At 37.0% G+C, this 144179-nt stretch overlaps 5 protein-coding genes and 1 long non-coding RNA gene across 12 annotated transcripts; 3 read left to right on the top strand and 3 right to left on the bottom strand.

Moving 5' to 3' along the window:
* Nucleotides 1-2021: 2021 nt before the first annotated feature.
* On the bottom strand, nucleotides 2022-9112 carry LOC116266183 (putative recombination initiation defects 3). The gene is made up of 11 exons (XM_031647296.2): nucleotides 8951-9112; nucleotides 8454-8643; nucleotides 6895-7042; nucleotides 5984-6112; nucleotides 5419-5471; nucleotides 4223-4417; nucleotides 3992-4069; nucleotides 3842-3900; nucleotides 3613-3727; nucleotides 2876-2960; nucleotides 2022-2426 (listed from the first exon to the last, which is right to left on the bottom strand). The coding sequence occupies exons 1-11, from the start codon at nucleotides 9013-9015 to the stop codon at nucleotides 2311-2313; spliced, it is 1233 nt and encodes a 410-aa protein (XP_031503156.1). The 5' UTR covers nucleotides 9016-9112; the 3' UTR covers nucleotides 2022-2310.
* Nucleotides 9113-10035: 923 nt separating this feature from the next.
* On the bottom strand, nucleotides 10036-14575 carry LOC116266388 (uncharacterized protein At3g49055). 3 transcript variants are annotated; one of them, XM_031647585.2, is made up of 6 exons: nucleotides 13373-14575; nucleotides 12996-13072; nucleotides 11785-11896; nucleotides 11539-11655; nucleotides 10847-11214; nucleotides 10036-10432 (listed from the first exon to the last, which is right to left on the bottom strand). In XM_031647585.2, the coding sequence occupies exons 1-5, from the start codon at nucleotides 14516-14518 to the stop codon at nucleotides 10864-10866; spliced, it is 1803 nt and encodes a 600-aa protein (XP_031503445.1). In that variant the 5' UTR covers nucleotides 14519-14575; the 3' UTR covers nucleotides 10036-10432; nucleotides 10847-10863. The 3 variants fall into 3 exon arrangements, with proteins under 3 accessions (XP_031503445.1, XP_031503446.1, XP_031503444.1); XM_031647586.2 differs by having other exon boundaries at nucleotides 10036-10428; XM_031647584.2 differs by lacking the exon at nucleotides 10036-10432 and having other exon boundaries at nucleotides 10622-11214.
* A 1069-nt stretch (nucleotides 14576-15644) lies between these two features.
* Nucleotides 15645-18162, bottom strand: LOC116266252 (uncharacterized). The gene is made up of 3 exons (XR_004175304.2): nucleotides 17989-18162; nucleotides 17651-17708; nucleotides 15645-15714 (listed from the first exon to the last, which is right to left on the bottom strand). It is a non-coding gene; the product is annotated as an uncharacterized LOC116266252 (long non-coding RNA).
* Nucleotides 18163-39279: 21117 nt separating this feature from the next.
* LOC116265739 (UDP-N-acetylmuramoyl-L-alanyl-D-glutamate--2,6-diaminopimelate ligase MurE homolog, chloroplastic) lies at nucleotides 39280-46380 on the top strand. 2 transcript variants are annotated; one of them, XM_031646583.2, is made up of 6 exons: nucleotides 39280-41211; nucleotides 41524-41640; nucleotides 41842-42017; nucleotides 44720-44865; nucleotides 45593-45825; nucleotides 45930-46380. In XM_031646583.2, exons 1-5 carry the CDS (start codon nucleotides 39339-39341, stop codon nucleotides 45609-45611), a joined length of 2331 nt encoding a protein of 776 aa, XP_031502443.1. In that variant the 5' UTR covers nucleotides 39280-39338; the 3' UTR covers nucleotides 45612-45825; nucleotides 45930-46380. The 2 variants fall into 2 exon arrangements, with proteins under 2 accessions (XP_031502443.1, XP_031502442.1); XM_031646582.2 differs by having other exon boundaries at nucleotides 45918-46380.
* Nucleotides 46381-62607: 16227 nt separating this feature from the next.
* On the top strand, nucleotides 62608-68858 carry LOC116266004 (V-type proton ATPase subunit G 1-like). Its single transcript, XM_031647041.2, has 4 exons — nucleotides 62608-62765; nucleotides 68040-68132; nucleotides 68214-68314; nucleotides 68386-68858. The coding sequence occupies exons 2-4, from the start codon at nucleotides 68045-68047 to the stop codon at nucleotides 68527-68529; spliced, it is 333 nt and encodes a 110-aa protein (XP_031502901.1). The 5' UTR covers nucleotides 62608-62765; nucleotides 68040-68044; the 3' UTR covers nucleotides 68530-68858.
* Nucleotides 68859-89237: 20379 nt separating this feature from the next.
* Nucleotides 89238-132604, top strand: LOC116266319 (protein MOR1). Of its 4 annotated transcripts, none has more exons than XM_031647481.2 (54): nucleotides 89238-89620; nucleotides 89946-90051; nucleotides 90278-90401; nucleotides 97914-97993; nucleotides 98085-98262; nucleotides 98359-98423; nucleotides 106197-106279; nucleotides 106450-106535; nucleotides 106631-106744; nucleotides 106831-106950; nucleotides 109299-109401; nucleotides 110831-110967; nucleotides 111103-111168; nucleotides 111270-111387; nucleotides 111496-111539; nucleotides 113394-113465; nucleotides 113946-114047; nucleotides 114122-114227; nucleotides 117190-117302; nucleotides 117390-117477; nucleotides 117610-117710; nucleotides 117811-117918; nucleotides 118025-118130; nucleotides 118210-118289; nucleotides 118364-118513; nucleotides 118601-118676; nucleotides 118764-118888; nucleotides 118973-119083; nucleotides 119361-119510; nucleotides 119627-119701; nucleotides 119796-119877; nucleotides 119962-120077; nucleotides 120168-120269; nucleotides 120344-120418; nucleotides 120511-120606; nucleotides 120694-120795; nucleotides 120884-120985; nucleotides 121245-121427; nucleotides 121532-121643; nucleotides 125478-125554; nucleotides 125631-125710; nucleotides 126407-126493; nucleotides 126591-126723; nucleotides 128472-128594; nucleotides 128672-128749; nucleotides 128941-129099; nucleotides 129192-129350; nucleotides 129432-129529; nucleotides 129601-129757; nucleotides 129848-129964; nucleotides 130163-130258; nucleotides 131393-131464; nucleotides 131537-131816; nucleotides 131956-132604. In XM_031647481.2, exons 1-54 carry the CDS (start codon nucleotides 89461-89463, stop codon nucleotides 132234-132236), a joined length of 6114 nt encoding a protein of 2037 aa, XP_031503341.1. In that variant the 5' UTR covers nucleotides 89238-89460; the 3' UTR covers nucleotides 132237-132604. The 4 variants fall into 4 exon arrangements, with proteins under 4 accessions (XP_031503341.1, XP_031503343.1, XP_031503342.1 ...); XM_031647483.2 differs by having other exon boundaries at nucleotides 89239-89620; nucleotides 126407-126472; XM_031647482.2 differs by having other exon boundaries at nucleotides 89239-89620; nucleotides 121245-121433; nucleotides 126407-126472.
* Nucleotides 132605-144179: the final 11575 nt, after the last annotated feature.

Below are 144179 nucleotides of genomic sequence, written 5' to 3'. Positions count from 1 at the left end.
TTAAACACGAATATACATTAATATTGATATCGGCTCTTCATCAATTCCGATTTGATACTTATAGATCCAGAATATTACATATCAATTAATTAAGATATTATATGAAAGTATGATTCAATATAATTCAATTTGGCAAGTTGAAGGATCTTTGATTGGGGGAATTGAAAGACAGAAGGACTTTTTACCTACTCACTTTCTTGATTTTTTCCCCTTATAACAAATCAAGAAATAACTCAATAAAAAATGATATTATGCTAATAACAAAATAATATTTATGTCTAATATCTTTAGTTTAATTTGTATCCACCTTAATTCTGCCCTTCTTTCGAGTGGTTTTTTTCTTCGCAAAATTACCCGAGGCTTATGCTTTTTTGAACCCAATCGTGGATGTGATGCCGGTCATACTTGTTGTCTCTCAGCCTTTCTGTAGCAAGCTGCTGTAAATTTTCGATATCCTTGATACTATTCTAAAAATATTCATGACTTGTTCAAAAAAAAAAAGAATTACCAAGAAAGATGAGATAAGTAGTACATTAAGACAAGAACCCTTCCTACTCTGCGATCTCAGTGATCAACTCCACGATGATTGGTTTCTTTTCTCAATATAGAATTTATACTTTTTCTAGGAAAATTCAAATTCAAATTAGGCACCACTTTGTTATCCTTATTAATTTCCATCGGTTTACCAAGCTTGAGATTTTTTTCCTTAAATCTCTCCCTTGCTTTCCAATAGCTTGGACCAACTCTATCTTGATATCTGTTTTTCTTCCCTTTAACGTCGCCAGATCCAATCGCCACTGATTTTGCAGAGATTTGAATTTGAGCTTGTCTGTTATCAGTTATTCCCACCATCTAAATGAAGGCTGAAGCCTCCCTCTTTTTTCCTAGAGTTTAGGGCTGCTTTAAGGGGTGACGATCTATTTATGCTTCAACTTGTGTATTAGAATGGTTCACCTATCAGCCTCTCTCCATCCATAATACTTCAAGCATGGAGGCTTTGATAGCTGGTGATTTTAACTGGTCAGTTTGAAAAGTGAAAATACACAAGTTCTTCTCACGTTATTCCTGTGACATTCATTCCTACGGTTATGCTTATCTAATTTAAACTGGAATGATAGGTTCTCTCAAGTTACATAAAATAAGCTAAAATGGCAGAAATGGTTGTGAGAGCTAACCATTTGAACATACCCTTGAATTACATAACTACGCTACCTGTTTTGCGAGCGGAGCGGTTTGGATCAATGCAATCAAATTTGCTTGAATGGGGTCATTTGACTTCGAGGGGCCAACCAATTCGATTCATTGGCTGACTTCACATTGCCACTGTCACAAGTTATTCAGTTTCTGTTTGCTGTTTCAATTTTTTTTTTATTTTATGATTTTTTTTGCCGTTGATTTCTTGAACATATCGTAGGGTTACTTTTTACTGATTTGCACCCCAAGTCTAATTATTTGGTTTACTTGATTCCTCAAATCAGCCAGCTGGCTAATCTGATTCAAAAACGCAATACGATGACGTCGGTTTGGATACAAATATATACGAGTGAGAGAGAGAGGGAGAAAGAACATTATTATCTTTTTCTTGGTGCTTCACTAATTCGAAAGTTAACCATCAAGGTTATTTACATCAACGTTGTTGCCTCTCACTGAAATAGTGCGAGGTCAAACATGAGGTCTAAATCTTGGTCGATACGGAACCTGAATCGAAAAATCGGCTTGAATCTCGATGCCGACGACAAGTTAGTTTTTTACTAAAAAAATTAAGGAGTTGTTGGCAATAGTAACAGTTTATGAATATGGAGAATAGATTTATGAAACATTGTTATTTGGGACGGATTCAAGAAATAGTAACAATCTGTTCCCATTACCACGTGGGCCCAAAAGTAGGAATCATGTCGACTTGTATCAGATCGGTGCAGCCTGATTCATATTGTCAATCAAAAGAAGAAACGGGTCGGATATCAGCGTTCACAACATCGATTTAGATGATGAAGAACACATACATCCTGATATCCAAAAGTAGAGGACGAAATTTGTGGAGAAAGAAGAAAAAGAAAGTACCGCAGAGCGCTTGAAACCATCGGTTGTGAGCCATGCGGAGCTGATCAAAGATGCTGAGATGTAGTAACAAGCGTCGGATTACAAAAACTAGTGGTGTGCACCGAATGCACCACTAGCTTCCCCATCCATGTATGCAAATGGACAGCCAAGATAACAATTCCTGGTGTACGCGTACACCAGGGGACGCTATCGAAGACCCCACAAGGCCATGCCGACATCACACAGAAGAAAAATCCAATATTGAGGTCATTATAATAATATCACCCGTTCGTGCCAGTCCTTGCTTTCATGTTTCCTTTTTCTCCTCCGCGCCCTTCTCAGGATCCGCTGCGCCTCCTCGTCAGCTTCCTCCACGGAGTATCTTCCTGTGCTTGTCCACTTTGAAGTTAGAATGTACTGCGTACGAGTAGCCGTTCAATTCTAAAAGAGCAAGAGGAGACTAAGTTGCACCTCTTTTACCTTATTAAGTTGCCTAGTCACAAGATCTAGTTGTCGGTGTGCTCTGAACAATATAACCACAATTCTCATAGGACCAAATATGTAGTCTAAGTTAGTGGATGATATAAAATAAGTGGTGACTAATCTCAATTGCTTTTATAAAGGTCTCACTCAAACATGAAATTCAAGAGTGGTCTAAGAGTCTGGAACCTTGTCATCTAAAAGAATAGCAGTAAGGGATGCACATTTCGAGTATTGGACTATAGACTTCCTTCCATTTGGCCTCCCAAGTCACAACCTACCTAAAAGGGAGAATATCTGTTTTCATTCTCGGCATTTTCCTTTGTAAATTCTAAAAACAGAAATTGAGCATTACCATTTCCATCTCCTCTGAACATGCTTGGGAATTCGGTCTCCAGGTCGTCGTCAGAGTCGATGATAATGTTCCACTTTCCCTTCTCCTGTATCACCAAACGAAGGATTAGGCTTGTTAACTTTGCCTTGACATGATCATCATGTATTCGGATTCTGGGCCGGAGAACTGGAACATGATGTATGAAATGTGGTGTCTTTGATGGACCAAGATACTCCTGGAGATGACCAACAGGATTGAATGGGTCCAACCAAGTTATCTCGGCTTTGCCCAGGTCAACGTTGCCTTTACAGGCCTTCACTGACTCGTGGGGACTGGACTCATTTGCGACAGACGATCCAGCCGCCCTCTCGGTTCTTTGGAAAAAGGACTAATCTGATAAATAGTAAAATATTTTTAGAAAACATCTATAATTAGGGTGGAAAAGTTGGTGGAGGGGTGGTAGTTCTACAGTTCTATTATCGACAATGTGAAAACTTCCAAACGAAAGCCCCGTAACCCGCGAGTCTTTTGTCAGAATGTTGGCAGCCACGCCACTGCTGCCAAGGCCATGGTTTCTGGTCAATCATTTACCATCTTATAGCCAAGTTAGCATCAAAGAAGGAGCCACTGAGACAGCTTGAAAGCATCTTCCACAAATCTACAGGCAAATGCAAGCCGGCTGCGAGCGGTGCTTTTGGGAATTGTCGTATTTCCTAATGGACAAAAGAATGTAGCAAATTTACAGAATTTTGACGTACCGAGCCGGGGGCGGATGGTTGTTCTTCCTCTTTAACTTTCTTCGTCCAAGTCTCAACCCTGGACGAATTCAAGTTCTTTGTTGCTGCATTTGTTAAAGAACCATGCAACTCTCCACTGCAAGAACAAGTATCCGGTCATCATTTAATTCCCTGATAGAAACAGGACACAAGACCCAAAACTTTTGGAAAATACTCGTAGAGCAATCTATTCCCTAATGTGGCAGTATACCTTCCTTGCTGGAGTAGGTGTTGCCTTCTACGTCCGCTGGCGTTAGTATATGCCACATTCTGTTAAACCCACCGTAGAGTATGAAAAGAGAGAAGAGCTATGGCTACAAACTTCGGTGGTAATTTCAAAAAAGGAAACCAGTGAAGATACTTTTGCAGGAAGCACACTACGATCATTCAGCAGAGGAGGCTCCTTGCTGCATTGCATCTCTTTCTTTTCTTTGATTGCCTGAAATGGGAAAGAGAAGGACACTTTAAACAACGGAGACGGCTTTCTAACAAGTTATTAAATCCACATTAAAGCCAGCACAGGATATATTACAGGAAATTTTGAGGGAATGGCTACTATCAATGAATCTGTATCATAACATGATGCCGGTACCTGAATTTCTTGAGTGAAGGCGCAGCATAGTTCAGCTTTGAGCTTGTAGAAACGAGCTTCAATGAAGTCCGGCATCGATGTGAGCTTGGTGACAATCTCTTGCAATTTAGGTTGGTTGGCTTCTTTCCGTAGTTCATCAGGTATGGACTTCATTGTTCCATCTATGCTGGCCTTGATGGCTTCTTCTTCCTTGAGCTATTCGACCAAATCAAGAAACATGGTTCATTGAGAAGACAACAAATGAAATTCATCCGGTCTATTGATAATAGAGATATTAGGAATGATTTTAGGGAGTTTAGACTTGTCAATACCTAGAAAAAATGGTATCATTGGAGCTATGGTGGATGGTTCGGTGGGTTTGGAGATTTTAAACCTTCTTTTGTTTGGACGGGTTATCCGTGCAAGCTGAAGTTCAAAACTCATACTAGATTATGCCAAGTATTTCCTGCAATTGAACTTTGACCTCATTCATGTCGATGATCGCGAATCCAACCCATTAGAAAGCAAAAAAAAAAAAAAAATCAAGGACATTGTTTCAAACTTGATTTCTATGAAGTGGACCCTGAAGAATCCATGGAGCGTTGCATTTAATTGGTTCAATGTGTAAGCATAAATCTTTTCAATGCTCACTAGTGCAAGGTATGATGACAAAGAATGAGGTGGGATCCGGCCACCCTAGACAGCGCTCCTTGCATCACCCCCACATTAAAAAACGCCGAAGAATAATTATTTCCCCAGGATTAGCCATCATATTGAACTGATACCTTGTCCAAGTTGGTCTTAATCAAAGATTTGCTAGATGACATAGGGCGGAGCCAGAATTTCGTTTAAGGACGGACCAAATAATCCAACATCAAATTTGAGTAGGGCCAAACTGAACCTAAGTAAAAAAAATGCATTGAACAACTAATTTTTTTTTATTTTTTAATGTAATTTTTTTTCCAGCTACTTCAGGGACCTGCTTTATGTATAAGTTCGTCCTATGTAGCTCTTCCATGTTACAGGATGACTGTAAGATGGACTCTGCTGTTTTCTGTTTCTGTTTTTCCTTTTTCTTTTGTCGATCTGGAGGAATGCACTGTCATGCAAATGATGCGTTATTGTTCCACAGTCTACTGCTAATTAAGGTAGAATAGACAGCAGACGTTGCTCATTAAAGTCACGAGGCCAAAACAAGAAGAGCTTCACACTCTTACCACCAGCTGCAGAGCATTATCTTGGGCCATCATCTTCTGCCGCACTACCTCGACTGCACATGAAGATATTCCCCTCTTTTCATTAGAAAAGTTGTCATTGTTTTCATTGGAAAGGAAAGTCTGGGATTAAGATATTCCTCTTGCTAAAAATATCTTCAGAATATATAAAATTTCAGAAAAAAAGTACCAATTGTAGATAAAAGCATGAAAAAATTTACAAAAAAGTGTCTACTATAATACTATTTGGGTAAATAACAAATCATTGTTAAACTTTTACAAGTTCACAATTGGGCAGTCAACTTTTAAGAGAAATTTTTAAAAGTCCGCACCTAGAAGCAGCAAAACATTTTGATATAAACTGACAAAAAATACCTCTGACAAAAAAAAAACACTTCACCTTTTGCTGATGAAGGATTTTTTTGTTTTTAAGAAAAATATTTTTATCATTTTATATAAAAAAAACTAATGTTTTCTATAAAGAAAGAATGTCTCCACAGCTCTTGGCCGAACTGGAACTGTTTAATTGCTATACCGTCAACTCTTAAATGCAAAGCGACATCCTCACCCTCAAGGCAAACCTCTTTCACTGCCTTGTTTATTTGCATGACGTCTCCCTGAACAGAGTCGAGAATCATTCCCAGCCTGTGCAATGTGGTATCCATCATCCCCAGCCTGCGTTCAAGTTCCTCGGAGACTGCATTGCCATTTACATCATATTAAAATATCTACAAGCTGAATGAAAACAACTCCTTCCTTCCTTCATTGGTTAATTTTACCCTATAGTATGACTAACCCCCAGGTCAGCTGATACCGAATCAAAACTAAATAAAGAAAAGCAACTATTGGATGAATTGGCCTGGACAAATGGTTCTGGTTGGATGTCAAGTGCATGGTTAGCCGCCTTCACTGAATTGGATGGGTGCAAAATTAACAAGTGCACCAAAGTGGAATAAGTCTCTGACTCCTTTAGGCCATAATCCATTTAGATTTGCTTTCTAGCACTGGCCTCCAAGAAGTGAGCTTCCCATTTTGCGTAGAAAAATAAATCTGACTCCTCAACGCCTATTCAGTTAGATAACGAGTGAACTTTCCACTTTGTCTAAGAGCTTCAGGCATCCTTGGCCTTGATCAGCGTCTTAGGCTAGGTTGGTTGTGGTTCAGTCGGCCAACCTACAAAAACCGGCCTGGGCCAGTCGACCCATTCCTCAACCACGCTCAGTATCGACGATGCGCGTACTGGCGCTTGTCCCAATTCATGAGCCAGAGTTCTATTTGCTATAGCTCCAATACTAGCTCCTAGAAACCGCGTCATTCCTACATCAAGAGAGCTAGTCTCCAGATCGGATAATTCCGACTTGAGGTGCAGAGACATTGGCCGAATTGAAGCAGGTTCTATTTGCCTAATACCAATTGCATTGCCAGTTGCCACTAGCGTAAGAAGTAAGATTTACGAATAGGAAAGGTGACGTGCGATACATCTGTTATCAGAAGCCGTCGGCGGGTTCCACCTTCTGAGCATGTTGGTTGAAGATCTCAACTGCAACTGACCCTCTTCAAGACCGTATCCAGGGGCTAAGCTAGGCGCCCTCTTCACCGAGTTCTCCCTGTCTTGCGAACCGAGCCTCTGAAAATTGCCAACCGTGATCAGTGGGAAAGGCGCAAGACCAGCCAACATGATGAAGAATTACACATGAACATCGAGTGCTACAGAGACTAACATGTCGGATGTGACAAATTTAAGTGACAGAACAGATCAAATATAGTCAGAAGCAAATCCAGGGCATTCACGCCAAAAGTGCGGGTTCGAATAATTAATTTCTAACCTAATTGATCTTTTTTCCACATTCAACGTACACTGATAAAATCAGACCGCAAAACTCCATAGACCCTAACCATTTAACTTGTGCCAACTAAAGTCAAACTCGAGCTCTTTAAAGTTTCGCTTCGGTTCAGCATGAACGTCACAGTTCATTTTTGGATCAACGACATAAAAAGGATAGCTCATTTGTGAAGAAAGCCTCAGCGGGACCTAAGCAAGCTAACCCCAAACCGGACAGAAGCCTACTCTTGCATCATCAATGGATTAGGTCTCCTGAACCAAGCCAGAGAGCGAAGTTGTCAATGGGAGACACACTTTGCGGGAAACTTTTTTTTTTTTTTTGACAGAGAAAATGTCATTAGCGCTCGTTCCTCAAATGCACATGTTCAATTAAATGATATAACATGAGTGCAGGAAGTGATCCTGATACTTATTTGGGCCACCGTGTCTTTCGTATGAACTGCAAATTAAACACGGCATTCACTCGAGTCAATCCTTTTTCGTTTAGATTATTCCTTTATGATTATTGCTTTAGATTATCCTCCCTTCTGTTATGGCCTTAATTACGAAAGAAACTGCAATCTTGTTCTTTCTTCTGTTTTCTTAAAAGAGGGACCACATGTGAAAAAGGTTTATTTTGTTTTATTCCGTATAGTATGGAGTAGAAGAAGCTGCAGAACGCTTAAAAGTTGACAGGGATTACAAAGGACAAAAAAGTACGGAGAAATGTTTGAAAAGAGAAATACGCTTGAACATAGGAAGGAGATTAGAAGCTCTAAAATGAGCTTCTGTTAATGTGTCTTTCTCGAAATTGTAGAATTCAATATGATTCTGCTTTTCATTTGTCGATCGGGAAAAAATCAAGCGCCGGATAAGTATTTGCTTACTGGGGAAGAAGTCGGCGGCCGTAAACAAAATTTTCTATTAGGAAAACGTGATTCAACATGAAATGCAATAATAAAAAACGAAAACCGATTTTTCATTTATTCGTGTCAAGTTTCCACACTGGAAAAGTAGAAACTGACAAGAAATCGGGAAAATAAGCATGCATCCAGATAATTTTGTTTCAGCAATGATGGATTAAAATATCTAAAACTCGTTTCATAGAAACTAAGACAAGAAAAGGACGCCGTATCTCCCCTTACCTGTTCGTTTGTCACCCTTAGCTCGTTTCGTAGAAACAAAGAAAAGAAAAGGACGCCCTATTTTCCCTTACCTGTTCGTTCGTCACCGTTAGCTCGTCCAGAGAACTCTGAGAGAGTTGAGAGAGCGGCAGTCCCTGAGAGAAAGATTGCTGCGACTGCGACATCGCCGGCGGGACGATTGAATTCCCGAACCGGGACGACGATGCTTGGCTCTTCGCGAAGATCGACGACTCGGATCCCATCTGCACGGCATTTCCGCGTCTGCTCGAGTCCAAACAGCAGGAAAACCATCCGAGTAAGTCATGGATACACTTAAAACATCCTTTCTTGAGGACGATCTGCACCTTCCGTTTACAGATCGGACTGGACCAGGATCGGGCCCATTGCACTAGATCAAAGTACGATATCTAATTCTCTTCTCATTGTTCCACGGGAAGCGGAGTTTTAATTAAAAGTGCGAAAGATTGAATTTGCAGGTTTCCTTGCGAAACTGCTCGATCTTTTGTGAGTTCGCAAGGCAAGGGAAAAGCCAAAACATCTATATACGAAAATAAGGCCTCAGATTTACCTTGCTTGTGGAGGGAGAACGGAAATGGAGTTGAGATCGCACGCTTTGTTGAGCGTTAGCTTCATCCACTTCTGCAGTCTCCTGCTTGTGTTGCTCGGAGAAGAACTACAGAGTTACAGGCTACTCCGAACAGGTACAATTTCCTCTCTCTCTCTCTCTCTCTCTCTTACGAGTATATGACTCGAAGAACGACTCCTTCCCATCTAAACACCGCGCATGATGTATTTATAGGTAAGGAACGATGCGCGAGAAAAGGCACAACATAAAACTACGAAACATACCATGCGCCAAGGGATGTCCACTGTGCGGATATTACCCGACATACAAACCGAATCCAATTCTCTTTGGTTGGATTCAATAAAAATTCCCGACCCAATTAGTAATCGAATTCAAATTCAATATAATATCTTACAGTTGAACACACGCAAGATCCTGATGGGCACCGTAACTTAATTATACATAAGAGCTCGAATTCTGATTTATACTTTTTTATATTCAAATTTGTATCCAATTTGGGATACAATTAGAAAATATCCAATCAACGACTAAGTCTAGTTATGGCAAAATCGGATCCAAATTGGCTGGCCAAATGTGAGCTACTGGTAGGCATTTAAATGGACCTAGGGGGCGCTTGATTGCCCTTTTCTAAATCATCAGGAATTTAACATCTATGGATTTTAAGATCAGAACCTTCCCCTTCTAATCTTAAATCAGACCTTTTCTGTAAGCGATGAATTTCAACTGCAGATTTTAGGTCAGAACTAAAAAACCATAGTTGAATGAACTGTGAATTTTACTGTAGATTAGTTGCTATAACAGTAAAAGTATGGCACATTAGATCCATGAATTTGAATTCTGAGTTAATCAAACACCCCTTTACTACTGAAATTATGAGCCCGTCTAAACAGATATGTGCAGAGTCCAAATCCAATTACTAATTGGGTTCAAATTTGATGTGCGGTTTCATAACCAATCCCAGTAAAATATCCAACTGGAAACCAAAAAAGATTGGAACCAACAAAATGTAGGATCATATGCTACTTGAATCTGAATTTGGTTTTAGAAAAATGATATCCAAATCCAAGTTGTAGCAAAACCCATGGCCCTTTCCTTTCTTGTGCAAAGTCAAATTCAGTAAAGGGTGGATCCGAACCAAATCCAAAAGAAATAGAATAGTTTACATTTATAAGCTTACAGGAAAACAAAACATATATAAGCACTTCCTCTCAGAAATATACAAGGAGGGTTCTGTATATTTTCTCCGGAAAGGCAATGAATTATGATAATGTAAAATAAGTACTTCTGATCACCACACTTTTGTGACGGATCTCGAATAAATTTTTGTGCGCATCTTTCCTTAACCCAAACGCAAAGCAGGGGCAAGCAGATCACCTCCGATCAAGGAACAATGTACAAATTTTGCTGCTGAAGCTCCCGCGGGTCCAGGCCAGGAGGTAAAGTAGCACGGTCCCGTTTGACTGACTTCAAAAAAGGAGCATTATTGCGCTTGAGACCAAGCCTTGGCTGATGAAAACACATGATTGAAGCCCAAACTATGTTTGGCATTGGCAACAAAGTTTTTCTTGTTTCACAAACTTTTCTTGGTCGCAGATAAAAGAAAATAACCAGCAACAGGTACACCAACTCTCGTCATTACAGCAAATCGATCAATGCGATCAATTGTCAAGAACCTTCTACTATTCTCAGAATATGGACAACATCTATTATAGCACTACTACTTATTCAAGCAAGCCCAATGGCCAAATTATCAAGATATTAACAATGGGAAGCTTACTTATAAAAATAAATGTACACCATATGCGACATCCAAAAATGTCAAAATGTAAACTACACAGGAAGTAAGAAATGATGCATAAAAAGGAAGCATTGGATTACCTAACGAACGCTGTACATTACGCGGGATAGTGCAACAACCCCTCCATGTCTGACAACCTTCTCCGGCTTGGCCTCCTTCGTGAAACTCCAGGGGCTGCTTTGAGCACTTCCCATGGCCAGCACACGTGTCTGATTCTCCTACGCAAGCTGTGATCCCCCCTGCTCTCCACAGCCTCCAGCTGCTTTGTCAACTCCTCGATTCGCTCATGGAGAATTGCGGAACGAGTATCTGCTAGCCGGAGAGATTTCTCTGCAGCCTCTTGTGCTGCCATCGCGGTAAAGGCTAGCTCTTCCTTCAGCTTCAGTTTGTTGTTTGCCAAATCCAGTGAGGCCCTAGTCGTTTCCAGTTCTTCCTTGAGAGTAGCAGTCTGCGGAAAAGAAAAAATTTCCAAGTCCAACCGACTCATTCTTATCAGATTCTCAATACCAGAGCACTACTGCCTCTCCTACCATTCATTACAAAACCACCTAAATTTTTTATTTAGATTCGTACAATTCGAAAAAAAAAAAGTGCCTATTCAACGACTAGGTTCATTTCAGTGAGGAGAGGATATTATACAATTAGGTTTATTTACTTACGAGATGAACAAACACAAGGAACAATACTCTCCCTATACATTCACATGAACAAATTCATTTGGTGATGGTCAAATAAGGAGGAGGCCCACCACTATATGTGCTTTAACTTTTACCTCTTTGTCATATTGTTGAATGACACTTTTCCCTGCCTCCACCTCCAATTCGCAAGCTTCTCTCCATCTAACGACATCTTCTTCAACCTCCGTTATTTCCATCATGAGTTCCTCAACCTTCAAAAAAGGATATAAATCATGAAAAACAACACGAGAAACAAAAACCTAAGGACAGAAATAATGAAAACCATCATGAGAAACGAACGCAGCCAACAATGTGCAGTAACTACAGTATCATAACATTACATTTTGAGTTAACACGTTTTCTCTTTCTTCCAAGTCCTTTATGTACAGATGATTCTCGGATAATTTTTGGGCTTGCTTCTCTGTTAGTTGCTGCAAACGCTCATTGTCTGCCCTGGCAAATAACAGAACAGAGAATTGAATAAGATGCTACGACAACAAAATACTATCACAGGTATCCAGAAAATATCTCCACAACCTTAAGAATATTGATGGTGTGATATTGGCACAAGAAAGAGTACAATGTCATGTTGAATAGAAAACCTGAGCAAGAAAGCTCCAATCCAAGCCTTCAAGATAAGTTATCATTAAGGTCCAATGATGGTAAGTAACATCGAGGAACTATTTGCATTGCACCGTCCGTCAAGCTTATCAGTTTGTGGCGTTGATATAAAAGATGGTGGAAGAGATAGAAAACTCTAGCATCAAAAATTTTTTATGGAGACAGCATCAGACGAAACAATGCTGGCATTTGAATATGAAGACCGAAACCAGCGAAACAGAGAAAAGGATAAATGACCAATATAATCTTTGCAAAACTAAATGGATCAATCCCCTTTATTATCCATAATTTCCAGGAATGTAAGATCACTTATCTGTCTACTGAAACGTGATCGACATAAGCTACTGATTGCAAAAAAAAACGCTGGTGGACTTCAAGTCTACATCCTCCTCAGAGATGCTAACAAGAAACCAGTGGAAGAAACCAAATTGATAAAACTGTCATTGACTATATTAGAGCAGATAGCTTACAATTACCAATTTACAACTAAATCAGTACTGGTTCAATAAACATTGAAACCAAGAGCAAAGTTCAACTTTCAATAAATTATTCATTATATTTGACCACGACACCCGATGAGTGGTGGTAAGAGAGGAGAGCGAAGGCCCTCCATTAAATTCCAACCCCGCGACTTGGATGCCGGAGCTTTCCTATGGTGTTGCTATAAGGCTCGGTGGTTGGGCCTCACCCTCGTCACTAAAACTTGCTCTGAAGATGACGAGGAAGGAAAAATGACTTTTGACAGCATTATCAACATTAAGACTCTCAAAATAGTCTGCACCACGTCAGCCTTCGGCAGCACAAATTCACAGTTTAAACTTTAAATATCAACTACAGAACACAACCACGACCAACCAAAGTGGAGATGGATGACACAAGGATTGCATCTATGCAGTTAAATAGATGAGGCAACAAAGGGCAGAAAGATTACCTTGATTCGTCCAAAGATTTTCGCAGTTCAGATATCTCAAGCCGCAGATTTTTCATCATATTTTCAATAGTGGATGCCTGAAATATATAGGTAGCCAGTTATTGAATGGACAATAACTTCTTCGAAGAACAAGTCCAATACACTGAATAGTTCGTTAAAGCTCATGCTGAACTGTGCTCTTTGTTTAGTACTACGGTGTCCGTCATTTAGGATGGATTCATGAGATATATATACTACTAATCCTGAAACCGTTTCCCTGCTGACAGCAATATTACGACAAAGGCAAATGATACCTATGTTCCAGAAAATTAGATACTATTAACTCCACCGTCTCACACTGCTAGACGATGGAGTTCATAAGAAGGAAGACAGTTTACCAGACTAACGACTTCTTCTTCAGACTCATTCCCCTCTACTTTGGTGCCAGAGCTCACGACCCCGTTGCTGTCTGCCTCACTCGCACCCGAACCCATCATAAATCCAAACCCCACCCTCTGCAAACCCCGCTCCGCTATCTGCAATATGGCCACTCTTTTCTGCTCGCCTCCGCCTCCTTTCAATTTATTCAGAGACCTCTCGGCGGCCTCCTTCTCCGCCAATGCTACTTTGAGCAGAACCCCTATATCCCTCGCTTCCTCTGTTAGGCTCACCACGCTATTCTCCAATTCCTTCTTCTCCTTTCTATTCTTCTCTTCATACTCCATAAAGGCGGTTTCTGCAGCCGTCACAAGACCGTTCAAAGATTTAATGCTGCCGACCAGATCCCTCGTTTCGGTATCCAAGTTCAGATCTCCATTGTTCCCATCACCGCTCTCCTGGATTACTCCAGAGCTTTCCACGGGGAGTTTCTTGAGAATGCCATCAACCACATCGCACGCCCGCCGAACCGAAATGGAGAGCTCTGCCAGCACATACTTCCGACTGTCCCTTTCCTTCTCTAATTCGAGAATCCGAATGTCAGCGGCCGCTAGCCTCTCCCCGAGATTTCTCTCCCTCTCGAGTACTTCCTCCATTCTCGCCTCGAATTCCTGCTTCTGCCTTGATCCTTCTTGTCCCTCCTCAATGGCCCCCTCGATCTCGCGGGGGCGATCGGTTTCCTTCCTCGACGACATCTCATTCTCAGCTATCTCGCCATCTGAATCCTCCATTCCTGGAGGATCGATCGAGGACAACTCCCTCGAGACCTCTTCCGGCATCTCCCCCAGATCGAGGGTTTCTATTCCCAATTTCCCTTCATCCTCGCGCTTGTCCTCATAGATTGTGGTCGGAATGAGGATTACATTCTCCTCCACCTCCATCGATCTCGCAGGAGATCCTCCCGACAATATATCGGGAGAAGAAGATGGGGAACAATGTGGAGAGTCGTCCTCGCTCTGACATGATCGGATAACCTTCCCGGGAGAGTCCGTTTCCAATGTGGGGATATCTGGGCTTGTCGTTGCAGGATCATAATGATCTGCGTGAATGAGTTCATCACCGCCTCTCTGCCGAGGAGGAGAAGGAAGTCCGGCGGCTTCAGCCATGGGTACGATCCATTTAAGGCGGGGACGAGCGGAATGATATCGTCGGAGAATGCAGTTCCCATGACCGGTAAGAAGATGGAACTCCAACTACCAGTCAATGGAAGAGTTCAAAGAGACGGAAAGCGAAGGAGACTGATCCCGCCAAAATAACCGGGTCTGCGGGTATAACATGGACACGATTGTTATGATAATCTCTTGAGCCCGATCCGAGTAAGGTTTTGGGGTTTTACTTTTAATTGTGGATATTTAACCCAAATGCAAAAAGAGAAAGTAAGAGACCTGTGTTTTATTTAAAGGTGAGCGGTTTATTTTATCACTCCTAAGAGGTCGTTTGATTGTTGTCCACTGGAACAGGACAGACAAGACGTCCTGTCCATTACACCATTGTCCTGTCCTTATGGACAATAGTATTCCTTGTCCACCGTTTGATGATTTTAGGAACAAAACACTATGTTCTTCATGTCCAGTGTTTGTTTCGTGTGTGTCTGTTATGTCTATTCTGTCTGTCATGTCTGACGTTTGTTTTCGTCTTGTCTGATCTATCTGTTCTATCCGATGTTTGTGTCTTCCATTGTTTAGGAACAAAAAACTTAAAAGCCTTTTATCAGAAAGCAATACAAAACGCCAGTGAACAAAGGGAAATGCATTCACATCACATTGGAATGAACATGTTCAAATATTGTAAGAGCGTGCGCCATTCACCTCGGTTCTGAAAGTATTTCAAATGAACTCTTCTTGTAAGGAGTAAAAGAATATATTTAATCAAATACACAGGAACCGGTTTAGAATGACAACCACAGTTGTGACAAAGCTTTTATGAAAAATTGGAAGAACAGTTGACACTTTCACAAGAATGTGATGGAAAAAAAGAGATCTGTCGGGTCTCTTAGCCATAACATGACATCTCTTCAAATATCTTAACAGTTCAAGCAGAAAAGACTTTCAATTAAACATAAAATGAATCATTCTTCCTAAATGCCATAGTACAAAAACGGACATCTCACAATTTTCTCTATCAATGTTAACAAGTATTAACATGTTAAAACACCATGGTCCCGTACAAATTGTTTAAAATATTCAATTGTTCTAAGTCATAAAACAAAAACAACTATGACAACTTGCTAGATTCTGTCCTGCACACTACTCTTCTCATCAAATCCATGTGATACTTTAGAAGATGCATCACCGTCTGGTTCCTGCATTTTAGAAATTTAAAAGACAAAACAAATAATTAGATTATCATCATAAAATATTAAAATAACCAAATATAATTAAAACAATGACATCATGTCAAACAAAAACTGCACTTGATCTTCTTCCCACTGTAGTTTGTCATGGTGACTACTCATCTAAGTTTAACAAATAGAAGTACAATAAGATCAAGCAATTTAGTTATATGAAATACGTTTAAACAATTGACTTATTGTGCGAATATCATATATGATAAAAAACATGGAGGAAGATCGAATGATGAAATATTTGCAAGCAGTACAAACTACATTATAATATTTGTACAAAACTTTGAGCATTTCCTTCTACATGGCACTACATGATAGTAATAAAACTTTTAATGAAATTCAAATTTCTGGAAGACAATCTTTTTATTACCTATACTACAGCTGAATCACAAGTGAGGCAGATTAAGAAAATGAATATGAGGAACTAATGCAGTGGTTCACCAAAAATGAATATGAGGAACTAATGCAGTGGTTCACCATCATACTAATGCAGTGATGAGGAATGGTGGTCTCAAAAAAATCACTGTCAAGTTGTCACCATATATATAGCAGCCCCACTGTTGAAAAAGATGCAAATAAAACCATATGTCTACGCTGGTTGAGGACATGAAATGAAATATATATATATATATATATATATATATATATATATATATATATATAGAGAGAGAGAGAGAGAGAGAGAGAGAGAGAGAGGATGTGTTGTCGTCAAAGGACAAGATCATTTCCGACGCATGATCATCAATGCTTCCTTATTTCTTGCAGTTCTTGGTCCTAATCTAATAGCAGTGGAAACTGGAGAAGACCATTAGTAAGTCCCCCATGCCCGTTTTTGACTTGCCGGTCTGCTTCATTCCCACCAAAGACTCCCCTTGATCTGCATCAGAAAGATGAGAGCGAAACCTTTGGCAGATCAAGACAGACTAATAGCAGATTTGGAGAAGAGAGAGACAGATATAAGGAGTCTCTCTCTCCCAAACTCCATGCCTTTCATGACCCATGTAATGAACTCTCCCAAGAGTGCCATCTCTTTGATGAGCAGAAGAAAGGGAGGGAGAGAGAAAGAGATGAGAAGGTTAGATGAAAGATGGTAGAGAGAGGTCAAATATTCTGACTTGGCTATAAATAGCCTAGCTGAGGCTACAAATTCTTTGAAGGCAATCAAATTTGATAAGAAAAATGGCACAGATTTTCTGAAGAACAAAGAATCTCAAGCCAAGTCAAGTGCTTTAAATCTGGCAAATTGGGCATACGATGAAAAATTGCACAACAAAGATGCGAGGAAACCAAAGCTTGGACTACAAAGATATGAACAGAAGGAACAGCAGGCAGAACATGTAAAATAAGCGATTCAAAATGCATGAAAAGCCTTTACAGTATATCAATTCTTTGAAGCGCAAGAAGAAAGCTCAATAGCAACTTAATAAAGGACAGATTGCGATAGGCTGCAGAAAGAACCTTTTGATTGGTATTAATACCTTCAAATGCACTAAAATTTATCACAAAAAAGCTTTTCAATTGCATCTACAAATATCCACAACTTCAGGTAAGTTTCCATGCATGTTAAACATAACAGATTCAAAATGGAAAGATACGTAGCATTTTTCTGTTCTAACTGGAGCAACGTTTTCTGCAAAAGCCTTCGCCATGATATTCATACGCTTCTCGTCTTGAGAAGCCTTAAGTCGAATAAAAAAGATTAGAACAAAATAGCGCTCGAAGGTTCCCATCAAAATCAGCTGAAAGTTAGAGGTTTACTTTTGTCTGCTTTCTTTTTCCCCATAGAGGGGCATTCATGAAACATAACCACACACATAGATAAATTACATTTCAAATAAGATTTCAGCCGTTGAAAGAGAGAAGACGGGCAAGCAAAGAGGGGAAACGCATTTACCTCTTCCTCAGCAACGGGATTCCACAGATTCGAAATTGCGAGGAAGTGCGGAAGACACCTGCAAAGAGGAAAGGCAAAGCCGATCAACAACCTTGTGGGCGACCTTTCGGGTGTTTCAGAAAGGAAGACAGAGAAAGATAGAAAACGAGAGGAAGACAAAAAGACAAAGACAGGGATACGCAGCCACAAAAAATGTTTTCGATGCACATAACTTAAAAAATTCCTTTCCGCAGGCAAGAAGGGCCTACGGGGCAACCCTAGTTACTGTAAATCAACTGCAAATCAGAGACAAGAATGAGCGAGCGAGAGAGAAAACAAGAGAACGGGAGAAAAATCACCTGAAAAAAGTTGTTCACCCAACTATGGACTTGCAGAAATGAGGTGATCGCTCGAGATGAAGTCGTAAAGCAGGGGAGGAAGGCGTAGAGCTGTGGAAAGGGAGACATGTAAAGCAGTGGAAAGGGGAGACTCAAAGAGAAGAGGGAGAGTCGGATGCAGAGAATGGGGGAAAACTCGGGAGTCGGCGGAGGAGAAAGGGGAAAACTCGGGGGACGCTCGGGAGGGATGCGCTCGGGGGTGAGCAGGGCACGCTGTTCCGAGGGTTAGCTCGGAACAGCGAAGAACAGGGGTTAAATTTATACCCCTGTCTAATTGTCCGTTCTGTCCATCGTGTACCGTGGACAGCGTTTGATAACAAAATCAATTATACAGAACACGCATGTCCTGTTCTGTGTGTCTTGTGCCCATCAAACGACCTCTAAGAGAGGCCACAGCCTCTCCCTATGCCCTCCATGTTCACAAAGCACACAAACCTATTATAGTCCAAAGAAAGAGCATACTAAGGCGTGACAATGACCATTCGAGAATTTAAACACAGGTCTCTTTACGAGGTAGACCACATTGCTGCTCATTGCGCTACAACCCCTTGGGGTCATGAGAGCGGGTTGGACCATAGTTGCCTGACTTACTGAGTTGGCTCGCAAATCACCCAAGTCAGCTTGGTTGTTAGAAAACTTGGCCACGAGTCAATGTTGGTTCAGCTCGCCCCTGACTCGGCCCGACTGGCTCCTTGCTCGATCCTACTCGCTTGATTTAGGTTATTTTAAAATTCGACAAGTCAACGAGTCAACTCGCTGACCCAGTGACCTGGTCATCTGCCGATCTGAGTCCAAGTCACAGGTTTGCCAACTATGGGTTGGACTATTGTTAGCATCTCCAAAATTTTTGGTATTTGGTTTTGATTTTTGAAGTGCTCCAAAAAAAAGAGTTTTGTTTTGAAAATGAGAGAGAAAGAGACTCGTTAGTCGGTACGAGGATTAACCGTTCTCGGCACCTTTATCAGAGGTAATTAATTTAAGGGCTATGTTTATTATTGATGCATTTTATTTTGGCTTAAACTATATGCGGTGTAGAAGAATATTGGAAGCTTGATGTTTCAAACCTTTTGAAAATGTTCTTGAAGAATTGTTTGAGAATGTGAAACATTTTGAGGAAAACTAGAGTTGGGAAATCTTTGTAAATGTCATTTGCAAAGCTTGGGAAATATTTTGGGAATCACTTTAGTGTTCTCTTAAAACTTTAAGTAGGTTTGAGGTTTTGTTCTAATTCGGTTACCACTTAGCTAAAGCTCCATCTCTCATCTTGCTTAAGTTCTTTTAGGGATGTGATTGTGCTCATTTGTGATATTAAGTGGAGATGAATGCATGGATGCATTGATCCTATATGATTGAAGGAAAACAAAACATTCATACCACAACATACATCTAAATACGTTCCTACCATAACATATATCTAAGATTTTTGTTTTATAGTTAACAAAAATATTTTTTAGAAAGAAAGAAAAGTTTTTTGAAATTGGATTGAGATTGTAGACCATCAAACATGAATTCAATATTGAGTCATTACTTGAGTTGTGGTCTTAGTGAAGTCGGTAAATGAAAATGATCTTGGAGAAAAAAAATGTCCAAAAGAATGCAAAAGATGAAATACTTGATCCTAAGAAAATATAGAGAATGAGAGAGGGAGTGGGGTCTTGAAAATCACAAAATCAAAGATTTTAAAGAAAGAGAGATATACATTCATATATACATACATATGTAAATATATGTATATCTAATATGTATAGATACATATATATAAGTTTATGAGGTTTGAATTTAAGTAGAGAAAGAAAATGAAACTTTCAAAAAAAAAAAAAAAGAGAAAGAGATAGAGAAGATGCACATACATACATGTGTATATACCATCACATATACACATATATGGAAGCTTGTAATATATATATATATATATATATATATATATATATATATATATATATATATATATATATATACATTCATGTTGATACGAAAATTTATAAAATGAAATATGTAAATATAAAGAGAGAATGATAAAAATCATCATGTGCACACATATGTATATAACATGTATATACATGTATGTCTTCATGAGATTAAAGATAAGTTAAAACATCCGACTTCAAGTTTGATATAGGCCAGAGGGGAGCTTGGACTCATGCAAGAGTCTAAGCTAAGTCTTCAAAGCCATATTAGAAATTCTTTTGAAAATATTTTGGAAAGCATAAACATAAAACATAGTTATTTCATTGGTTGCAAGAGAATATGTTTCTTCCACCGTTAGGTATGGAAGAAACTCAAACCATATGATAGGTTGCTCATTAGGGTTCCTAATGGGATGATTAAAAGAAAACTAATGCAAAATGACATGCAAATGCATATTAACATGTACATGTTTGTGAGGGTTTTTCCTGGGTTGGACAAGCCTCAAGCTCAAAAACGCATGAATAAAAAAGAACCATAAACCATACTCTCATTCCTGCCGTGCATTCCCATATATATAAAAAAAATCAAATAACTATGCATGGATAATATGAAAACAATATTTAAGAAAAGCAAGAGAGCATGATTCAACTATGGAATGAAATCTTATCTTCTCATGTTCTCGGTGCACTCGAGCATAGCCTCTTGACTCTAAATAAAAATTGAGTTATCTCATATGGCCATGGGAAAGTGAAGAAGATAGAAAATGAGAGAAGCAAAATATAAATGAAAAATCAAGCAACTACGTATTGATAATATATAAACAATATTCAAGGAAATAAATAGAACATGATTCAACTGTGAAATGAAATATTATTTTATTTTCTCATGTTCTCGATGCACTTGAGCATAGCCTCTTGACTCTAAAATAGAGTTGAGAGCTATCTCTTATGACCATGGAAAAATGAAAAAGAGAGAAAAATAGAATGAAGTAAAAGAACAACAAGAATGTATTCAAGAAATGAGATAACATGATTCAATCATAAAAAGAAAATATAATCTCATCTTTTCATGCTCCCGGTGCATTCAAGCATAGCCTCTTGACTTTAAAATAGAGAGTGAGAGCTATCTCCTTTGACCATGGGAAGAAGAAGAAAAGAGGAAAGAAAATATGAAAGAAATGAGAGGGATAATGATTTAATCATAAAATGAAACACCATCTCATCTTTCCATGCTCACGGTACACTTGAGCATAGCCTCTTGTCTCTAAAATAGAGATTGAGTGTTATCTCCTTTGGACATGGAGAGATGAAGAAGAGAGAAAAATGAAGAAAGAAAGAGGTGAGATATTGATTGCATACCTCTAGTATGAATAACTTATGGAAAATAAACAACTATGCTTGAAATAATCTTAAACTCATCTTGAATGAAGCTCGAAGATGATGAAGATGAGTCCTCCAAGAGATCTTTGGTGGTCCCTTGAAGAGTTGTAGTTTGCTCCAAGTTGGAGAGAAATGGAAAGAGGAAGAGGGAGAGAGAAAGAGCTCAAGAGAAACTCTAAGTCATAATACACTAGAGTTTCTCCCAATGGCCAACTCTTGCCCAAGAGGGGGGATTGTGGGGGTATTTATAGAGAGTTTTAGAGCCAAAACTAAAAATTTGCTTTTTTTTTAATTTCAACCTATTTTTGAATTATTTTCATTTTTTTTAAGGAAAATAGGTTTTGAGTAAGTGGGATTGACCATTAGCCCTGTAAACACCCATTTGGGGGTGTGGGCAGGGCTATTGCCCACACAAAAAGATAAAAAATTGCCCCCCAAGGCGCGGTTTTTCATCAAAATGGAGGCCTTGGCACGCTCGCATAGGCACTTACGCGCTGCGCTCGCTCGCGAGAGTGCTCATGCGCGATAGCGCGCTCGTGCGTTTGCATGCCGGGGCACACTTCTCTTCTTCCTTTTTTTTCAAATTTATATAAAATGAAATTAAAGTGAATAAAATAACATAAAATCACCATAAAGCCCCATCTTTACTTAAAATATGTAGAAAACTTACTTTTTCGTTATAAAAGAGGGTTGGCTTCGTTTTAGGCTTTCAAAAACATATTTTGGTGCAATAACGAAGCATAAAAGGGGGAGAGGTATGTGCGCGTGCTTATAGCACGAGACCTTGTCGTTTTGAACTCGATTTTTTATTTTGAGTTTGAAATGATTGATTTGGATCTAAACTTGGGTTTAAAATTTCATTTTAGATCTAACAGTCACAAATTTGTTTTGGGTCTCACATTTATATCCAAATACTAAAACAATAGCCCCCCTTTAAAAAAAAGAAATTGGGGTGATAACAACTACCTAGATTCTCAACAGTACAATGGGCAAATCTATTAGTCAAGAGTATGGAAAAGGATCAACAAGGATCATAAGCACTAAGTATCAATAGTAATTGGGGGCTTTAACAAGATGCACAATAACAAAATTAGATTTCACGAAAGTGCAAAAGAAATGGTCGCCCTTTATGATGTGAGCAATGAGACTTGTGCTTACCCTGAGGAAGGGAAGATCACAAGAAGGAAAAAGTTTTGCAAAGGGTGAGGAGCTATTCAAAGGTGCAGGGGGAGAGATTACCTCTCCCATAGAAGTCTGTGCTTAGAAAGTTAAGGGTTTAGTAAGAAGGGCTTCTAGAAGGAAATTATGTCTGCTCTTATAGGAATATAATCTAGAATAAATTTTCAACATAAATTCAATGTAAACAACAAAAAACTTCAATGGCTAGAGACAACAATAATGATCTTTTTACATGGGAACTGAATACAAAGTCTGCAAATGGCATTTCTTGCATCATCTATGCCTAGGATTCCAAGAGCGTGCATGCTAGAGGTATGGATTCCAACAGTTGCTGGTTTTTTCTGAACTACATTAACAAGGAGTCAGGAGACATGAAATCTATGTCTGAGCAATTTAGGCATCTTAAGTATTTGGTTCAAAACTATGGCAATCCATGTTTTCTAAATGATTATTTCAATGTGTTATGTGATAGGAGGGACAATGCAAGATAAGCTCCTAACCGTTCTTCATGTAGAATTGTCTCTTTGTTTGTTGCTAATTGCAGTTTTACCATCATTGATGACTCCAATAAAAACTTTACTTAGTTGAGCAACATAAGGAGAGAAGAGTGAGTGTTGTGCAAACTAAGTTTGAGCATGATCAACCATAATTGATAGGAAAAGTAGAGTGGTAAGTGCATCTTTGGGTGCTTGAATAATCCACCTTGAAATTTATGGTGCACTTGTCTATTCCTTTGCTCATTTGAGGATCAATCAGGGATCCTCTCATGTGCTTAATTATTTGAATGTGTAGAATAATGGAGAGGTTGTGGTAGATCTATGACAAAAGCTTGATAGATTGGTGTAACTGCATGCTACATTATAAGAGATAAGAGTTTCGAAACAGTTGAAGTAGACTAAGAAAAGCCTCACCAAGTGACTTCGGATATGTTCCTTCGTATGTAGCTTGAAGGAGAAAATGGAGAAAATGTAAAGAAGGGTGGAACCTAAGGAACTCAACATAACTGAATTAAAAGGTGTACTCTGCAGAAAGATGAGGTTCTCCCTAGATGAAAAAGAACTAGTTTGGAGATAGAAAGCTAAAACATGATGGGTTGTAGAGGATGATAAAAATACCACTTACTTATAGGCACTTATTAGAGGTAGAAAGACCAAGAACCATGCATATGGAGATCATCATCCTTCAGAGGTACCAGAAGTTGAGAGGTATGTGAAGCATATTTTGAAAACCTCTTAGTAACCCTAGGAGGGACAGGGACTTGGTGATGGATCTTGCAATGGGCCCCTAGTTTCATATCAAGAAAATTGGAAGCTACTTTGTTGAAACCAATGACCTTCAAAGGTCGTTTGATAACTGTACCACAGAACAAGACAAGGACATTCTGTTCACCACACTACTATCTTGTCTATCATATTAGTGGTGTTATTTGTCAATCATTTGATGATTTTAGAAACATAACATACCTCTTTTGCCTGGGATTTGTTTCACATCTATCTATTTTGTTTGTCTTGTATATTCTGTTTGATATTTGTTTTTTATTTAATATATTTTGTCCAATGTTTGAGCCTCGTGTTGTCCATTTTGTTTTGTCCTATCTATTCTATATTGCATTTGTTTTTCATTTTGGTTGTTATGTCTATTGCATCTAATATTTGTGTCGTGTGTGGTTCTATTTTGTCTATCTTATCTATTTTTTCTATTGTTTGAAAACAAGTGATCAAGGAATCATGTGAAGCAAGAATAATGACAATATAATTTGTTTTTGAGATATACAAACAGTGACAAAAGAATAAACCTTTGCACTTTCTTTTTATTAGTCTTCATTTATTTTTTTCTCTCTGCCTCCCATACCCAGGGCCACATATTATAGTTTTCTAGAAGGGGAAATTTTTGTATTTATTTAAAAATAAATATTTATTTTAGTCATTTTACAACGCAGGTATCTTCATTTTAAAAACATTCATCATTTTCAAGTGCAAACATGCTTCCCTTGTGCTAGAGCACCAATATATAACTTACCCAGTCTACACACTATTCAATTTGATGAAGACTTACAAAGGCATATTTGTAGAAAATTCTATATTTTTTTTTCTTCTCTATTATGCATTGAGGATTTATAAAGGATATATTTCTAAACTAATGAAAAATGAAAATAACAGATTTTTTTAATGATAAAATTTTGCGAATGGCAAAATGGACTACTTATCTTTTACAAAATGAGTGTTGTCTTTGTGGCTCACAACATGGGGTGCTATTTGTACCATAGAGCATGTGAGTGCTTCTTTAGAATCAATGTCTTTAATCATGAAACAATTTCTTCACAAACTAAAAATATCTTCTCATAGTTATGAGGAACTCATGTTTTTTATTTTGTTTGGAGGATATTGACAGCAACATGACCAAAGAATTAAGTGCAGATCAGTATCTTGATCATGTTTTATGTTCTTGGTATGCAATAGAACTAAGTTGTTTCAGTGTTCTCAGGAACTTGTATTTATGTTTATCTTTTTTGTTGGTGAAAGTCAAGGATGTATTTGTACCTCATCACTGTGATCATCCTATCACTTGCAGTATTATATATAGTCTTCCTATAATTTTAGAAGAGGCAGCTAGCCTTCACTTAAGGTTGTGACGATGACTAAGCCATTGGATACAGTAACTTTTTCTTCATCCACCATTGTTCAAATGACCTAACATTTGAATTTTGTGAGTTATAATTTGTGCAGAAACAAAGACCAAGTCTCCATGTACTCTTAAATACATGAAAGTAATTATTCATATTTGTTAAAAAATTGTTGCTAATACCAACCACAAGCATGAAACTAAAATCTTAAAAATCCATGTAAAAGTTGGTTTTTGTCCCATGTATATATAAGACTTTGTAAACCTAGGAAGTTTAGATCATTGATTTTTAAACATTCAAATACATGTTGGAAATTACGACACATATATATTAATGATATGTACAATAACTATTTTAGATTTATATGAATAAGCAAAAAGCTAATGTGTTACCACTGCCTTCAATATAGGCATGGAACAAAGATGTAAGCCTACTATGATGACTAGATTAGTTAGAAATTAACTAATTTATCTACTATGTCTAATGGTATTCCATGTCAAATAAGTAAAATGAATAGAAAATGCCAGTATTTGAAGAAAATGCAACTCATATTCGTATTTTGATTTGAGATAGTTGTGAAACTTATGGATCAGTTACCTCATCAACAATGTCTAATGAAAAACAAACACTAACTCATTCAATCAAATTCACAAACACTTTATATGATATATCAAAACTACTGAATGAGAAAGAGTGAGTAGGAAAGCATGGAGATAGAGACATGCTTATATGTTTATTGTGGGTAATTTATATGTAGATGTTCAGTACAAGCTTTCACACATAACTTCTATGCAAGTAAAGACATGCTTAAATGTTTATTGCACAAAAGAGGCTTCGGTTAAGAACACTATATAGAAACATTGTTTTAATATGAAAATATGGTTCCTAGAGGCCCATTTGTTTATAGATGGTTTTGAGAACCAAATAGGCTTTCTAGGCAAACCCTAGAGGTTGGATGAGAAAGGACAAGAGGAAGAGAGAGGTAGAAAGGAAAAGAGAAACTCACAATATTTGAAAAGAACTGAGGACAACTATGTAGTCTCAGTCGAACTCCCATACAATAATGGTAGTGAAAGGGGTAAAGAGAAAGGAAGAGGAAGATAGCAGGAAGAGAAAGCAATAGGGAGTGAAAGGGAAAGCAAATGGAGGTGAGGTCAGGGAGTTGCATTGAGGTTGCAGGAGCTACAGTGAAGCCAAGCAAAGGTTGGTTCCATGAAGAAATAGGGCTGAAATTTATAGGCATTATTTTTTTGTGCCTTATGTCCCTCTCATTTTGCACCTAGTGTTTGTGTCACTATGGAAAATCAAAATGCATCTTGTCTATTGCTTATCAAATGGCCTCTCAATGAATTACATGATGTTGCATTTGAGACTGACAGATTTAGAACCCTCAAGCTTGAATGGTTTCCCCACATGATTCCATTAGAATTATTGCAGATTGATTATTGCTAGGAAAGCATGTGTTTTTGTTCAGCTGAACCCTTCTTTGCAACAAGCAAACTAGTCAAAAAGCTAAACATAACATTAACTAGATTGATCCTTAAGAGAGATGTAGCTAGGGATATTTAAGTTCTACTACCTATTATATTGAGTAATTAACTTACAAATTTATCTCTAAAATATTTGCCCAAGAGTCTTGAGAAGAATCTTGGGCAATGAACATGTTGCTTTCTTGGGTAGTTGATTATGGTAGTATTCTTGTTGCCCATGAAATTGTTCACTCTTCTATCTGCCCTAAATTAGATATAGCTAAAAGTGTATGATTGTGTGAATCAAAATTTCCTAATGGCAAGGTTGTCACATCTTTGTCTTGCTAAGGATTTGGTTGATAGAATGCGAACCTATTTTTCCTCAATGTCTACTGCTATTCTTATAAAGTGCAACAAGGAAACTTTTGAATTAAGAAGATGAACTGGGCTAGGTGACCATAACTCTTCCTATCTATTTCTGGTTCTATGAAAAATATTGGCCAAGGATTTGAGTTTTCAAGTTGAGAAGAATAATGTCAAGGTGCCTTGGATTCCAAGAATGGGTAGGTGTTAGATTCTCCTCGCTTTTGATTATAATGCCTTGCATTTTGCAGCACTAAGTAAAAATCAATCCTTAATTTCAAGTGAGCTGACATATAATGCAAATCCATTCTAGTCTAAAAGTTAATTCAACCAAGTCAAATCTGGTCTCTTTACAAATGTAATTTTATGGCTGAAAACCTAGCACTTGGAGATGCTCAGTGGACAAGCTAGGCAAGCTAAACACAGAATCATGTTTAGAGCTAAATACAGGCGTCAAGAAAGCTTGATACTTGGAATCTTCCTACCATATCTTTTGTAGGTGGATTAGGCTTTTCTAAAACATGTATTTCAAATTGTTAGATATTTCATAAGAGAATTCAAGCTGCAGTCTCAAGTTTATCAGGGTTTATGCTTAGCCATGGCTAATTTCTTCTAAGAGAAGGAGAAAAATAAGCTTCAGTGTCATTTGCTAGCCACAAAATTGTAGTATGGATGAACCTAGAAGATAGAGTAGACCTGTCATACTAGCCCTAATGAACTTAGTGAAGCCATTTTCAAAAGATATGCTTTGAAATTTTTTGGTGATAGTTGGGTTTGGACTTCTTATTTAAGAGAAAATGCCGATAAGTTCACAACTTCTGGACCTTGAATGTTTGTCAACATGCCTCCTCGTTTTTTTTAATGCTATTAAGTGGGTTTCAAGAAGATGTTAAAGTGGGTCACTAGAGGTGGTACCAAGTTTTGGTAGGATAAATAAGCTAATTTCTGCCTCTACAAGCACTTGTTTAGGAAAAAGTTGAGTCTCGTGCACGGTAGACTGCACATGACTGTTAAAGAATTTCTTTATTCAAAATTTATTATATGTGTTCAATTTGCTGAAATATTTAGTAGATGCAGGAGAACAAGCATGTTCTACTATTATATGTAGGCCATAGACCAACTGAGGTGATAATGCAAGAAACATGAAGTAGAACCAAAAAGAGACTTCTGAAGGAAGTATGGAGAGAATGGGTTTGGCTCAAGGAGGTGCACCGTAGAGTGAAATGGTTTGTGTTCATTATTGTTAAGGGAAGCTCACAACGATACGACATTTAAAATGTTGCACTTACTTTAGAAAAATGTTGTTTTATTGTAGGGTAGAGAATGATTACCATGTTTTCTTTTTGCTACAAACTTTCTATGAGAGTGTGATAACTAGTGAGGTCCAAGTTTAATAGTAGAACAACTTCCTTTATAGATGTGGTGCAAGAGATGAACTTACTCTTAGTGGCCATTAGTGAAGCCTAAGGAACATATGCAAGAAGCTTAGAACTTCAGCACATCCCTAAATTCCTATAATGGTTATGAAAAGCAAGATATCCACCTAGAAAATTTTGTGCAATGAAGAAAACAAATTATGAATTCCATGAAGGATTTGACATACTCTGCATCAACATGATTATGAGGATTTCTTTAAAAAAGACTCGTGAATCTTTTGAACTATTAGTAAACCCAACAATTCAAATATAAACAACAAGATTCACAAACAAAACATACACAATATCCCAATAAAAATAAATGCATAGGAAGAAAGAACCAAGCGGGTAGAAGCTTTCCCATTTCCCATTTTAACATTGGAAAGAATAGAACCTTCCATCTCTGTTTCAATCATGTTAACATGCACTTCTTCAACAAAAAGCAAAACAAATACATAGACATTACCTACTAAAAAGAACACAACTAATCCTCAAGGTTGATCTTGCAAAACTGCTATTGTATGAAAATGATGTACCAGTTAACCTCAAAATTCTCTGTTGTATCCTATGAGATACAAACTATTAAATATTTCCAATGTTGCAAAACAAAAGTAATTCTAACACAACAAAAGTCATGATACTAAGTTAGATTTGTATCTTTGATTGTGCTTCTATTGTTCTAGTGCACTATATGTCAAACACATGAGTTGAAAGTTCATTGTTTTCCATAAATTATATACAAATTTTGTGTTCTCATACCTCACAATATTTCTGGTCATACTAGAGACATGTAGAAAAAAATAAGAATAATAAGATAAATAATCAAAGTCTTAAGAGTATGATCTAATACGTTCAACACCTAAATAGCAAACTACGAACAACAATATAATAAGTTAAACATCTGAATAGCAAAAATAATGACATAATTTAGCCTAAACTGCTAAACAAACAAGTTAGGAACTACCACAAGACAATAGAATTTGGACCTATAATGTTGCATCATACCAAAATAATTCACATGTAACAAGAAAAAACAGAACATATGGACTTGACATGATAGAAACTAGGGCATGACTGGATAGAAATTAAAGTGTGATGGCCACAACTGAAAATGAGTTCCTGTGCAAGCATGATTTTAAACTCTGCAAGGTAGAGAAATAAGTAAGAAAAATAACTTTAAAGTATGCAAAACAATTCAGAGACATCTATTCCAAACTTGGAGATTCGTTTTTGACATTAAACAGAAAAGTATAAGAATATCAAGTAATGACACTTCTATTTACCAAAGCATCTATTTCAAACTCAAGATTTGTTTGTAACCTTGAACCCAAAAAAGAAATTAGAACATCTAGTCCAAACTCCAAGATTCATTTCAATACCTTAAACAAGAACATGTCAAAGCATCAACAATTCAGTCCGGATGCCCTCGAAAATGAAGATACTCGCACTTTTCTAATCTTCCCAAGTATATATATGTGTGTGTGTGTACCTTTTCAAGGTTGGAGTGAAGGATGAATAATGGCATTGAAGCCCCAAAATCCAGAGAAGCATTGTAAAATCCTACATCTCCTAAACATTCTCTCATTGTTACAACATAAACATTCATGAAACTTTGTTTGCCTATACATGCATAGCGGTCAATGGCTACCATTGGTAGTCAACCTTCAACAAATCTTACAAGTCCATGATCAGGTTTCCTTTCAAATAGAAAGTCTTATTTCTTAGCCTGTCAAGTGGTCTACTCTTGACTCCACAAATTTTCTTTTCACCTGAGCTTCCAAGTAATCGGCCATGAATGGCTTCTATAATCCTCCCATTAGTGTGTTTTCTAATACACCATGAACTATATTAGAACCATTCTCAATGAATTTGGGGCTTTCTCTATTTCTTCTTCTTAATGAAACAATGAAGACAGTCAAATTTCGAAGGTTTTAATGGGAGTATAACAATCTAGAAAATTCCTTGGTGGTTGGTATAGAAGAGCATGGAAGGGGAGAACTTCTTATTCACCAATGGGCGATAAAACCTCTCTCTCACAAACCTACTTGATTTATCTAGGAACCTCTCAAACATTTTCAGTTTGAGGAGTTGTGAGGTGGATGCTGGCCTGGTCAGGAGAGGAGGAATTGGAGAGGTAGCATATGACAACAAGTGGATACATGAGCCTTTTGTTCTCTACTAGCTACCAGGGCTAGCGACTAATGAGGTATGTAGAAAGCACCGGTAAGGATTTCTAGAGAGGCATCCATCTAGTCGACTATCACATAAAAAGTGAGAAACAAATGCTCTATCATTCTCCTAATCTGAAGCAAGAAAGTGGTGATCTTGAGAAGAAGACTAAGTTTCCTGTTTCTATGGGTTTAAAAAGAGTTCTTCTTTTTGGAAAGCTACTATGATGGATGAAGGAGATGATAGGGAGGAGGAGATAGAAGGGACCAAGTAGGAATTTGGTGGAAGGATGAGGAAGGAGGAAGGCAATGTGGCTAACTGTGGCCCACCGGTGAAATAAAGCATCAAACTTGAGGGTTGTAATTTTTGAATTTATCTATACTAGTGATGACAATCACTATTAGAAATTCCTATTGGCGGCTATATCAAAGATACATCATGGGTACAGATCTTTCTCTATATTGACATCTCACTGCAAGGTTCCTTTCTCTAGTGTACCTTTTTCTCCTTTCTCAATATACAAAGCTCGTAATTCGTTGATGCCCCCTTCCTTTCTTTCTAGAAAAGAATTTGTACCAAGAATTTTGATAGCCATAGACTTCCTCCTTGATGGTGCATATGTCTTCTTACTTTATTTCAATATAACTTATTGAACACATTACCTATGGCATGGATGTTATGTGATATAGTATGAAAAATATATTTAGAAGCAAAGATGCATATGTATAACAATAATCTATTTTACTTACGATTGCTTATATACATCGATGATGGGCTATGTAAGTGAAACTTAAGATGATGCATGGCATGTTCACGAATCAAACACAAGGCACTTTGTCTAAACATCAGTATCCTCATGAATCAAATAGTAGATAGATGACAACTGTGGACAAAAGAACAATCAACCACTAGACCTAGCTAGTATAAGAATTAAAAGAACAGGAAACACTATTGCCTAGCTAGCACTACCGGATTTATTTGAAGCTCTGATGGTTTTTCACCGTCATTAAATGACTAAATGACGGTAAAAAAAATCTTCAATAAGGTGTAGTGATGTTGGCATCACAAAATTGTTTTCTAACATAATCCAATGATTTTTTTTCTTGAAAAAAGGATTGGAGGCCAGGGGGTCGACTTTTTGTCGAGAAAAAGTTTGCTACCCATTAGGGTTGCCTCCTTTTCTCTCTCATCTTTCTTTCTTCCCATTAGAGCAATGCAGCATTAGCAGTAGAGAAAGTTGTGTCTTTCTCCGCAATTTCCAACAACAACCAGCTAGAGAGAAAACTTGAACCTTTCTCTCTCTACATATACATATCTCCCGCTCTCTCTTTGACTTTTTCTGTTGCCCTTTGTATCTCTCATTCCACCATGCCCCTGCATCATTCTTCTATTGGGATTTCCCCATCTGGAGGGGTAACGGCCGGCAAAGGGCGACCGCCGGCGACAGCAATGTCACCGGACGGGCCCATCAGGCCCGCCGGCGCCCACCCAAAGTCGCCGGTGGCTTCTCTCGCCCCTGCTGCAATCGCCCGACGAAAACGGAAGGGGCGTTTTCACCCCACAAGACACCTTCACCCACCAGCCACAGGGAGTGGCCGGCGGTGTCGCCGGGTGCCGATCGGCACCAGGCGACCGTCGGAAAACGTCCCACGGCCGGTGGGAGGGCCGTCTGAGACATCTCCCGCCACCCCAATCACCCCTGCCGTTGGCCTAGGGCAGCGGCGGTGGGAGGCGTTTCATTTTCCCTGAAACCGCTCGCTCGGTCGAGCGGGAGACGGTCGAGAGGGAGTCGGTCGGACCCGGGTCGGGTCATGTTGACCCGACCCGGATCCATAATGCTTAAAAAAAAAGGATTTCTCGTTCCCGCCCATTCTTCCGCCCGTGTTTTGATTTTTTGGATCGGGATGGGTCCAACAGAACCGATTCAGAACTTTTGAGACCGGTTCAGGCTTTTGGGGACCCATTCAAACCGATTTGGGACCGGTTCGGGCATTTTGGGACCGATTCGGATCTTTCCTAGACCGGTTCAGTTGATGTTCAGACTGGTTCATTCAGTTTCAGAACCGATTTGAGCTTTTTCAAACCGATTCAGAGTTATTTGAGACCGGTTCTTTCCCTTTTCGGATTGGTTCATCTAGTTTTTCACCGGTTCAATCCATTTAGAACTGATACGAGACCGGTTCTAAACTAGAGGATGCTGGTTTATGTGGTTGCATGTCCATTTATGGTGTTTAATGAATTGGTTCGATCATTTTAAATCGATACGAGACCGATTCATTATGTTTTATGGAGATTTAAAAAATAATCTAAATAGCATTAAGTTGATTATGTAGAAATGATCCATGTGTTTCATTTTATATGTGATTTTATAACATATTCTTGTATCATGTTTTGTTTAGGATTATGCTAAAGTTACTTTTGTTGCATGATCATAAAGTTGCACGATAATGCTAATGTAAAGAGCCTATGATTAGTTAAATCATGTCATACCTCACCAAAGTGACTACGCCTGGTTTAAAGGCACATTAGTGTTTCATGTTGTACTTACTCTCATTTGAAATAACATAATTACCCAAAGGTAGTGTGTTATGTTCAAGTAAATATGAAGAGTAAAATAGGAAAATAGATTCTTACATAGTTTTGTCATCTTACACCCAAAGGTGTTATGCTTGACTATAGTTTGAATTTACATTTCCTAGTTTTACTAGATAAAGTTAAGACGGAATACATGTGCGTATTAGGTATATTACCAAAGTAGTATCCTAATAACCTCTGGTATTTGTCTTGAAAATAGTAAACATAAAGAGTCTTTTATTTAGTTTACTGTTCCATATGGTTTGTCTCATATAATGCATGTCAACTTATTGATGTCTTTTGTTATCTGCAGTGCTTAGTTCTATTTATTTTAATGGCTCAAATTCTATCCATTTAGTTGATGATTCAAATTATGTTGAATGGAAAGAAAATGTTGTGTTTACATTGGGGTATATGGATCTGGATATGGCTTTGAGGCGACCTAAGCCACCTCTTCTTACACCACAAAGTACACATAATGAAACAGTGTACTTTGACAAATGAGAACGTTCTAACCGACTAAGTTTGTTGCTTTTGTAATCAAGGGTCGCTAAGAACATACGTGGTGCTATCCCACCTTGTAGAACGGTGAGAGAGTTCTTGGATGCAGTTGAGGCTCAGTTTGTCAGCTCTCATAAAGCCAGAGCTAGTACCCTAATGTCAAAGTTAATATGTATGAAATATCAAGGAGGAGGTAACATTCGCCAGCATATGTTAGAAATGAGGAACATTACTTATCAATTGAATGACATGAAGTTGACTATTTCTGAATCTTTCTTGGTATTCTTTACTTTAACCTCTTTACCAGCTGAATATACTCCTTTTAAGATCAATTACAACACACATAATACTGAATGGACATTCAATGAATTGATGTCTAAGTGTGTTGAAGATGAGGAAAGAATAAAGGGTGAGAAGTTGCAAAACGCACATATGGTTTCTCACTCTGGGGCTGGTAAAGTTGGCATAAAGAAATGTTTAATGAAAATGAGTGCCAAGAAGAAGTCAACAGGTCAAACTGCTTCTCAAACTGCGCAGACTAACTTAGCCCCTATAAAGTGTTTCTTTTGCAAGAAAAAGTGGCATAAGAAGTCAAACTGCATCAAGTACAAGAATTGGTTAGAAAAGAAAGGTAATATGTCATTTGTTTCACTTGAAAGTAATATGTTACATGTTCCTATTAATATAAGGTGGATTGACTCAGGTGCTACTGTGCATATTGTCAATTCTTTACAGGACTTTCTAAGCAAAAGGAAACCAACACTACCTGAGAGAAGCATTTTCTCAGGAAACAAAATGCGCTCACATGTGAAGGCTGTAGGAGAATGCCAGATTAAGCTTCATACTGGCTTTGTTTTGGATCTTCATGATATTTTCTTTGTTCCATCATATAGTAGAAACTTAATTTCTGTATCAAGATTGGACAAATTTGATTTCTGCTTAAAGTTTGAGAATTCAAAGATGTTCATTTATAAAGATCTTGTTAAAATTGGTTTTGCTATTTTGTGTGATGGTTTATACAAATTGAATGTGAAGATCCAATCTCCTGAATTGTTGGTTTGTAGTCATTGTATAAGTGGCAATAAGCGTAGTACCATAAAGAATGATTCGTACATGCTATGGCACCGCTGTTTGGGTCATATCTCTGAAAAGAGAATAATGAGACTCTTAAATGAAGGGATCTTATGATCTCTTGATTTTACAGATAAAAGCATATGTGTAGATTGTATAAAGGCAAAGCAAACTAACATATATAAAGAAGGTGTCGAGCAATGTACTAAAAGATTAGGAATTGTTCACACAGATGTTTGTGGACCTTTCCCTCCTTGTTACACAGGCGAAAAGTATTTTGTCACCTTTATAGATGACTATTCTCGGTATTTGTATCTCTACTTAATCTTTGAAAAATCTGATGTGTGTCAAGTTTTCAAAGACTATAAGAAAGAAGTAGAGAAACAAACCGGTGAAGTTATCAAGATAGTCAGATCAGATAAAGATGGTGAATATTATGGTAGGTTTACTAAGATGGGACAAAGGGAGGGACCATTAGCACGATTTCTAAAGGAAGAAGGCATTGTGCCTCAATACACTATGTCTGGCAGCATCTACCAAAATGGTGTTGCTGAAAGAAAAAATCGTACGCTTAAAGAAATGGTTCGAGCTATGTTAAATTATTCCACTCTCCCTTTAACCTTGTGGGGTGAAGCTCTTAGGACAACAGTGCATATACAGAATAAGGTTCCTACTAAGGCTGTTTCCACAACTCCTTACGAATTGTGGCCATGTAGGAAACCTTATCTCTCTTATATGCACATATGGGGATGTCCTGCTGAAGCTAAATTGTACAACCCTTACATAAAAGTCTTTGATCATAGAACAACCAGTGGTTTCTTTATTGGTTATCTAAAAAGATCGAAAGGCTATAGGTTTTATTGTCCATCTCATACACCACATATTGTGGAAACAGATAAGGCTAAATTCCTGAAAGATGACTCATTTGGACTAGATGCATTACAAAACCTCATTTTTGAGGAAATACAGGATACTGAAAGTAGACCTGCTAAAGAGAATACAAGTGTGTATGATTATATTGTCTCTCATGATGACATGAATGCAAATCATACAGGTAATGCATCAGATCCGGATGAATTAAATGTAGATCATACTGATGGACACGAACAGGATGTAGACATACAAATTGAAAATGATCAATTACCTGTTCGTAGATCTGCAAGAGCTAGGAGATCTGCCATATCATTAGACTATGTAGTATACCTACAAGAGTCTAGTGATTTCATAGATGTTGATGATGACCCTTTCACATTTATTGAAGCCGTTGAAAGCAAACAATACAGGCACTGGATTAATACCATGAAAGAAGAGCTTGACTCTATGACTAAAAACCAGACATGGAGCCTTGTGTCGTTGCCTGAAGAAGTTAAACTCGTAGGATGTAAATGGGTCTATAAGACCAAGAGGGACTCTAAAGGCAACATAGAGAGATACAAGGCAAGAGTGGTTGCTAAAGGATTCACATAAATAGAGGGCATTGACTATAATGAGACATATTCACTTGTCTCTACTAAAGAGTCAATGAGGATTGTCCTTGCACTTGTAGCTCATTTTGACTTAGAGCTACATCAGATGGATGTGAAAACGGCTTTCTTAAATGGTGATTTGAATGAAGAGGTATATATGGATCAACCACAAGGGTTTTCTGAGAGTGGTAAAGATCATTTGGTTTGCAAGCTTAATAAGGCGATTTATGGACTTAAACAGGCCTCACGTCAATGGTACATTAAGTTTTTCGAAGTCATTACGACTTTTGGGTTTACAGAAAATATCATTGATCGATGTGTGTATCTTAAGACATGTGGGAGTAAGTTCATAATTTTAACTTTATATGTTGATGACATTTTACTTGCTTCAAATGATATTCAATTGCTAACAGAAACCAAACATTTTTTCGCATCTCATTTTGAGATGAAGGACATGGGTGAGGCTTCATTTGTTCTCGGCATTGAGATTCGTCGAGACAGATCTGAAGGTGTTTTAAGTATCTTCCAATCAGCATACATCAATAAAGTTCTTAAAAGATATGGGATGAAGAATTGTTCTCCTATTTCGGCACCCATAGCTAAAGGTGATAAATTGAGCCCAAATGATTGTCCAAAGGACGAATTTGAAAAGACACAAATGTTCAACATTCCATATGCATCAGCGGTTGACAGCTTGCAGTATGCGCAGATTTGCACTAGGCTTGACATTTCCTTTGCTGTTGGCATGCTTGGTAGATTTCAATATAATCCAGGCATGATACATTGGAAGTCCGTAAAGAGAGTCATGTGATACTTGCAAGGGACAAAAGATTATATGTTGACATATCGCAAGGTGGACCATTTAGAAGTGATTGGCTATTCTGACGCCGATCTTGGAGGATGTACCGATAGTAAAAAGTCTACTACTGGTTTTGTTTTCCTTCTATCATGAGGTGTCATCTCATGAGGGAGCAAAAAGCAGACTGTGACTGCTGCTCATACCATGGAAGCAGAATTCATTGCATTATATGAGACTACATCGCAGACAATTTGGATAAAGAACTTCATTTCACACTTCAAGATAGTGGAATCTATTGATAGACCACTTAAGGTTCACTGTGATAATGAAGCTGCAGTGTCCTTTTCCAATAACAACAAAAGTACTACTTCTTATAAGCATATAGAACTTAAGTATTTTGTTGTTAAGGAACAGACAAAGAATCAACTAGTGTGTATTCAACACATTGTGACTACAGATATGGTTGCAAATCCTCTTACTAAAGCGCTAGCATCTGGTATGTTTTTTAAACATGTTAAGAGGATGAGTTTGTGTAGTTCAATGTAAACACACTATTATATACATTTATGAATGTGATCACATACAGTTTGTTGATTCTATTAAGTTTGTTGTCTATTTATTTTGCATTCTCATTTGTTTGTTGAGAAGTTTTGTAAGACAACAAAGGTGGGACCTTGGAATGGATTTTAAGGCGAATCCATTCATTTGTTTACCCTTGATATTGACTTGGACTAGTGGGAGATTGTTGGGATTTCCCCATCTGGATAGTCCTGCGTCGATACGGGTCTATATCCATTTTGGACCCTTAAGTATAAATACTCGTGTCTTGTGATGGAGTGAGACACATCAAGTTTTTCCCGTCTGGGCAATCGGTCCCCTTAGACATACGTGAATTGCTTGTCCCCATCACTGGGCTGCTATGGCTGATGAGAGAAACTCATTGCCGCCGCCGCCACTACCTCCGCAGAAGAACGACTCTATGGGGATTGTAGTCGTTCTACCAACAGCCGCCGACATTCAGTCGGCGGTCGCCTCTACAGGTTCTACTTCCGCCCTATGAAACACATGGATCTATGAATGGTTTTTTATTTCTGTATTTTCTTTTGGTCGCTTTCTTGATTCATCGCAATGCTCCAACATCTTCCTCTTCCTGCAGGGTCCCAGAAAACCCTTCTCTATCTTCTTTTCTCTGGCCTTCTATTTCTCTCATGCATTTTGCCATTCCTTCTAGCATGATTGACACATTAGCATGGTTTGCCATTGTTCCAAGGCTCTTCACCCACCACAAACATAAAGCCCTCAGTCTTTCCATTTCCTTCTATTCCTCACTCTCGTTTTTCATGGTCTCACTCGGTCTATATCTTGATGTCATCTCCCTCCATTCTTCATCCTATTGCACCGTCCCATAAGTAGCTGCTATACCCCTGTCTTGTTTTTGACCTGCTTGTTGGTGTGGATCTATTTTCATATTTGCAGACAATTTTACCTGTCCCTTACCTCCGTTTTACGTGCTCATCTTTTCCATTTATCATGCTTAGGTTCTAGGTTTTAGGATTCATTTGTCCAAGTTTGTTTGGTTTTTTCTCTCTTACTTTCGAATGGGTGTAACATTGTTTTGAATGTTTCTGATTTTATTTGTGTTGAACATGCTTGTTCATTATGTGGATTCTTGAAATCATATGTTGCAACTTACGGCACACTTTTCAAGGTTAACAACTATCATGATTTACAAGTACTAAGTTCTACCATGATGTTCTTACTACTGTTAATTGATAAGGACTGCACGTACAAAGCATTCTGATGTCATAAAATATTATGTGGAAAACCGTCGATAAGCTTTGCCCCTTTCGCAATCTCAATCCCGGTAATATATACTTGTTGATTTATTAGGGGTTTCATTCATTTGTATACATGTTGCAGTAGGGGAGCCACATCATGTTACTGTCGTACCCTACTTAAGAACTTCAACTACAATTACGGCAAAGAAAAAACCCAAAAAAAAAAGAGAGAAAAAAAATCACTCGAACGCAAGCAGAGAGAAAATTTCTTTACACTGAAAGGCCACTGCTACCAACCAAGAATTATGAAAAAGAAAAAAAAAATAAATAAATAAAAGAAGACCGAGGATGGGCTTGAGACGGTAGTGCTTAGAGGCAGGAAATAAGTTTTTATTTTATTAATAAAGTAAAAATATAAATTAAATTTCAAATAACAAATAAAATAACATAACTCGGCCTGTTTTGCTCTGGACGAATTCGTGTCCGACGATACACCGTATCAGTCCGACGCTGACAACATTGGCAGAACCGTCGTAGCTCCCAAAAGGGTGACAGCAATACGAGAGGATAAGAGTAAGACCCCTCTAAAACCCTCCGGCTCTCCCTCTCCAACGCCCATGGCGTTCCTTTCTTCCCCTCTGCTTCCCGCCACCACCACCATCCTCTCCTCTTTCTCCCATTCCACTCGTGCTACCGACAGCCCTTCTCTCCCAGTCCTCTTCCCTCGTCACCGCTCCCGCCCTTATTTCCTTCCCGCCATCGTTGTCCGCTCCGCAAGGAAGTCTTTCTATCCGTCTCCTGCAGAAGACGAGCCCCCGGAGGCCCCAGAAGATACCGCTCACGGCGTCTCCCGGTTCCAGCAGGTTTCTCGCCAGGCCTCCCGCGCCCGCAAGCTCCAGGAGGAGCAGTACGAGAAGGAGAAGTCAATATTCCTCTCCGCTCTCGAGAATACTCCTGACAACCCCCGCCTTCGCAATCCCTCCTCCGCTGACGACGGGGGCGACGACATCTTCTCCGAAATCGACCGCGCCATCGCCCTCAAGCGCCAAGAATTCGTCGAGAAAGGCCTCATCAAGCCCGCCCCACAACCGGAGCAAGACGCTGCTGAAGAAGTCGATGATCTGTCGCCCGAGGAAGTTGTTGACGTCGACGAAATTAGCGAGCTGCAAGGACTTACTGTGGTCTCTGAGGATACCCAAGAATCGGAATTCGAAGACGATGAAGAGGTAAGCTTCAAACGAGCTTCTGCCTCTTCTTCTTCTACTTTGAATGTATCGTCCTTCGACCTCGATTTCTCGAATTTGGATCGTGATGAGGTTCGAATCGTCGAGCCATCCTTCTCAATGTCGCTTGCTCAGCTACTAGATGAGAGTAGGGTTGTACCAATTTCGGTTTCCGGCAATTTGGATGTGTTGATTAAGGGAATTCAGCATGACTCTCGAGAGGTTACCGCCGGGGACCTGTTCGTTTGTTGTGTGGGGATGAAAACTGATGGTCATTTGTATCTGAATGAGGCAGACAAGAGAGGGGCTGTTGCAGTGGTTGCGAACAAGGAGATCTCGATCGATGAGACGCTCGGATGCAAGGCGTTGGTCATCGTCGAAGACACGAATTCGGTGCTTCCCCGTCTGTCTTCCTGTTTCTATGGCAACCCATCTGAGAAAATGTCTGTAATTGGCATTACTGGAACTAATGGGAAGACGACGACCTCCTATCTGGTTAAAGGGATATATGAGTCAATGGCATTAAGAACTGGTTTGATTGGAACTATTGCTCATTACGTCCATGGTAACAATCAATTGGAATCGAAGAATACCACTCCTGATGCGGTCACCTTGCAGAAATTGATGGCTAAGATGGTGCACAATGGAACAGAGGCATTGGTCATGGAGGTTTCCTCTCATTCTCTGGCGCAGAACCGCTGTGAGAATGTCGATTTCGACATAGCAGTGTTCACGAATTTGACTAGGGACCATTTAGATTTTCACAAGACGGAAGTAGAATATAGGGAGGCGAAAGCCAAGCTGTTCAGGAAGATGGTCGATCCTGAACGACACCGGAAGGTTGTAAACCTTGATGATCCAAATGCAGCATACTTCGTGTCGCAGGGGAACAGAGATGTGCCCGTGGTTACATTCGCTATGGAGAACAAGGCTGCAGATGTCTATGCAGTTAAGTTTGAGCTTTCGTTGTTCGAGACACAAGTTCTTATCAACACTCCACGTGGGATGTTAGAAATATCCTCCGGATTGCTTGGTAGGCATAATGTGTATAACATTCTAGCTGCTGTATCTGTGGGGATTGCAGTGGGAGCTCCATTGGAGGATATTGTTAGGGGTATTGAAGAAGTGGATGCGGTACCTGGTAGGTGCGAGCTGATTGATGAGGAGCAGGCTTTTTCTGTGATTGTAGATTATGCACACACCCCTGATGCCTTGTCTAGATTGCTTGACACAGTTAGAGAACTTGGTCCAAGGCGAATTATCACTGGTATGATTTCCTTTCTCATTTCTTCCTGTCGCATGCATTTCTTTCTTCTTTTCACCTCAAAGGCATGAGAAAAAAATTTATGTTTGGTGATCAAAGTGTCATCCATTGTCTTCCGCCTGAAAAGTTGTTCAGCACAGTCCATCAGCACTGGTTGTTCTCGGCAGAGAAAGATTGTTGGCAATGCTTGATATGAAAAGGAATATGCCCTGTTACTGTGCCATTCTTTTTTGCATTTTTTTTTGAGGCATAAAACGTGACAGAAAGATTATTCTTGTTTTATTTGTTTTGCTAACTTCACTCGTTGAAATGAAGTTTTTGGATGCGCTGGTGAGAGTGATCGAGGAAAGAGGCCCATGATGACAAAAATTGCAACGGACAAAAGTGAAGTGGTTATTTTGACCTCTGACAATCCCAAGAATGAAGACCCTTGTAAGTGTTTGTTTTTCTCAAGTTCCTTCTGTAGACAATCCCCTGCTTACCTACTCCTACACTTTCACAAAATTGTTTCGAAAATTTAAATTGTATATTAAAACTATGTCTATGACATGATTCCATAAATTTGTGGAGTTTCTTTCTCTTCAGTTTTTGTTGTATGAAAAGTAAATGCTATTTTGATTGCATGGTTACTAGTGGACATTTTGGACGATATGCTGGCTGGTGTTGGATGGACCATGCAAGATTATTTGCGGCATGGTGAAAATGACTATTATCCGCCACTTCCAAATGGTCACAGATTGTTCTTGCATGATATTAGACGAGTAGCTGTGCGAGCAGCTGTTGCAATGGGTGAGGAGGGCGATATAGTTGTAAGTTTTTAGTTTAAGGTTAACCGTTACTATTTGGAGGATATTCTTTGCAAGTGAATTCTCATGCATATTTGGCTAAATTTTTCATCGAAAATAACAAATATTGTGAATGTGTTAAAGAAAAATTAAAAATTATGTGTATTTAAGACTTCATGTAGGGTTAGGACACAACGTGAGTGCTGGTGTGGTGTATTGACATTTCTGCAGAACATCATTATGGTTAAGACTATGTCTAGGCATGTATCACATGAGTGCGGGTGCTGGTGCACCCTTTCCAAAGAAAAGTTTAGGCGCAATTGCAGCAACAGCATCAGTGTGTGTGTATGTATGTGCATGTGCTTGTGTAGTGTGGTTGTGCGTGTGTTTGTGTGTGCATGTGTGTGTCTAGGTGGGGCATGTGTGCATGCATGGATGCTTGTGTATATGTATATTGTTCATGTGTTTGTGTGTGCAGAAGAAGCTTGTATATGCTATATACAAGCATAAAAAGAAAACTCACATTTCAATTAAAACATAAAGTATAGTAATGACCAATTATTAACAATTTGCACCCTCAGAGCACCTGATGTGCACCTGAAGTGGAGGGTGCTGCAACCTATTTGCATCACTCATGTGACATAATCCTAAAGTGACAGGAAAACCAAATTGTGTTAATGTCAAGTAATAGAAATGGGTTTCTAATCACAATCATGGAAGGATGGATTTGCGAGTTGCCTATCAATGCTTTAGAACTCCATGAAAACAACCTGAAGCTCAAATGGATCTTCTTTTCAACTATCTCCTGCTATCATACAAAATGAAAAACTTCCTTGAAGTATGTCCTGCTCTTGTACCAAATAAAGAACTTCCATGAAACTACGATGAATAACAAAAGTGAAATTAAGTTACCAAATTCATTTAGTTTGCCCATTATCTTGAGAAAATTACCTAGAAAACGGATTATGAATTTTTATATTTGTTCACACCTTGCAACTATTAAGATATTAATCTTATCTTGCATCCATTGACAAATCCATTCCTATGTTTTGCCTGGAAATTCAAGATGGGTCTTTAAAGGTAAGTACATTTGTGACAATATTTTCTTCCAAAAAACATAAATGCTGCTAAAAGAACAAGAAAAATTTAGTTAAAATCACGTGATATTCTGACAATGTAACAATGATTAGCTCCTCAATATGGTTACATTATAAAAATATGTATCTGTCCTAAGGAGAAAACCTGGATCTATCTTTGTAAGTTTGATGCCATAGATAGTTTTGCTGCTCAGAATCAACAGAAGTACATCTGTAATATGCGTACATAGAAAAGTTGGGTTTCAGTATACGAAATTGCTTGATGTCTATCTGCTGGCAGCTGATCAATTCTATCTAGATGGAATATTTACCTTGCTGCTTCTTTTATACAAGGAATTTGTTGCCTTCTATGTCACATAGGTACGGGTACGGGTGTCGGTGCGGGTATGGGTATGGACCATTTTTAAAAAACTTAGGTGCGGGGGTACGGCCGTACACACACACACATATATATATATATATGTCAAAAAATTTCAAACAGAATAACACATTCGCACATATATAAAAGAATAAAATTATAGAAGAATAAAATTATAAAAGCAGAATATAATTTCAAACAGAATAACACATTCCCCCAATTCTACCAATTAATGGAAAGCCCTAATCAAAAGAATAAAATTATAAAAGATAGAGACACGAAGCAACGATCGACAACTAAGCTAACTGATCCCAGCATACAGCGAAGATTCACAGAGATGCAGACAAATGCAAATATTCACATGTACAGTGATGGTGGGTAGAGTAATAGTGATTCGTTCATTCATTCACAGACTAGAGGCAGTGTGCAAGAGGGGATTTGCGCCGAAAGTGTGTGGCAACAGATGGTGGCCAGCGACGGAGTGGGCAGAGCCGCAGAGAGAGACAGAGAGATTGTGGGTGGTGAATCTAGTGATTGGTGAGTGATGGTTGGAGAGATGAGAGATCAATAAAAGAAGCAGAAGCACAAACAAAAGCTCAGAAGCTCGACAGGCGATGGAAGGCTCAAAATCTCAACAGAAAATGAGAAAAAGATGAAAAAAAAAAAAAGCAAATACCGTCGCCGGCCGCCTCTTGCCGCCGCCTTCCGTCGCTGTTCGTCGCCTACAGCCGCTGGTCGCCGCCCCTGCCTTCACCGGTCGCCGCTGCCTTCGTCGATGAGAGATGAAGCGATGAAACAAAACAAAATGAAAAAGGGGAAAAAGGGTTTTGAAAAATTTCACGTTACAATAATTTAAAATGTTAAAATGAAAAAAACGTTAAGATTTAAAACAGACAACTTTAGACTCAGTCAACTTTGACCGAGTTTGAAAATGGACGAAAATAGACTTGGGTGCGTTGACCGCACCCGGTTCGGTCAACGCCACACTCCTGGCGTACCCAACCCTCATACCCGTACCGGTACCAGTGTCATACCGGTACCGTGCGGGTAAAGAGGAGTACCCGTGTGACATAGGTTGCCTCACATTGAATTGATATTTCATCAGATGCCCAAGACTATGAGGTGCTTAGCATGTTTTGGTGCAATATCAAAGGTTACAGAAATTGATGGATTTTAAATGTTTGGATTTCTTTTCTTTTTTTTTCCCCTTCATTAGGAAGTTTCTTTATGGGGTTTCTGATCATCATAAACAATTCCGTGTGAACTTGCAGGTTATTGCAGGCAAAGGTCATGAAACATATCAATTAGAGGGTGATAAAAGAGAGTTTTTTGATGACAGGGAGGAATGCAGAGAGGCTTTGCAGTATGTTGATGAGTTGCATCAGGCTGGTATAGACACGAGTGAATTCCCCTGGAGGTAATTGAAACATGTGCATGTCTGTTGGTTGGAACTCCACCATGTCCAGTATTGGTGGTGCATGCACTAACCTAGGTTGAATCTTGTATTTTCAAATTCAGATTTGGTTCTGTATCTCATGTTCGGGCCAGTGATTCTGAATCACAGGTGTCTGAGTTTTAGCTTCTTCATATGTAAAAGAATGAGAAAAGTTGATTTGTATCAGAAGGGCCTTTGCAAGGCCTCGGTCTGGACCATTAGCATGAGAGCTAAATGGCTCTGGGTTTGAATTAAGCTCCCTTTTCACAAGGAAAAAAAAAAAGGATACAGTGTGGTCCATCAAAGACGCAGCAATACTGAACCTGATTCGCATTCATGGAACTGGTATCGAGCATCTGATTTCTGCTGCCAATCTCCTGTTTGAGAAACTAGAATATGTGGACAGGGTCAAAACAGATTGATCACTAGACTAATGAGAATCCACTAAATGAGAAAATCTACCGATCATTCTCATGTTGGCCTCAGAGCCTCATATCAAGTTTCTTCCTTTTGCTATATTATTTTGAAATTTATAAATAATTTGTTTATTGTTTGAATGTTTGAGATAATTACTACTAGTTCTTTTTATCCTTGGCCTGCCACCAACGATCTATGGCCATGACCTTCCCTAGGCACTGCCCCTCTACTGTTATTGGTGGTTACCAATATATTCATTGATTTCTAACATTTATTAACTATCTACATACAGACTGCCAGAGAGCCATTGAGGCCTAAATTATCATAAAGCTGAATCTCTTAAAGAAATGGTGTGACTATGCAGTCCCAAATATCAACCTTATTGTTCTCACTGACCTGGATGAAGCATGTTGGCTCTTTGTTATCAACAAAAGTCATTCAGATGCTAGTCGTTTTCCCATTTTGAAGTTGTTGATCAAGGGAAGGCAACTACAAGTTGTTGGATAGCCTGCTAATTTTCTTACGGTAAGCCTAAGCCTTTAAGAGTGACAATTCTTAATTGTTTTTGTTGTTTTTTCACATGATAGCAGTTCCTTTGTTCTAACTTATCTTTTCAGAGCCTTAAGCAGCTATGCTCTTATAATGGGAAGCTATTGAAGTGGAATGGAGTGAGAAATTTTGTGTGGTGACATAGTTCTTCATAGTAAAACTAGTCCCTGACCACTTGGAGCAATGTGGAACGATGTCTAGTGTTGCTGAAGTTATCTGACTGGTGGTGCTGTCTCACTGCATGATAGAGAAAGTGCTTCAGCGGTTGCAGGAAAGGAGTGTGTTCACATAAGAATGGCAGACAACTGAATACATCAGCTCAAGCATCGGACAAGTACACGTATTTACTGTATTCAAGAATATAAAGAAAGTGTAGGCTTTACTGCTCCACTAGCATCAGTTTTGTGGCAGTTTTCTTTTCGGATAGGTTTGTTTATATGGTTCTCAAGGGGTTCACAGTTTCAGTCATGTCCGTTCCAGTTGCATCTCTTATTTTGAGTTTAATGCCAAGAGGCCTTTTCTTACCCTGCACACAGTAGTTAAATTACCAGTGGTTGAAAAATCATGTAGTGAACGCCTTGGACCTCTTTGTAGTCACTGATGGAAAGTAATGCTTCTATCGTGCCTTTGCAGCAAACCCCGAGCTAAAACCAATTGTAGTGTTTTTGGATGTAATGTAATGTTGCTACTTTGCCGGAGCATCTGCACCGGGATAATCGATGAATACCTACCTTTTACAAGGTGAGCAGTTTCATTCAAAATCTGAGTGGCTGGTGCTCTAACCTTTAGACATATCATTAAACAAGTATAAGACTAGCATTGTTTTTCGACCCATGTGCACCCTTAGACATCATTAGGTCGTTTGGCAAATGGAATAGTTTGTGAGTGTTCCATTAATCCGCCCAAAAATTGAGTAGATTTATGGGCACTTGGGTCTAGTGTTTGATGATTCTGTTTCAATTTTTTGGGTAGATTCAAAGTGTTCAAAGGGTTTCAAGTGCCAAGCGACCTTCAAAGGAATTCATGTCTCTTGTTTCAAAGCATTTAAAATGAGTTGCATTAAATTTACGGAGGCTTGTGGCAATACGTCTGGTGATCTATGAGAGAAAATTGGACAGTCATACAAACGTATCTGGTGTGTCATGGAACCTCAGCTTTTGAACCTGATCAACAAGAAGTCACCTTGGTTCTTGAGGTTTGAGATCAACTGTTTCGACCTGAAGGTGCCAATGGTGCCGGGTGAGCTAGCATTGCTGAAGAGGGTTCCTGCGGATTGAGATCAGCTGTTTTCAAGCACACCTAGTGAAGGTGCCAGTGGATCCTGGCGAGCTAGTACTCTTGAAGGAGGGGGATCATGAGCTTTCTGTCGACATGTCAAGGGAGAGGCTGGCCAAGAAACAACTTGACATCCTTGTCGACTCAGGACTTGATTCGTCGTTCTTTACGTGGGACTCAGTAGGTCAACTTGGTGACTCAGTTTGGGTTTTTGTTAATTATTGTTTTAAAATGCAAAACAATATATAATTTGTCATTTAAACATAGAAAGAGTGTAAGAAAGAGTGTAACTTGTCTCTTGTCATACATTAATAAAATAATTTTATAATCCAATATTGTTAAATAAGTCAACCTAACATCTAGTAATTAAGTATAATTACTCGCGATAACAAGAAATCGGCAGTTGTCCCAACTGATTTAGAGTTGCATGCTTTAATAAGGCTGAATACTAACATAACTAGATAACCATACATGAAGTTCATCCTATTTGGTTTTAATGTTTCATTTGCAATATGCAAAATTTAATAAATGAACAATTATTGTGAATTATTACATTCCAATAGGTTGATTAATCAGATGGTGTTGAGTCAAATCGGTTTCAGCCTAATCAAATTCGAGTCACAGATGAATAACATAAAATGATTCTCCATATTGGGTTGACCTAGTAAGGGGCTGAGGTGACGCATCGAGTTGACGAAGTGAGTTTTAAATCACTGATCTTTTCTTACGTGGAGCTGAGCAGCTGTGATAGCTCAGCCTTTAAGAACTGTTGACAATAGACAAGGGGATCATAATGCGAGACCTAAGAAACATGAGAAAATTATTCAGACCAATACACGCAATCCAACTACTAGACTACTAGATCAGACAAACCGCAGCCAACATCTCACTTTATAGAAAAAAACAAAATTCAAATTTTGGGATGCCAAAGCTAACCGGTTTGTCATTGTTATTATTATTACTATAATCTTGGTCAACCAGGTCACTAGATGGTTCTCTCCCTGGCAAGAATATGTGCCTACGACATATTCTTGGGTCTGCCAAGGTGTTTTATGGTGCTTAAACCATGCTTTTGGATCTAGCGGACAGTTGACCGATGACAAGATATTTCTAGTTTTCTGACTATGTTCAATGTAGTGGTGCAAGTGAGTCAAGAAAGTTACTCTGCGGAATGCAAATTGAGTTTGAATCAAGATACAGGAAATTTCCACATCGAACTTGTTGTCTGCCTTATGGGGGCCCAATTTTATATTTTTAGATTACAAAAACATGAATCAGATCCAAATTTTATCTTAAGCAAAACAAACAGATATCCAACCTAAACTTTGCTTGAAGTACTAGTCAGATTTAGCTTATTGGGAGACTTCATCCAAAAGAAGTGTTCCCAAAGCACGGAAGCGATGGCCTGGTATCAAAGATGTTACAATGCCTTTGACTAACTGGTTGGGCTTTCATATGCATTCGAAACTTTCCAGAAATTTTAATGAATTTAAAACCAAATCCCAGTTTAATTGATTGCTTTGGGTTAGGATAAACAGTTTGATTTGATTTTTTATTTGGTTGCTGGGTATCTTTAAAACTTGTTTGGTAACTGGGTTCAGAAGGTTAGAGATATATAAATTTAGTGCCTTCTCATGTAACCACTGCAAAGTTCATGATGAAGCGGCTGGGGATCACTACTCTCTCCCCATGGAAGATATGATCCAGAAATGTTGTGCGGTTATGAGAAAAAAGAGTACTTGCAATTGGCTACTTAATAAGGGTGTCGTAACCTCTCGAACTGGTTTGAGGGTTGTGCTCCTCCCAATCCCATAAGCCGTGAAGAATTACCAACTACTAGCCTTGGTTTGGTGCTTGATTCCAAGTTCTTATAAAATTGTTGTAAGAGACAACCCTATGAGCCACAACAAGTAGGTTGTACTACCTCTTAGCGAAGACTTCGACTTGGAAAGGAGGGGAGAGAAAACACACACACTTCATATGTATCCAATGTTCGATTTTTTGGATCTACTCATTGTAAACAAAGATCACCATGTTTGATCAGTTGCATCATTGAGGAATGCATACGCTCCTGCAGAATTATACCATCTTATAATGTTGTCCAAGGTGCAACTAGTGACCTAGCACAATGGTAGATGAGAGGGGCAGTTATGTTGGTAGGGTTGCAAATGAGTTGAGTCTGGTGGAACTTCCATCAATTTTCTTTTTAACTGCTATACTGTATCAAACTTAAATCTGAACCTTTAATACATTAGTCTCCCCATATTCAAACCCATTAGCATTGATGACCAGTTTAGTCAATTCTGCTTCTTGAAATGCTAGAAGAATTTGAGATCAGACGGGGACGCCAGGTACTTTATGTTGAGATTGCCATGTAAATCTCTAACCAAAAGCAAAGTAATGCAAATCACCAGCCTTGATGATCAGAAGCCTTAATCTCTTTGATGTTGAGTCTAATGCACGTTTAGTTCTGGATTTTGGTCTTCATTATGTTGATTGTAGAGTTAGAAGTTAGGTTAGGGTTCCCAGCCTGTGTGGGATGGATGTAGTTGTTGGTTGGAATGAGTGCTTTCTTCATTCTAGTTTTGATCATATTTATGCATGCATTTTTCTGAATTTTTCGTAACTTGATAATTTCTTTTGCATCTCAATTCATGAATCGCATCATGCATATTCACATTGCAACTATGTTATGGAAGTACTTCTTGCATTTTATTAGGAATTAAGGTTTCCATAGAGGTCATCATGCATTGCACATGCATTCTTACCGAATTCTGGCAAGAGCATTAAGAGTTGTGGCCATGGAGGCCATTCTTCATGGAAGAAACCTACTGGAGAAACAAGGTGAACATAGGGATTAGAAGAATTTCGCATAGGTAGAGTGAGAAATATTGATTAGGCAAGTTTACTATAATGTAGCCCCAAAAACAAAAAGGTCAACTATCCACAGCCCTAATGGTCCTGGTTTTTTAAATTTTTTTTTTTTTTTTTTACTGCATCTTCTTCCTTCCCACCACCACCGGCTTCGCCACAGAGGAAAGGGGGAAGCACGGTGGCTTCCCCCCATGCCATCGTTGACCTGGCAGAGCCCCAGCGGTCCCGCCGATGATGGTAGGGGACCTGTCGAGGGCTCCACCCACGATGGGTGGAGGAGCTTCCCTCCACCCACGGCTAGGATGGGGGAGATCCGATGGCTTCCCCTTCCCACCATTCAGAGCGTGGGCGACGGGAGGGGAGACTCTTCCCTCTTTCCTCTTGTTGCCCATGCTCTTAATGGTGGGGGTACCAATGACGGGAGGGAGAAGCCATCGGGTCTTCCCCATCCCCTCCACCCACGATCATGGGTGGAGGAAGTTCTTCTCCATCCACGACCGTGGGTGGAGGGAAGGGGGGAGCTGCCAGCAGTGACAGTGAGAAAGAGGAGAGAGAGAGAGATAGAGGGAGGGAGGGAGGGAGGGAATAAATCTGAACCGTCCGATCTATTCGGACGGTTCAGATTTGATGTCCCCTGTTGTCCACTTTCAGTTTTTTCATATATATATATATATATATATATATATATATATATATATATATATATATATAATCAAAAAAGGTAACATACGTTTTTCTATATTAATTAGGTCTTACAACTTCAGCGTCAAGCAAATCTTAAATTTAATAAGATAAACAATTCCCTGTGTTTGATAGAACAAATCAAAATTGTCTTTCAAAATTACCAACACACAACAATAATTGCTTCACCACTCTCATATATGCATTGTTAGGTACGTCCCTGTTGTTTCTATCCATGCCTTTCATGCTTGCTTCTTGGCAGTTGATATTCTCTATGCAACTATTCTTCCTTTGCCAAATCAAAAAATTGTGAATCCAAAGATGGAGCAGCAACCAACCCAGACAATGACAATTACTAACAATATTCATATGATGTTAAACATAAAGAAAACCAAACATCAGAATCATGAGCTATTGAAATCAAAGGCACCCGGAGACTTTTCCAAAGACTACGAGCAACATCAAGTGCAACTTTTCCTTTGACATGAACAATGATGGACAATTTGTTAAAAAAAAAAAACATTTAGTAAAAAAAAAATACTTGAGAGTACTCTCTTTTTAGGCACGGTGGTTGTGGGATATTTCTTACACCCACCATTTAAGGAGGCTCAATGCAAGGAATCAAAAGAGAATACCCACTTATTTCTTCTGTAGCAAGAGAGGGCATCTGAAATAGGATTATTGGTACAACCCAAAGAACCAAGGAAAGAAAGGTAAACCTGAAAATAGAACTTCTCATCATAGTGCAAAGTCACTACCTAAAGATACACAATAGTTTCTCTGCCAGCTCTACCATAGATCAAACAAAATGAACAGAGTGAGTAGTATAGGGATTCAAGAGTCACTCGTGTTCTAGGTAATGAGGGTAAGTTATCTAATCTTTTTTCGTATCTTTGAAAAGGTTGTATTGTCACGGGAGATGGTGGCGGTCACTCAATTAGTCATGTTGGTGATGCACATATTCCCATGTCTAAAACCTCTCTTTTCTTATCTAATGTCCTCTTAAACCTAATATTCAAAATAATATAATTTTTGTTGTTAAACTTGTAAATATATGAACGCTTCAGTGGAATTTACTTCCTCTTTGTTTATGTCCAGGTCCTCTGAGTGAAGAGGACATTCGTTGAAGAGAAGTGACGAGGAAACATGTATATCTTCAAGGAAAATCTGTTCCTCTTGGGTTCTAGCTTTTCAATTGAAGCCAATGAAACCCTTCTTTCTTTGGAATGTTTTGTCTCTAAATCTGATCCATGTTTGTTAAGTGTTTATGGTTTGTCTCACTATAGTATGCCAGATCCCTAGCTGGTCGTTTGGGTCATTGTTGTTGTAGTTTTATTGAAAATTTGTATCTGATAGTCGTATTCTGAAGTTTAGTTTGGTTTCTCTTTCTAGAACAAGAAATGTTCCAGTGATGAACTATATAAGAATCATGTTTTTCATTTTTATTGTTATAATTAGGAGAGTTTTAGGACCTTTTGAAATTATCTATTTTGATGTTTAGGGGCCTGCACCCATTTCTTCAGTATCTAGAAGTTGATATCCTTTTGAAACCAAGAAATGTTCTAGTTATGACCTATGTAAGAATTATATTCTTCCTTTTAACGTTATAAATAAGAGTTTCATGACCTTTTTGAAATTATCTATTCCAATGTTTGGGGGCTTGCACTCATTTCTTGTTTATATGAAACTTGGTACTATGTTATATTCATTGATCTGTACTCTCTTTACACCTAGATATACTTATGAACCATACACATGAAGTATTTCAAATATTCTATGCATTCTATTCTATAGTAAAGTTAGATTTTCATGTGACTTATGAATTTCCAATGTGACAAGGGGGGGGGGGGGGGGGGGGAGAATATTCATCAAACAAATTTCATAGCATTTCTTTGAGATAATAGAATAGGGTGATAGATGTCTTGCCCACATAGACCTCAACAAAATGAAGTGACAGAGAGAAAACATTACTGCATAGTCGAGACTACTATAAGTGTATTACATGATAGCAATCATTCTATTAGCATTTGTTTATAGACTTTCACCTGCCTATGTCCATTCTAAAATAGAAGTTTCCTTATTATATTTTATTTGGACGTCATCTTGTTTATGATGAACTACATGTATTTGGTTGTATCTATGTACATATTGACTTGTCTTTATGGAAAACATTTCATGATAAAACTTCCAAGTGTAGGATAGTTGGATATACAAATGAATATAAAGGATGTCATTGTTATGATCCAGTTAAAAAACACATAAGAATCTCAAGGAATGTAGTGTTTGATGAGAATAATTTTGGGCTGAGTATTGTAGGTCTGGTAGAGACACCCGCAGTGGAAATCTATTGACTCTTGGATGAATGCAGACCTTTTGACAAATACAAAGGAATCATGTCAGACAAGTTGTTCTTTTTATAATGCAGTCCTCAACTAATATTCTATCAGATGCAACACATCCAATTGTCAAACATTTTTCTAGACAAGTATACACAAGAAGTAGGAATACATAAGAAAATAATGAGATAACAATGGCTGAAGCCTCGAGGAGAACAAATTGAATTCAACATCCTATTCAACAATGAGTTAACTAGGATAATTTTTCTCTAAATGTCAATTGTTCATCTCATAACTCACTAAACAAGATAAAGCTAGTTGTTTCAATCAAGCTGCCAAATCTTACTGATGGATGGAGGCCATGAATGAAGAAGTTGTAGCTCTTCATGAATGTCAGACATGGAAACTTGTTCTAAGGATAGAAAGAAAGAATGTTGTGGGATCTAAATGAGCTTATGAGATAAAACATAAACTTGATGAGAGCATTAAGAGATACAAAGTATGACTTATGGCTTGTGGATTTACACAACAATATGGGGAAGATTATGCCTTTAGCCTATAGTCAAGATGGGGAGTATTTATGCCATTATAAATCTTATAGTTGATTGAGAATGGAAGCTCAATCAAATGGATGTCAAGAATGTACTTTTGCATGGTGACTGAAAAGGGAAGTGCATATGAAGCAAACCCTTGTATATATAGAGAGAAATGCTTCCATTTGGGTGTCCAAGTTAAGAAAGTCTTTATATGGCTTAAAACGAGCTTCCATTCGTGTTTTGGTAGTTTTTTCATATAATTCAAGAATGTGGCTTTAGAAGATGTTCACTTGATCACTCACTGTTTCTTTATCGGTCAAAGGGTATCATTATTTTACTTCTGATATATGTTGATGATATTGTGAGCACTAGGAGCTCGAATGAATAGGTGCAAGAAGTGAAAGAATATTTGATAAAGGTTTTTTAAATAATAGATCTAGGAAGACTACAATAGTTTTTTGGAGTTGATGTAAATAGATGAGGGGATATGTCAACCCCCATGCAACAAAAGTACACTTTAGATCTTTTGGAAAAGGCATGTATGAAAAATTGTAAGCCAGTGAATACTCCAAGTGTGTTACATTAGAGATTAAATTCAGAAGATGGAGAGATTTATATCAATCCCACAAAATATCACACATTGTTACAATGTTATAGTACAATATATTTACTAGTCAGACATAATCTATGTAGTTAATCAAGTCTCTCAATTTATGCTTGTTTTAAGAGATGGTTACATGGAAGTTGTGAAACATATTTTAAGATACCTAAAACAAACCATTGGAGTGGGTTGTTTTATCATAAAATGGCAATGACAATGAATGATACAAGCTGACTACCTATACAGATGCATATTAAGTAGATGATCGAGATGAGAGGGGATCCATATCTAGGCATTGTACATTCATAGGTCAAAATTTGCGGAGTAGTTGAAAACAAAAGGCAATGACACGACCTAGTACAGAAGCTAAGTATAGATTGATGGATGCTGGGACAGTGGAAGTTACATGGATTAAACAATTTTTTAGCTAATTTGGGGAGAAAGATAGTTCAATCTTTATTATTCCATGACATTCAAAGTGCTATAAATATTGGTTTCAATCTTATTCAACATGGCAGGACAAAACCCATTGAAATTGACCAACATTTCACATACCCAAAAGGTGAACTTAAGGATATAAGGCATACCATGTAAGGACATTGGATCTGGTGGCAAATCTATTTAAGAAAGGATAAACAAGATATCAATTATATAGGGCCTACCATGTAAGTTATACATGATTCAAAACCATTAACAACTTCAGGAAGAGTGTTGAAATATAAGCTTTTGTCTAGGTCTAGATTGGATCTAGACACGGCCGATCTTGTCATCCTCCTATACTCAGGTGGTTTCCTTTTTATTTTAACATGTATTGTTTTCATTGATTAATGGTTCACTTGTATTATATTATCCATTAAAGGGTATATATATTCATGAGTGTAAAAGTGTTTTAATTTAATAGATTATGTTTGGAGGAGCCAATTGCCTCCCCATCCATTTTCACATCCCTCTCTCTTTATATTTGTTTTTTGTAAATCAAAATAGTGAAGGTTATCATGGAATGATATCATCAATTTTATAGAACTTGGTCCCATTGTCCAATATAAGACATCTCCTTGCATGCATCAAATAGGTTGTGCTTAGAGTATAGAAGACAAGGATCTAGTTGCAATATAATCAGGTTTAACTGCAGCCATAAGGAACTTCGAAGCTAACAATCACAAAGTAATTGCCATTAGCAGAAATTATTGAACTACTTGCACATCACAACACAACACACACATAGTAAAGATAACACATAAAAAGTAGAATGCATGCAAGTTAGATGCGCAATGTTGATATCACAAAATCTCTACACTTCATAATGTGTGTTAGAGTCAAAGCAAATTTTGGATAATGAGAAAACAACAAATAAATCTAAAAGTGCTCGCTATCTAGTTTGCTTACCAACTATTTAGTGAATGTGATAGCTGCAAAGAAAGAACAAGAGAATAATAGCATCAGTCCTCAAAGAGAAAATGGAACATTATGTCCTACAAATTAAATAAAATTTGGAACCAACAAGATTCATGTCATTCATCCATTTGGATAGAAATCACCATCTTAGGTTCTAACTCTACATATAGCAGATAATACCAGTTGTAGTAAAACCTTACAGTCTTAGGTGAGATAATCTTATACTAGCATATTATTGCTTTTATCTTCACACGTACACAAGAATATTGTAGAACAAGTAGAACCATTATTTTACCATCATTTATGGATAATTATAAATATCCAAGTTTATTCAAGCAATCACTAAATGAGAACCCAAAAATAGCGACAAACTATATTACACACTTGTTAAGACATTAATATTAATCATTTCCAAGGGATCATAAAAAGGGAACCAGATGCATTTTTAACCAATTTCCTCTACTTCTTTGTATATAAAGTTCAAAGCTTGAAAGTCGTTCCAACTTTTTGCTCTACGAAGATTTCAATGTTTGAGGTTTTACTAATTTAACTGATATACGCAAACCGATAAATTCTTATTTATTAAAAAATACAGAATTTATGTTCTTTCCCATATACTTTCAAAAAAGAACTTGGAAATGATACATACCTCTTAAAACTTCATGAACTTCAAAGCTCTTAGCTTAAGGATGAAATTCCGTGTTGCCTTGTTAATCTTGAACTTGATAAATGGATACTCAAACATTGAAATGTAAACTATAGCAATAACCTCCTCATGTTCCATAAAAGTGTTATTTTAAGAACTAATAATTCATAAGAGTATGCACCTTTTAAGCCAACATTTATCTAAAAATAATTAGAAACTCCACCTTGCAATATCAAAGTATCCTGAACTACATGAGAAGATAACACAAGTAGTTGAAGCCATTCATTGAAAAGCAAAAAAAAAAAAAAAAAAAAAACTCATTAAAATACTTTCTATTGACAATCTTGGGTTAAAACTCTCTCTCTCTCTCTACACACACACACATATTGTTTGAGTATAAACATTGTCTGTTTTTGCATCAGTTTGCAAACTCAAATAAAATCTTTCTAAGCAACAAGCACTGTTCCAAGGTTACAAGAGAACAAGTATACATTAGGGAGAAAAAGATGCTAAAAAACTATTATACATGAAAGGTGAAATATGTAGCACACAAATCATATTTTGAAGGTAGATTTAGGTAATTTGGGGAGTGAATATTGGCACCCTTTTGGCATTGAAGTTGCAACCTATAATACAATATTCCAAACCACTTTCATACCCAACAGTGGAAGTAGCATATTCCCTTGTAACAAACCAAATAATAACATTCTATGTTTATATATAAATCATATTTTACAAAAGATTTTCAAAAGCAAATACCATCTCTAATGTGGCTATGGATACTTAGCTTAGGCTCTTGCATGAGTCTAAGCTCACCTCTGGCCTACATCAAACTTGAAGTCGGGTATCTTTCATTTATTGATTTTTAATCTCATGAAGATATGTATGTATATACATGTTATATGCATATATGTGCACATGATGATTTTCCTCTCTCTTTCTATGTTTCTACATTTTATTTTACAAATTTTCATATACATATGAATGCATATATGCATGTGTTCTATTTTCTCTTTCTAGTATATATATATATATATATATATATTCCTCTTGTTCTTTCTCTCTATTTAAGTTTAAGACTTTATCTTCAAAAGGTTATACAAATATGTATACATACATATAGAAAATATATATCTCCTCCTATTTCAAAATCTTCTTTCTAGTGATCTTTGAAGTCTCTTTCTCTCGTTATTTTTATGAGAGTATTTCACTCTTTTCCATCCCTTTTAACATTTTTCTCTCATGGTTTTTTATATCTACCGACTTCACTAAGACAAAAAATCAAGTAATGACTCAATATTAGATTCATGTTTATGGTATACAACTCCAATCCATTTTCAAAAAATTTTCCTTCTTATATATGATATTTATCAAAACAAAAATCTTATATGTATGTTATGGTATGAATGCTCTTAGATGAATGTTATGGTATGAATGAATGATTTTTCTTTCCAATCATACAGGATCAATGCATTCATACATTCTCACCCACTTAATTTCACTTATGATGACAAGCATTTCTCCAAAAAAACTTAAGCAAGATGAGATGAAACTCTAATTAGGTGGTAACCAAATTAGAGCAAAATCTCAAACCTACTTAAAGTCTTAAGAAAACACTAAAGTGATTTAAAAATGATTTCCCAAGCTTTTCAAATGATATTTACTAATTCTACTTTTTCCCCAAAACATTTCACATTTTCAAACAACTCTTCAAGAATATTTTCAAAAGTTTGAAACACCAAACTTTTAATATTTTTCTACACCGCATATAGAATCAAAATGATGTTTAAGTTAAAACGAAATGCATCAATGATGAACATAGCCCTTGGATTGATTACCCTCGGTAAAGACGCCGAGAATGGTCGATGCTCGTACCGATGGGTGAATCTCCTTTCTTTCCTATTTCAAAAAAAAAACCTCATTTTTCTGGTGCACTCCAAAACCAACCAAAACTTTTGGGATGCAAACAATACATAATGGCAAGCAAACACCAATAAGCCAACAACGATACATGAATGTACATGTGCACCTTCACGTAGGCCCATTATTCATAGGCTAAGATAAATTGATTGAGCTCATACCTTCACTTAGGTTAGGCTTGCAACTGGAGCCCAGCTCAAGCTAGAACTTTGGGACAAGCAAAAGGTTGAACTGTATTATTTAAGATTTTGAGCATCTTTTTAAGATGCTTATTTTGTACTATGGAGAATAGCAATTGCACATACACCTATAAATCAAGATTGATCAGTTACCCTTGTGTGACATGGTAAAGCATAGGGCAGTTGTGTCTCATCACCATGTTCATTTTTTCTTTTTTCCTGTCAAAAAAAAAACTCAAATGAGAGAGAGAGAGAGAGATTATAGACAAGATCACATGACAGAAGCAAATAGAGGATTCCATGAATCCAACCTTGCACTTGTACAATGTGAAGGGAAAGGAGGCCTGTGAGATAGAAGAATGATAGATTGGAAAAACCAATAATGAGCTGGAAGGAATGGAAAGGGATGGGAAGGGAGGAGAATGGGAAGGCAATAGGGATCACAAACAAACAGTGATTGAAATGTAGACGTCCTTGAATCTACATTGAGCAAGGGAGATCTTACCCATTAGGTTTTGTCCCTCAATGCCTATGTTGTGTTGACAACAAATGCATCAAGAGGAGGAAAACACCTTGGGCTAGTCTCTCGAAGGAGGAAGAAGATGTCAGGAATAGGAACAGGACGTCAGGAATATATTGTTATAGGAGGAAGACATCAAGAGCACAATTTGGCAGGTGGGAGGGTGAAAAACCTCACGAGAAAGGGGTTTTTATAGGAACTAAGTGAGGTCATGCTGGTTAAATATGCACTTAGAATAGGAATTAGGGCTTGCACATTCGTTGTGGCCCTATGTGCAGCTACAACTATGGCAAAAGCCCCACACCTTATGTTTTAGGAGGTTTTCTAATAGCCTAGTCTTTTTTTTTTTAGGAAATATCATTCATAAGGGGGACAAGCGATCATTCATGAATATTGTAGACATCCCCATCAATGGTGCCATCATTGCCATGGGCCCCACCTCGGAATGTTATCTGCCTATATTATTTGTCAACTAATATGCATGAGATATGAAATATCTCAATTAAGGTTTTCATTTGATCACTAAAGGTATTGCTTCCTAAAATAGCTTGTTCTAGATCCTTCCTTCAGATCACACCAAAAATGAGAAGTTCATAGGGGCGTGGATATGAACATAACTTCATTCAATACATCATTGTAACTTGAAACCTTAGTTATTATTTTTTGGTGTTAAACACTGTTGTCTTAAATATTTCATGTTATATATATTTGTTATGAAAGTTTAAGAACGATCTACTGATGTATGTCCGATCAGAATTGAAACAATCATCAATTGCAAAAAAAAGAATTATAAATTTTTGCCAATGTTTGGATTAGCATCGGTTATACAGTTAATGACATTTTGTTTGGTGTCAGTATAACAACCCGACCCACTCTTGAACTCGAGTCCCTGATTTGACGGATCCCAACCCGCCCCCTAGCAGTTTTGGCTACAAACCTAAAAAGACTAGGAACTAGGACAATCATCTCATTAATGACCCCCTTTATAAACCCTTGAAGATTCCTCACAATCTTCAATACGAGACTAAAAATTTGGGGCGTTACAATCCACCTCCCTTAAGGCACATGCGTCCGCGCGTGTGGGAACCTAGGTCCGAGTGTTGAAACTACTTTGATACTATTATAACAACCTGACCCACTCCTGGACTCGGGCCCCTAATTCGACAGATCCCAACCCGCCCCTAGCAGTTTCTACTCCAACCCTAAAAAGGCTATGAACCGGGACAATCATCTCATTAATGACCCCCTTTATAAACCCTTGAAGATTTCTCACAATCTTCAATATAGGTCTAAACATTTGGCTTAAAGAGGTCGTCGGTCACACTTTCACCAATGTTTAATTACACATTATTTATACTATGACTTAGGTCTACATGCACGTCAATAATAATCCTTATTGATGCTTGTCGAGGATTATTGCTTAAGTGTTCCTACTTGTCGGTAATAATTTGAGTGACATCTTCTGAATGTTGTAATAATTTCCTCACCGACATTCAGCACACATCAGTAAACAAGATCACCTACATGTAGACCAAATATGTCGGTCAAAATTTTCACCAACAAAGTTTTTACCGATGCTTGGGAAAATGTCAGTAAAAATTTTGCCAACACTTGTCCGAACTTTACCGACGTTTTTTGTAGTACCAAGTCTAGAGTTGAAGCCAAGATCTTTGCCATAGATGGGCCGAACAATTGAGGGACTCACTTTCCCAAGGGCCAATAAATTTTATAAAAAAATTTACAAGGAGCGAAATAAAATTTTCAAAACATTTAGCATATAAATTTTAAAATTTCAGGGGGGAGATGGCCCCTACCAGTCACCTTCCCTCTCCCTCCCTCACCCCACCCCACCAACACCCCCACCAAAAAAAAAAAAAGAAACAAAAGCTTCCTCAAAAACAAAAATTTTCATGATTTGTGGGATTTATTTTAAAAAAGTTTTCAGTTCAATTTTGATTTGAAACATCAACAACAATTAGTCAATGTATCTGGAATCTCCAGGCAAAAATTGGATTTCATTTGGTATGGTTTTTGTGACTAAATTGTTCACCAGTTTTCTAATAGTCACAAAAAGTAGGATAGAACAGTGTTTGTTTTCAGAATTCGTGACAGTCATATCTTTCAAATTATAGTGGATATTTCATTTTTGTGAAATGTGATGTTTTCTTCGATGTGCCAGGAATACACTACTATATTCCTTTATTGAATTTGGATAGTCTTTGCCCACTATCCTATGTTATAATTGCAAATCTGTCCAAAATGTTGTTTTCTACACAATATTGGGGTGCTTTAGTATTTTCTTTTGTTCAACTCTATTTTTGTCATCTGGCATAGAATTCCAAGCCTTTGTCCTGCAAGTTTACAGCCTAACTTGATCTAGGAATCATTAGTTTATGTCATTTCATGGTTTTGTTTATGACTTATAAGTAGTTTATGTGGAAGTAGTTACATATAGGGGGTACATGGTGAGGCAAGTTGCAGTAAGTAAGTTTATTTTCTGGTTTCCCTTAGTTTTTTTTTGTTTTAGTATTGTCATAACTTAGTCTGGTTTGTGAAACCACCATGTTAAGCATTATGTGCTCCCCAATCTACCTGGTGCTTGGGAATTAAGTCACATGGGTGCTTCGATAAGGTCCACATACTTGTGTCGTTGTACCTATACCCAAAATAGGTACTCAAACACAACGCGGTACTTTCTAAATTGAAACTGATTGAAATTGTATAATTTACTTGATTTGATTTTTTTCAACTTGTTTTCATTTGTTTTAGATTTATTGTTCATTAACATGTAATGCTTTTATTTATATCACTTGTTTATTTAATGTTGCTTTTATTTTGTTTTTTTTTGTGTTATTTTGCGTACATACATATATGCATCTTGTTGTACCCTTGTACCAACATTTTTAAAAATTGTTGTCGGTACCCATACTTGAACTGTACTCGTACCAATGTGACTTAGCGTGAAGGCCACACCATTGCTTAGCCTCTAGCTAGGCTGTCCCTCCATACTGGAACTATACCTTTGCCTACTATGTGGCTGTGGCTAGATGTATGGCTATATCCCTAAATAACTTTCACCTTGCCCTCTTGTAAGTGTGGTGAGGTGTCATCAGCTTGGCCTTCACATGAGGTTAACAACCCACCATCCAAAAAAAAACCCAAAGGTCCCTCTGTTCCCTCTCTCTTTGTTGGGTGAAAGGGTGTTTGATGAGGCCAGAATTATGGAATTATAGGATTAAAACTCTCATTTTTTATGAAATGGGAATTGTGTTATCAAACAAAGGATCTTCATTTCAAAATTATAGGCTCATTCTTGAATTAAAATTCTTGAAGTGTGATCTATTCTAGGGGGTCAGAATTATGATTTCAGAATTTTAAAATTTTAGAATTTTTTCATATCTCTTTAGGGATCATGCCATGATTTATTCATCTATTCGAGAATTTTCATTCATGCTTTATCAAACACATCAGTTTCAATTTTAAAATCAAAATTCCAAACTATCAAACACAAAGGAAAACTAAAACTGGAATTTATGTTCCAATTTCAATTTGAAGTGGAATTTTATTTCTATAATTTTAATTCTAAAAATCAAAACTCAAAGTCGTCAAATGCCTCCTAAATGCTGTTTTTTACAGTTTAAAAACGTAGTGCCCATTAACCTTCAAAATCAATGAGGCTGTTGCTGGGTTTCAGCATTGGTTGCACACCGCATCGAAAAACACGACGACCTAAACGCTCTACAGATTTAAATCGGATCGGATATCTGATCCGAACGCACTGCACATGGTGCCGCTTCAACCGGTGGTCGCGTCCACAGACGGATAAATGACGGGGTGGTGGTGTCCATCCTCGTGGACTTTGTTGTCTCCTTGTAGCGCGTGACGCCACCGCCCACCTCTTCCTTGTGAAACTCTCTCTTTCAATCGATCGAACGGGGAAGCGTGACTGCAAGGTTAGTGCTTTCTTGGATACCCGCCCGGATGCTGTTTCTTCCCTATTAGTTTGTGCTTTCGAATCTCATGATTGTTTTTTCGGCTTCGGCTCTCCTTGATCTCCGTAGCGAGTGGCAGAGAGTAATGGAAATAGTAAAATTTGTTGTTCGCTTTTAGTTTGCGGTCATACGGATCTGGATGAGACTAGAAGCAGCTAATTGGTTGTTGAATTTAAGATGTCCTGTTTGGGATGTTCATTGGTGATGTGATGATTGAAAGCATGGGGAATAGTACTTCTGTTGTCTATGTGAGCCTGGTCTAATTGACAATTGTGGTTTATGGATTCTGGTAAACTGGAGATGGCTCAAGTTCGGTCTTGGTGTTAGACAGTGTTCTCTTTTCATTGTTTCTAGTTGGTTATTTCTTTGCTTTCGGTTAGATTTTCAGCATGTGACATTTTTGTCAATGTTTCTACCGTACATTTTTGTATCTGAAATATGAATTACCATGTATTTTTTATATGGCTTTTGCTGCATTTTTCTCTCAACGTCTACCCCGTTTAGTTTGCATTTTGGGTTCCGTAAATGTCGGACACGCAAGATCAAGTTTTGACATGCTTGTTTTCTATGAACGGGGGGTGCTTGTGGTGTTGGTGAGTCTTCTTATTTCATTTCAAGTTTTCAAGTTTTTTACTGCACAAACATGAAGCAGGTGTGTTCTTGTTACCTGGTGCATTTATTTTCTTCGAGAGGTGGTACATCTGTACAAAAAGGTCCTTCGTGTCTTTGCCGCTGTACTTTTATTAAACGTTTTGTAACTTCAAATCAGCATTGTAGTAATCGTCCTAAATCAGCTTATTCAAATTGAATTGGTGCTAAATCGATTTGATTTGTCCACCGATTCAAGGTGTTCTCATATACGATCTTTTTTTATTATTTTAAAGTTCTCTTATTTTAGTTATTTTTAAAATTTTCCGTTTACTTTTTCAAAAAATGTATATAATAACATTCTTTGTTGATGCTAACCAATTCAGCTGCATTTGCTGATTCAGTGAATCAGCGACCTGACTGATTTGATTCAATTTATGATTTTTACAACACCGGTTCAAATTATATCTAAATGGGCACAGATGTTTATCTGTGGGCTCAATGTTTTGGCCCTTTGGGTTAATTTTTGGATCTTATACTGGCCAAAATGATCCCATTTCGTCTGAATGTGTTTAGAGGGTCAGATGCAGGGACTGAATTATGATCTGTTGGGAAGATTAGTTCCAGTATCTTGATTGGAGCCAGTTGATGTGTGCATGTGAGTATTTTAGAATGACAAGTCAGCAAATTAAGTTTCTCAATGAGTAAATTCATTACAGTCTTGATAGTAGCAAATTAATAAAGAACAGATAGGTGGTGAATAATTAATCACTTACCTTCATATTTCATAGATTCATACGAAGTAGGTTGACCATTGTTTTCCAATGACGTCTTTTTCTTTCTTGGTAAACCTTACAGAATCATTCTCAAATCTAGACTACGTATGAAAATATGTGTAAGTTTGATTTTTTTCAAGAAACCACATTTTGGTTCCTAATTGAAGTGGCTAGATGTAAAATTCAACTCTGAGCATGTTCTCGTACATTATTCATTTTTTCTTCTTCCCAATTTAAAAAATGTGACCTTGAATGGTATGGCAATTTCTACAGCTCTAACTTGAAAGCTTTATTATAATGTATAAGCTTCAAAAGTTGAACATGCATCCATGGTTCATCTAGATATAAAGCATCTGCCAAAAAAAATATTCTTGCATCTGTTGGTGCAGTTTGTTTATCACGAACTGTTCTTGACAGCATCGTGTGATACTAACCATAGTTTGTGTAATGTACATTGAGTAAAAAAACCAATAGGATCTACTTCACCTTGTTTTGTAATATCTGATGGGTGTAGTTTGTCAATTATTAATATGTTGCTCAGTATTGTATGCTGATGCTATTAATGTGTTACGGTTTTACTTAGTTACCTTCAGGTCAATTTGAACATGTTATGAATCAAATAATCTGTAGGGCCTAATAGATGTGAGTTAACTGCTTACGGTAGTCTACCCTAATGCTGATGTTTGCAGTTTGTATGATGGTCCTATATTCATAAGTTGGACACTGAATGCCTATAAAAATGTGGTCCATGGTGTTGTTGTCTAGATGACTTTTTTTTTTTTGGTTAATGGTTGCATTCTTTTCCGTGGTTATGCAAATAATGCTGCAGGTAATACATGTCATCGATGAAATATTCTTCACTAAAGAGAAGATTGTGCAACAGTGGTCATGTCAAAATAGCATGTGTTAGTGACTTTAGTTGATCTCCAGCTAATCTGGGTGAAAACGTAACATGTTATGGAGGCAAAATATGATTTGAAGGCTAAGTCACTCGGGTGCGCCAAATATGGTGGTGGACCAGCGTCATGCGGGTGCCGCTGACTGCACCCTTTCTTCTTTCCTCTTGTTTTTCTTTTTCCTTCTATATCTCCCTCTTCTCTCTCTCCTCCCCTATTTTATTTAATAAAACTTTGAATATTGTATGAGATTAAGATAACCTTGATAAAAAAAAAATTAAATATAGACAAATAAATTTACTTATATAACAGATAACATATATATATATATATGTGTGTGTGTGTGTGTGTGTGTGTGTGTGTATGTATGTATGTATGTATACTTATATTTATATGCTATCGCTGACTTGCACCCAATTTTTTTTTAACTTGCCGCATTCCGCACTAGCACCAGCACCCGCACCCATGTGCAATAGTTTGAAGGGCGTAGAAGAAAAAGTATTGCTTTCCAGGAATTAGGTGTTTGCACCACAATGTTTCTGAGTTCACCCTCTATCTTTTCGGTTCCACATTGATTTTGATAGAACCAATTCCTGTTACCCATGTAGCGTGTTGCTCATAGAAGAAAAATACCTTAAACAGGCTAATATGCTTGTAGCTAGTGCTTAAAATAAACATGGACAAAATGAAAAGGATGTCCTTTTATCATGCAATTTAAGAAGGGAAGAGCAATTTTTTTTTCTTTTAAAGTATCCATCCTACATCAATATGTCCCCTTTTTTAAATAGTTCAAATTGTTTTTTTCACTTACTCAGATTTGTGGTTTGTCCCTTGTATGATTTGCATTGGAGCTTTCTTACGTGGAAACAACTAAAAGGGTGCCACACCCTTTTGGACACTAAAAGACTTTGGAGCATCCATGGGACATGTTTTCGACATGGTTAAAGGCTTAATGCCATAGGTGGTGTAGTCAGTGTACCCTGTGCCATTCTTTTGCCCAATTTTGATCTTAGTCAACTTTGACCAAGTCCAGTTGTGTATTTTTTTTTTCCAAAACCGTTAAAACTTTTTTAGCTTTCATGTTTCTTTTTGTATCATTGCATTTGCCAACATTATGAAAATTGTCGGGCTGATACACTTTATTTGCCAACAAAGGGATAAGGAGGCTAAAAAAGTAATCTTTATTTTAAAATTAGTTTTTTTTTTTTATGGCTACACTGCCCAATTCACGCCGATATGCATCAGACAGTACATATTGATGGTACTGGTTCCTATATGATTCAGAAGCCTATTGTTAATATTGTTTTCTGGACACTTGTATATATACATATATATTTTGCCATTAAAATATCTAGCCATCTAATGGCTGTCCAAATGTATGGCCGTCAAGTTCTGACAGTTTTAGACAAATCCAACCATATAAATCTAGTTGGTTTGTCTAAAATTGTCACTGAAATTCGATCTGCAAATTAGATTTTATAAAGGTTAAAGAATCAACCGTCTTAGGTTGTTTGGTTGTAAAATCCAATTTACACATTGAGAAATCATTTTTTTTTTCCCATATGTTTTTGGACATTTTGACCATATCTGTATAGATTCTGAAGAAACCAGCAGAATAGCCTAATAGCCATATGTTGGACAGCTAAAATTAATTTCCCTTCATATATACACACACACACGCACTCACTCATATCCCCTGGAGCCCATGTCTGGAAACATACTCAAGCCCTGGAGCTTCTTAGCTAAATGAAAGTACTTTACCATCTAACCATTTTTCAGCTTCTCAGCCCACTTGTTGTAGATATTTGTGGGTGGAACACTTTGTCTAGAACATTCTGTGAAAACATTCATATCACAGCTGCAGATTCTGAAGGATTTTCGTACCTGAGCTTGATGCCTGCTTCTGCCAGCCTGGTGACAAATTGAGGTTTTGATCGTTGGTGGTCATTAATTTGTTATGACTGCTAGGTTCCATGTCTTGTTGTACCTTTCAGTTACATCTATTCCAAGGAGTTTAGGCATGCGAGTCACTGGTTGTATATAACAAGGCAAAACCGTTTTTTCAGTTTCCAGATTCTGTATTTAATACTTAAACAGAGTGGTCATGAATAATCATCTAGCTTGGCTGTTAATTTTTGTACCTGCTTATTTTATGGTGTTTACATTTTTCTTCCAGTGTCTTTCCACACCATTGATCAATTTTAGGCTTTTAGTTCTATAGGTCTGTTCTGTTGATTGTGTGAAAAAGTAAGACGGCACATAATGTGAAATCTGACTTTTACACAATCTCTCTCTCTTTCTCCCTCCACCCTCCCCCACTTTCCTTTCTCTCTCCTTGCATTCCTTTCTGTCGTTTTCAGTGAGGGGTGGCTTATTATATGCATACATTAGAATGTGTACTGCTTTCTTCTTCAGTATAAGCTCACAAGCCAACACACAGGTGCTTATTAACGAGTTTCAGAAGGGGTTTATTTGGATAGTGAATGAATTGTGTATGTGACACGGTTGTTGAATTCTGCAATGTAAACTCTGACCAATTACTCTTTGGGTTGTGTTCCCATCCGGGTCTCCTTTCCTTTTCTTGGTTAGGCTTCTCTGTTTCTTTTGTGCTTTAAATTTCATCAGGGTTCAAGTTTCTGATATTAGTTCGTTTTCGGCATTAAACTGTAGTTTCATCTGTAGTCTGGTAAACAGTGAACTGGCACTCGAAGACTCTCTTTTTTTCCTGAATGGAATTCCAGCCAAGAAAGCTAGACGGCAAAAAGTAAAGCAAATTCAGAAGTTTGTAAAGATCTAACTGCTAAACGGCAATTCCGTTGTGTGACTGCTACTCTTATTTATTCGCTGACCTTTTTTTCTCCCATACTTTTTTTAAAACCTTTTAGTGGCTTTCTCATAATTTCTTAGATATTCCTTTTTCCTATTATTATTTGTTTTTATTGGTGATTCAACACTGGGGAAACCATCTTTTGCAGAAATTATGGATTCCAGTAGAGGTCAAGGAGGAATTCAGCTTTTACTTGCTGCAGAGCAGGAAGCTCAGCACATCGTTAATGCTGCTAGGGCTGGTAAGATCTCGTCTTGTTTATCTGTAAGGTGAGTGTTTTTAAGGAAATGCTGCTAATTTCTCGAGGTTGTTTTGTCTCTAGCAAAAATGACTAGGCTTAAACAAGCAAAAGATGAAGCTGATAAAGAAATTGCACAATATCGGGCTCACATGGAGGCTGAATTTCAGAAGAAAATTGCAGAGGTATAATGCCGACTATTTTTTGAATCTTGCATACAATACCAGCATTCTGATCTCTTTCCCACAACAAACAGAGCAGCGGTGACTCTGGAGCTAACGTTAAACGCCTCGAGCAAGAAACTGAATCAAAGATCCATAATCTGAAAGAAGAGGCTTCGAGGATATCACATGATGTGGTTCACATGCTTCTCAGGCATGTCACGAGCGTGAAGAACTAAGTATGAGCTTTTGAATCATTCACTGACACGACATCAAGCTTGGAATCTCCCATGCTGGATGGACCTGTCTCGGAAGTCAATTTCTTGGCATGTATTGGTGGTATCTCTCGGATGAAGTTTTTTAGTTTGCTTTGTGCTTTTCTTAACGAATGGTCTGCTAGATTTCAGAATTCTGCATATAAATGTAAACGCGGTATCCCCTACTTTCAATAATTTGGCTGTTCAGAGAAAATATAGTGCGGATGATAAGCCTTGTGTGTTGTGATTGATGAGTTTACGTCAGACCTTTTTGAATAAATTTATAGGTTCCTGCTGCCATTTCGGTATCAGTCGTCGAATTTTGTCACTTAAAAACTTTGGTCTGGCGTATTCATTCCTCGATATTTATTTTGAAGAAAAAATGTGAGCCCATGATAGTGCAAAAAGAGAAGGGTGTCAATTTTAATGAAGCGGTAAGAAAATAGAAGCCCGGGTTTTCCAGAAACAGATCTTGCCGGTACTTTGACAATGATGACTCGGAAGGATTAAGAACCTGAGCCCCTTAGAAGTTTGGGGTGGACACTGTTCAGGCCAAGCTTGAGGAGATGGAGAGTACATATGATGATGGTTCTCCAAATTAAAAGTAGTGATAAGAATATAGATTTCAATGCTGACTTCCGCAAGGTTTAGAGAGCGATGACAACCTAGAAGATCTGGGTAGGAAATTTGTGAAGTTGGATAGCGAAAGAGATCTGAATGCACTACTTGCCATGTTCTTTGTCGAGTGTCACCAGCTTCATAAGGGCAACAGGGCACTGTTCCATTGCTTCCTTTATAATTTGCAGGTTGCAGCGGTTCCAGGGTTACATAGAGAACATCAATCCTATTGAGCTCAAGGAATTTGACAAAGCAGTTAATCTGTTCATATTAAGATTTATCCACAGTATTTAGGTGACTCTGACATTCCATTTTCAAACATCCTCTAGAAACACGGAGAAAAAAAAGGGACACTTTATTCAAAAGTAGGGAACAACATGTAACAAATTGATGACCATCATTGCTAAGGATCATGCCTTCTCCAGGATTCTCCAAAATTTTGACCAGCCATTAGAGGGCCATCTATCAGTCATCATCTAGGTCTTTCATCGAGATTACTGAGAGAATGGAATGGATTGACATTGGTATAGAACATGGGTTTACAACAGTTTGATTTAGACCAAGAGAAAATACTGTGTCTAATACTGGTAGCAAGAGTAATAGCAAGGACAACAACAGAGGAGATAGTAAAGAAGTAGAACGTTAACAAGACTAGCTTAGAAAAGCTCAGAGAGAACAATAATATTTTGATACTCTCTATACACGAGAGAGACCTGAATACATACAAAAGATTACAAGATCCACTAATCATGGGATTTGAGAGTTACAGTAATAAATATTACAACAGAAAATCTACGAAAAAAATGGCAACTGAATCATACAAGATAAATAAAGACAAAGAAAGGATCTCAAAGACGTGATCATTTTCAAATTTCAAATCTTTGATACTCCCCTTCAAGTTGGCATGTGCAAATGTGCAATGCCTAACTTGACCAGTATATTTTGGAATAGAACTCTTCTCAGCAGTTTTGTAAAGATGTCCACAAGCTGTAAACGCCTGGACACATGTTAAGGCTGCATGATTCCTCGTTGAATCTTTTGTCTGATGAAATGGCAATCCAATTCTATATTTTTGGTGCATGTGAAAAAACTGGATTTGCTGAGATGTATAAGACTACTTGATTATCAAAATATAAGTTAGTTGGTCTTTTATGATATAATCCCAAATCTATCATTAATGTCCTCAACCAAATAATCTCACAAGTAGCTATAGCCATGACTCAATATTATGCTTCTACGAAAGATCTACAAGTTGTGTATTGTTTCTTTGACCGACATGAAATATGACTTTTTTCAAGAAAAATAACATAACCGCTAACTAATCTGTGGCTTGATCAACAATTAGCCCAATCCGATTAGTAATATGCCTTCAACTAATTCTCACTGAAGATGGAAGAAACATTCTTTTTCTCAGTGAGGACTTCAAATATCTCTATACTTGAAGTGCTGCTTGATAATGTGGGAGTCGTGGTGATTATATAAATTGACTGAGTACATGAACCGAATACATTATTCCTGGATGAGTGATGGCCAAATGAATTAGTTGTCCAACCAATTGTCGATACTTAGTTGGATGTTTCAATAAGTTCCCATCATCTGGAGTAGGCGTAATTTTTGGTCCATGGGAAAGTCATTAGGCTTGGCTCCCACTAAGCCAACATCAGCAAGAGTCTCCAACATGTATTTTCTCTGACTCAAAAGAATTCCAGGTAGTGCTCTAGCAACTTCTTTGCCCAAAAAAGTAATATCTCTCCAATTTTTAATATGAAATCGAAAATGTAAAAATTATTTGACAAAGATAATACCTTGCTTGTCATATTCTACAATAATAAAATCATCAACACGTACAAGTATGACAATAAATTGACTCCATGAACATTGCATGAATAGTATATAATCAGCAGCCGGATGAATGAAGTTAGCATCATTAAGGGCTGTCATAAGCTTGTGAAACCAGTTGCATGGGGACTATGTGAGTCCATACAATGACTTATGAAGCTGATAAATGTTATTTCTAGGATGTTCCCCCTCGCTAAAAATTCTAGGAGGCAACGTCATAAAGAGTTCTTCAAGAAGTTTACTGTAGATAATTGCTTGCATCCATTTGCTATGGATACCATTCTTGAATAGAAGCAAGCACAAGTAAAGTTCACATAGTGATTAACTTAGCAACTAGGGCAAACATCGAATGGTAATCAAGCCATTCAACCTGTGTGTATCTTTTTGCACCAAGTCGAGCCATATATAGCTCTAAACTTCCATCAATGTGTCTCATAATCTTGTATATCCACCAGTATCCAATGGGAATTTTATGAGGAAGTAAAGTAGTAAAGGACCATGTTCCATTTTGTTCAAGAGCATGAATTCAACGAGGTTCTGAACCGCCAATGTTGGTGCTGAACCGCCTCCACGTACAAACAAGGTTCAATGTCACTCATAAGAGAGGTTAGGAAAAACATGAAGCGAAATTTGGATTCATTAAGTTAGTTTTGGATTGGAAAATGAGGACTTGAAGAGTGCCATGTGGAGGAGCATGCCTTGAACGACAGATTAGAGACCATTACATTAGAACAGACATAACCTTTCAGATATGTGGGCTGGTGATGAACTCAACTGGATCTTCATAGAGCAAGTGAAGATCAATCAGTGTGAGAATTTGGGTCAGGTTGAGCACCTTAGATTATAGTGCAACCAAGTTGTGGTCCAATAGATGAAATGGGTGACAATAGGCCTGGGCATCGGGCCGGGCCGGCCCGGTTTGGATTCGCCGTTAATAAAATGGGCCAGAACTGACCGGCCCGTTTATTACCGGGCTGGGCCGGGCCGGGTACCGGGCCTCACCTTCCCAGCCCGAGGCCCCGCCCGGCCCATCTGGGAATCCGAAGTAGTGCCAAACACATTTGGTGACACAATTTCATCATTTATATAGTCCTCTTGTTAAAAAAAAAAAAACCTTTCCAAATGTTGTTTTTTCCTTTTTTTCGTTTTTTTCATTTTAGGAGTTTCGTTCACATTTTTTATTGTCAAACTGCTTGTTCAATTTTTAAATTTTTAGTTATTTCTTATCCACTTATTTTTTTATTTACTTTATTAGTTTCTCATTGATTTTATTTTTTCTAATTTTTAATATTTTTAAATTTTTTAAACATTTACCGTGTTTTTCCTTTTTTTCAAAGCTTGTGGTATTATACCCGAGAAAAACCTTGCCATTTAAAACTTGAAAATCATATTTATTATTATGCTTTGAAGTGAAGTTACACATTTCTAGTTAAAGATGTTTCTTCTTTTTCTTTTCCAAAATTCTATTAGGTTTTTCATTTTTGTTGGTTGGATGAAAAGGGAACCAGGTCATGAACCCTCAATGGAGCAGCGGTGAAATATAAGTACACAAGCTACAAGTATATAAACTATAATGCATCCACTGTGATATTTTTCTCTTTCTCAGTATTTGTCATGTGTTTCTTGTACACAATACTTGAAGAATTATATATAGCTTTGGCTTGTTCAATTGTTGTTTTATATTTGTTTATTTGCATGAAAAGTCAATTGTTTAAACTTATTTCATGTAACTAAATTGATTGATCTTATTGTACTTTTATTTGTTAAACTTATATGAGTATCCACCATGACAAACTACAGTGGGATGAATATCAAGTGCAATTTTTATTTGACATGACGTTAGAGCAAGTTAAGATTCCTAAAATACGGACATCAGGTGGGCTAAAAGAAACAAATATGAATGCGGTTGAGTGAAATTTTGATTGAAGCATATCGACCACTGTTTACAGTAGAGAAAATTTGAAACATGATCAAAAGAGCAAACCCGACTTGCAAGTGATGAAAGAGATGCTCATTGCTTCAGAAATCAGGTGGGACCCACATAAAAAATGATACAAGCAAATGATAACAATAAAAAGAGTATACGCAAAAGTACCCAAATAGAAAGAAATATAAATTGCCAGCAACATGGAAGTATTATGAGAATGCAATGGAAATTTGGAGATCTTCCACTGCTTTGGGTGATAGGAGGAGTGGCATAGACAGTAAGGCACTAGATGATACACAAATAAATGTGGATGAACAGGATGAGAATGATTCTCAGTTTATCTACTTCACCAATGGATAGCAATGCTCCTACTCTGGGAGACACCTCTAATAGCATGAGAGGAAACAAAAAAGCGAGAACTATGACAACAATGAACGATGATATTTTGAAACCATTGGTGAGTACATACGACAACTTGTAGAAACCCAACCTGTAGCTATTGTGCAGAAGAGTAGAGAAATTTTAAGTGATATGTATGCAAGAAGGGAAATAGTCAAACATTTATTTTTTAGATTAGTCGATTTAATTTCCAATTTTGATAAAGCAAATCTTTTTTTTATGATGCCATGTGAGTTGCAAGTTAACTGGTTGTGCATGCAGATTGGCTAACAACAGGTAATGTTTGTGATTGTGTATTGTTACGGAGGTTTGTAATTGTGCATTACTATTGATATGTATAATTGTTTGTAATCTGTGATATATTCTAGTTGTTGGTGATGGTGTATTTTAGATGTTTTTAATTTTTGTTATTTGCGATATATTGTCAATGGTTATGCATTCATGCTTGGAATTGTGTTTCATGTAGTAATTCTTGGCAATTAAATGGTGTTTATTCTCATGAATTTGTGTATTTATTATCAGGATGGACAAAATTATCCACTGTTATCTTTGTTCTTATTATGTTGTTGATGACAGAATGCTTGAAAGCTCAAGGAAGACCTATTATAAATTTAGTACATACTAATCGACTAGTATGTGCCCAATTTGTGTATGACTGTATGCATTGGACACCCAAGAAATTGTTTAGATCTATTGAGGGTGGATCAACAAACATATTCATTATTGTGCAATTTGTTAAGAAGTAGGGAGTTGTTATGTGCAAGAAAAATCACAATTAAAGAACAAGAAGCAATGTTTCTCTTTACTTTGGTTTGATCAACGAAATTGGCGAACCCAATATTATTTTCAACACTCAGGACAAACAAATAGTAAGAACTTCAACTTAGTTTTGAAAGCAATTCTCTATGTTGCACATGAACATGTAGGACGTAGTGATGATACTACACTATCCCAAGTTAAAGGAGATCCATGTTTCTTTCCATATTTTAAGGTAAACAGCTACAATTCACAATAGATATTAATAACCTGTAACATAGAGCTTCTTTGCATCAGAAACAAATTATGAGCTACAATTTTAGCCATAAAAGTTTTTGAACCCTATTGTGTTCCTGTGTGAGTATTGCTAAGACAATATATCAGAATTTGAAACTAATAATACATATAAAATGTACATGACTTAGTCTCACTCTTGTTTTGAACGAGATGGAAAATAGATGTCTAATGGTTAAGAAATTCTTAGCCAAACCAGGAGACAACTAACTTGCAATTTTCAGCCATGACCATGGGTAGATTATTAATTGGTTAATCATGATTAAAGTAAGATTAGTTAATAATAGTTTAAGAGATTACACACCCAACTAATGACATGTTAGAGCTTTAAAACTAAGATTAGACACTAAGCTAGACCAAACTAAAACTAATCATTTCTAATAATTAAAAAAACCTCTTCAAAATATATTATCATTTTTCTAAACCTTCACAAGATAAATTAATATAAAACATAATATAATAAGTAATAAAAATAATATTTTTTTGGCTATAACTAGTGGTTGTCACCCTCCTTTGGGATCCAACGTGAAAGAGAAGATGAGAACGAGAGAAGATGGGGAAGAGGAGAAAGAGAGAGAAAGAGGGACAGAGAAGAGTGGAGAGAAGAGAGGGTAGAGAGAGATAAAAACAAGGAGAGCGAAAGTGTTTGTCGGTGACAAAATATTTCTGAATCCTTCTTCTTGCGCCTTGCAATCACCTCAAGCAGAGACTTTGCTAAAATATTAAGTATAATGAAAGTTATTACAGTTTTTCTGACTACATGTAAAATGTTAGATTTTTTACTGTAGAAATTTAAATGTGTATTTTAGGCTATTTTGCAGCTATTCTTCATGATTCTAACGGATCAATGCCTAGAAAATCAAATCATTAGATGAGATGCTATTGAATTTTCGTTAGAAACTTTGAACCCCTTTGTTTTGCACGTAGTGCATACCGAACAGACTGTACCAACAGTGTTCACGTGGCTTAATTGTCTTGGCTGCATCAAAATCTGTGTCGAACCGTGCATCGGGGTGTTGTATGTTGAAACTTGATAGTGGGCTAGGCTAGGCCATGGGACCCAGCTACTCTTAATCAGCCATGATTACTAATAAATCTTGGTCGGCTACGATCCACCCTTGGTTAGATTACCTTGGTCGTACCCTGAGACGAGATGAAGCTGGGCAGGTGATTAACCACATGGAGTTTCAGTTAAGATTCACTAATCATAATACGTAGTTAGATTAATCATGTGATTTACAAATTGTTTAGACTAGCAAAGTTGAGATTTAGCAGCTAAGTCGTAAGTGTAAGTGATTGTCTTAAGCAAATTGAGTTCAGTTTGATTCTTTGAATACATGTTCATGCATATATGCATGTTATTTAGCAGTATCTTATTTTGGAATTGTGTCACTCTCACATGGGAAACTTGAGCTGTGTTGATGATACAGATGCATAATTAAGTTCCAAAACTGAGATGTTTAATGATAAACTTGTGATTTAGCTCTGAGATGAGCGTACTTGAGAATGTAAGTTGGCTAAGGATGATAGATTTGAAAGTATGTTCATGCATTGTATTAATTGAGCATGATTATTGTTTATTTATAATGTTTGTTCATGGCCTGAGAATGTGGGCAACAGCCTAGGGCCGGTTTTATAATTCTGAGTTGATGGTATAAGCAAAAGTCTGAGAGCAGCATAGTATACCAGAAATGAAAAGTCCGAGGTTGGTATCCAGGTTGAAAGTATAAGGGGAAAATCCAAGAATGGCCTAGTATATTGGTTTTACTATTGTTGTTCATGTGATTGGTTAACTGTGTGACTTAGATTGAGTTCGATTTGCTGGTTTGCCGAAGAAATCGGCAAACCAAACTTAGTGAACCTTTTGAACTACAATTCAAGTATTATCACAAGTGTTGGAGTGAGCTTGCCTACAGTGATGATACAGACTTGTTATTATTTTAATAATCAATACAATACATAAACTTTACACTCAATTGACACATCAGAGATCTTATTATGATTTTCATTGCATTCAGCAGTTATGTTGATGCTATGACTAGTTGCCTTCATTAGGTTCTCACTATGTAACAGATGATGCTCATAGATTAGATGGCCGAAAGGATGGAGGATTATTAGGAAGAAATGCGACAATGTCATCTACATTTCTCATGCACTTTTATTTTTACATACTTACACAACTTTTTTGGTTATTTGAGACTAAGACTTGAGAGTGGTGGATGTCTGACATATGTATAAAGTAATGTTTTTTATTAATAAATGTTTTTCATTAGAAACATTAATTGATAGTAAATCGTATCATGCACTAATTATGCAAGCAACTTATGTGTATGCAATAGACAGATCGGGCCTACGCCAACTACGTAGGTATGTGGTTGTTCTGCTTTTTCCACAAAAAAATATATAAATACACTCTATCTATTTCATTTTCAAGTTTAGTTGTGTATGACATTGGAGTGTTACATTTATTGGTATCAGAGCAACCCCATTCTTTTCTCAGATCATCCTTTGATCACAACATTAATAGGTAAAAGTTATTGTTAAGATACTGAGAAATTCGTTATAAGTTACTTTAAATAAAATAAGTTGAAATGTTATCAAATAAGAAATAAAAATTTGTGCATTGTAGAGAGTAAATCCTTAATTCATGGAAGAATGCCTCAGTTTACTAGGTAGAGGTCTCGGCAAGATGTCACAACAACTAGCAATGCTTAGGAAAAAGACAAGGGCCATTAGCCAAGAGACCAGGTTGATCTCATAGAGATGAACAATTTCTGGGTCTATGCAGACCTTGGCCCAGGCAAGGCGTTCAGTCGGTAGATTTGACTTAACCAACATAACCAACTAAGATACAACAAGTAGTTATTGGCAACCAACATAAGTAATTCATGAACTTAAATCCACTGAGATTTACAGGAGGTACAGACACATTGGATGCCGAAGATTGGCTAGATGAAATCGAAGAAGCTTTTGAACTAGCTGATGTACCAGCTAATTTGAAACCCAAGTTTGGCACATACATGCTTGGCGGAGATACCAAAAAATAGCATAAATCTATTAAACAGATAAAGTTTGACAGTCAAGCAATAACTTGAGAACAATTCAGAGAAAATTTTATAGAAAAATATATTCCTGATCATGTCAATGAAAGGCAAGTGCAACAATTTCTTGACCTGGTTGAGCATGGTAGAACTCTTGAAGAGTATATTTGGGAATTCCATCATCTAGAAAAATACTGCCCGAATACATACACTACTAATAAGGTCACGTAAATAAATTTATTAGAGGAGTAATGATAATTTGAGGTTGAGAATGGTGGGAACAAGTCTTGTAGACCTCATACAGGTAATTGAGAAAGTGAATCAGATAGATGAGACTTTGAATCATTCAAGATCGCGAGAAAAGAAAATTTTATGAGTTTAGAACAACATCACAAATTCCAAATAAAAAACCCAGGCCTTTTCCACCAACCTTAGTTAGTAGAACATTTTCCCCAAATAGGCCTAATACAAAAGACTATTATCTTTGCCACTGACTACATTTTGGAGACCTTGTCATAGACTCATAGGGGCATGTTTGAATTTTGGTGAACAAGAGTTAACACCCCAAATTTTTTCACATCAGAACTGAAGTGATATCAAAATTTTACAAAAGAATTGTGAAAAATTATAATTTCAAAGCTAATTTCGAATCTAAAGACCAATTTAGATTCAATTTGACCCATGACACAAATCCCAATGTAGGATTACGAGTCCAAACTATGTGCAAATGTCATTTGAAATCCAACTCCAATTGCAAATGTCATTTGAAATCCAAATCCAATTGCAAAATTCAAATTTTGACTTAAATCTAAGAATTGGATCTAATTCAGTCTAGAATGCTACATGGGACACACGTGTGGGCCCCACCTAGCCCGTGTGGTCAAGAGCCCCCCATGGGTCATGCCCCCCTTTAAATATATATATATATATATATTCTCTCAATTAAATGAAAAAGAGTCATTTTCAAGGAGAAATGAATGAGAAACCTAGGAAAAGAGAGACATTTATGTCTCTCTCTCTTCTTTAACCAGGTCCTCTTTAAAGAGGAGTCAATTTCCAAAAAATAATAACTAGGCTGGTCAAACTCACCTAATCTACTTAATCCAAGTAGGTTTGACCCGGGTGCACCCAAATGTGGTGCCAATTTCAACTAGGTTCGGTCAACTTGGGCTCACCACAGTCAAAAGGGTAGGTTTATCCCACAACCCAATCAGTGGACGAAAATAGACTTTGACCAAATCGAACCCACTTTGACTAGACTCTGTCAAAGTACAATTCAGCTCAATTAAAAGCTTTCTTAGCTCAAATTTATCAAATTACCTCAAACAAAGTCAAACTATTCGCAAATGAGCTTTGACTTTAGTCAATTGGTCGAAATTGACCAATCTGAACAATTTTGTCCTTCTATGATCAAATTGAGATTACAGAGCCTAAATTAGTTTATGAAAGACACATATACATTTGAATTTGTCAAATATATAAATCAAATACCAAATTAAAATTCAATATTTCAAACCGAAGTTTGATTCAGTTGAAATCCATTTTTAATCAAGTTATGGATGAAAATACCCTTTTTGAACCAAATTTGATAGAATTTTTAAATTTTTATTCAAATTTAAATTGAATTATCATAATTCAATGACATTTGGAGCTTATTAACTAGGTTTTAACCTAACAAGATCGATTTCAAACAAAGGAAAAAATAAATAGCACAAAATAAAGAAAAACCCTGTGCAAGGGCATTTTCGTCTGAAATTTTGGTCAAAAGTTGGTCAGCTAGGTCTAAACCAATGTTGACCAAACCTATCCCAGCCCACCTAGCTCATGTAAATGGGCTAAGAATGGTCAATTAAAGCCTTTAAACCCTATTTAATTCATTTTACAAGTCTCCAAGGTTTGAAACAAGTTCCCAAGGTGAGTTAAAAAGGTGGTTGAACCCACCTCCTCTTCTATATAAACCTCCTCTTGGTCACCAAGGAGGGGAACGAAAATTTGAAGATTCCATCAAGTTGCTGCAGCCAAAGAGCTAGGAGGGAGAAACCAAGAAGGAGAAAGAAGATTCGTCCAAGCCTTCTTCCCCCCTCTCTCTCATCTTCTTCTTCATTTCCTCTACTCTCTCTATCGAGTTTGCTAAGTGAGGGTGCTTAAGTGAACCCTTACTTAAGATTTTCGTGGAGAGAAGCTCTCTCTTTCCTACTATAAATTCCAGCAAGCGAGCTATTCTTATTCTATCTTTGCTAAGCTCAAACTCCAAGCTTAGATTCTTGCTTAGGATTGCTTGATTTAGAAAACAAGTAAAGAAGAAGATCAAGTATCAAGACCGACCGCAAGGTAGGTGATTTTAACTCATTTCTCATATACTTTAGCTTCTTATTGGTTCATTTTAATTTCAGCAATTCGTGGGAGAGGTTTATTTTATAGTTGGGAATGATGTCCTAGTAGGAAAAACCTATGATTAAATGTACATGTTAATGCATAACGCATACATGAGTCGGCTTTTCTAAAAAGACTAACCCATGTATCAAATTTTGAAAAGAGCCCCAAGGCTAAGTCCCTTTCAAAACAACATGCTTAAAACTATTTTGAAATCCTTACCATGAGAGAATCCCCCGATGAGAGTGTGATTTTGCTGTAACATATGTGATGAAAATGCCTATTAGGGATGGATACATTTTTATGAATGTTATCCACCCTGCATGACAAAATTATGGATAAATTAGCTTGAGCATTGTTTTGTTTTTCTTCTCATTTGAAGTCATTTGGATTCATGTCTTTCAATTTAATTGATCAAGGGTGGTAGAGGAGATTAAAAACAAGTTTTCAATCTTCCTACGTAAAAGAACCCAGCCATAAATCATCATGATTCATGAGTCATGTGGTCCCTTGAGAAAAATTCGTTCTGAAGAGTATGGTACGTCTGTATATATATTGTTATATATATACACGTGCAATCTCTTGTTAAAAAACGTTTTCCTCTTTTAAAATCAGGTTGAAATACGTTTCCAAACTGGTTTTTAAGAAGGGTGATCATTTTGTTGATTTTCATAGTGCAAGGCTATGAAATCATTTTCATTTCATTTTTATTTAATTTCAGCAATTCATACGTAAAATGTATGCAAGTTGTTGAAATTAGACCATGCTTTATGGGAATTAGCTTAAGAATGTTAAATTTTATATATTTGAGATGCCAATTTTCAGCCACAAAGTGGATATATTTTGAAGAACAATAAAAAGGTTCTAGCCCTACATAATCGACTCTCTAAAAGCCTTTTAGAAATTTTTAATTTCATTCACCAATTTTCAGACTTACATTTGATTAATTGAGTCTCAAGAACACTTCAAAAATTCTAATATTTGTATTCATTAAAGAACAAGATCAAAAGTGTTTTAATAGTCCAAGAAATGAATGAATCTTCTAAGACAAGACTATGAAATTTTGTTTGATTTTGGAGAGAAAGAAAGGTTCTTAGAATCCATGACATGAACGAGAACATGTGGCACATGATTTTTGCCAACTTGATGCTTAGTTCGTATGGAGCAAAACTGAATTTCATCATTTTTCAAGAGTCAAACATTATTAGGATCAATATTTTAATTTTAATCCATTTAAATCAGAATAAAATCTGATTTTTATGACAATTTTGAGTAAAAATGATGATATCAACATCTCTTCTATATTTTAAAGTTTGATTTCATCCTCATTGGCCTAATTCTTAATTGTTTTGAATTTTTCATCCATGACTCAAGCTTGTGTAGTGCATCTTTAATGCATGTACTTAATAATATGATGAGCACATTTAGAGAAAGTTCTATATTTTAATCAAAATCAATCTTCATGCACAGATTGTATGATGTATGATTGCAAATGAATGAATCTTGAGAGATTATAAGAGAGAGAAGAATGAATGTTTCATATAGTTTCCATTCTCCTTTCATGCATTCACTTTCACTTAAAATCAATAGCACCACATGCACGTTCACAAGAAATTAAGTGATTCAAATTTGGGTTGCAAAAAGTGATCAAGTCATATTGCAACAAAAATTTGTAAACTTCACTTAATTTTAAAAGGAAACACAAGCAATGCATTCACAATCTTGGCTAAAATATGTTTAGAAAACAATATGTTTTCTAACAATTTGGAACCTATGTTCTATCAAAAGAAGAACTCAAAATCAATTTTGTTTGCTAAGGAAACTTAGCTATTTTCCCAAAAGTTGATCATCATTTCAACTCATGAATCATATTGAGTTCACAACAAAAAACTCAATTTCAAATCTTCAAAATCCTCAAGAATTGCGGATTTCAAATCAAATACACAAAAACAAAAGTTTTTAAATCAACTTGAAAACTCTCCAATTTTCAAATTCATTTTCAAAATAAGTTTAAATCACTTATTCAAAATGAATTTTGGTTCTTGAATCCAAAATCTCAATGTACAAGCATATAAGATTTGCATCAATAACTCGTACATGATCCAAGTGATCCTTAGTCCTTGGTCCAATTACCCCTATTAAAGGCGACAGGAACGGTTGGACCTCGTATCGTCGGGCGGATCCCTTTCTCTTGAAAATTTTCCTCAAAACCTCAATTTTAAAAGAATTTTGCTGATTCGCATTTCGACCCCCCTTGAGAAAGGGGTGGAGTGCGAACAACAGGGATATTTCACTTGAGAATATCCTAAGAGACAAAGATATCCATCACGAGGACCACCTCAAGCTAGACCTACTCAACTACCGCAACCTGCAAAACTGAACTCCAAACAAGAAGGTACTAGGAAGGGTTTATGGCACAACAATTGAGAATCTTCAAAATCCAGATTTTGTTGAAGGTACCCTACCTAGACATTCATTTTTGTTTGATTCTAAAGCCTCTCATTCCTTTATATCTCGACCTTTGTCACTAGACTTAAATATGCCAACACTACATGCACCATATGAACTTAGAGTGTCTACTGCTATTGAATTTCATGATTGTTGCCCAGAGTATTTGTTGGATATTTGGATAGAAATTTTAGGAAATAAACTTCTTACAAAACTGATAATAGAAGGATTTGACATAATCCTAGGTATGGACTCGATGAGTGAGCATGATGCATTCATTGACTGTCAAAGAAAGAGGATTACTATATGGGCCAATAGCTCTAACCATATAGTATTCCAAGCACATACTCATGAACGTGCATTAGAAATAACCATAGTCAGCTTGTTGATACAAGAACACAAAAAATGGTTACAACATACTTTATCTTATCTATGTGAATGTAGAGAAAACTGAAACACCAAAGATAGACCAGATTCCAATAGCATGTGAATTTGAGGATGTATTTCTAGAAGATCTCTCAAGGTTACCACCACCACAAGAGATTGAATTTGCTATTGATTTGGTACTTAGTACTACTTTGATTTTAAATGCATCCTATAGAATGGCATGGGCTGAACTAAAAAAATTAAAGAAACAGTTGAAGAGCTTATCAATAAAGGCTTAATTAGGCCGAGTGTATCACCTTGAGGTGCACCTGTACTATTTGGTAAGAAAAAGGATGAATCATTTTGGTTATCCATTTTGATTATCAAATGCTAAATAAAGTAACTATTAAGAACAAGTATCCCCTTCCTCGAATTGAAGATTTGTTGGATCAATTGAAGAGTGCTTGTGTGTTCTCCAAGATGGACTTTAAATTAGGGTATTACCAATTAAGAATTAAGGAAGAGGATATCTCTAAGACAGGTTTTAGAACACAGTATGGACATTATGAGTTTCGTGTTTTAACTTTTGGTTTGACTAACACAACAACTTTGTTCATGGATTTAATGAACAGAGTGTTTAAGGAATTTCTTGATTAGTTTGTTATTGTGTTTATTGATGACATGTTAATTTATTCATCCACCCAAGAAGAACACTTGAGAAAAGTGTTGAGTATTCTTCAACAACACAAGTTATATGGAAAATTCATAAAGTGTGACTTTTGGTTATCCAAGATAAGCTTCTTGGGGCAACATTTTTGGTGAAGGTATTGATGTGGATCTGACTAAAATTGAGGCAGTTCAGAATTGGAAGACTCGTACTAATGTTACTGAAGTGAGAGCCTTCCTTGGATTGGCTGGTTACTATAGGAAGTTTATACAAAGACTTTTGCAAATAGCACTACACATGACTCCACTTCTAAAGAAGGAAATAAAACTTGAATGGGGAGAAAAATGTGAAAGAAATAGTTTTCAAACTTTAAAAGAAGATCTAACTACAACACCAGTTTTGGTTATCCCATCTAGAAAAGAGGGGTTTGCTATTTATACCGATGCTTCTAAGTATGATTATGAAGCAGTCTTGATGCAAAAAGGACAAGTCTTCGCTTATGTGTCACGATAACTGAGTGTAATTACTTGACCCATCACTTAAAACTTGGTGCAGTAGTTCATGCCTTAAAGATGTGTTGACACTGCCTCTATGGTATATCATTGGGTGGAGTATCTAATGGACTATGATTTTAAAATGTCATGTCACCCTGGTAAGGCAAATGTTGCAATAGATTCCCTTGGTCGCAAGGATATTATAACTACAGGCCATTAGACCTAGTTAGCCTTAATCAACCATGATTACTAATCAATCTTGGTCGGCTACAATCCAACTTTAGTTACATCACTTTGGCCATACCCAGAGTCGAGATGAAGCTAGGCAGGCAATTGACTACATAGAATTTTAGTTAAGATTTACTAATCATAATGCATATTTAGATTAATCATGTAGTTTATTGATTGATTAGACTAGTAAAGTTGAGATTTAGCCATTTGAACTAAGTCGTAAGTTTATGTGATTGACTCAAGCAAATTGAGTTGAGTTTGATTTATTTGAATGCATGTTCATGTCTATGTGCATGTCATTTAGTTGCATCTGATTTTAGAACTATGTGTCATACTCATATAGGGAACTCGAGTTGTATTGATGATATAAAATCATAATTGAGTTCCAAAAGTGACTTGTTGAATGATAAATCTGTGTTTTAGCTTTGAGATGAATGTAATTGAGAATGTAAGTTGGGTAGTGATGATAGAAGTATGCTCATGCACTGAATTGATTGATCATGATAGTTGTTTATTTATTTCACACAATGTTTGTTCATAGCCTCAATTATATTTTTGATGTGAGCCCCTAGACTGGTTTTATATTTTTAGATTGATGGCATAAGGGAAAGTTTGAGAGCAGTCCAGTATACCAAAAATGAAAAGTTCGAGGTCGGTATTCGGGTTGATAGTAAAGGGAAATGTTAGAGAATGGCCCAGTATACCGAAAATAAAAAGTCCGAGATCGATACATGTTGTGACTATAAAGAGTCCAACCCAACTGCAAAACATAAAAGGGCCTAAGTTAGGTGGCGTAGAGATCCGAGGACCTGTGAGCGGAACCTTCTCTGAATGCAGCGGTGAGATTCAATATGCGGTTTCATTACATACTAGCTGGTTGGGAGGGAAGTGCAACTGATGCAAGAGTTTTATACAGAGGACTAGAAGATAATCTTCATCCATTAAAAGTTTCACATTGTAAAAAAATAAGCATCAATGGTTTAAATTTACTATGATCAATTTAATTGTTTGACTGACAAAACACATACTGTTGATTATGAAATAGGCAAATATTACCTTGTCGATGTTAGATACATAAATATTGTTGGATTATTAACTCCATATGGAAGATGTCAGTACCATCTATCAGAGTTTAATATTTTTTGGAATAGGCAAATTGAGACAAAATAAGAATTGTATATTTATAGATGTTCGTCAGGCACACCACCATAGAGAGTGTTTGGTTTGCTTAATGCAAGGTATCCGATTTTGAAAAATCATGTGTCATATCCAATGTCCAATCAAGTTAAAATTATAAAAGCAACATGTATTTTTCATAATTTTATAATCCATCACAATCTAAGTGTTGAACAATTTCCTCTTGATGACATAAACGATAGTGAAGTTAGTGAACTTATAAATGATGATGGACATATTGAACAAATACAAACATGTGGTAGCAACAATGAACTTCATGAGCAAATTACTCTAATAATGCAGAATGATTATACTTCAAATACCTACACATTGTCTAACATGCTCATTATATGTCATTGTTTTTGTTATACATGACTATTTGAATACTTTATGTTAGTAACCTAATTATTTGTTTATTTTTTAAATTTCTGAAATGCACGAACCAAATGGTGATACCCCTTCTCAAGTACTATATGGTTTCAATGGAAAGAGGGATGTGTGAAATAAAAGGCTAGTTAGCTAGCGAGTTGTCATAGTTATATAGTAGCTCTAGTCTTGTTAAAAGTTAGCATCTAATTTCATGTCAATGTACTCCAATATATAACCTACAATAGCTGAACATTTTAGATCGTTTGTATTTTGATGTTTTGTAGTTTCACTTGATAATGACTACTATATAAAAGTTTGAACATTTAACACTAACGATGTTTTGTTATACGAATCGATTTAAAAGAGTTGATTTTGCTATAATATTGTGAATTTTACACCTTAGTAGGATTTGGATGATGTACTTGAAAAAAAAAACAAACAAATTTTAAAAAAAATATTATTGTTATCAAAAAATAAAGAGAGTAGACAAAACTGACCATAGAAGACACAAACACCAAAAGAACAGATAGATCAGGCATAACAAAAAAGAAATGCCAGATAGGACAGACATGACAAATAGAATAGACATAGACAAAACAAATATCAGACAAAAGGAACATGACATTCTGTTCTTAAAACCATTAAACGATGGATAAAAAACATCATTGTCTATAAGAACAAGACAATAGTGTAGTGGACAGGACAACCTGTCTGTCTTATCCCAATTGACAGCAAACAAACAACCTCTAAAAGAACTCAACAAGTAATGGTCTTTCAATCTAGCAAACAAGTAGTGGTCTTTCAATCTAGCACGGTAGGCAGCCGAATACTATCATATGGCATGCAAAGACTAGGAAGGCAACATCCAATGCAAAAAGGCAAAATGCTCCTAGCAGACAAAAAATCACTAAGATTTCTTTAAGGATGGGTGGATACCCATGCATAGAAAGCATAAAAAAGAAGGAGCATAAGAGATATTAGAACCAGAAAGAAGAGAAGGGAAAGATAATCAGACCAGCAACCATGAGAAGCAGTAGTCCATGAAGAGGGATGATCATCACCCGCAAAGACACTTAAAGTTGTCTAGCAGAACATGCGAGGAGCTGCCAAGGCTGCAGCTCAACTCGGCCTGTTATCCCATATAAAAGGGGAGAATGACCTCCATAGAGGAACTGAAGTGTGGTTCAGCACAAAGTTAAAGTTAAATGGTTAAGGAGGTGTTGCGACTCCACCTTCTGAGCCACAATGTGGAAAATTTGGTGGTAGTGAAGTAAGGTAGTTCATAATGAAGCTTATGATCTGTCCCTCAAGGGTATGAAGAAAAGCATCTAGTGGACGTGCATGGAGGCATTCCAGGGATTTCAACTAATAAATTAGGAAAATACCTCGATGGAAATCCGGTACGCTACGGGAATAGTTGGTGAAACTCTTTCCCATAGAATAATAGGAATCATATTTAAATCTTATTATATATGAGGGGCCAAATGAGAATGATTGCCAGAGTATGACCCACAACTCTCATCAGGATCATGAGGGGGTCATCCCTCAGTGGAGGCGGCCTTCTTATTGGCAGCTAGTCTTCATTGGGAGGCTATTCAAGTTTTTATGGTTGTTTTTTGGCTGTTTTGTAATGCTTACTAGTTCTTGCTTACTAGTTCTTTCTTTGGTTGTGACATAGCAGGGTTTTGCTATCTGTTTTTTGAGTTGTACAGTCAGGTGCTTAGTACCAATTTTTGTTGCACATATTATTTTTTGTCAATAAAGGCAGGAAGCCTAACTCCCAGCAATCATTCTTTGGAACATGACCGGCAACAACTCAATTTTCCACCATGGCTTCCGTGAGCATATCTAAGACATGCACACTAGAGAACCTTGAATCTCCGAGCACATCCAACCTCATTTAAGATTCGAGGATAACAAATGCCCCCCAATGTCATTGTATATACATCCAACCTTGTTTACTTTAGAAAAAAAAAATTTATGGATTTGCACCTTATGATGTCAGGCTGTACAGCTTAGGCCTAGGTTGAAATTGTAAACCACTTGACTTTTTTTTTTTTTTGGTTGGATATTTAATAATTTGGTATATAATTCATTAGATTTAACAAGTACCATAAGATTCGGAATTTGATAGCGAAAAGAAAATCTAACTGCTCACAATCTGTGAACATAATATAGTTAAGAAAAAAATTAAGAGGTCATGTTCAACTTAATTTCTAATGCATAAGAAAAGTTAAAGAAACCAAATTAAACATTACTCAAATCCCTAGTCTATCTCGTTCAAAATTGTATTGGAACTAGTTTTGTAACTTATCGATTGGTCCCTCAGATCGCTTCAGCCACAACATAGTCCAGCTGGCTTTTATTTTCAGCTCATTTTACAATTAGAAGTTGGGGTTGCAAGAAACACCGCAAAATTTATTTTCCAATTATTAGAGCAGTATTTGAATACCATGAACCGAATAGATTGACCAGAAAATCTTAAAATATCATGTTAATAGCATCATTTACTGCAAGCAAAACTCATTGCCTTTCAATTACTTTTGATGGCTACCCATAGTCATGATGCCATTTTTAGTAAAAAAAATTCAAATAAACAATCAGCGCATATAAAATCTAAAAATTGTTTACTTGAGAACAAGAGGAAAACAACGTAAAACATTGAAGTTATAAAAATGCTAAAATAGATAATATCTGTCATTAACATGGAAAGTAAAGCGAGAGAGTTGAAGTTTCCTGGTGTTCCTAGGGTTCAGGGCTGCTTTGGGCAGTAACAATAACAATATGCCCACTCAATCTCTAAAATTTAACAGCTACCCCATTGATGTAACGGGAAGGATATCCAAATCACAAGCAAGCAGCAGCTCTATGTGTTGGGTCACAGGAAATCGGGTCCCTTTTGGGCCAAGAAGACGACGCACGCAGATCCGATGTCGTTTTCAAGATTCCATCCAAAATGGAGCCGAGCCGGAAATGGAGAAAGAGTACAACTGAAGCAACAAGGACACCTAAACCTGGTCCGTGAGTTGTGATAGTGCCGATCCAAATAATGTTCGACCCGATAGCGGAGATCCAAAACATGTTCGACCCGACTAATCGGTTGGCGTTTCAATTCTCGTGACCTTACCGTTAAATTTAAGCTTTGCTTATCGTTTTATCGGCCGCGATGCTATGCTTTTGCTTTTCCCAATTGCTATGTCGCTATGTATTTTCGAAATTCGCAATAAACTGCCAAAAAAGCTATTCGAAGAAACCTGAAGAGAAATAATGACCGTTTTCCGACAAGGAGTGGAATTAGGGTGGTGGAAACGTTTTGCGGTAAAGCAGGCGAATTCGAAATTCAAAACCCACATTGGGACATCGGTTCCGAGATTGATGGACCCGGAACCGGTTCGACAAACCCAACAAGGTTGATACGGTTTGTTGATGTGGTAAGGGATTCATGTATCTGAATTCAAATCCGAAATTCGAATTATGATCAAGATCCTATTCCAATCATACTTGAAAGTTGGATCCTACCTCTATCGGATCTGGATTCAGTTTAAAAATATACAAGCTTCTAAGCCCGACTAACCAAAATTTGAATAAATGGAATTTGATTTGATAAACGAATCCGAACCGTTTGCATCGACGCAACTTGAATAAGGCTTCCCTTCCCCCCCCGTCGGCTAGAGAGAGATAAACAAAAGGGCCAAGAAGAGAGAGAAAGTAGAAGGGAGGGTCGATCGATCAGAAAAGAGAGAGAGAGAGAGACAGGGAGAGAAAAGGGAGGGAGGAAACCGATCGATCCGTCTGCTTTCCCAAAAAGAAGAAGAGGAAGGGGAATAATAAGGAGAAGAGAAAGGTGGAGGAGGTGGTGGTGGAGGAGAGAGAAGAAAGCGAGGAGCAACAAGCAGGAGGAGGAGGGGAGGAAGAATGTCTGAGGATGAGAAGCTTCTTAAGGAAGCGAAGAAGTTGCCGTGGGAGGAGCGTCTCTCCCACAAGAATTGGAAGGTCCGGAACGATGCCAACATCGATCTCTCTGCCCTCTGTGACTCCATCACGGACCCTAAAGACCCACGACTCAGAGAGTTTGGTATGATCCATTAGTCTGATCTGCTTGTTTTGGTGCCGTCTGATGCTAGAGTTGATAGAAACCCAACATTTCGCATTTGAACCTGACTCACCCTTCTTCGGGCCTGATTTTCGCAATGTTGTTGCTGAAGTAGAAAATTTGGGTTTCTTTTCTCATTTTTTGGTGTTCCAGTTTGGCACTTTGCTTCCGCTATGGTTCCCTTTCTGTAAATTTTCCTGGCTAATTTTTCAAATTATCTTTGTTTTGATTCGCGAGTAGAAGTATTGCAATGCGAGAAGAGAAATCTTATGCATTTTGGTGTATCGTTTCATGCTTTATTTTGTAGGTCCGTTGTTTAGGAAGACCGTCGCCGATTCTAATGCCCCCGTACAGGAGAAAGCGTTAGATGCTTTGATTGCATTTCTCCGTGCTGCCGATGCTGATGCTGGAAGGTACGAATTCTGTCCGTTAGACCTGAGATTATTTATTTGCATAATTTGGAAGAGCCAGTCCGTTGTTGCTGGGTGTCCTTTCTTGTTCGATGATGATATATGTTAGTGATTGGGCACCTTTAGTGTTGCCATGTAACGAATCTTGCGTTTTCGCTTGATTTTTAATGTGTAATTTATCACTAGTTTGCCTTAGAAATTCCACCACTTTTTGGTTCGTTGAGTGCAGATACGCGAAGGAGGTGTGTGATGCAATTGTTGCAAAATGCCTCACAGGCCGTCCAAAGACGGTGGAGAAATCACAGGTGGCGTTTCTCCTCTGGGTGGAACTGGAGGCTGCTGAAGTGTTCCTGGTAAGATTTCTGCAATTTCTTTTCCGAAATAGGTACTTTTTGTTTGGCTTCACATGTCTTCTTCTGATCCAATGTTCTTTCAAGATTTCGTGTACTGTGAACTTAAGAATGTTATCATCTGTTTAATCGCCATTTTCACTTGCCTTATTTTTTGGTGTGATTGCTATTTCCTCACTTGATTTCTTTTTGTGTGGTTGCTATTTCATGTGAAGGAATTTGTAGAACACTGGTTTGTCTTATTTTTAGCACCTGATAGAATGGTATAGGTTGACAGAATTTGATATATAGTATCTCAGCGTCCACTCTATATTTCTCGTTTCATAGCAGTAGCTCAACGATAGTTTGCATTGTAACCTTTAGGAATGTGCAAATACACTAAGGTCATGCCTTATAGAAATATGACTTTTTATTTTCAACTTCCAAGGTACATACATTCACTTGCCACTGCTTGTAAATATAGCTACATGTTGCAATTATGACTTTGAAGCCTTCCCATTTTATACTATCTCTTCTTGCCTTATTGGAAGGTTTATTCAAATAGGTCTCTTTGCCGGACAATTCATGATGATCTAAAAATGCTTGTTGACATCCTATCTATTGTCACCCATTGGCCTCTCTTGCCGCATGGTAGGCGGTAGCACCTAGTGTAGTCAGCATCAATCATGTTCAGGCAATGACGCTTACTCTCATTCACTTGACATGTTATGCACACACCATGACACATTACTCAAAAATGAGTATAAAATGGTATTGCATTTCTTTGCCATATTTTGTTTCTTGTTTTGACAACTAAGAGTCCAAGATAAGTCTCTTAGGTGGTGAGGAAATAGTGTGGAAATGATACACATCCATTTTGTTTAGTGAAGGAATCTAAATTTTTCATCATTTCGTCATGTTTTGTCTTCAGTAGACAACAAAGATACATAGCCATCGGCAATAGTAGTTACATAAGTCTGACTTTTACAAGTGTAATATCAAAGACACTGACAAGGAACATATACTATGAGATATTGGAGTGCTACTCCAACTGATCTCTTTTGCCTTTAAAGAGAAATAGTATGTTGGTCTTATGTGTGCAAATGTATCCAACTATTCAAGTATTTGTGGCATGCAAATAACCAAAAAAATGACTCGTAGATCTTGCCAGTGTAGTATTCATTAGAGATGGTTGAGGCCATTAATTTTGAAGTTGAAGACTTGCCCCTTATTGCATGACCACTAGGTGTGATCTGCTATGTGGCTTCGTAAATGACTGTGCTATAAAAAGCACTAGAGGCAACCTAGGTGGTGAATTGAGCCTAGAACCTAGTCTGCCCTAGGTACATTAAGCAGTGAAAGAAAGAAAAGATAAAATGAAATTATAACTTTTAAAATTAACAACAAAACTGAACAAATTTTCAATGAAGACCTCTATAGAAGATGCATGACAATGTAAAATAGACATTTTGAAAAATGATGTAAATATATTTTAGTTTAAATGGTCAACTTTAATGAAGTTGGATAATTAAAAGGTTGTAAGCATGAAGAAAATAAGTTCACTATTCAAGATCAAGTTTTTTTAATGTTGTGGACACAAAATATTACACTTTCCTAAATACCAACTGCTAAATTTCTAACTCTAATTTGTAAAATCTAAAAGTCTAGATAAAGCCTAAAACTGAAAATCCGGTTCCTAAAACTGAAAACATGGTTCTGACAAAAGAGGTAACATACATAATACGTTATCAACATCATCAAAATTTCCATGTGGATATCACATCCATAAATCAGTCCTTTATTATCATGCTAGTTAACAAGAAAAGGTATTACAAATATGAACATACAAATGGGTCTAGTAGTTAAAAACCTAAAACAACATACAAATATTCAAAGTGTAACAGTAAGTGGTCTATAACTATAACTTCACATAGGTGTCTATATATACATAAATGTGTATGCAAGTGCATATACGGATACACGTTTGTAATGCAAAAATCACATGCAACGTTAAAAATAGGAAAAGAAAATCTGCAAAAAGGCAAACAAGAAGAAGAATTAAAAAATATAGATCATGGAAGAAGAAGAAGAAGAAGAAGAATTGCATGATAATACAATAAAAGCGTGAGTCTTTTTTGGATTTCTCCTGTTCCTGTTTTTTCCATTAACCTTGACAGTCAGGTTGGTTGTTGAGCAACAAAAATCTTATCTAGCTTATGTATCAAGTTCAATATATACTCAATGTCCATTTAGGACCTTAGTATGAATATCATTCAATCTTATTTGGGTGTTGCTAATCTTCTTTTTTGGGGTTTGGACCCTTTTTTGTTTTGGGATCCGATATCCAATTCGGATCTAGGGTTTAGCCTCCTCAAAGAGATTCTTATGTTTTGTTTTAAGAAAATTTGGAGATTAAGAAAGCCCTCATTCTTTTGTTGCTATTGAATTCCTTTTATTTTTGTGCTTCTTCTTTGTTTTCGTTCATCTTTTGTACCTTTCCCGTGGGGATTAGAGCCAACACTCTAATCATTGCATCAGACTAGTATCAAAGCCCATGGTTTCTCTTCGACTTTCATGAGGGCCGAATCCTTGAGGAATATGATCTTATTGTGGAATAATCAAAACAAAAAGAATAAGAAGATTTAGAAAAAAAGCTCAAGCACCTCGTGTTTCGCCTGATCGAGTCAATGGACAAAACAAACAAACAACAGGTGTTCACAAAGGAAAAGCTAGCCCAAAAGAAAATCAAGCATGTATGAATCAAACGTTAGTTGTATAACAAAACGACTAGATGAATGGGACAACAAAATTGAAGGGTTCCAAAAAACCCAAGGTATCAACAATGGTTGTTCAAATAGGAGCCACTCATCGCTGGAACCAACGTCTTGTTTCCAAAACAGGTCAGAGGCATCTAGGGTGGAGAAGATTACTGTGAACGGGCCAGATCCACCAATAACCACACAAACTACACATGAAGTAGGTCTTCTACGTTTGGGCGATTGCAATCTGATGCTTCATGGACTGTTGGCTGATTTGGTTGTTGCTGGATTCATCGGCCCACTGTTAGAGATGAACTACCTGCGATTTACCCGTCACCAAACAATATATTGGAGTAGGCAGGAAACCAATGGCGAACAGCGCAGTTGATGTGCAACCAGGTAACACCATCGATCGGCAGGTGATCTTCAAAGTGAATCTGCCACTTCCAACAACCATGGTGAATGGCGGCGAAAATTGATCTTTGATGGCAGATCCGTGGTTTCTGTTAAGTGCCCAAATCTGGCCAAGGGCCTATTGCTGTCGTCTAGGCAGCACAATTGAGCCCCACCATCAACGGCGTGTCGGTCTGCCATGTGGTGGGGCTCCTTAGCAAGCGTTGGGGGCGTCTAGAGCCCTTTTCGGTGCCTTAGGGCACCTGTTTGGACAATGGCCTTGTCCCTATCGAAAGGCATTAAATCCCAAGTAGGACCTAGGTCATGTTGGGATCCAGGCTTGCTGGTGTGTCCGGTGGGTCTTGTTGGGCCACCCAAGACCTTTGGGGGTATGGGGTCAGGTCCACAACCTCATTAGATTCTCTTGAATCTTTTGATTTTTCTACAGGAGGGTCGTTCATCGAGACCTTGGCCATCACAAAGATCGAGGAGAAACCTTGAGCTTTGATACCAATTTGACATAGTGGTTAAAGTGTCGTCTCTAATCTCCATGGAATGGACACCAAATATGATATAAAAACGAAGAAGAAGAACAAAAATGCAAGGAATTCGATAGCAACAAAAGAACGTGGGTTTTTTAATCTCCAAATTTTCCTATAACAAAGATAAAAACCCTTTCAACAGGGATATACTCTTAGATTAGAATTGGATTTCGGATCCCCAAACAAAAAAGGGTGCAAAAAAAAAGATTAAAAACACCAAAGTAAGATTAAATGATATCCATCCTAAAGTTCTAAGGTCCTAAAAGGACACTAATCCATGGTGCATCGTCATGAGTCTTGTATGGCTTTGTATATCAAGTACAGTACTCTAATCCACAACCAGGACAGAATGTATGTTTAGGTCCATAATTAAGCTGAGTTGGAACCTTGTTGCAAAACTTTGAGGGAAGCCTAGATTTTGGCCAAAAACATGGTTTTTAGTGCATTTCGTTGTTTAAAAATCTACTTTTTGGTCTGCTTGACTGACTAAAGTTTGGCTTTATTATGTAAAAACTTCAAATTAGTCCGAGAAAAATATACATTTCTAACCTTTAAATACTGAAAAAAGGAACTAGGTGCTATTTCCTTGCCTCTAATGTGACCCTGCATTTTTTTGGGCCAAAGGTGGGCCAGAGTATGACACAAAATTTTATCAACCAATTTTTATCGGCTTGTGGTTAGAAATTGGCTGGGATGGTCCCTATCTAGATGTTAGGGATACTCCATTTCATTCCTGTCCCTTCCCCTTGTACAGAAATTTATAGTTTATACCAAAGATTTTATAATGGTGTGTGCTTGTATCTTCAGCTGCATACTTGTGAATTAGGTGCTGACTGTCAGATCTATCATTGTGCAATTGCCTGGTGGCTGGTAAACAGCCGGACCCTATAAGAAACTCATAGGTGAAAGAAAAAAGAGAATTGGGTCAGTTGATGACATAAGCCAAATTGAGTGTTATTCCATTGCTAAGTGAACTGCAAAAATGGGCTTGAAACTTAGTTTTCAAGTCATTCAAGTGCTGAGGCCATGCAAGTTCTTATACATAGTTTGACTTGTTATGTCTTGAAAATAGCTATGCCTGGACCCTAATCTCACTGTCTTGGTGTGGATTGGAGGACACTCTCTTTAGCATATCACCTGGAATGGAACTACAAATTCTTGAAAGCAGGGAATGTATCTGTCTTGTTATTACTTTGGAGGACACTATCCGAAAATCTTGTGGCTGAAGAAGTTTTGAACATTGTTCCTAAAACCCATCTCCTATATATTCTCAGTCTTCTTCTCAACCTGCAACCTAACCAAGGAATAGGCCTGTTTGTTTGTGATTGCACTGGGTGGTTGCTTTTGACAAATCTGACTCTATAGATAGATGGAGAATGTCCAAGAATGTAAGGGTAGAAAAGAAAATGATGGAAATTGGATGTATATGTCCCATACACAGAAAAAGCATGATGCTTTCTTGATTCCTATATCTTTTGGTTTTGAAATCAATGACCATACTTATATTGGATCACAAAATCCAATCTAAACATTGAAAATACATTCTTCTTCTTCAACAGCTATATTTTTTGGAGATGGTGTATCTTATGTGATTGGTTTTTTGACAAAAAAGTTAAAAACATGCAGATGGCACAGTTGGTAAATGAGGTGGTTTAAGAATCTCATACCCCCAAAAACATACCCATGTCCAAACACCCATAAGATTTTTAAAATTGCTTCAAGCTTGCGTTTACACCCTTATTTGCATCCACACCTCCAACCCATGTGACAAGCTTTTCTGTTAATTGCACTTCCTGTCTAAGCCCAGCGGGTGTGCATGCGGCCCGACACGGCACACAACTTAGTCAAACCAAGTTGGGTGCTACTGACTCCAACTGTTCTTTTTTTTTTCTTCTCCTATCTTTTCCCTCATCTTTTTTTCTTCTCCCTATTTTTATTTAATAAAACTTTGAATTTTATATATGATTAATGTACGTTTGATAAAAAATAGTAAAAATATAGACAAATAAAATTACTTATATAATATGTGTGTGTGTGTTGGGGGGGGGTATATATATATATATATAGAAAGCGTCTCCCTTTACGCCAGTTTTTTGGCGTAAGCGGTACGCTCCTCATGGACCATACTTATATTGGATCACAAAATCCAATCTAAACATTGAAAATACATTCTTCTTCTTCAACAGCTATATTTTTTGGAGATGGTGTATCTTATGTGATTGGTTTTTTGACAAAAAAGTTAAAAACATGCAGATGGCACAGTTGGTAAATGAGGTGGTTTAAGAATCTCATACCCCCAAAAACATACCCATGTCCAAACACCCATAAGATTTTTAAAATTGCTTCAAGCTTGCGTTTACACCCTTATTTGCATCCACACCTCCAACCCATGTGACAAGCTTTTCTGTTAATTGCACTTCCTGTCTAAGCCCAGCGGGTGTGCATGCGGCCCGACACGGCACACAACTTAGTCAAACCAAGTTGGGTGCTACTGACTCCAACTGTTCTTTTTTTTTTTTCTTCTCCTATCTTTTCCCTCATCTTTTTTTCTTCTCCCTATTTTTATTTAATAAAACTTTGAATTTTATATATGATTAATGTACGTTTGATAAAAAATAGTAAAAATATAGACAAATAAAATTACTTATATAATATGTGTGTGTGTGTGTGGGGGGGGGGGGTATATATATATATATATATATATATATATATATATATATATATATATATATATATATATTTCTATATATATATATAGAAAGCGTCTCCCTTTACGCCAGTTTTTTGGCGTAAGCGGTACGCTCCTCATGGATCATCCGATCTAAAAATCGGATGTTCCACACACTCGTTGAAAATTAAAAAAAAAAAGTAATGGAAGGCTCGGGCCTTGCCTGATGCCTTCCATGTGCTTTGCAAGGGGAGGCGATGGTCTCCCCCCAAAAAAGTTTTCCCTACGGGGCAAATTTTTTTTAGGAAGGGGGGAGGCCGTCGCCGCCTATCGATGCCGCCAAGGATGGCCCGGTGGGGGGTCGTCGATGGTCTCCCCTTTCCTAAAAGGGGAGGAGACGCTGCCCTCCCTTGCAATTTTTTTTTTTTTTGCAGTGGGGACGCGTCGCATGTCGTGAATGAAGTTCACGACGATTTCCCCTGCCATGGTACCCCTTATGCCAAAAAAGGGTAAGAGGAGACTTTCTCTCTCTCTCTCTCTCTCTCTCTCTCTCTCTATATATATATATATATATATATATATATATATATATATATAGTACCTGCATCCAACTTTTTTTTTTTTTTTTTGAAACTTGCCACATCCTGCACTCATGTGACATAACTTCCTATCCATCATAATCAGTCACCTGCACCAGCACCCACATCCACGTGACATAGCTTCCTATCCATCATAGTCAGTAATCACATAATCTGTACATGTATTTCCCGAGTGCTTGGCCATAATAACCTTCTTTTCTAGGTGTCAGTCTTTCTCTTGTGTTAATTGACAAAAATTTTCTGTAATTTGGAATAGATGAAGGTTCACATGAAGACAAACTTGTTAGAAATAATTGTCTTCATGCTAGTGATGATTTTACATGATGGAGAAAAAGGTCCTTCATTGAGGATAGGATATTGAATAAAATAAGTTAAAGCCATAGAAGTTATTCTGCTGGTTGCAGTATCTGGATTATTTCATTAAAATGTAAATTTATGTAGTGGTGGTTTGTACAATGTGAAATCAATGTCCTTATTTGAATATGGTAGCAAACATTTGCTTGGTTGCTCATTCTGTAGTGATTGTATCATATGCTTTAGATTATACCTTTTGAACTTATAGGATACTTGTCCAGGATGCTATGGAGAAAGCAATCAAGAACAAAGTTGCCAAAGCTGTTGTGCCAGCTATTGATGTCATGTTTCAAGCTTTGAGGTTTATATCCCTTGCTTCTACTCCTGGAATGCATATCCATATCCATTGTTGTCTATGTTTAATGTTGCTTCAATTGTTCTTTTGCATTTAGTGAATTTGGAGGTAAGGTTGTTCCCCCGAAAAGAATACTCAAAATGCTCCCAGAGCTTTTTGATCACCAAGATCAGAATGTTCGTGCGTCGTCAAAGGGACTGACACTTGAACTTTGTCGTTGGATTGGGAAAGATGCAGTGAAGTCAATATTGTTCGAGAAAATGAGAGATACTATGGTTAAGCCCCCACATTTTGCATTTGATCTTCTTTCTCTCTCTCTCTCTCTCTTTTCTTGGCTTCTTGTTCACTGTTCTACTTATTGACACCTGTAGAGGAAAGAGCTTGAAGCAGAGCTTGCCAGTGTTTCTGGAACAGCAAAACCAACCCGCAAAATTCGGTGAGAAGAGTTTACTTATAGACGTTTAGATGTTTTATGTGGCCATGGGTTCGTTCTTAGTGATTTTTGAGGGATTCTTTTTATTAGAATGTGGATTTTCTTGGGAAATTTTCAAAAAGTCAAAATGGAAAACATGACTAGTAATACAAAAACAATGGCTTCATGTGCCTTTTAGTAAATCTTTTTAGCAAAAGACAAATAATTTTTTTTAGCCCACCATTCAAATGGCATCCAAATTTTCCATCCTATTAATTTATAAATTAATTTTTCCATCAATATCCACCTTTTTTGTCCCTAAAACTGGTAGATCAGTAATATGGAAGATTTGGATAATATTGTAAACACTTTTTGTTTATTCATTACCCTCATTTTTTTTCACCTGAGCGTTTCACTCAGGAGGTTTGCCTTTATTATTGCTTGTTCAGTTCCCTTTCTCTGCCTTTATTGCTCATTTGGTTCCCTCCTCCTAATACTAGTACAATTATATCACGATATAGTTAGGATGTGTGTTTTTTGTTGACTTTTTATGATACTATGCCAATATTTTTGCTGGGTTGAAAATGCTGGTTGTATCAAGGTATTTTCAAAATTGAATTAGTTTGAGATTAATTTGCACTCTAGCTTGCCAGTAATCTAATATTTCTTTGGGAAAATTCTTGAACATAAAGGGGAATACTTTCTCTGTTCTTTGTGGTAATCTTTGTAAAAGCGTTTCTTGATGCTTCTTTTGCTGTTTTTGCCTCTATCGTTGAGGAGGATGCAAGTGCTGATGCTTATAAGTGTGGTGTTGGTTAAGTTGCACTTTGGTTGAGCCACTTAAATTAGCCCTCAGTTGATTGACTAGTTAGCCCATGCTGCATCATGTTCTAACATCAACTCACTTCCTTTAGCACCTTCTGCCTGAGGGTTGATGTATATGCATGTGTGAGCTCACATGTGAATTCACATGTGTGTCTCCAAACATTGTATGTCATAATGACTGTTCAAACTTGATATTTGGTACCTGACATCAATGTGATAAGTGCTATTTCTTCAAGATTAACGTAGTAATCTATTAATAGTGAGAGAACTAGTATGCCTATCATTCAAAAGTAAAGTTTGTTTCTCCGTATTAGTTTTCTTCTCTTTTCTGCACTAGCCATCAGTCATCACGAATTGTAACTGGTTTCTTGTCCTTTTCACTTGCTAAATAAAGTTAGTTCCTTTTCCTTTTCATGATTGGCTCCTACTGAATGTCTAGAAAATTTCTACACTTTTATGTTAGCTTACTTTTACCCAATGTTATCAAAGGCGTATCGTATCGCGTATCGGTCGGGCCGACCTATATGCCGTATCATAACGTATAGTAAATGTATCGTAACGTATCGTAATTTTTTTTTTTTAATTTTTAAAAAATATTAAAAAATCATAAAAAATGAAAAAATAAAATCATGAAAATTCCAAAAAAATCCGAAAAACAAGTAAAAATCAGAAAAAATCAAGAAAAATGTATTTAAAGGAACATTCATGTACATGAAGTATGAACAACACATTCCAAAATAAGAAATCAGACATTGAAAATAACATAATAAGCAGCCGAAGAGAATTCAATTACATCACAATTCATAAGTTCAAAAGTCAAAACATATAGTTATCATGATTCAACAATCATCCTCGTCAATCTGCATCATCATCTTCATCATCATCTTCATTTTCTTCATTAAGTGTTTCTATCCTCTTTGTTGGAAATGGAATGTCACCAACATTCCATTGCTCTCCAGCCTCTCCTTCTTCAATAATCTCTGTTGCTCCTTCAAGGTTCAAAAAATCAAGATCGTCCTCATCCAGTATTGCAAGTATTGCAGATTGTTGTTCTTCAACCCAAGAATCTAATATATCAAAATGGTCAATGTTGATAGGATCATATTGAGTGTGATGCTTCCTCATAGATGTTGTTTTTAGTTGCCTAACAAGAGAAAAAATTAACAAATTGTTAGAAATTAAAATATATATTAGAATTTGCTATTTTGCATAACAAATGTTTACCTTTGTCTCAACTTCATATTATAACGAACGTAAACAAGGTCATTCAACCTTTTATGTTCCAACCTATTCCTCTTCTTACTGTGGATGTGCTGAAATACACTTCAATTTCTTTCACATCCAGTTGCACTACATGTTTGGCTGAGGATTCTAATTGCAAGCTTCTTTAATTCTGGGCAATCAACCCCAAACCTATCCCACCACAAATCTAATAACAGATGGAAAGTAAAAACGAAATAGAATAAATATATGAGAAGGTAGAAGCTATAAAGAACAAATGAAATAACAACCAAAAAGTATAAAGTCCCTTTTTCTAATACCTGGACGCATAGATGATCTGCATCTCATTGTTGTGTCTCTCCCCATGCTATCAGAACAAGTATCATATTTGTTGATCGACACATGGATAGCTTCTTGTTCTTTATAATCACTTACTAATACCTTAATACAATCCAATATCGTACTCGACCTCTCTGTCCTTCTTAAAAGTGGGAAGAAATCTAATAGCAGAATTTAGGTAGTAGGCTGCTGCATGAAGTGGACGATGAAGTTGTCCAGACCACCTTTCATCTATAATCTTCCATATAGGTATGTACAACTTCTTTTTTCCCTTCATATTATCTTTAATGGCCTCCTTTGCTCTGTCCATAGCCTCATATAAATATCCAATAGAAGGTCTATCTTCACTATCAACTAATCTGAGGACTTTCACTAGAGGTACACAAATCTTCAATAAGCTCATACATGATTCCCAAAAGTCAGCATTGAATATGGTATCCACAACTGTCGTAGCCTTTCTTTGAAAGGCATGTGGATATGCAGCCCAATCATCACATGAAAACATCTGCCTGAGATGATTTCTTTGCTTAACTATACCCTGCACAGTCAAAACATTTGTAGCAAACCGTGTTTGTGCAGGTCGAGTCAATTCAGCCCCATTTGTGAATTTCTTCATCAAATTCAAGACATAACCATGATTATAAATAAACTTTGTGATTTCATGGCATCTTTGAACTGTCAACTTCATATCATCTCTTTCACCAAGGTCCTGAAGTATTAGATTTACACAATGAGCAGCACATGAGCTCCAATAAAATGTCCTATATCGTGCTGCTAACATTTCACCTGCAGCTTTATAATTTGCAGCATTATCAATGATAAATTTGCACAACATTTTCCAACCGAAATTATTGTATAACTTTATCAAAAACCTCAAACAAAACAGCAACAGTCTTAGGAGTATCAGACAAATCAACAGATTTTAAGATCATTGTACCAAAGGGACAATATACAAGGAAGTTTACCAATGTTCTGTTCTTGATGTCTGTCCACCCATCAGCCATTACACTGCATCCTGTCTGTTTCCAACGCAATTTCAGTTCATCACAATATGCCTTGACATCTCTAACTACATTGTTGAGAATTTTACCTCGCAATTTATGAAAAGAGGGCATTTTATACCCTCGGCCTATAGTAGCAATCGCATCTGCTATAGCCTGAAAATGAAAAGAGTTTGCTGCATTGAAGGGAATGGATGCGTCATAGAACTACCTTCCTACGGTTTCATCTACTTTTTCAACAATATTCTTTGAACACATGGCTGTACGAATCTCAGGCTGAGCACCAGCAACAGTATAATTGGAAAAAAAATTCTTGATCAAACCAGACATATTACTCGACTTCATAGTAAGTACTCTACCAACACCATTACTACCCCCACTCCTGCCACGTCCTAGTAAAACTGTACTTGCACCTCTTCTTTTTTTGGTTGCAGTTGAAGAAAAACCACCTGTATGCATGATGTCTTTCCCTTTAGCTGTTCCCAAATTGACACCAACATCTTCACCTTCGCTTCCTTCCTCTTCATATGGGTCCCCATATCCTACATTTGTATCTTGCATTTCCTTTTCAATCCTACTTGCTTTCACGACATTAATATGCACCAAACATTGGTGCCTTACATAGGGTGGCAATGGGTTCTCTTGGGAGCCAACACATTAAGCCACATCGCTGTGTGTACCGGCCAATGTTATCCGGCCCGGCCGGCCCGATCCGGCCCGCCTCGCCCTCCCGACCCCCTTTCCCCTGCCCTCCCGTCGTGCTCCGATGGAGGGGGAGGGGGAGGGAGACGGAGAAGGAGTGGAGAGGGGGAGCGGGAGCAGAGAGGGAGAGGGGGAGTGGGAGCAGGGAGGGAGAGGGAGAGGGGGAGGGGGAGGGGGAGCGTGAGCAAAGAGGGAGAGGGAGAGGGGGAGGGGGAGGGGGAGAGGGGGAGCGTGAGCAAAGAGGGAGAGGGAGAGGGAGAGGGAGGGGGAGTTGAGCGGGAGCGGAGAGGGAGAGAGGGAGGGGGAGTTGAGAGGGAGAGCGGGAGCGGAGAGAGAGTGAGGGAGTCGGGCCGGCCCGATTCCCAGGCCTATCGCCCGTATCGCACGATATGGGCGATACACCCCTGTATCGTACGATACGAGAAATTTTTTAAAAAAGGGGCCTCAACGTCCCCTTTTTTGCTTCTTCTTGTATATACGCTCTTCTTTCTCTCTCTTTTCTTGTTTCTAAACACTTCAAAGACGTGGGAGGGAGAGATTTTCCTCATTTGCATCAAGTTTTGCCCGTGAGAAAAGGTTTCTTTCTCGTAGAGAGCACGGTGGGAAGCTTGGAGAAAGAGGGTTTTTTGGTGACATTCCATTTGCAACAGAGGGGATAGAAGAAACACTTAATGAAGAAAATGAAGATGAAGATGAAGACGAAGAATGAAGATGATGATGCAGATGACGATTGACGAGGTTTTTTGTTGAATCTTGAAAGATGAAAACTATGTCTATATGTTTTGACTTCTGAAGTTATGAATTGTGATGTAATCAAATACTCTTCGGCTGCTTAATATGTTATTTTGATTTTTGAATGTTTGATTTCTTATTTTAGAATGTGTTGTTCATATTCATACTTCATGATGAATGTTCATTTAAATACATTTTTCTTGATTTTTTCTGATTTTTGCTTGTTTTTTCTGAATTTTTTAGATTTTTTTGTATTTTTTATAATTTTGTAATATTTTTTACAAATTAAAAAATTAATTTTACGATACGTTATGATACATTTACGATACGTTACGATACGGCGTATAGGTCGGCTTGACCGATACGCGATACAATACGCTAGTGATAACATTGGTACCGGCTATATGGTGTTTAAAGCGAGATATCCCTCCTAATATGATTTGCTTACAAAAATTGCACTTAACTTTTATCCTATCTTTGGAATTCACCCTTGTGCGCCACTTCCATGTAGGATCCGACATTATATCTTCACCAAACAAGTAAAAGCATACAAATAAATGCAGGAAATAAGAGAAATGAATGATTCAACGGCGAAAATGAGTTATTTTTTACCTTCTTGGTATTAGAAACCAAAATCCCCTCTTTCTCCAAGCTTCCCACCGTCCCCAAACTCCCCACAACGAGAAAGAAAGCTTCTTCACCGGAAAAACTTGATGCAAATGGAGAAAAACTTTCCCTCCCATGTCTCTTGTAGTGTTTAGAAACAAGAAAAGAGAGAGAGGAGCATAGGTTTTAAAATAACACGCAAAATTAGAAACAAGAAAAGAGAGAGAGAGGAGCATAGGCTTTAAAATAACACACAAAAAAGGGGCCGTCGGTCCCCTTTTTCATTTTGCTCCCGTATCGTATGATACGGGGGTGTATTGCATGTATCGTGCGATACAGTCCCCGTATCGCATGATATGTGCAATATCGCATGATACATGCAATACGGGTACGATATGCACACGTATCGCGTATCAAAGGTGTATCGTATAGGTTTCTTCGACCTATACGATACGCGTGCGTATCGTCCGATACAAATAACATTGCTTTTACCTCCTTCAGTACACAACTATCTATTGATTGTATTTGTGTACAAAATCGATACAAAGACAATGATTTGATTGTAAGTATCCTATATAATTCCTATATCATGGGTGGTTTACTTTTTCTTAGTGGTAAATCTGTTGGAAAGAAAGAAACCAACTTTTATTACTGTAAATTTTTGTTCTTGTCCTTGTGGATGTGGTTGATTATTTCATTACGGCCCCCGTATCGCATGATACGTGCGATACGGGTACGATACGCACGCGTATCGAAGGTGTATCGTATAGGTTTCTTCGACCTATATGATACGCATGCGTATCGTACGATACAGATAACATTGCTTTTACCTCCTTCAGTACCCAACTATCTATTGATTGTATTTGTGCACAAAATCGATACAGAGACAATGATTTGATTGTAAGTATCCTATATAATTCCTATATCATGGGTGGTTTACTTTTCTTAGTGGTAAATCTGTTGGAAAGAAAGAAACCAACTTTTATTACTGTAAATTTTTGTTCTTGTCCTTGTGGGTGTGGTTGATTATTTCATTCAAACCCTTCTATGTGTTTGTGGACTTCTGTCTGCAGACTCTTAATTCTGTCCTTGCTCTGGTTGTTAGATGTTTTTGATCACATGAACAATAGGACTCTTAGTTAGGAAGCTTGTAATCTGGGTTTTCTGGACGAGAAATTCTCAATTACAAAAGGTTTGCCTCTGGAAAATCGTAGGAAAATTTTGGTTGATTGAAAAATATTGAGACTACAAATTATGTTGAACGATGTTTAAGATGGTGCTGGGCAAAGCAGTTGGTAAATAGAAATATTTAATATTAGCATCGTTCTTTCAAAAATAAAGAGTGAACTATCCTTTATTGAAGAAGGCAAATGAGAACTCGAGTTGATAGTGGAATTACCTTTATGTTTAGAAAAAAAAGAAAAAAAGTGGTCGTAAGAATTGAGGGCAAGCACCTTCCCTTCATATATAGTTGCTAGGCGAGCTATCTACTTGTAGCTAAGCTATTAAGTAAGGTGAAAAGTTTTAAAAAATGAAATGCCCATATCTCATATCCTTTTTTTTTTGTAAGTGAACAAATACTTGAAAAGTAGTTAAAAAAAAAAATCAATTGCTTGTGTTCTCAGAAGCTTGTTTGGTATTTTCCAGAAAAGTCATTGTGCCTGTCAATTTTTCTTAATTGTGATAAAAATTTACAAATAAATATTGGGCTATATCTATGAATATTTCTATTAGCTCCTTGTGCATTCATTCTAAAACCTTGAAGAATTCAAGATAATGCCAATATATTCATAACTACTGTTCTTTTGTTATCTGATTCTGTTGAATTTTGCTTGCCTTCTGAACCTCTTTCTCCCTCCTCACTCTCCTACCTGATTTTTGTAGTCTGGTTGTTTATAATGTTTGGAGCCTATTTCACATGAGTGTGGGTGCATGTATGCATGAAGCATTTTCCAAAATGATGTAGGTATAGTATGCTTACGTGAGTCTATGCACATGTCAAAGGGAGCTTATATGTACAAATGAAAATAGACATGTAACTGAATTTGAGTGTAAAGTATTTATAACTATCACATACTAGCTCCTGTTCCGGTGTTCCCACAGCGCACCCATGCCACACTGCATTTGTGTTAACTCAGATACAGCAGCCATGTGACATAGTATGGAACTTAGTGCACCCTTGTTCTTTTAATTCTTCAGAAAGAAGACAGTATGCTTCATGGTATTGTTTTTATTAAATTTCATTAATTGTACATGTGAGCTATTGACTTTTCATTTTTCTATTTTCTGTGCTTGTTCTAAAGTATTTCCTCAGTCTTTTGGACTGGGATGCGATTTTAGGCTGATTCTTTTCCTTGTTTGATGTAATTAGTTCTGAGCAAGATAAAGAGCCAGAGCAAGATGTGGTTGCCGTGGCGTCAGGCCCTCATCAATCAGAAGATTCTGTGGTTGATGGTCAGTGCAAAGTGAATAGGAACTTATTCTGTTTGACTTTCATGGCTCTAGCTTGCATATCATTATCCTTTATAATTCTAAATTGTTGGTAGCCTCTTAATATCGTGTGGGCTACATTTCTTAGTGTGTTGTAATTCTTGTTACACAGTCATTTTTGGTTTGTATTTCAGGTCCCCAGGAGATAGATGAATACGATCTTGTCGATCCCGTTGACATACTTGCACCACTAGAGAAGTCTGGCTTTTGGGAAGGAGTGGTGAGCCCATGGTTCATGATTATTGAAGACATGTTTTGTGTGCATGTATTTTTCATATCTATAAGTTTATTTAACTAGTGGTGTCCTAATTGTAGAAAGCTGCCAAGTGGTCCGAAAGAAGGGATGCAGTTGCTGAGCTAACCAAACTTGCATCAAGCAAAAAGATTGCTCCTGGTGATTTTGCTGAAGTCTCTAGAACTCTGAAAAAGGTTGATGTGCTGCTTAATTGAATTTCCTCTTGCAAATTCTTTGAACTATTGAATACATTTTCTCTAACCAATATGCTGTTTTGCAGCTTATTACTGATGTCAATATTGCAGTTGCTGCCGAAGCAATCCAAGCAATTGGAAATCTGGCGAAGGGCTTAAGGAACCATTTTTCTGGAAACTCACGATTTCTGTTACCGGTGCTTCTTGTAAGTTTTCTGCGGACTGTTAATGCATGTCCAGAAGTATGAATTTTTTTTTTGACATATATTCTTTCATGACTGTCATTTCAATAAAAGTCTTTATGCAGTGCTTTTGCAAAAGTATAGAATGCTAAGATCCATTGTTCTTGAGGAGTTTGAGATAGATTTACAGCTCTACATAGACATGATTTGACTGTCATTCTTCGTTTTCTTTCTCTTTAGGTCTTACCCAAAATTTAAATCTCTTCTTAGCCATCTCTCTCTGCCCCATCTTTCTTTCTGTCTGTTCTCTTTCTATCTCTCTCAATTTCTGTCCATCCTTTTTCCATCTCTCAGATTTTGCCGTGGGTTTAGAGTTTCCACACAACCAGCTGTTCTCTTAGTGTCTCTCGCTCCTTGTTCTGGTTTTTAATTTCTCACTTTCTTATGCTGATGGGTTACATGTTCGTGTGGGTTAAGGGGGACTGCACACATCGTGTTGAAGCGTGTCCATTAACAATCCGTGATTACTAGGTTTCTCACATGGGTGCTGTTTAAATTGCTGCTACACCAGAAATCAGGTGCACACTGGGTGTGCAGTGGGTGCAGCTGTTAATAATGCATGGTTATTTTGCTTATGTTTTATATATATATAATTGTAATCATATAATATACATATATGCAATGTCAGACATGTATTCTCTTATTAGTTTTTTATTTATATTATTTTCCCTAATTTTTATGATTTTTTTTAATTTTTTTTAAAAAATTACCGTACTTTTCTTGTTTTTTTCCTGTCTTTTTCGAGCTCGCCGTATTATACCCGAGAAAATCCTTACCGTTTAAAACTCCAAAACGTTATTTATGACTATTGTAAAACCCAAACCCCTTGGGTAAGAGACAAAAACCCGACCTTTTAAAATTAATTATTGAAATAATTTTTTTTACAATCTAACCTTATAAATATGATTTTAAGAATGATTTGATGGGAAACATATATCAACTTGGTTGTTTTCTTACTTAAATAATGTTTTTTTAATAGTTAAAAAATGGATGGCTCTTATAACGTCAAAATTTTGATAGTATAAAGATAGTATAAAGATCAGTTATGTTTACAAGTATGACTTGAACTAAAGTATGATTTATATTAAATTAGTGTTTATAAACACTTTAGAAGGTTTACATTTTGTTTAAAACACTTTTTAACATGAATGTAAGAGGTCTGGTTTTTATCCCTTACCGAAGTGGTCTGATATCTACCAATCTCTCTCTCTCTCTCTCTATATATATATATATATATATATATATACATCTTCTATCATCATCTAAAATGCCAAGTCACAAGTATCATTTATGGGAAAGTTTTTTTTTTTTTGAAAATTTTATATGTGATTTTTTATCTTCTATCATTGCTCTGGAATTATAGTCACAAATATTGTTCTTGGGAAGGCTTTTTGTTGAAGTTCTTCTATTTTCATTTGTTGGAACAATCTCCAGAAAAGCATGTGAATTCGTGGATAAGAGAAGAAATTAACAATAAGTTTTCTGTTATTTGTCTTTCTAAAATTTTGATAACTGGTCACATTTTTTTTTTAAATTCAAAGGAAACAAAAAGTAAAACATACATTTGTATGTGTATGTGTGTAGACACTAGATTATACAACTTCATCGCTCTAGAGGCATAGTAAAAATATCCTTATCAGGAAGCTTTTTCTTGATTGTTCTTTTAAAAATTTGTTTTTCTCTGGACAGTCTCAATAAAATCTTGAAATGAAAGCTTAAAGATATAAGGGACAATGAGAAAATTATGAAAAAATGTGTTTTCTATTAATTTTTATACAAAGACATTGACAAATATTCAATTTTTTAAAAATTAGAAACGGGGACAAAGACTAAAATGTGCATGTTGGCCAATATATGTAATTTTCTAACGGAAAAAAGATATTATGATGTTATGGCAACATTTGTTTTGTACTGATATTTTGAAAATATTGTGATATTCCAGTAATAATATTTTCTAGTATCAAAATGTTCAAGTGTTGAGATGTGTTCAGAGTACCAGTGATATCTTTGACTATGTCCAGGTGTATACAGCGGGATGTTGCTTGCTTGGAATGAATTAGTGTACTAATGCAATATAGTACTTCCATCAGATACTTTACTAAATTTAGTTTTACATTTATTTTTGACTTATTCTGTGCATGGGCTGATATCAGTAATTTTTCTTCTTATGTGTTGATATAGTATGGTAGCTACTTTGGGTATTTTTGGTCCAAAGACCGTATATAATTTTTATTCTTCCTCCACTTCCGGTTGCTTCTTCTTTCATGTCCTAGCTTGATCTTTGTTGCTTTATGGTTTTGTGTATGGTGCAGGAAAAACTAAAAGAGAAGAAGCCAGTTCTAACAGAGTCACTTACCCAGACTCTTCAAGCAATGCATAAATCTGGGTGTCTGACTCTTACTGATGTTCTTGAAGGTTAGATTGGTGTTTTTAGATGATGAATCGTTGTAGTCTATGTTCAATACTCAAATATGGCAGACAGGTTTCCTCAAATGAGGCTCAAACATGTGATGTTTCTGTCATGTAATCTATATCATAGTTGTAATCATGGGTGATATTTTCAAAATAGTGTGATAAAAAAATTAAACAAAAAAATAACATGAATTTATTGAGATACTTTGAAGACATTGGTAATTTCAATTTCTTTGGAAAATATCACAATATTCTTGTGAGAGATTTTTAAAATCAATTTAATATGTTTTAGTAACTATTTTAAGTTTTTTGTAAAAATTAGCAGGTAGGTAGTAATTTGATAATTTTTTTCTTTTGTTCTTTATATATATATATATATATTTGTTTATTTATTTATGAAAATATAATTGTGACTGTGTTTCACCTGTATCCTTAAACTTCCTTGTGCTGCACATATTTGACCATATTATCTGTTGGACCCTTGTAAGCTATATATATATATTTAAAATTTTGTCTTTAGGACACACAAGTTTCCAGTTGACAAAGATGACAGCTCTAGAGTTGACAATATCAAATTTCTTTTGTGGACGGTGCAGCAAGCTTTAAAGCGAAATGCATGTAATGGACTAACTGTCCTTGTTCCCCTGATTAATTGATAATCTGAACTACATTTGATTGCCCGTATGTGCTTGCCTCTAGACCACATAACTCACTGAAGATTGCAGGGATTGTGATTGTCGGTTCTCACTTTTATTTGCTGAAATCTGCATTTTAACTGCTAAGCAGCTGTTGCAACCCTTATGGTATTACATATTTCATCTTGCTGGCTATGTTTTCGAAGTGCCCAAAAGTCCTAGGCAGCAGACATCCAAAACTTCCTGGTGGCACCTAGGGAGGTTTATATTGTCATATTGAACGAAATAATTGGGAAGAGGAAAGAAGAAAAAAGAGAAAGGGGGTGAAAACAGGGGAAACTGGGGTTTTTGAAATTCTTCTACCTCAAACATTATGCTAGAGGATAGAACAAACAAAATATTTGATTTTGGCATTAAAAAAATATTTTTGTTTGTTCGTGATGACCAGGTGTTTCAGCCTAGGATTTTAGGCTGCAGCCTAGTGTCTGGATGCCCTTTCAGCTAAATAGTTTGTGGAATTTTTTTCACCTATTATTCATTTCAGAGTTCATTTTTTTTTTCCCACAATGACCTTAAGGTTGAGGCACCAATTTTATCTGTATGTGCTACTTTCATATCGGGAACTCTTTTCTACTGCAACACCAACTGCAGTAACTTTGGATGAGTATTTTTTATTCAGCTATCTATTCAAAGCATATTATTATCTAGATTTTGAGAAATTGTTGATTTATTAACCTTGAAAAAGTATCTTTTGATCAGTATCTTTCACTTCACTGACTGCTCCTTCAATGCTACAGATGTTAAAGTAGCTGTCAAAAACAAGGTTCCACTTGTTCGTTCTTTGACATTGAACTGGGTTACATTTTGTATTGAAACAAGTAACCGACAAACAGTTCTTAAGGTGCAAAAAGATTATGTCCCTGTTTGTATTGAGGTTTGTGACAGTTCTTGCTGTAGTCTTTGTTATCCATTTTCTTCAATGATTTATTTGGTTTACTTATGCATGACCACTGTTTTTAAAAATTCACTTTTTCAATTTTCGTTTAATGACTATTGTTCATTGATGTAGTGCTTAAATGATGGTACCCCTGAAGTCAGAGATGCATCATTTGCAGCTTTAGCTGCAATTGCAAAGGTATTCAATGGTCCTTATTTCCTTTAAGGTCTATCACATGTAAAGTTTTTTCTTGGAATATTTTAGAGGGATAATAATGTCATATCCACACTTTTCTCTAGTCGGTTGGTATGAAACCATTGGAACGGTCTTTGGAGAAGCTTGATGAAATTAGGAAAAAGAAGCTCTCCGAAATGATTGGAAATGCTGGTGAGGGTGAGCTTGCTGTATCTGGAACAGGTGCAAATATTTTTCCTTAGTTTCTTTATTCTCTCTCTCTCTCTCTTGTTCTGTATATCATCCATGTTAATGGTTCTTATATTGATCAACTTCTTTTTCTTACTGTAGCTTCCACATCATCTGTGAATTTTGTGCGTTCTTCAGTTTCAGAGGTGAGCTGTCTATTGCTGATTTTATATCTTTAGAAAAGTTTATTTATTTATTTTTTTAAAATTTCTATCCACACTGTGCTGTATTTTGAAAAACAAAATGGAGATTGGGTAAGTACTGAGTCACTGTAAGTAAGCATATTTAGAGTTATTATCCATTATATGGTTAGTGCTGTTAGTGACTTTATTCACTACAGTAAAAAAAAAATAGAAAGCGCTTTTCTTATATTCTGCATTCTAACTGTTAATGTGCATCCCCAATTAAGCTTAACCAAAAAAAAATCTCAGTTCAAGTGACCTCATGAGAAAAAGCAAACAGATACCCAAGTACCTGGGTTTACGAGTACCATTTCTATTGATGATAAATTATGTTAAATTAAAAAAAAAACATATTAAACTTACAAACTTCCACCATAAAGACCAAATTTCTCATAAGCAAGTAAATATCCTGTATTTGATCCTCAGAATTCAAACAAATCCATCATCAGATCCTACTTTCCACAAGAATTGCCTGAATACAAAGAATAAATGGTCACCCACCCACCCTCAAAACCGTGCCACCACCCCCCGATTGCAACTCATTTTACAATCTGCTCTCTGGAACTGACATATTTGCATATTTGATGATCATGAAATAACAAACTTGGGCTCCGGTGAAAGGTTTTCTGGACTTTTCTTTTTTGGGTGGAGGGACTTGATGGTATCCTCTGGCTTCAAGTTTTTTTACTTCATTGTCACCAGTGTCAGGTATTTACAGGTGATGTCTTTCTTGAAATTTTGTTTTTCTTTGTAAAGTATTTGAAATAAAAAAAACATAAAAAGATTAATATAATAATTAAAAAGTTGAGAGTTTCTACTAGTTTTTTTACGAACATATTCTTGGAGTTTCAAGTTAGTTTTAAAATTTTTAGAAAAGCTGTAGCACATACATTTAGAGTACATATGTAAAGAATTTGATTTAAAAGAAAAGAATTATTATTGTATATTTTTTATAATATTTTGAAAATACATTGTTTTTTCTGATAAAAGCTTTTTTTGGCGAAATTCCGCAATATGGCAAAATTCTGCAATATTTTGAAATTCTTCTTGTTTGTCACAATGGATTACACCTGTTTCTTCTTAATGTTGTACAAAGTGCTTGACATTTTCGCAATTGTTTTCAACTTATTTTGATCTTAGATCCATGTAATCAAAATTTGGATAGAACCAACCTATAGTTGTGTAGTTAGCCTAATTGCTAGTCTGCACTAGGCCACTAATGATGTTTTGTCCTAAAACTTTGTTTTTGGGCAAAATGAGTTTGGTAGAAACTAATTTTGATGTAATTGAGTGCTGAAAACATAAGCATGACTTTTTTTGGTAAAAAAACTGAAAAAAACTTGGAAAAAAGAATCAATCATCCTCCCAACACCTGCTGCGACCATTTGACGATAGGGAAACTTAATGTGGCTGACTCTAGCTAGCCTATGTTCCAAGTGGCTGGAAATGTTTTAATAATAAAAAATCCGAAAAATATATGAAACAGCTGCCTATTTCCAGCTACCTACTGGCTGAGAAATTGGCTGGTCGAGTTTCCCAAGAAGACGGGAAGAAACTGAACTTTACAATATATATATATATATATATATATATATATATATATATATATATATATATATATATCGCTTGCGATTTGTCTAGCTGTCTTCATTTGTTCTGATTTTTTTGAACTGGCTTGGATGGCCTTGGCTGTACCCACTAGGCTTCCACGACGTCCATTGACCATTCATCATTTTGTGATTTATATTACATTGGCTTAGGTTTGTATGTTTGTCTGTCTTTGACATTATTCAAATAATATGTTCGCTTGTTCTGCAGGGCACACAAAACTCTTATGTTAAAAAATCTGCTGCTAGCATGCTTAGTGGGAAGAAAGCAGTGCAGCCAACTGTAGGTTTCTTCTGATATTTTAGATTGGGTGTTTGATAAGAATGCTGAGTAACATTAGTGTTTGTAGATAGTCACAGAAAACCCATTTTTTCCTTTTTTTTGAAAACACTCCAAAATGAATTTTTCGCATTTCTTAACGTTCTTTTCTCATTATTTTTATGTTATTTTTGGTTTGAAGTTAAAACTTAAGTTAAACTATTTATCTTGGTTTCTGTATTTACTAAAACAACTTTTTTTATCATTTTATCAAGTTATTTTTAAGTTTTATGCTTTCTGTTAGTTTTTCATCTATTTTAAATTTTCCTAATTTTTAGGATTTTTTTTTCCTAAAAGGTTGTTGATTTTTTCTGACATTTTCAGCTTTGCCGAAAAATCCCTAGAAAAACATTGCCATTTAAAAACCGTTAACAATATTTTTAACTACGGTTTGTTATTTTTTTCTTTTTTTTGTTAAACATTTTTTTCGGGTTCTTTGAGCAGGCTACTGTTAAAAAGGTTGGCACTTCTAAAAGTGGTTCTAGTAAGAAGGATAGTTCTGTACATCCCAGGTCTTCGGTGCTTGTTGAAGTTGAGGATGTCGAGGTATGGTAATTTCAAATTATTGTGGTCATTTTGGAAATCCAGTATTGCCTAACTTTCTTTTATTTGCTCTTCAGCCAGCAGAAATGAGCCTTGAAGAAATTGAGGGTAGATTAGAAAGTGTTTTGAAATCTGAGACAATCTCGCAATTGAAGAGTAGCGTTTGGAAGGAAAGACTCGAAGGTTTCCATATCCATCCTTCATGTTATCTCTGTAATATTTGTTGGTTACATCCACATATGTCCTTCTGGGGGATCTCCAAACTATCTTATACATTTTCTTATCTGCTGTTGCATAAGAAATTGTTTAATTTTTTATAATCACTCGTCATGGAACTTTATGTTGGTCAGCCATCAATCAGCGCTTGGGTGGGATATGTTATATTTTAGAAAATAGAAAAGATGCATATCTAGCATTTTGCCCATTTTCTTTTTCAAATTTCTCATTTTTGAAAACCATGGTGGCGAGTTTGCCTGGATCTGATTTCATCTGCTTGTACCAGGTTTACCTATTTTAACTCTGTAATAAGCATCTACATGTAATGAAGTGTTGACCAATCAAACCTTGACTTGCACAAGGTTCATAAACATTGCCTAGTCACAGTTGACTATAACTAAAATTAGCTTGACACAGAGGACCTAAACAAACACAGACTAATCTCTTGGGACACTCAAGTTGGAAGAATAATCAGTTTATTGACACATCTGTGCATGAGGACATTCATAAAAAACAACTGGCTGCTGATTGAAGGATACATACGATATGGAAATTGGAGAGAAGTCAATGGTGCAGCTATTGGGAGTGCTAGTGGCTTGTTCAGGTAGCTGTTGAGCTAAACAGTGGCAGTCCCATAGGACTAGACCAAAGCACACAATATCACTCAATTAAGGCACTCAAGATGGGATCATTTTGACACATAAATGCATGAGAACATGCATAAGAAACATACAGGTAGCTGAACACACATGCATAAGAGGAATACAGGTAGCTGAATGAAGAATGTTTGCAAGGGGGAAAATGTAGAGATGTCAATGGCTAGCTGTTGCGAATTCCAGTGGCTTCTTCAGCTACCTGTTGAATTGGCCATCAGACTTCCAGCAGCTAGTTAGGCAGAGTTGGAAAGGAAAACAGACAAATAATAATGATGGGGAAATGCAAATTACATAAGACATACGTGTGTATGTGTGTGTGTGTGTGTGTATATATATATATATATATATATATATATATATATATAAAATATCAAATATCATTCTGTGGTTTTTATCAGCAAGGTTTTCTGTGGGTATTAATCAAGACATTCATTTTTCTTGGAAGGTCCAAGAAATTTAATATAAAAAAGATAACAGGAAAATATGAAGATTTGATTTTCTTACAAAAACATTGATAAAAATTCAAAATAGTCTTTAACATGTTAAAAGAAAGCTAAACAAAAATTAAACTGTATTAAAAACTAAAAAGCTTTATGTCCTGAATAAGCAAGATAAAAATTCATTATTTTCATTTGGGCATTTTTTCTAAAAAATATCATAAAAGTTATTTTTCTTCATTTTCTTTTATTTTACCTTTTTCTGCATTTTCGAAATAAACATCTTTATTTTTCAGTGACACACACACACACACACAACAGATACTCATAATACGTGCACATACATGTAATGTGGTATGTGTATGCACATATTCCACAGAAGCATACACATGATTTTACTCTATGGACATTAGCATGATTTTAATTAAAGTTTTCTGTATTCTGTTATTTCATTGCATACCAAGCTTGGTTTCATCGATATCTTTCACGGATTCACAAGCTTTGTTCCTGATGAAAACAGAGAACTCTATAAATTTGAAGTCTTAGAAGTTGGAGCATATTAATGTTGTTCTTAGCCTTATTGCTATGACTACCCTAGAGAAAACCTTTACCTTTATGTGATAATGACAACATTCTTCTTTTATTTGAGCAAGCCTTTTTTTGTGCAGATTGTTACTATCTCTTTTGTTATGTTACGTGATTATTAATTAAAAAGAAATCACTTATATTACTATATATGTTTGACTTGGCTTTAGAATGTCATTTTTACAGACAATTCGTGACATTATGATGGTAACATGGGAAAATCATGATTTTGCGTGTTTGTTTGTTTAATTATCCACAAAAATGTGACCTCATTTTGGTTATTCAGGAATCCACTCTTCAAATTGTAACATGTAGCAAGAAATATGTTGTTAGTATGCTGTCCCCTTATTTCTCTTGTGAGTCAATTCTAACCAGTGTTGTCAGTGATACATATCATATAGGTTGAAAAAACCTATGCGATACGGGTACGATACACAAAAGGCATGTATGTATTGTACCTGTATCGGTGTATCTTATGACACAGGCCATATCTTAACACTACGACCGTTGCACGCTATATCTTCTGATATGGCTCTGTTTTTCTGAAAGGGTTCTGATGCCCTTTCTTTGTAGAGGTTTTTCTTTAATAGTTCCTTTCCTCTTTCATTTTCAACATTTCTAAGAGTTGTGGGAGGGTGAGTTTTCACCATTTAAAAAAAAAAATCACCAAGAAATCATTGTCTTAAAGGAGAAATCATCCAACTTGAAGGGATGAGGATGGAGATGAAGAAGATAATGATTCTTTTATTGATTGGTAGTAGTTATGATGTTTCTTAATGATACACATTATTTCAATTCTCATTTGGCAGTGAACAATTACAGATTATAGTCTTGATGTGATGTAATATGCTTTAAAATTCAGACCTTATTTTATTATGTCGTTACTTATGAACCATGAATCGTGAATGTTCATTATGTATGTAATGAGTTTTTGATGCGAAACACATTTTTCTTGACTTTTCAAGATTTTTTCTGATTTTTTATGAATTAAAAAATAAATTTATGATACTTTATGATACGTTACGTAACATGTATAGGTTGGCCCAGCCAATATATGTGACGATACACCTTTTTACAACATTGCTAACTAGCTTTAATCGTGCCGTTTATTTACATGTAACATGAGAGATTATCATATAATCAAATTGTTGGATAATTGGCTAGACTTTTCTCATGTTCAAGAAGCTTGGGCGTGTTATTGTGTCATTGGCTGCAATAAGTTTCTTATGCCATTTAGTGCACGATATGCAGCAATGGGTCTGTTAAAACAAGAAATAGATGGTATCACAGACCTCGATAAAATGGCCGAACTTTTGGTTCGATTGCTTTGTGCAGTTCCAGGGTGGGGTGAGAAAAATGTACAGGTAAGTCATATGTTCCTTGTTTTTGTGAGGAAAATGTTTGCTTTTCCAGTTACAGCCTGAATGTAAACATTTCTTTTGGTGAAACAGGTTCAACAGCAGGTTATTGAAGTGCTCACTCATATAGCTTCCACAGTGTCAAAGTTTCCAAAAAGATGTGTTGTTCTTTGTATTCTTGGTATGTGTTAAGCTGCTTAGATTGATCTGCTATTGCAGCTGCAGATGATCAGTTGTTTAAGTTGTTTTCTTCAAGTAGTTTGCTTCATGTGCATGCTTCTGCTGTATTTTATGTTTCAAATGTCCTTTGCAGGTATAAGCGAAAGGGTTGCTGATATCAAAACCCGTGCCCATGCTATGAAGTGCCTTACTGCTTTTTCAGAGGCCATAGGTCCAGGATTTGTTTTTGATAGGGTAAGCTCTCCTTTTGTTGATGAGTCTTTCTTATCCTTGCTAGAGCATGTTGCAGTCTCTGATCAGGATTATTCTTATTATTTTTTTCCCATGATCCTAGCTATACAAAATCATGAAGGAGCACAAGAACCCCAAGGTTCTAAGTGAAGGTATTTCATGGATGGTCACTGCAATTGAAGATTTTGGTATTTCCCATTTAAAATTGAAGGCAAGTTAGATCCTTGTTAATTGGCCTAAAGTTCTGTTTTTTCTTTGTATCTTTACTCATATATGTTTGATTTTTATCATGTTGTGTTTATTCACTGGTGTTTCAGGATTTGATAGAATTTTGCAAAGATACGGGATTGCAGTCAAGTGCTGCAGCAACCAGAAATGCTACTATTAAGCTGATAGGGATGTTGCATAAATTTGTTGGACCTGGTGAGCATGCATCCTTACCTTCGCTCACATAACAAGGCTGGTTTGTATGTTCAACATTTCACTTTTCTTTTTATTGCAGACATCAAGGGCTTTCTGTCTGACGTGAAGCCTGCACTTCTTAGTGCTCTGGATGCCGAGTATGAAAAAAATCCTTTTGAGGTTTGTAGTCTCAACCTGAAATCTCTTTGGGGCATTGCACACAGCTCATTTCATATTATTTTCTGTTTCATTAGGGTGCAGCTGCTGCGCCTAAGAAAACTGTGAAGTCCTCTGATCCAAGTTCAGCAACATCTACTTCTGGGTTTGATGGCCTACCTCGAGAAGACATCAGTTCAAAGATTACACCTAACCTGTTGAAGAATTTGGGTAGCCCAGACTGGAAGGTATTTAGTTTCTTTTTGTGGTTGGTTCCTGAGTTGATGTGCTCTTGTAGCTGCATTTCTAAAAATAGGTGATTGTTTACCATCTAGGTGCGCTTGGAGTCAATTGAGTCGGTCAACAAGATTGTAGAAGAGGCCAATAAGCGCATACAGTCTACTGGAACTGGTATTATATCATGTGGTCACCAATAATGGATCTTATGTTGAATTTATATTGTGGATCCATTTTATGATGTACAATGTGCGCCAACAGGTGAGCTGTTTGGAGCTCTCAGAGGTCGGCTTTATGATAGTAATAAGAATTTGGTCATTGCAACACTTGCTGCCATTGGTAACATTGCATCTGCTATGGGTCCTGAAGTCGAAAAATCAAGCAAGGTGACATTTGTTCTAGGACTAATTTATATTTGTAGCACTCATGCCAGAAATTCAAAGGGAAGACTGGACATGCTTTCTTTGCAGAAATTATTGGCGGATGTTCTTAAATGCCTTGGTGACAACAAAAAGCTAATGAGAGAATGCACCTTGAAGGCATTGGATTGCTGGGTGATGGCAGTTCATCTTGATAAGATGGTAATTTTTGCTTATCATTGTCTAAATATATGTAAACATAATTGTATTATATATATATACACACACAATGTATATTTATGCAACTATATATTAGATAATGTGATTTTTCCCTATTTTATGTGTTTTTGTTCTTGTTTTATTTGTCATTTTTGTATTTGACTTTCTCATCAAGTGTGACCCTTGATCAAGCAGTCTGTAGGGGATTATTCCCCTCACTCTCTAATGCATTTCAAAAATTACTTTACCTAATTTTGCCTATTTTTCTTGTTAATACCAGGTTCCTTACCTGTCAGCGGCATTGGTAGATTCTAAGCTTGGTGCCGAGGGCCGAAAGGACCTCTTTGACTGGCTAAGCAAGCAACTGTTGGGGGTCAATGATTCAACTGAAATACTGCAGCTTCTGAAGCCAACTGCTACTGCTTTGACAGTATGTCTTTTATGTTGTGTGCCTCAATTTTCATTCCTTGTCCTTTCCCTGTACTTGTGAGATTATTATTTATATATTTTGCTGGGTGACATGTATTTCCCCTTTGACTTATTCAGGATAAATCAGCAGAGGTGCGAAAATCAGCCGAATCTTCTTTGGGTGAAATCATCAGAATCTGTGGCAATGAAGTAGTATGTGAATTCTTTTCTTGACCTTGCTTTTGCTGTACGGATTGTACAATTATTACACATTAAAATGTTTTTTTTTTTTTTAATTTCCTATCAGGTATCCAAGGGAGTGAAAGATCTGCATGGTCCTGCTTTAGCCCTTGTTCTTGAACGTACTAAACCTGCTGGTGCACTTCAAGGTGCACATGCATATCCTCTTTTATTGCTTAGAGTTTATGTATGGTCACCTGAACAATGTTCTTATTCGCTTTTGTGTGGTACAGAGGCCTTTGATTCATCAAAAGTGGTCTCTTCTGGAACTACAGCAAGGGCAGGGTCAAAAGTTGGGAAAACAGCTCTAAATGGACCATCAAAGCATGGCAGTAAAACCATCGGTTTGGTAATTAAGCACGTGTTCTTTTACTTTTTCTTTTCTTATGTTTTTGTTAGTAACAGTAGAAGGTTCCTGACTGTCTGACCACTGGAACAGAAGGGTACTCAGACAAAGATATCCAGGCCTGATGCTGCAGAGATTGCTCAAGATCTTGCTGTGCAAGGCCAGGCTTTGTTCAACACCAAAGACTCAAACAAGGTTTCCTGTTAGGATGAACGTGATGAATAGATATTAGGCTACTGAAAGTTTAGTAACATTTTCTAATTTTGTAGGAGGATCGAGAGAGGATTGTTGTACGTAGACTCAAGTTTGAAGAGTTACGACTGGAGCAGATACAGGATTTAGAAGTTCGTGAATGCTTCTTCTTAGATATTTATTCATTTCATTGTATCAAACAAGATGAATGCTTTGCATATTGATCTTTGTGCTTGTCTTGCAGATTGAGATGATGAAGTATTTTAGAGATGATTTGCACCGAAGATTGCTAAGCACAGATTTCAAGAAGCAAGTTGATGGTCTGGAGATGTTGCAAAGGGTATTTTAGTTTTCTTAGAGAATTTTAAGGGTGAGAATCTGCAGCATGACTATAACCTGTTTACGTTTCATCATTATTAATCTATAGGCCCTCCCATCTATTGGGAAAGAAATATTGGAAATGGTGGATATCCTTCTGAAGTGGATTGTTCTAAGGTTTTGTGAATCAAATACAACATGTCTGCTAAAGGTAGCTTTTTTTATTTTCTGTCTCTCAGAGTTTCCTTTTTTTCAATTTTCTTACCATTCTTCTGTTTACGAATTTTCAATTTTGACAGGTGCTGGAGTTCCTTCCAGAGTTTATTGATGCCTTGAAGACTGATGGTTATACTTTGACTGAAGCAGAAGCTTCTATATTTCTTCCTTGCTTAATAGAAAAGGTATCTCACTGAGAAATGTTCCATGCGGTTATTCTTTTGTTTTTGCTTTGTGTTTTCTCTTTGATTTTCAATTATTTTTTCTTCTAACATTAGTTTGCTTTCAATAAAAAATTGGGTTTCAGGACTCTGTAATATCACCTGATTCTATTGGTCCTATGCATCATTTTCGTTTCGGAACTATTATTGGCAGGAAGTCATGTAGTATGAAGTGTCATGTGGATTGCCGACATTATATTCATTTCTTTTTTATTCTCTGCAGTCGGGACACAACATTGAAAAGATGCGGGAAAAATTACGTGATCTAATGAAGCAAATTGTATGCATATATCCAGCCTCCAAGCTCTTCCAATATGTTTTAGAGGGACTTCGTTCTAAAAATAACCGAACTAGAATTGAATGCGTAGATCTTATTGGGTACATGATTGACTACCATGGTGAAGAGGTAAAGGTAATCAACCCCTCCCCTCTCCCCCATCCCCCAAATTAAAAAAAAAAAATCATTAATCCTTTTATGGTAGTAATGTTTATTGGCATTTTTTTTATCAGATAAGTGGACAATTTAAACATTTACACCTTGTCGCCAGTCTGACATCTGAGCGTGATGGTGAAATTCGGAAAGCAGCACTTAATACGATGGCAACTGCATACAAAATTCTTGGTATTCTGTTTCTCTTGATGATTTTGGCCTTCTCCCATACTATGCATGTAACTTGTATGTTTGTGCATGGAATTGTACAAATCTGATATAATTAACCTGCTTCTATGAAGCACTAGTTGCTCTGACTGGTCAGCTAATATTCTGATCTCTTTCAAGGTTAATATGGTTCTTCCCTCCTTGGATTGTTTGCTTAACTATGTGGCAAATTTGAAGTCTAATTTGTGACTTCAACTGTGTCAGTGTTAGCAGAATTATAGGTTGTACCTGTCTAACATAAACTCTTCAAGGTTGCCCTAAACTGATGCAGTAGCATGACACTTATATAAACTCTTTTAGAGATGGTGCCAAACTTGTTAAGCAGCTATGTTGCTCTTAGTGGCTAATTCAGTAGTTGGTTACCGGTAATGGTTGACTCATGACTGTACTGATCCAGACCTGTCCACATCTGAGGGCACATCAGGTTATGCTTTTTCTCAAGTTTAGTTGTGGTAAATGAGTCATACACTCATTTGTCATTTCCATGAGCGGTCTTAAATGTCAATATGGCAGTTCTGCATTCGCTTCCAACTATCGCATTACTCTCTGTTGTTTAATTTTGTTTCTTGTTTCATATTTGCTTCGTTGGTTAAGTTGCTTAACTATAATACTGATTCCTTCATTTTTCAATTTTGATTTAATCTTGTTTGCTTTTATTAATTGCTGGATACCAATTGTTGCTTTCCTTTTTTCAGTTTGATGTATGATCATTCCTTAGTGGTTGATGATAAAGTATAGATGCATTTTGTGTGTGTCCCAGGAAGTTTGTATTCAAGACATGTCCAAATGCTTCAATAAGCATATTTTAACATACTTTGTCCAAATTGAGTAATTTACATGTGCTTATATTTATCATTGTAAAGGTGACCATGCATTAACTTGTACAAATTCAAGTGAGAAATTTGATTCTTGACCTTCATTTTTTAAGTTGACATTTTTTCTATGTTATGAAAGTTGCTAGGTGTAGCCTGGGTGACAGGCTGTGGCTAGTGCCTAGGCACGCCTAGGTGAGCTTATGTGCAGTTAGGCGACAATTACGATCATGAAGCTCTTAATTAGCTTGAATTCAGATATGTACTTATATAATATGACATAAACCTTTTGAACATGAAACCTTTTGGATTAAAAAATAATAAAATTAGCAGAAATCATAAACCATTTTCAAGCAAATGCATAAAATGTGTTCAAACATACAAGGAAGGCTGTAAAACAAACCTAACTCCTAAAAGTAGAAACGAAATGAGTCTAAAGAGTTATTTGCAGATTACAGTCCAGTTAATATAAAGTATAAACAGTATATTTGTGATTTTGTATATAAAGAATATACCAAGAGTTATGAGTTATGACGACATTAGATGAAAGCCGGAAACATAAGTCGTGCTTTTCACAAAATTGAAATCAGGCTTCCAACGTCAAAGATTTTAGAAATCTTTCCACTACGAAGTTATGTGTTTAATATCAGAAAATTGTGTGTCTATTTTGTAGGAAAACTGAAAATTATGAACTGACTGTAATAAGTCACAAACAGGCTGTAAATAGACAAATAAACAGACTGTAATCAGATGAGTTAAAACTTGCAAACAGAGTTACAGACTATATAATGAAACAGGATCTATGTACAGTATTAATTTATTACATTAAAATTATCAGCAATATAGATTATAGAGAACTGAGAAGTAAACATACTGTAATCATTTATGAGTTACAGAGAGAGTTACATAACTTATAATAAAACAAAAACTATATAAACATTATTGCATTAAAAAGTTTGCTACGTAATATAAAAACAATATATTATATATAAACAGTCTATTTATATAACATTGACTATTGTATATAAACCGTCTTTAAGAGTCCTGCTGATAGACCCTTGGACTTCGGACTAGGCGCAGGCTAGACCAGTTGCGCTTAGTCCATAGTAAGTTTATGTCTAGGTGCAATATTACTTGCATTGCCTAAGTGCTTGGACTTAACAATGCAGGTGGAGTAGTGGCGATGCCTGAACAACATAATATTTTTTTTCATGCCTAAGAGACACATCTAAGCATGAAAAAACTACTAAATCCAGTGTTGTATGTATCGTATGATATGGAGCTGCTGTAATGTACGATGGATATTGTCTCTTTTTCATTTTGTGACATGATACACTACTCTTATCGCAAATTGATTGTGTATATATGTATCATGCAAATCGTACAATATAAAGCATGTATCATACTGTACGGTGGCCGCATATCATACGATATGGGTCCAAAACTATGAAAACTATAACTTTATTTCATGGAATTAGCCATAATTTTTCTTGTTGATTTTTCCTTATTTTTTCTGATTATGTTCATTTAAAGACTGTGACCATGAGCTGTCTGTCAATGACTGAATTTGACTTTTAAAAGTATTTTTGACAAGATTACATGTATCACCCAATCTATAGAATTGAGCGATGTGTAACAGTTCTTGAGAGGGAGAGGGAGAGATTAAGATCCACTGAAATGACACGCACCTTGCCGACAACTCATTTTCCATTTGGCATTAATTGGGAAGGTTTTTCCTCAAGAAAATCTTGGGAATTAAATTTTTTTTTTAGGTGCAGATTACTAATTTTCTGAAAGAATGTTGATAAAAATTCAGAACAGTTATTGAACATTTGAAATATTAAATGAAGCACAAAATAAGTTTAAAATGTATTTAATTGTTTCTACTGTAAACTCTATGAGAATGTCTTGTTACTATCACACAATATATCCATTTTTTGAGATTTTCAAAATATTTCACTACTTTTCTTTCTTTTCTTGTGTCACTTGTTTTTTATTTTCATTGTCGCAATTGGAAAATATTTCTTATATCTGTGGGTTTTGCATGTGTGTTTATGTGTGTCCATGGTTGCCTGACCATGTGTGCATGTATAAGTTTTCTCTTCCAAGGAGTTTAATGAATTTTAAAGTATCTAAAATTAATAGCAAACTTACAAAATCTTTGACTTCTTACCAATTTTTTAACAAAAATTGAGAGCAGCTATTAAAATGTTGGAAGAAAGAAGAAGAATGAGTTTTTATAAGATTTCATGTAGATGGCATGTAAATATCATGAAATTTTTCAGTTTGGTTATATCTTAAAGTGATATGTCCTTTTTTTCTCGCTTAACTTTTTTTTTGGCATTTTTATCTAGATATTTTTTGGATTACTACTGATATTTGGGGTACATATTGTTGCAGCGGAGAAGAAGAGAGTGAGAGAGAGAAGCTGCCGTGAGATTGAACCTTAAGAACTTCTCCTTACGATAACCCTCATCTCTCTTATAAAAGAGATTAGGGTAAAAAGGGATTTACAAAATAACTCAATGGAAAATAAGGAAAATATTAAAGAGATCTTATAACTCTTTAATATTACAAGGAACCTCCTAAAACATAAAACTTTTCTTGTTCAACACATATGTATATTGGATGTCCTGTTGTCATATGTGCATTGATACTTTTGCGTTGTAGACATGCTCGCTGCGAAAGTTGTGCTGGTGAACATTGTTTTGGAAAGCGGATTAAATTGCCCAGTATTTGCTTCCTTAAACACATGATGTTTCACTTTATGGATAAAAGATGAAATGCTGAACTTCTCGGTCGTTCAACAATTCAAAATGCATTAATGAGAATGAGTTGATGAATGGACAACCTAATGTTATTCAGGCAAATGATTTAGCTATTTAGTTTGCTTTTGCAGGGTTTTGTCATTTGTAAATGCTTGCTTCTGCGTGTTTTTGTAATTCAGCTGCTGATTTTCATCCATCTTTTTCTGTTCCCTGTACAGGTGATGGTGTTTGGAGGTATGTTGGGAAGCTGTCAGATGCTCAGAAAAGTATGCTGGATGATAGATTTAAGTGGAAGGTTGATTTCCTTTTTTATCTCTGTCTTTTCCTATTTCTACTTTTAAGCAGTTCTTATATAGCGAGGTACTTACCAGGCACGTGAAATGGACAAGAGAAGAGAAGGAAAACCTGGTGAAGCTCGGGCAGCATTGCGTCGCTCTGTCAGAGATAATGGGTGCGTTAAGATTGTCTTTTACATACTCACAAATGTCAGTGACATTTTGATCACAATATTATCACCATAAAAGCAGAAAACGGTTTTAGCAGGAAAATGTCAATCACCAGAAAGCAAATGCAATGGTAATATCTAAATATTTTCCCTTTCCAATAAAACCATTTATATCTAGTTTAATATTTATCTTCCATTTGTCGTTTCCTTTAAAAATTTAAAAACTTCTATGAATCTTTGTCAATAGTTTTGTTAGAAGAATTAGCAGAGAAAATTCATTTAAATTTCATCATTTGTTCTATTGTTCTTTATATATTTTTTTTAAATTTTTTAATTTCTGCAATTTTTTAAAGGAAACAAGATTTCAAGTCAACTTTCAAGAAAAACCTTCCCATTGTAGTCCTCGAGAATGATATTTGTGTCCACACTTTTACCGTAGTACTTTGATTATTGCCTTTTATCTGTAAGTTCAATGTTTCAGGTTTCCTCCTTTGGTTCTTATGTGTTGCATGTTGCTATAGAAGCCATAATTCATTTTGTATGTTGGATGATATTTTGAAATCTTAAAACAATAATGCTATACTTACTAAGAAGGCCATCTCTGTAGGCTGCAGTGTTGGTCATTTCTTCTTGTTTTATAGGAAGCTAGTGATCCTTTTTTTCATCTTTGGTGTTGACTGGTGTTAGTTGTCTTATGTGTAGGCTTGAGGTAGCAGAGCAAAGTGGAGAAGTATTGTCAAGATCGACAACTGCTCCTGTCTTAACTGGGTATCATGGGACTTCCTTTTGGTTTGCCTCACTTTTCCTTTTCTGATGTTGTCTTTTGTTTGAATCATGCCGTGACAATACTTATTTATAAGTTTGTATATAATATTTTATTCAACAGTGATAGAGCTGTCAACGGGCATTTTGAGATTCATGCCGATAGACATGCCTTGCCCCGGCCATTAGCTGCTGCAAATAGTCCATCTGACTGGAATGAAGCTCTTGAAATCATTATGTTGGGTTCCCCTGAACAGGTTATCTGCTTATCCATACTGCGAACCCTTCTATTATATGCTGTATGAATGTGTGAAGTTAAAAAAAAAAAAAAAAAATCAGAGGTTCAGAGCTCTTGAGGAACTTTTTAAGTTGGATGGAAAACCATTTAGTTTTATGCTTGGTTGTTTATGCAGGAAGTCTTTAAAAGCTTTTGCATTCACAGCTTTTAAGGCATTCATGGGCTAGTGAACCATGAACTTTTGCCTACTTTTTCTCTTTTTAATTTTTCCTATTACCATAGTGGGCTGAGAAAGAAGCATGTATAACTTTCGTAGGACTTGGAAGTTTCTGGACAAGTTTTTCCAGCAATCCACTAACAATGCTGTTTCTCTTAAACACAAGAACTATACTGCATGTGTTAACGGAAGTATACTAATAAATCGCCAACTTCCTAGTTCAATGATGACAAGGTTATTAGGGTTATAATGTGAGCAGTATTTTCTTGCGTGTCATGGAAACTTGGTGTATGAGAAGACATACGTGTTGATACAATTTAATTGATTTTTTAAAACTAGTTCTCAAAAACACTGTGGTGTGTGTGTGTATATATATATATATATATATATATATATGTAGACATGTATATGTGTCTTATGTGCATGTTTGCATGTCCAGACATGCATTGGTGTCTAGAGTTCATTTATGACATGACATGCAGATTGTTCTATCAGCATAATCAATTTTATATGACTAGTTGCCAGGAATATGGTAATGCATATACACAGATCTGTGTGGTCAGAAGTCTATGCGGCTTCTGCTACCTAGCTTGACTGCATAGGCTTTGTGGTTGCTGGGCAGCAAAAGGGTTGGCCCTCAGTACATTCAAATTTAGGTTCACAGAAAGCCCCATCTGTTTTGATACAAAAGTAAAAAAGGTGGTCAAATTTCACATTTTTTTCTTCTTGTGCCGTGCTATCCTTTTCTCTCTCTTATTGTTTTCCTCTTCTTTCAACCTGTCTCATTCTCTCCCTTTTTTCTATTCTGCTGCTTCCTGTCCCTCCATTTCCTCTCTTTGTTTCTCGCAAAACTGTTTTTTTAACATTTGCTACTTGAATGCCAGTGCGTATCTTCATTTTGTATTTATTTTTATGTAATCTCTTTTAATTTTCTCTCCTTTTAGTCCCTATTTTTCTAGTCCAGGTCTTTCCTTTTTGTTTATTGAAAACAATTCTTCGGACTCTTAGAGAGTCAGAGAACCAAACTCATGATAAAATCTTTTGGTGCTCTTTTTAAAATGTAGAGTTCTTTCTAGTTTTCTTGTTTGTTCCTTTTTCTCAAAATTATTGCAATCTTTCAATATATCGGTGATGTTTATATTTTTGATTTAGACTCTTCCATGGTGTGTTAAGTTGATAAATCATATTTAAATTTGTTGAATTGGTACGATTTGGTATGCATGGTATCTAATTCTATGACATGTTATTTTTTAGCATACGGATTCATGTTTGATAATGGTTTAACTTTTAATCAAGATTTTTTTCCTTTTCTCTTTTTTGATTTATTGACTTGCCTAGTTCCTATTCTAGGTCCACTGTCTAGGCACAACCTTAGGCCTTCTGATATGGCTATTTCTAGCTTTTGACCAAAGTGTGTGGTTGTAAAAGTTGGAATTATAGTGAAAGGTTGATTCACTTGTTCACATTTGGTGGAGGTTTTCTGAATATGTCCATTTTATATTAAAATTTGTTAGTTTAAAGTATGGAAGTCCTTCCATTTGCATGTGCAGTCAGTTGAAGGCATGAAAGTTGTATGCCATGAGCTGGCACTTGCAACAAATGATCCAGAAAATAGTTCTCTTGATGATATTGTGAAGGATGCAGATAGACTTGTTTCTTGTCTTGCTGCTAAGGTACTTATATTTACATTTTCCTTGTTCTTCTGTTAGATTAATATTTGCTGTAGGTTTCTGAATTTGGATGCTGGCAGGTACCAAAGGCATTTGACTTTAGTCTTGCTGGAGCCTCTTCAAGGTCGTGTAAATATGTACTGAATACACTTATGCAGGTATATCATCATCATTACTACATTATATACTCTTTTTTTGCTAAAGGATAACTGACGAAGATATGTTTTGGTAGTTTACTTCATCTGGGTTTTCTGCTTTTGTGCCCCACAAGTCAAGGCAAGTGCATAAGGGTTTTCCTGATCTCAGTTCTGTTGGTAACTGTTTTTTTCTTTGTTTATTTTCAATGAAGACGTTTCAAATTAAAAGACTTGCTCATGCTGTTAAGGAGAGTACCCTTAACAGTCTCATCATGGAGCTGCTTTTATGGCTTCTGGATGAACGAGTTCCCTTGATGGATGATGGAAGTCAACTTCTAAAAGCCCTTAATGTTTTGATGCTTAAAATTCTGGTAAGCTTAAGTTCTTCTGCTTCATTTTTCCTTTTCAAAGTATTTGTGCTGTTGTAACTTTGTATATTTATGAATTTCTTATGTGCCTACAGGACAATGCTGAACGTACATCATCATTTGTTGTGCTAATTAACCTCTTGCAGCCGTTAGATGCCTCAAGTTGGCCATCACCGGCATCAATAGATACCTTGCCAGCCAGGAACCAGAAGTTTTCGGAGCTTGTCGTTAAATGTCTCATCAAATTAACAAAAGTAACATCTATTTTTTAGTAGTTTAGACATATCTGAGATTAGTTTTGTCTTTGAACTCATCATGTAGGACACTCTTGTCAGGTACTTCCGAGTACAATATATGATGTTGATCTTGACCGGATTCTGCAAAGTATACATGTATACCTGCAAGAGTTGGGAATGGAAGAAATACGCAAAAGGTATTGGCATGTCTGCTGATTAAAGTTTGTTAGCAGGGTAGTTTTTCTAATACGAGAATCTATTTTGTCAGGGCTGGTGCCGATGACAAACCACTGCGCATGGTTAAGACAGTGTTGCACGAATTAGTTAAACTTCGTGGAACTGCAATTAAGGGTCACTTGTCTATGGTTCCTATAGACATGGAACCACAGCCAATAATCCTTGCGTATATTGATCTGAACCTGCAGGTTTGGAAGTCAATTTTTACTTGTTATGTGGACATTTTATCCATGATCCATGTGTTCTTACTATGCTAATAAGTTTAATATACATATCAGACTCTTGCAGCAGCTAGAATGTTGACACCATCAGGTCCTGTTGGTCAGACTCACTGGGGTGATTCTGCTTCCAACAGTCCCTCCACAACAACTCATTCAGCTGATGCACAACTAAAGGTAAATTACATGAGTCCATTTCCTTTTATAGCTGATCAAGGATCTCGTGTAACTGTTTTTCCTTTAGTTTTGCATTTTAGACAACTGCACTAGATGTGTCATAACATGCATCCATGGGTTTGAATTTTTATCGTTTAGAAAGTCAGATGAGTTTCATGCTGGTGTTTACACTTATTCATTAACGTGATACTTGTGCAGCAAGAACTAGCTGCTGTTTTCAAGAAAATTGCAGACAAACAGACTTGCACCATTGGCCTGTTTGAACTTTATCGTATAACACAATTGTATCCTAAGGTACTGTTCTTTTGTTAACAATTTTCTTACTTGAGCATCTGTCTGGTTAAGTTCTATGAAACGTAATATGTTTTGGAAAGATGTTATGCATAAGTACTTGGGCAATTTGATACAACACTTGACTGAGTGCATGAGATCTTTCGTTGTTGCTTACAACAGATGACATTGTTTGGGTTATTGTTTATAAGTTACAAAAGATGCACTTTTACATTGTTGCACTTACTATTTTTTGAAAGTGGTTGAAATTGGTTTATTCTCAATAGAAGAAAAAATTGCGTATAAGCATACTGGCATTACTGGCCTATTTGAACTATATTGTATGACACAGTTATATCCTAAGGTACCGCTCTGTTGTACTTTTCTACATGGAGCATCTGGCTAAGTCCTATGAAATGGAATAGGCTGCAAAAGATTTCATACATAAGTTCTTGGGCTATTTGGTACCGTGCTTCGCTGAGTCCATGATCCATCTAAAATGTCATTCTCAATACTTTGTTGCAATTACTAATTTAATGGAAATTATTGAAATTGGTATATTCTCAACAGCGTAATTGTTTTACATTGACATGTTATTTGAGTTTAGATTTCTGAACTTTCAGTTTCATGCTGATATGACTCAGTCGTTAAGTTCCAGTTGATCCAGTGACATACTTCAGTAGGTCCTTTTGGATTTTGTCAACACATATTTTTTATGAATGGAGGTGGATTTGTGGCATGTGGAGGTGCCCTGTATATGTCTACATTCCTTTCAAAATAATGACATTACTAACTTACCTCACTCAGGTAGTGATAAATATGTTGGATTTTATTAATCTCTAGAGTGATGCTATCAAGTTTACAGATGTGAACGTGTAACCTCATGTCATAGAGAAATGTCCTATCAAGCTTAAGGATGTAAAAATGTGCAACGTTATGCTATATGTAGTTGGAAGGTCATCTTTTGACTATCAGGTGCTGGTAAAGGTAGATAGATTTTTAAGGTAGGTTCTGTTTGATTTTCTTTCATATGTTTGACCTGTTATGTACATTTGTTATGTGCAGAGTTTTAGACTAAGCTACATTTTTCCTGTTATGTGGTTCAAGATTTCATGGTTCATAATCTATTTTATTGATCATGTACTTTATCCATTTCAGATCGATATATTTGCTCAGCTCCAGAATGCAAGTGAAGCTTTTCGGACATATATTAGAGATGGTCTAGCACAGGTGTGGATTTTGTTTTAACCATCATGTCTTCACATGCTCGCTAAGGCTTCTTTGCTTGTGGTGTTCATGTAGATGGAGAGTAATGCAGCAGCTGGACGAACTCCTTCTAGCCTGCCGATTTCAACACCACCTCCTGTATCATTGATGCATTCTTCTCCAAAACTAGCACCGCTTTCTCCAGTTCATGCGAAATTGCAGAACATAAAAACGGAAGTTCCACAAACCAATCTTCAAGCATCCCGTGATTCAATAGATTCTGGCAGGGATATGGTAAGTTCACCTGGCAAGCATAGTGATCACTCTGACTCAAGGGAGCAATATGAAGTCAACAACGACAGATGCATACCTGCAGGTACATCGGTTGGGTTTCTTAAAAGATGAGTTTTGTTGGTACACTGGATTCAGCATGTCTATATTATATTACAAATGATCCTTGATCTGATCTTATGGCCATGAAAATAATGTGATTAACACTTTTTTTCTCTGTGCAGCTGTTGCACCTGCTGGTGGATTAGATGCCCTTAAAGAAAGAATGAAAAGCATACAAGCAGCAGTTGCTGCTGGAGTCAGTGAAGGCGTCTGCCGGCCTCTGATGCATCCAAATGGATCTGTTACAAAGTCCATACAAGAGAACCAGCTTGGACATGGATTGGATTCTGAGAGTGCTGAGGTTTCTATTCCGTCCACCATTCTTCCAATGGATGAGAAGGCCCTTTCAGGGCTGCAAGCTCGAATGGAGAGGCTTAAAAGTGGATCTGCTGATACGCTTTAGGTGTCCCTGGGTTCATACATAGTTGTGTGTTTTCATAAAGATGGAAGGCAAATCTCGTTTGAGTTGGCTTGTCCGTAGCCTACTCTTTTGATGCATCCAGATGCAAGCAGGCTGGCAAAGAGGTGAATATTTCTGCCCTACTTTCTTGGATGACCGAAGATTCGTCAGTTACTGTCCATGAATGGCCGTCCGCACCTCCTTTTACATTTCCATCTGGGTGTACGCATCAGGCATCTCGGTTGAAATTAAAGCGAAAGTGTGAATGATGGGTGATACAACCATGTGTTTGTATGTAAGTACGTCTATTACGCCATTGTTTCATATGATTAGTTTTACATAATGCAATGTGTCTATATGTTTGGCAGCAATGTATTGTCATTTTTAAAGTTTGGTTTGTCATCACATTGATGACAATATTATCCAAAATGGACGACTCTGTCTGTTAAAAATGCGCGTCTATGCTTTCGAGGCTCATGCGTTACATAAGCTCACTAACATGCCGTGGCAGACAGCATTCTTTTCTAAAAGCAAGTGTTATTGCATTCTCCTTTGCTTCAAGTGTTTAACCAGAAATGGACATAAATAAGATTTGCAAGTGCCAAGACAATAATGCGAGTGGCGAACCTGATAATTCGAAGGAACAGGGAACGTTGGTACACGTGCTATGCTGGCCACGAGGCCTTTTTCCGTGCCTGGTAATTGATCCAAGTCAGAGTCAGCCGGGAACTTTTTCTTCCCATTCGTTGTTGTAGATGTCCCTATTTGTGTTCAAACAAGCCCCTTCATTCCCCGGAGCTTTGTTTCACCGTTTACCAAGACCGAAAATTTAATCACCGCGTCCAGTTCTTCCAAATTTGCTTCTAGTTCTTGCACAGGAAACGATATGCCAAGCTTCTGTTTAAAGCTGTTGCTGCACCTCTGCCACTCCTACTGACCCTGGTCTGTTGTTAATCCGTGGCCTCTCCCGTACCATCCACAGTACAGTCCTCGCACTGTGGCTCCCACCACCGTCCATCCATCACCTCTACGCTCACTGCAAAAAGATTTTTTTGGAATCGAAGGACCACGATAAAATGAACTGGTGTAACTCTACAAGGGTCAAGTATTTAAATGGAAAGGCGCATGCTAAAGTGAAACTCTCAAATAGTTTATCGGTTTAAGGTATGAATATCGTTGTTATCAACTAAAGAGGATGTCCGCAAAGTCCATACATACCAAAACTCTACATGAAGCTCAATGTAAGTACTGAAGTTAAATTGCTTCAAATTTTGAGTTTATTGCTAATTATATTTCAGAAGAGGGACATTTTAATGAAAATGAAGAAATATGCTCTCATTGGCTTTAGAAGCACTTTTAAGCTTAATCTCTATAACCTAACGTCACATAAATTAGTGCATCAAGAGAATCGAGTTGGAGTTGGGGGCATAGTTCCGCATTCATATCATGATAATGACGATGTGAATTTAATGTAAGAAAGGAGTTCTTACAAGCATGAAAGTTATAAAGCTTTTGGCAATCGTATTTGAGTTATTCCAAAGGAGAAACTATTTGAGAATTAATAGATTAATCACTGAAAAGGACCACTATTTGTCTAAACATTAATTTGTAATGCCGGAATTGATGAATATGTCTTGATTAAAAAGCACAAAAGCGAAATAGGTAAGGAGGAGTATCTTAAACGATATATAATTTCTATGATCAAGTGTTGAATACATTAAACAATCCGCTACAGTGAAAGAATTATGAATTCAGCTAATGAGAAACATACTGGACTTAGGATTCAAAACCCAATGTAACGAATAGAAATTGGCCATGAATGAGGGTTGCGTCTATCAAGTTACAATTTTTAGAAAATATTTGTGTTCCAAGATTCATATCAGGACATGTCTTTTGAAATACCGATAACTCTTCCGAGATGCTCCAACGCAACCTGCGCGGTAGAGAAACCCCGTGTACTTTATTACCAAAATATAGAGAAAACAAGAATGGAAAGAAAGAACGAAGACCAAACTAGGCCCAAATACAAATGACCACAAACCAAAACAACTAGGAAATCTTAGTGAAGGGAAGTGATTCCAAGACATTACCTATTTAAGGATCGTCTACATAAGTAACAGCCCAATTTTGACCAGTACAAGATAACTTGGAAACATCCTGAATTTCGAACATTGTTCTTGTTGATAGAACCAAATATTTCTAAGTATGCATGTTCATGCTGAACCATCAAATTATAATAAGAATCAAACCCGAAACATACCCGAATCCATCTCGAAGAAAGCAACGACAAAATATGGCGGCAATATCTTTGAAGGCCTCTTCGTAGTATGTGATCTCTCTCAAATGGGAAAGAGAAGACCGTTGAAATTCTTTTCCTCTACATATGACATAGGGGATACTACGTTTTTATATTAAGAGTAATTTTGGTTTCAGGCCATCATAGAATCCAAAATTGCGTACAAATATCTAGACTAAATGGCAAATTAACAAGCAATTCCAAAAGGAGACTCTTACAGCACAACTGCAGCATCAACCAAGTCTGGTTTCGACAACATGAATTTGCCATTTTTAGGTCTGATCTCCTCTGTCATACCTGCCCCAACTAGTCTTCAGCATTTTTTATCCATCAAACTATCTTCCGACAACTACTTGCTTTGGGAATCTCAATTCATTCATATGCTTAGGAGTTATAAGATGATGGGATATATTGATGGGTCATTTCAAATGCCCAGACGAGTTCTTGCCTAGTGAAGATGACAAAAGAACTATCTTAAATCCAGCCTTCTTGGAATGACATCGAGGTGACCAACTATTGTTAAGTTGGATCATTTCGTCGCTTAGTGAAGTCATCCATAGTCAAGTTGTAGGTCTTGACTCGTCATACAAAGTCTGGACTACCATAAAATGCATCTATGTTGCTCAATCTAGAGCAAAGGTGCAACAACTTAAATCTGCACTGCAAAACCTGAAAAAGGGAAATGAATCCATAACAACATATTTTCACAAAGTTAAAGGTGTAACTCATCAGCTAGCCATGGCTTCCAAACCAGTAGATGAGGAGGATCTTGTCATGAATATTCTTTCGGGTCTTCCTACTGATGAATATGGCACCCTGAAAGTTTCTTTGCGCACTCACGTCGATCCCATAAACCTGGAAGAATTATATTCTTTGCTTCTTATTCAAGAATCTGAAATTGCAAAGTCTGGAAACGTTGAGGATCCTTCAGCCTATGTAGCCCACCGACAAAACTTCAAGAATCCCAATTACCATGGAAGAAATGAGCAGCAAAAAGGGCGTTCAGGAATCCGTCCTCAGGATAAAAATGTCAGTTGTCATGCCTGCAGAAATCGTGGCCACTTCGCTTCCCAATGTCGAACCGTATGTCAAGCTTGCAGGAAATCAGGACATGGTGCATTGAGCTGCAAGTTATACAAGTTCCAAAAGGGATCTTCATCCCCAAAAGCTTATCATATGGAAACCATACCTCAAACAGATGATGGATTCTAGTATCCCGACACCGGTGCTACGCATCACGTGACGGCTGACTTAAACAAACTCTCCGTTCACTCAGAATATCATGGGCAAGATCAGCTGACAGTTGGAAATGGTACTGGTCTTCAAATCAAGAATGTTAGTAATGTCTCTATCTACAGCATAGCCTCAAAATTTTTTATAAACAATGTGCTGCATGTTCCCACCATCTCTAAAAATCTTCTATCTATGCATAAATTTGCCCGTGACAATAACGTTGTCTTTGAATTTGATGCAAATCGTGCTATGTTAAGAATCGGACAACAGGGGAGAAACTTCTGGAGCGAGCAAATAAAAGAGGATTGTATCAGCTGAAGTTACAACAACATGGAGCCTACCAGAAAACAGCACTTGTAGGAGAACGGGTCTCGGTTGGTGATTGGCATAGTAGTTTGGGACATCCTGATTTTAGAATTGTGATGCATGTTTTGAATAAATTTGACTTACCTATTGATGGCAAATCTCATAATCAAGTATGCGATGCATGCCAAAAAGGAAAAAGTCATACTCTTTCTTTTGCTCAGACATTACATAAGATTAATGCTCCACTTGATTTGATTTTTACTGATGTTTGGGGACCGACTGCTACCACATCTGTGCATGGTTATAGCTATTATGTTAATTTCATTGATGCCTTATCTCATTTCTCTTGGATATATATTATCAAAAGTAGATCAGATGTTCTTTCCATCTTTAAAACGTTTCAAGTTATGGTAGAACGTCAATTTGATCGAAAAATCAAGGCTGTTCAAAGCGATTGGGGAGGAGAATATCGCACTGTTTCCACCTATCTCAAACAAATTGGTATTGTTCATAGAGTTACGTGCCCACATGCTCACCAACAAAATGGCAGCATAGAAAGCAAACACAGGCATATTGTTGACATTGGATTAACTCTACTTGCACATGCAAATTTACCTTATAAGTATTGGGACTTTGCCTTTAGAGTTGTTGTTTTCTTGATCAATAGAATGCCAACACGGGTTCTCAAAATGAAGTCACCATATCAAGTTTTGTTCAAACAATCTCCTGATTATAAGTTTCTAAAGGTTTTTGGATGTGTCTGCTATCCTTGTCTACGTGATTTCAACACTCATAAACTGCAGTTTCACAGCAAGCAACATGTCTTTTTTGGATATAGCAGCATGCACAAAGGATACATTTGCTTTGATCGAGATACGAGCAAACTTCTTATCTGCAGACACGTGGTTTTTGATGAAAGTGTATATCCCTTTAAAACCATGGCATCACCAGCCCAACCTACACCAAGTAAACCTCCACTGCCTCTAGTCATTACTATGCCCTCCCCAAACATACCACCTCTCTTAAACCGTTCCTCTCTCACACCCGTGCACCATTCACCAAATACTACATCATCCCCACCACCACTCACTCCCATTCATTCACCGTCCAACATCGTTCAGGATACACAATCTGAACCTACACCCTCACCTACCAATTCACCACCTCATCCTTCACCGCCGAACCCTTCACCACCCCCTAGACCGCATCGCTCTCACCACATACTCACTCGGTCCCAAACTGGTTCTCTTAAGCCAAAAACCTACACCATCTCCAAATATCCCCTTCCTGCAGTTCATCTCACCCATCTAATCTCTGAAACTGAACCTCGTACTGCGTCTCAAGCCTTGAAGCACACTTATTGGGTTCAAGCCATGAAAGATGAACTTGCAGCTCTACACAAGAATCATACATGAAATCTTGTATCACCACCTCCCTCTGCTAATATCATTGACTCGAAATGAGTTTTTCGTATTAAAAGAAAAGCTGATGGCACTCTAGAAAGATACAAGGCTCGCTTAGTGGCTAAGGGCTATACTCAAGAACATGGTATTGACTACTTTGAAACCTTCAGTTCCGTAGTCAAACACACTTCTATACGTGTTCTTCTCATTATTGCCATTACTTTTGGCTGGACTGTTCGACAACTTGATGTTCACAATGCTTTCCTTCATGGTGTTCTTACTGAGAAGGTATATATGGCTCAACCACCGGGCTTCATCGATGATCGTTTTCCTCATCATGTTTGTCAACTGCATAAGGCTATTTATGGTTTAAAACAGTCTCCCCGTGCTTGGTTCCAACGGCTTACTAATTTCTTGGTCACATTTGGGTTCGTCGGCTCAAAAGTGGATTCCTCTTTTTTTTTGCGGGTGCGATCTGATTCAACTTTATATATCTTGATCTATGTTGATGATATTATTATTACAGGAAATAATGATACTATGATCAAGTCCATCATGCATACTCTAGATCAAGAATTTGGCATTAAAGATCTTGGCCTCCTACACTATTTTTTGGGCATTCAAGTGACTTTCTCCTCCATGGGTTTCTTTCTTTCTCAAGAAAAGTATATGCTTGACCTTCTGCAGAAAGCAAATTGATGCAAAACCTCACTGCACGCCTATGTCGACCACTTTAAATCTGTCAAAACACGCTGGGGAGCCTCTTTCCGATCCCACTCCATATCGGCAACTTGTTGGTGCACTGTAATACCTTACGCTAACACAACCTGATCTCTCATTTGCTGTCAACAAAGTGTGTCAATACATGCAACAACCTACTACTATTCACATGACTGCTGTCAAGCGCATTTACGTTATGTCAAGGCCACCCTATCTTGCGGTCTTCTGTTAAAGCCGGCCACCACTTTTTACATTGATGCTTACACTGATGCAGACTAGGCTGGCAACATTGATGATCGTAAGTCCACTGATGATTTTGCCATCTTTATAGGATCATCTCTTGTTTCTTGATCTGCCCGCAAACAGCCTACTGTTGCTCAATCTAGCACTGAAGTTAAATACCGTGCTCTATCTTCCTGTTCTTCTGAGGTTTTATGGCTCACGTTTTTACTCAAGGAATTACATATTAATATGCCACACGTTCCTCGTCTATGGTGTGACAACATCAGTGCTGCCTCTCTCTCCGCTAATCCGGTTTTTCATAATAGAAGCAAACATATTGAGATTGATGTTCACTTTGTTCGCGATCATATTGCCAAGAATCATCTTCAAGTCCACTATATACATAGTGCTGATCAGCTCACAGACATCCTCACCAAGCCACTTGCTCAATCTACTTTTGACAATCTTAGATTCAAGCTTAATGCTCTTTCCCGAGCGTTCATCTTGAGGGGGATATTAAACCACTGCATCGCACATCTACAGCTGGAGGAGATCTCGCCCATATCAGATCCACAAATCATGTCCCTACCAAAAATAACGCTCAGGCTATTAAGTCTGCTACAAAAGATGAGGATCATCTATGTATAGCAACTGAAAAAGAGGAAACGTGTGATTTTGTAATCAAATCTAATCCCAACAAATAAGGGATTAGTGATTCTGTAATCAAATCTAATCCCAACAAATATGGGATTAGCGATTCTGTAATCAAATCAAATCCCAACGAATATGGAATTGATGGTCATGAAAATTGACTATAAAAGAGAGTCTCTTGTCTTGTAAAATAAACAAGAAAGAGACACCTTCCTTCGTGGACGTAGACCAAAGGTCGAACCACGTTAAAATCTTTGTCGTCTTCTCCTTTTCTCTCTCTCTTTTCTTTCTTCTTCCTGGCGTGTGGTCTTGTAGTAGACAAGTTATTTGTACACAATAGACAGATCGGGCCTATGCCAACTGTTGATGATGAGGTAGTTTTTTTGAACATTAAAAAACCTGACAATTTTTTAATTATTTTTAATATCTTTATGGTTTACAATGTAATTATGCTTTGTGCCCTAATTCTCCCTTAAGTAAGGGTTAGGGTAAGTAATCAATAGATTTCGAGTTTTATTCTCTCTTCAACGTTAACATGGTATCAGAACCTGCAGTGTGATCCCTACAAACTTCCGGCGACCAATCGTCAAACTTTCGGTGACCTCCTCTTCTCTTTTCTCTCCTCCATTCTTCTTTTGTTTGTTTTGGCCTGCTACCATCAGCAGGGAGCGTGTGTGAAGGAGTCTATTCATGCTCAGGAATATGCATGAATAGACTCTAGTCATGGATACCAACAGGAAAAAGTGGCGCAACTGTGTGGGAGTCTACGTCGTCTAAAATCTTATGGACTGATGTTGTTATATGATGAAAGCAGCCAAGTGGAGGACTGCTGGGTGAAGTGCGTCTCGTGGACATGATCATTAGATGTTATGTGGTAACAATTTCATGATATTGAGACTTTTGGTGTAGATGTTATGCTACCTGCACGTTAATATACAGAAGTTAAAATCTGTTAAGTGAAGTGTTCAGCCTGCACGTTTATATTATTCCTGGTTCAGCAGTTTACGTAAAGTACCATTATATTTTGTTTTAATCTACGCTATGGAGTAGAGGGATACTACAGCTGATACGCAACGAGCATATAAAATATTAGGGAATCTTCTTTCATTTGGGTCTACTGTGAAGCTAGATGGGTCAAACTATGAAATCTAGTCCCATGTATTTATGATGTTTGTTAAGGGGCATAGAAAGAAACATGTTATTGAGGAGGAGGTACCCCTAAGTCAGGAAAATATTCTACAAGGGAGGAAGATAATAATATGGTTATGTCATAGAATATGAATAATATGCAGGCACACATCACTCCTACTATTGCATATTATACCTCTGTCAAACATATGGGGGAATTTTTGAAGCAAACTTACTCCCACGATAAGAATATGAACAAAATTTTGTAGGTTGAAAAAGAACTTCTTAAACTCCAATAGGGTGACTCAAATTTGGCCCAGTATTTTACTTCAGTAAAATTAGCCTATGAAAGACTCAAAGTGCTACATCCCTCTTGTCAGCTACAAAACTCACTTTGAGCTGCACATGGTGGTGAAATTTTTATCTGGGTTATCTACTGATTTTGCAATTGCCAAAGCCCAAATGTTGACTGGGGTTGAAATTCCAGACCTTGTTGAGGCCTATAACAGGCCAAGTCATCTGGTTGTGACTCTCTCTCCATCCTCAACAGATGCACCCTGTTCAACATTAGTTGTCTTAGGAGGTCATGGGCAGGCCTTCAGTAGAGGGGGAGGTGGTTGTAGCTCAAGAGGTGGTTGTGGTAGATTTCAATGCACTTTTTGTAGAAGACTTGGACATTTAGAAGATAGATGCTGGAATAAACATGGTCGCCCAATCGCCATGCTGAATCGATGCTCTAAGGCATCACAACTCAAGGGTTCTACTCATATCCCCAAGGCTTCACATGTTGATGATAACGATACAAAATCAACTGCAGAAAAGGTCACAGTTAGTATTAGTAAATCTGAATATGAACAATTTCTGACTCAGAAAGCCTCCTCTTTCGCATTGGCTTCTACAGTTGTGGGTGATTCCTCCTTTTCCACCACTATGCAAACCCAAAATCTAGGTATCTCATGGATTATTGATTTTGGTGCGTCCAAGCATTTTTGCAGTCAACCAAACTTATTTACTATACTTCACCATTTTCCTCAACCTAGACAGGTGAAGTTTGCAGATGGGAGATTCTCTCCTATTATCGGCTAGGGCAGTGTGAAAATTTTCTGATTATTCAACTGCTAATAACGTGTTGTTTGCTCTTGACTTTCCCACTAACCTTCTCTCAGTTAAAGAATTGGCTCATGATTTGAACCGTAGAGTCATTTTTTATCATAGTTTGTGTTGGTTTTAGGACTTGCAGACTATGAGGATGATTGGTGAAGGCCATGAACAAAAGGGAGTCAATTTTCTGTCCGAGCTCATGGGTATAGCTGCTACCTCAGTCCCATCCAAACCTACTAGTCTTCAGTGGCATCTCAGACTTTGGCATCCATCGGTGTCAAAACTTCATTGCTTGTTTCCTCAACTTTCGATGTCAGAGTCACTCTGTCAACTTGGGAAGCACACTAGGAGTAGTTTTCCGTCAAGTCTAAGTCCTTCAAGTCATAGTATGTTTGATTTACTTCATGTCGATGTGTGGGGGCCTAGTCGTACTGCTAGCAAGTCTAAATTTTGGTATTATCTTGTCGTAGTTGATGCTTTCCCTCATGTTAGTTGGGGTTTCCTGCTGAATGAACTTTCTGCAGCTATATATATAACCTTCAAAATCTTATTATTGAATTAAAGAATCGATTTGGAGTTAAGTATGTTCGCAGTGTATGCTCTGACATTCAAATCATCTATTTTATTACAATTTTACTCAAAACATGAAATTGTTCCTCAATTCACCTATCCACATACCTCACAACAGAATGGTGTTGCAGAGAGAAAGCACTGACATTTGATGGAAGTTGCTCGTACTCTCATGATATAGAGCCATGTGCCATCTTATTTTTTAGGGGATGCAATCCTAACTGCATATTATCTTATTAATTGCCTACCATCCTTTTCTATACTTTACAAAATTCTAATTCAAATGCTTTACCATGATCGTCCATTGTTTCAAACTCTACCTCGTGTATTTGGTTGCACGTGCTTTGTTCATTTCCTTGGCCCAAAGCGAGATAAACTTGCTGCCCAAGCCCAAAAATGTTTCTTCATTGGTTATCCCAATAACCAACGAGGCTATAAGTGCTTTAACCCTACCACCCAGAAAGACTATGTCAGTGCAGGCATCACATTCTTTGAGTCTCGTCCATATTTCCCATGCCCATCTACCCCCTGCTCTCAGAGGCTCCCTCAGTGTCCTTCGCCAATCCCACCTTTCCCCCTTATGTCCCTTCCAAGTCCACCATCACCACCCCAAAATTGTTTTTTGGATCCTCCTTTGGTATACTCTCGTCAACAGGGTCTCTCACATGGGTCTCCTCCACCATCCTCTCCTGAGGTAAGTGTGCATGATTCCTCACCTTCGGTTATCTTTGACTCGTAGGATCTCCTTATTGCCTTGCAGAAGGGCAAATGTCAATGCACCATCCACCCCATTTCACAATTTGTGACCTCTGACTATGTTAGTGACAAGGTGCGGCAATTATTCATGCTCTATCTATTCATACTGCCCCGACAAATCATCAACAAGAATTATTGGACCCTAACTGGCGCCATGCTATGGAAAAGGAGATACATACTTTACAGGAATGCCATACATGGGACTTTGTTGTTCCTCCTTTAGGATTGTGACATTGTTGGTTTCAAATTGGTATTTACTGTCAAATACCATGCAGATGTACCCTTGAACGCTATAAAGCTCGACTGGTCACAAAAGGATATACTCATACCTATGATATTGATTTCTTTGACACCTTCTCACCGGTTGCCCGATTAGGCACCATTCGCCTCTTGATTTCTCTTGCAATTCACTATGACGGGCAGATGCATCAATTGTATGTCAAAAATGGATTCTTGTATAGCGATCTTGAGGAGATGGTTTATATGCAACAACCACCTGGCTTCAAGGTTCAGGGGAAGTGTAGGAAGGTGTGCAAATTGCGGAAGGCCATATACAGACCAAAACAAAGTCCTCGTGCATGGTTTCATAAACTATCTGATATTGTCTCACAGAGTGGATTCCAGATGTCACCTCTTGATCATTCAGTGTTTGTTAAGAAGGGAGCGTTGGGTATGGTTATTTTGGCAGTATATGTTAATGATATTATCATGACCGGCAACTATAAACAAAGTATATCTAAGACCAAAGATTTTTTTTCAAAAGCACTTTGTTACAAAAGATCTTGGACACTTGAGATATTTTCGTGGGATAGAGGCGGCTCGTAGTAAGGAAGGAATAGTTCTCTCTCAAATGAAATACATTTTAGACTTGTGGCAATAAACAGGAATGTTGGGGGCAAAACCTGCCACCATTCCCATGAATCCACGATTGCACCTACATGATGAGCAGTCAGAATCTGTAGAATCTAAGGCATATGGATCTTTAATTGGAAAGCTTCTTTATGTCACAGTTACAAGACCAGATATTAGTTTTGCAATGGGAAAGATGAGTCAGTTCATGAAAAAACCAAGAAATATCCATTGGAAAGCTGCATTGATGATACTCAAATACTTAAAATTTTTCCTAGTAAACGATTACTATTCAAGAAATGGAAAATCTTAGATGTCCAAGCCTATAGTGATGCAGACTATGCAGGATCTATTGAAGATAAAAAATCTACTACTGGGTTTTTTGTTTTTGTAGGAGGGAATCTTATATTCTGGAGGAGCAAGAAACAGAATGTGGTCTCAAAGTCCAACGCTAAGTCGGAATATAGGGTCATGGCTCAAATGGCAGCAGAAATGACATGGGTCATATCCATGCTTGAAAGCATTGACATTCTAGTTCCACTACCTATGACAATGTTTTGTGATAATAGGACAACCACCTACATTGCAAATAACCCGGTTTTTCACTAAAGAACTAAACACATTGAAGTAGACTATCATTAGATTCGTGATTTAGTTCAAGGAGTGGTCTTTACAACTCATGTGGCCTCTGGAGAACAAACTGTTGATATC

Source organism: Nymphaea colorata, chromosome 12 (genome assembly GCF_008831285.2).
Source record: "Nymphaea colorata isolate Beijing-Zhang1983 chromosome 12, ASM883128v2, whole genome shotgun sequence".
NCBI lineage: Eukaryota > Viridiplantae > Streptophyta > Magnoliopsida > Nymphaeales > Nymphaeaceae > Nymphaea > Nymphaea colorata.
This window is presented reverse-complemented; position numbering and strand designations above follow the sequence as displayed.

Excerpts from the sequence above, each read along its gene's own strand:
- LOC116266388 (XM_031647585.2), bottom strand. The coding sequence starts at position 14,518 with ATGGCTGAAGCCGCCGGACTTCCTTCTCCTCCTCGGCAGAGAGGCGGT. Across the intron at positions 11,897-12,995 it reads AAATCTTTGGACGAATCAAG|GGCAGACAATGAGCGTTTGC; the intron begins GTAATCTTTCTG and ends GTTATTTGCCAG. Across the intron at positions 11,215-11,538 it reads TTCAACAATATGACAAAGAG|ACTGCTACTCTCAAGGAAGA; the intron begins GTAAAAGTTAAA and ends TCTTTTCCGCAG.
- LOC116265739 (XM_031646583.2), top strand. The coding sequence starts at position 39,339 with ATGGCGTTCCTTTCTTCCCCTCTGCTTCCCGCCACCACCACCATCCTC. Across the intron at positions 41,641-41,841 it reads TCCCAAGAATGAAGACCCTT|TGGACATTTTGGACGATATG; the intron begins GTAAGTGTTTGT and ends CATGGTTACTAG. Across the intron at positions 42,018-44,719 it reads GTGAGGAGGGCGATATAGTT|GTTATTGCAGGCAAAGGTCA; the intron begins GTAAGTTTTTAG and ends GTGAACTTGCAG.
- LOC116266183 (XM_031647296.2), bottom strand. The coding sequence starts at position 9,015 with ATGAAGCTAACGCTCAACAAAGCGTGCGATCTCAACTCCATTTCCGTT. Across the intron at positions 4,070-4,222 it reads CCTTCACTCAAGAAATTCAG|GCAATCAAAGAAAAGAAAGA; the intron begins GTACCGGCATCA and ends TTCCCATTTCAG. Across the intron at positions 3,728-3,841 it reads CACCTACTCCAGCAAGGAAG|TGGAGAGTTGCATGGTTCTT; the intron begins GTATACTGCCAC and ends TTGTTCTTGCAG.
- LOC116266319 (XM_031647480.2), top strand. The coding sequence starts at position 89,461 with ATGTCTGAGGATGAGAAGCTTCTTAAGGAAGCGAAGAAGTTGCCGTGG. Across the intron at positions 90,052-90,277 it reads GCCGATGCTGATGCTGGAAG|ATACGCGAAGGAGGTGTGTG; the intron begins GTACGAATTCTG and ends CGTTGAGTGCAG. Across the intron at positions 114,228-117,189 it reads TTGGAAGGAAAGACTCGAAG|CAATGGGTCTGTTAAAACAA; the intron begins GTTTCCATATCC and ends CACGATATGCAG.
- LOC116266004 (XM_031647041.2), top strand. The coding sequence starts at position 68,045 with ATGGATTCCAGTAGAGGTCAAGGAGGAATTCAGCTTTTACTTGCTGCA. Across the intron at positions 68,133-68,213 it reads CGTTAATGCTGCTAGGGCTG|CAAAAATGACTAGGCTTAAA; the intron begins GTAAGATCTCGT and ends TTTTGTCTCTAG. Across the intron at positions 68,315-68,385 it reads TTCAGAAGAAAATTGCAGAG|AGCAGCGGTGACTCTGGAGC; the intron begins GTATAATGCCGA and ends CACAACAAACAG.